Source organism: Scylla paramamosain, chromosome 12, assembly GCF_035594125.1.
Source record: "Scylla paramamosain isolate STU-SP2022 chromosome 12, ASM3559412v1, whole genome shotgun sequence".
Lineage (NCBI taxonomy): Eukaryota > Metazoa > Arthropoda > Malacostraca > Decapoda > Portunidae > Scylla > Scylla paramamosain.
In genome coordinates, this window is record NC_087162.1 from 12755259 (window position 1) to 12899437 (window position 144179).

Here is a 144179-nt window from a genome sequence, read left to right on the forward strand (position 1 = left end):
GCGTTTTTATGCATAAAGAATGCCAGAATGCCTCCATGCCAGACACTATCATCTCTGTTATGCGCTCAGCATATAGAGACGGCTCTGTGTCACGGAAGCAGTAGTCATTCCAAGGAAAATCATCAAAATATCTCTTCAGGTCCTCCCAACTAGCAGAGGCAAATCGCCAGAGGCACCTCCGCTTAGGAGGGATTCTGAGAAGAAATTTGAGCGATAGGACAAGATATAGATATGAGATAGTGATCGGAGGAGCCCAACAGAGAAGAGAGGGTAACATCATAAGCAGAAGGACTAGAGTTTGTGAAAAGATCAAGAACGTTGGACGTATCTCCAAGACGGTCAAGAATACAAGTAGGGTGTTGCACCACTCGCTGTAGGTCGTGGAAGATAGCAAATTTGAAGGCTAGTTCACCTGGATGGTCAGTGAAGGGAGAAAAAAGCCAAAGCTGGTGGTGAACATTGAAGTTTCCAGGAATGGAGATCTTCACAAAAGGAAAGAGAGTCAGAATGTGCTCCACTTTAGAAGTTAAGTAAGTAGTCAAAGAATTTCTTATAGTCAGAGGAGTTAGGTGAGAGGTATACAGCACAGATGAATTTAGTTTGAGAGTGACTTTGTAGTCGTAGCTAGATGGTGGAAAACTCAGAAGCTTCAAGAGCGTGAACATGAGAGCAGGTTAAGTTAATGCGCACATAAACGCAACATCCAGCTTTGAATCGAAAATGAGGATAAAGTAGAAGGGAACAGAAAAGTGGCTACTGTCAGTTGCCTCAGGCATCTGTGTTTTAGTGAGGAAAAGAAGATTATGTTTAGAAGAGGATAGGCGGTGTTCTATAGATTGAAAATTAGGTCTAAAACCGCGAATGTTGCTTAAGTTAATGAAGAAAAAGTTGAGGTGGGTGTCAAGACACCTAGGATCGATACCAGATGAACAGTCCGACCTGGAAACATTTGTGGTCCTCTCCCCAGTTGGGGACTCCTAGGCTCGCATAGGAGTCGCCATGATAATTTTGAATTTTGAGTGAAGCGTGTGTGTAATTTGGTGCTTGTAGTTTTGTATGAAAGGAAGAGAGTTGTCTTTAGAGGGCTGGCTATGACTGCCCCCCTGCATTGTGAGACACAATAAGAAACGTTCAGTGAGGTCACAGCTGGGTTTAATGATTAGTTCACAACATCACCTGATCCAGTGCTTTAGACCTCACTGACAGTAGTTATCGTTCCGGCAGGTGACTACCGCCTCCTTACCAGAAAAAGGGATGAATGACTGAGAATGGTAATTTTGTTTTGCATTCCCTTATAGGGTTCATTCCATTCTTTAAGCGTTTTTGTGTCTAACACACTCATAAACACTCAAAAGACACGTCTCTGTAAATGTCGTTTTGTATCTCCATAGAGGGTGCTTTTCATGGCTTTTGACGTCTTAGTACATAACATTGTGAAAAACACTCAGAATACACGTTTTTAGCAATGTTGTTCTGTTACTCCATATAGGGTGCTATTCATACGTTTTTTCCATTTTGCAACCTAAGAAGCTCTAAAATATTTATAATGCACGTTTCTTGTAATGTCTTTTCGTTTCCTCATATAGAGTACTTTACATGAATTTTGGCGATTTCTACATAACAAGCTTAAAAAAAAACACTCAAAATACACGTTTTTGGTAAAGTTGCGCTGTTTCTCCATAAAGGGTGTTTTACATGATGTAATTTACAGAGAGATAAAGCAACATAAAAAGAAAAATGTAGTAAAAATAATGAAAGAGAGCTAGAGTACGAACGCCAGATGTACGATTAAGAGTGGTCGTTCGCTGCCAGAGTTGCCCTTGACAATGAAGTAATCATAATTCATCTAGTTTCCCTTTGTTTGATTGGTAGAGTTTTTAAAAGTAACGTGTTTTATTCATGTCAAGACCGTCCACGGTGTGCGGTGGGCGAGCATCTGTATGTGTGTGTGTGTGTGTGTGTGTGTCACACCCCACCCACCCCTTTCCTTGTGCCCCTCCCCCTTAGCAGTAGAGCGGGCGAGTGCTTGGCGCGCTTTCTCGCAGTCACTTGCCAGCAGTTGGAAGAAGTAGACGTACTGAGACGTGCTCTAATATTTGAAGGAGACTAGGGCAGGATAATAGTTAGCCAGGTCAGTTGTCTTAAGGGAATAAGTAAGTCAATATCGGCTGTACGCCCCGGCCTATTTATACAGAGTAGGAGTAAGGGTAGTTGGGTATTACACACACTATATTCAGGGAGGTGACTCCTAGACTGTGCCAGTGTACAGACTGAGCTTGCGCAGTGAGTGGCGACTGTAGGATGACCAATGATAAACCAGGTAGGGCGTCAGAACTTTAATTCCCAAAGCGTTTCAACCTGCAAGTGCCAGTTGGAATAATTTCCACAGCAAACCACCTGGTGCTTACATGTACCTCATATCATGAACAGCTGACAACGAAACACAACACAAAATATTTCAAGGAACATACTATAAGTCACAGATAGCTATCATGAATCACACAAAATGAAAACAATTGGCCCTGAACTTCATCAAAGACATTCATTAAACGAAGTAACTTACGTGGTACCTCCCGTCACTGGACACCCACTATGCATCCTAAACCTTCCCAGCTTGGAAGGACACCACAGGAACCTGGTGCACCCCGCACAACCCCTGGTAATTCACAATGTGTCAGGTCACCGGCATTCCACCACCTACTCTCTGTACCGTAGCCACATCACCACATAAATCCTGCACAGATACGCACTATATAGAGGCAATCCACACATTTTCCCAGAACTATACCCACATCTAACAACACACATAATAATCACAGTCAAATAGAGAAACTTATAGTGCTCAACATACCTCCAAAAGCCAACACAGGACCCAGGTGCACCCCATACAACCAACACCACCCTTGTGTCAACACAACCCTGGCCACGTCACCACTGGCCACCCAGAACGCACTTGATAAAACCTCACTTCCCTATATGTGAGGAGTTAGGCGGAGCTAAACGCATCGTGATGTTCAGCTGCTTAGCGTGGGGTTTGATGAGTAAGTGTTTGTTTTGGAATGAGAGGGATTTTGGCGCGGAACCCAGACACTTGAGGCGTTGTTTTAGAGGTCTAGATTGTGTGGCTTTGTCAGCATAGCAGGTATGTGATAGTGTATTTCAGTGTAAAGATATTGTTGGGCAAAGCGTTCGATGTTAATGAAATGTAGGGAGCGGGAGAGAGGATGATTAGAGTGCACTAAGGGTGTGTTGCAGGAGTTTCACGATGATGCTTAAGGACGGTAGCCGCAGCCATCTTCACCAGTGTGTGCCTGTCTACTGGAAGAGTGGTGTAGCGTGTGGCCATCCTGAGCCCTATCAATTTGTGGTGACAAGAGGGAGACGCCTGTCATCACTCAGCAGGGGACCAGAAGCGTTCGTGTGAACGAGGGTTACCGGTCGTGTCCCGCAACTGGAGATTTCGAGGTGTATAAGTTTCATTTAGTTATTTCTTTTTTTCTTTTTCTTGTGAGTTTACACGAGTTGTGTATTGCTTTATGTTTTGTTTACCCTGGCAGGAGATTTTTTTAGTTTTTCACTCCAGTGATGAAGTTAAGGTGAGCCCAGGCTGGATGGTGGGCAGCTGGTACTTCATTACATATATATTAAATATCACCCAAGTAAAATACAAAAGGCACATAAAAAATAAATATTCATAATATGATCTACAAATATACATACAAAAATGCATAAAACAAGAAAAACATGGCAATACACAGGACCGTCCCAAGACCTGGGCGAATACGAACAACCACAATTCCTGTCAGGTACTCAAGACATCGTGATTCATGATACAGCGACTGACCCTTCTGGGTGTTCATGAGCACTCTTTTGTGTTAGTTTCTTGTGTCTTTTATTAGTGATCCTGTTTTGTCTTAAATGCTACTGCGGGCTGATGCATTTCAGCAGCAGAGGACTTCAGTAATTAGCTGTGTAGTGAACTTTAATCCCTCCTCAGGTCCTGACAAGGACTGCCATCCAAGGAGCAGTAAACGACATTACTCATTAGGCTATAACACTCCGTTGGGCAGTGGGAGGACTGTTACAGAGGGCGAAAGTCCAATGAGGTATTAAACCTCGACCCTATACATGCTACTGTATGTTAACTGTTTTTCCTAGATGTGGTTGTCGATTCTTCCGCAGATGTAGGTGTTAAGTATTGTTTGAGAGTTTACCTTGTCTGTAGGAAAGTAAAAAAGACTGGCGGCCTCAACTTTTAGTGTGACCTGGAGTTACGACTGTGGTGAATAGAGTGCAAGAGTTACAAGGGACCCTGTACACCCGTCTTTGAGCCCCCCACTGAGTCCACGCAGGATGTGGCTCAGTGTCCAGGTACGACAACTTTGTGAAGGGGCAAGGATTTGTGGTCGTAACAATGCGTTATAGCGTTTTGGTATGTAAGAAACTCAAAAACAATGAAAATACGTTTTTGGTAATGTTTTATTTTGCCACATGTGGTTCTTTCCCTGTTTTTTTAGTGTTTACGTGCATAACACGTTCATAAACACTAAAAAGGCGCGTTTCTAGAAATGTCGTTTATTTTCCTCATATAGGGTGCTTTGCATGCATTTTAGCGATTTGGTACATAACAATGTGAAATACACTCAAAATAGACGTTTTTGGTGATTTTGTTCTGTTTCTCCATAAAGACTGCTATTCATGGGTTTTACAGTTTTGGTACCTTAGAAGCTGAAATCCATTCATAATACACGTTTCTCGTAATATCCTTTTTTATCACATATAGGGTACTTTGCATGGATTTTGGCGTTTTGTATGTGACAAGCTTAAAAAAAAATTCAGAGTACACGTTTCTGGTATTGTTATTTGGTTTCTTCATGATGGAAGTTTTGCGTGCATTTTAGCTCTTTTGGTACGTAAGTAGCTCAAAAACACAGAAGTGACACTTTTTTTTTTGTTGTTATTTTATTCTCACATAGGGGGCTTTCTATGCTTTTTGGCGTTTTGGTAGCTAACATGTTCATATACACTTAAAAGACATATTTCTGAATATGTCGTTTTGCTTCTCCATAGAGGGTGCTTTGCATGTATTTTAAGCGCTTTGGTATCTAACAATATGAAAATCACTCAAAAGACAATTTTTGTAATCTTGTTCTGTTTCTTCTTATAGAGTGTTATTCATGCATTTAAGCATTTTGGTACTTAAAAAGCTAAAAAAAAAAAAATCATAAAACGTTTCTTGTAATGTCTTTTTGTTTCCCCATATATGGTACTTTCAATGCATTTTAGCATTTTTTTCTACATAATAATCTAAAAAAGACAACATACACGTTTTTCGTAAAGTTACAGGGATTCTCCATAAACGAGTTTTTGCACGCCTCAAAAACACTCGAAAGACACCTTTTTGGTAATGTTGTTTTTCTTTTCAAATGTAAGGTTATTTCCTTGCTTTTTAGCTTTTTGGTAACTAACGAGCCCATAAACACGCAAAAAAAATCCTGATTTTTTTTTTTTTTTTTTTTTTTGCCAAACAGGGTGCTTTCCATTCATTTTGGTGTTTTGGTAACCTAACAATATGAAATACACTCTAAATACACGTTTTTTGGTTATGTTGTTATGTTTCTTCATACAGTGTTGTTCTGTTTCTCCATATATTCTTGCCTTAAGCGTTTTGGAACCTAAGAAGCTCAAAAAGACTCATAATACACATCTCTTGTAATGTTTACCCATATAGACGTTATTGTACGTAACAAGCTCAAAAACACTCAAAATACAAGTTTTTGGTAATGTTTTTTTCTTTTTCTTTTTTCAATGAAGGGTGTTTTGCATGCGTTTTGCTTTTGGCACGTAAGAAACTGAAAATACTCAAAATGTCACGTTTTTAGTTATGTTTTATATTTTCATATAGCGTGGTTTCCATGTTTCTTAGTGTTTTGGTTCCTAATATGCACAAAAAAATTAAATAAATAAAAAGGTATGTTTCCTTTAATGTGGTTTCGTTTCCCCATATAGAGGGTTTTACGTGCATTTTTTTTGTTTTTGTTTTTTGTTTTAGTGTATAACAATGTGAAAAACACTCAAAATAGATGTTTTTGGTAATGTTGTTCTGCTTCTCCATATAGTCTGCTATTAACGCGATTTCGAGTTTTGGTACCTAAGAAGCTCTAAAGCACTCATAATACACGTTTCTCGTAATGTCTTTTCATTTCCCAATATAGGGTACTTTGCATGCATTTTCGCGTTTTTGTACGTAACAAGCTCAAAAAACCGCACAATACAAGTTTTTGGTAAAATTGTTCTGTTTCTCCACGAAGGGTGTTTTTGCATGAGATTTAGCGTTTTGGTACTTAAGTAGCTCAAAAACACTCAAAAGACACATTTTTTGGTAATGTTGTTTTGTTTTCTCACACAGAGTTCTTTCCATGCATTTTACTGTTTTGATGCCTACACGCTCATAAACATCCAAAAGAAACGTTTCTGGAATTTTTTTTTTTTTTCTCTCTCTCGTATAGGGTGCTTTGCAGGCATTTTGACGTTTTGCTAAGTAGCATTGTGAAATTTCAAAACAATAAAAAAAATTATTGTTTGGTAATTTCTCTCTCTCTCTCTCTCTCTCTCTCTCTCTCTCTCTCTCTCTCTCTCTCTCTCTCTCTCTCTCTCTCTCTCTCTCTCTCTCTCTCTCTCTCTTTCCACAAGGGGTGTTTTGCATGCTTTTTAGCATTTTGGTACGTAGAAAACTGAAAAACACTCAAAAGACATATTTCTGATAATGTTCTTTTGTTTTTCCTTATAATATAGGTACTTTCCATGCATTTTAGCGTTTTGGTGCATAATACTTTAATAAACACACAAAAGACTCATTTCTTTTCCCTCATATGCTTTGCATGCATTTTGTCGTTTTGGTTTCTCCATATGGAGAAACAGAACAACACAAATGGAAAGACGTATATACGTTTTTTTTTTTCATTTTGGTACCTAACAAGCTCAAAAACACTCATAATACACGTTTCTCGTAATGTTTTTTCGTTTCCCCATATAGAATAATTTGAATGCATCGTTTTTGTACGTAACAAGCTCAATAACAGTGAAAATGCACGTTTTTTGGTAATATTATTGTTTCTCCATGTGTTTTAGCGTTTTGGTACGTAACTAGCTCAAAAACACTCAAAAGACACGTTTTCGTTAATATTTCTCTCTCTCTCTCTCTCTCTCTCTCTCTCTCTCTCTCTCTCTCTCTCTCTCTCTCTCTCTCTCTCTCTCTCTCTCTCTCTCTCTCTCTCTCTCTCTCTCTCTCTCGAGTGTTTTTGTGCCTAGCACGATGATGAACACTCAAAAGACACGTTTCTGGAAATGTCGTTTCTTCTCCCTTTAAAGCGTGCTTTACTTGCATTTTGGCGTTTTGGTACCTAACAATATGAAATACACTCAAAATATTCATTTTTGGTAATGTTTTCTTTCTCCATATAGAATACTACTCATGTGTTTTAGGGTTTTACTACCTGAAAAGCTCATAAACACTCATAATACAAGTTTCAAAATAATATACGTTTCAAAATACACGTTTTTTTTTTTTATAATATTATTCTTTTTTCTCTCTCTCTCTCTCTCTCTCTCTCTCTCTCTCTCTCTCTCTCTCTCTCTCTCTCTCTCTCTCTCTCTCTCTCTCTCTCTCTCTCTCTCTCTATAAAGGGTGTTTCACATACGTTTTAAAATTTTGGTGCTCGTACGTAAGAAGCTTGAAAACATTCAAAAGACACGTTTTTGGTAATGGTGTTTTTTTGCATCCCCATATAGGGTGCTTTCCATGCTATTTAGCGTTTGCCAAGATCACTGAAAATCACATAAAAGACACGTTTCTAGAAATGTCGTTTCATTTTCTCATACAGGTTTTAGATGCATTTTGGCGTTTTGGTACTTAATAATATAAACACTTTAATTACAGATTTTTTTGTTAATGTTTTTTTCTTTTTCTCCATATAGTGTTATTCATACGTTTTAACGTTTTGGTACCTAAGAACTTCAAAAACGCTTATAATACACATTTCTCCTAATGCCATTTCCTTTCCCCACATAGGATGTTTTCCATTTATTTTGGCGTTTCGGTATCTAACTAGGTTAAAAACACTCAAAAAACACGTTATGATAATGTTTTTATTTTCTTTTCTTAACAAAAAATGCTACTCAAGCGTTTTAGCGTTTTAGTAATCAAGAAACTCAAAACACTCATCATACACGTTCCTCGTAATGACCTTTCATTTTTCCCTATACGGTGCTTTGCATACATTTTGTTGTTTTTTGTACATAAGGTCAAAAACTCTCAAAACAAATGTTTTTGGTAATGTTATACTTTTTCTCATTAAGGGTGTTTTGCATGCGTTTCAGTGTTTTAGGACGTAAAAAGATCAAAAACATTCTTAAGATATGTTTTGGTAATGATATTTTGTATTTCCAATTACGTTGCTTTCTATGCTTTTTGGTGCCTAACACCCTCAAAAAAAACACTCAAAATACACGTTTCTGGTAATGTCATTTCGTTTCTTTATATATGGGCCTTTGAATGCATTTTGGTGTTTTGCTACCTATCAATGTGAAAAACACTCAAAATACACGTTTTAGCTAGTGTTGTTCTGTTTTTCCATATAAAGAGCTATTCATGCGTTTTATCGTTTTCGTACCTGAGAAGCTCTAAAACACTTATAAAACACGTTTCTCGTAATGTACTTTCGTGTCCCCATATAGAATAATTTGTATGCATTTTGGTATTTCGTTACATAATATCGTGAAAAACACTCAAAAAACACGTTTTGGGTAATGTTCTGTTTCTCCATTAAGAGTGCTATTCACGCGGTTCAGTGTTTTGATACCTAAGAAACTCAAAAACATTCAGAATTCACATTTCTCGTAATATTCTTTCGTTTCCCCATACAGGGTCCTTCACATGCGTTTTGGCATTTCTGTACGTAACGAGCTCAAAAACACTCAGAATACACATTTTTGATAATGTCATTCTGTTTCTCAATAAAAGGGTGTTTTACATGCGTTTAAGCGTTTTGGAATGTAAGAAGTTTAAAAACACTTAAAAGACACGTTTTTGATAATGTTTTTCTTTTTCTTCTTTTTTTTTTATTCCTATATATGGTGCTTTCCATGCTATTTAACGTTTTGGTGCCTAACACGCTGAAAAACACACATAAGACACGTTTCTTGTAATGTCTTCTCGTTCCCCCGTATGGGATGCTTTGCATGTATTTTGGCATTTCGGTACCTGACTATGTTAAAAATACTCAAAAAAAAAAAAAGTTTTTGGTAATGTCGTTCTTTTTCTCTACTGAAAGTGCTATTCACGCGTTAAAGAGTTTTGGTAAAAAAAGAAACTCAAAAACACTGATAATGCACGTTTCTCTTAATGTCTTTTCTGTTCTTAATGTTTCTCGTAATGCATTTTGGCGTTTTTGGAGGTAACAAGCTCACAAACACTCAAAGTACACGTCTTTTATAATGTTATTCTGTTTCTTCATAAAACGTGTTTTGCATGCATTTTAGTGTCTTGGTACGTAAGAAGCTCAAAAACACTATAAAAAAAAAATTTTGGGTAATGTCCTTTTTATTCCCATAAATTTATTTTCCTGCTTTTTAGCGCTTTGATGCCCAACACTATCAAAAACACTCAAAAGACACGTTTCTGATAATGTCGTTTCCTCATATTGGGGGCTTTGCATGCATTTTGACTTTTTAGTACCCAAAAATGTGAAAAAAAAAAAAACACTCATAATTCACGTTTTCATAATGTTGTTATTTTCTCCATATAGAAAGCTGTTATGAGTTTTGATGTTTTTATAACTAAGAAGTTCAAAAACATTCATAACACACGTTTCCAGTAATGTCCTTTCGTTTCACCATACAAGATGTTTTGTATGCATTTTAACGTTTCGGTATCTAACAAGGCGAAAAAAAAAATTGTAATATTGTTCTGTTTCTCCATAAAGAGAAGAACCTCAAAAACACTCCTAATACACGTTTCCTTTCGTTTTCCTTTCGTTTTCACATATAGAGTGGTTTCCATGCATTTTTCCCATTTTTATAGGTAACAACCTCCAAAGCTCTCAAATTACACGTTTTTGGTAATGTTATTCTGTTTCTCCAGAGAGAGTATTTTGCATGGGTTTTAGCCTTTTGATACGTAAGAAGCTGTAAACGCTCAAAATACACGTGTCTGGTAATGTGCTTTTCTTTTCCCATATAGGGTGCTTTCCATGCTTTTTTTAGCGTTGTGTTGCCTTATATGCACAAAAAAAGAAACATTCATATATAGTGCTATTCAAGCATTTTAGAATTTTGATACCTAAGAAGCTCAAAAACTCTTTTAATACACGTTTCTTGTAATGTCTTTTCGTTTCCTCATATAGAGTACTTTGCATGTATTTTGGCATTTTTCTACGTAAAAAAGCTCAAAAACACTCAAAATACACGTTTGCGGTAAAGTTATACTATTTTTCCATGAAGGGTTTTTTGCATTAAATTTTCTTTTCTTCATATAGGGCACTTTGTATGAATTTTGGAGTTTTCTACGTAACAAACTCAAAACCCTTAAAATACTTGTTTTTTTTTTGGGGGGGGGGTAATAATATTCTGTTTCTCTATAAAGTGTGTTTTGCGTGTGTTTTTGCGTTTTAATGCGTAAGAATTTAAAAAACACTCAAAAGATATGTTTTTTCGTAATGTTTCGTATTCCGTGCTTTTTATCACATTAGTGCCTAACACGCTCAAAACACTTAAAACGCAAGTTTCTGGTAATGTCGTTTCGTTTCCCCATATAGAAGGCTTTACATGTAAATGATCTTTTTGGTACCTAATAATGTGATAATGTGAAAAAAAAAAAAAAAAAAACTCAGAATACGAGGTTTTGGTAATGTTCTGTTTCTCGATAAAGAATACTATTCATGCGTTTTAGCATTTTGGCACCTAAGAAGCTCAAAAACTCATAATACACGTTTCTCATAATGTCTTTCGTTTTCCCCATATAGAAGACTCAGCATGCAATTTGGGATTTTTCTACGTTACAGCCTCAAAAATACTCAAAATGCACGTGTTTTAGTAAAGTTATACTGTTTCTCCATAAAGTTTTTTTTGTATATGTTTCAACGCTTTCATACGCATGTTCCCTAAAAACATTTTTTTTTTTTTTTTTTTTGTATTTCAGAAGCTGAAAACACTTAAAAGACACGTTTTTTATGATATTGTTTTGTTTTCCCGTATAGGGTATTTTCCATGCTTTGATTATTTTGGTACCTAGCACGCTCATAAATACTCAAAAGACACTTTTCTGGAAATCACGTTTCTTTTCCCAATATAGGGTGCTTTACATAGATTTTGGCGTTTTTTTTTTGGGGGGGTTACCTAACAATGTGAAATACACTCAAAATACACGTTTTTAGTAATGTTGTTCTACTTTTCCATATAGAGTGCTATTCATGATTTTTCAGCGTTTTGCTACCTAAAGAGCTCTAAAACACTTATATTGCACGTTCTTCGTAATGTCGTTTCGTTTCCCCATATTAGTGTAATATATTTTGTCGTTTTAGTATGTAACAAGCTCAAAAACACTCAAAATAGTTATTTTTGTAATATTCTTTACTTCATAAAGTGTGCTTTGCATGCTTTTTAGCGTTTTGGTATGTAAGCAACTCAAAAACACTCAAAAGACACGCTTTTCGTAATGCTGTTTTGCATTCGCATATCGGGTGATTTCCATGCTTTATAGCGTTTTGGTGCCTAACAAGCTAAGAAAAAATAATCAAAAGACACGTTTCTGGAAATCTCGTCTCGTTTCCCCATGTAAAGGGCTCTGCATGCGTTTTGGCATTTCGGTACACAACTATGTGAAAAAACACTGAAAACTGTGTTTGGTAATGTTGTTCTGTTTCTCCATATTGATGCGTTTTCGCGTTTTATTACGTAAGAAGGTGAAAACACTAAAAAGACACGTTTTTGGTAATGTTTTTTATTCCCTTATAATGTGCTTTCCATGCTTTTTAGTGTTTTGGTGCTTAGCACGCTCATAAACACTCAAAAGACACCTTTCTGGAAATCTCGTTTCCTTTCCCCATATAGGGTACTTTTCATGCATTTTGGCATTTTGGTATGTAACAATGTGAAATACACTCAAAATACACGTTTTTGATAATGTTCTTCTATTTTCCTATGTAGAGTGCGCTTTACCATTTTGGTACATAAGAACCTCAAAAGCACTCAAAATACACGTTTCTCGTGAAGTCTTTTCCTTTCCCCTAACAAGCTCAAAACACTCAAAATACTTGTTTTTGGTAATATCATTTTGTTTCTACATAAAGAGTGTTTTGCGAGCGTTTTAGCATTTTGGTTTTTAAGTACCTCAAAAACACTTAAAAGGCGCGATTTTGGTAATGTTTTGTTTTCCCATATAGGGTGCTTTCCATGCTTTTTAGCGATTTGGTGCTTAACACGCTCAAAAGACTCAAAAGACATCCTTCTGGAAACGTTTCTTTTCCCCATATAGGGTGCTTTACATGCATTTTGGCATTTTAGTACCTAACAATGTGAAAAACACCCAAAATATACGTTTATGGTAATGTTGTTGTGTTTCTCCATATAAAGTATTTTCTTAAAGCGTTTTTGTGTCCTTGTACCTAAGAAGCTTGAAAACGCTTATATTACACGTTATTCGTAATGTCTTTTTGTTTCCCCGTATAGAACACTTTGCATGCATTTTGGCGTTTTCCTATGTAACGAGCTCAAAAACACTCAAAATACTTGTTTTGGGTAATATTATTCTGTTACTCCATAAAAGGTGTTTTGCATGCGTTTTAGCGTTGTAATACGTAAGAAGTTGAAAAGAAAACACTCAAAAGACACGTTTTTGATAATGTTGTTTTCTATTACTATATAGGGTGCTTTCCATGCTTTTTAGCGTTTTCGTGCCTAACATGCACAAAAACACTCAAAAGATACGTTTCTCGTAATGTTGTTTCGTTTTCCAATATAGCGGGTTTTGCTTAAATTTTCTCGTTTTGGTACCTAACAATGTGAAAACACTCGAAATGCACGTTTTTAGTAATGTTATTTTGTTACTCCAAATAAAGTGCTTTTAACCCGTTTTTTTTTTTTTTTTTTTTGCGTTTTGGTACCTAAGAAACTAAAAAATACTCATAATGCACGTTTCTCATAATGTCTTTTCGTTTTACCATATATTGTACTTTCCATACATTTTGGCGTTTTTCTACCTAACAAGCTCAAAACATTTAAAATATTTGCTTCTCGTAATATTGTGTTTCTCCATAAAGGATGTTCTGCATGCGTTTTAGCGTTTTGGTATGCAAGTAGCTCAAAAACACTCAAAAGATAAGTTTTTGGAATGTTGTTTTGTTTTCCCACAAATGGAGCTTTCTATGCTTTTATGCGTTTTGGTGTCTAACACGCTCACAAACACTCAGAAGACGTTTCTGTAAATGTCGTTCCCTTTCCCGAAAGAGGATGCTTTGCATGCATTTCGGCGTTTTGGTACCTAACAATGTGAAAGAGACTCAAAATACACTTTTTTAGTAATAATACTTTCTTCATATAGAGATTCATGCGTTTTCGCGTTTTGGTACCTAAGCTCAAAAACACTTATAAAAAAACACTTTTCTCGTAATACTTTTTTAACTCATATAGAGTACTTTCCATGCATTTTGAAGTTTTTGTATGTAAAAAGGTCAGAAACACTCAAAATGCAAGTTTTTAGTAGTTATTGTGTTTCTCAATAAAGAGTGTTTTGCATGCGTAGCGTTTTGGTACGATGGTAAAAACGTTCAAAAGACACATATATACATATACATATATACTCGTATATATATATATATATATATATATATATATATATATATATATATATATATATATATATATATATATATATATATATATATATATATATATATATATATATATATATATATATATATATATATATATATATATATATATATATATATATGTGTGTGTGTGTGTGTGTGTGTGTGTGTGTGTGTGTGTGTGTGGTTTTTTATCGTTTTGGTTTGTAACACGCTCATAAACATTCAATTCACACGTTTCTGGAAATGTTGTTTCTTTTCTCCATGTAAGTTGCTTTGTATGCAGTTTGGTGTTTTGATACATAACAATGTGAAATACACTCAAAATACACGTTTTGGGTAATGCTGTTTTGTTCCTCCATATACAATGCTATTCATGCGTTTTCGCGCTTTAGTACTTAGGAAGTTCAAAAATACTCAAAATACACGATTCTCGTAATGTCCTTTCGTTTCCACATATACGGTGCAATGCATGCATTTTGGCGTTTTTTGTACGTAACAAGCTTGTTTTTAGTAATAAATTATTCTGTTTCAACATAAAGCGTGCTTTACATACGTTATACGTGTTTGTTACGTAACAAACGTATTGTTATTTTGTTTTCCAGTAAAGGTAACTTTCCATGCTTTTTTTAGAGTTTCGGTACCTAACACACTCATAAACCCTCAAAACACATGTTTCAGGAAATGTTTCGTTTCCCCATGCAATTGCATGCAATTTGGTGCTTTGGCTCCTAACAATGTGAAAAATACTCAAAATGCACGTTTTTGGTAATGCTGTCCTGTTTCTCCATATAAAGGGCTATTCATGCGTTTTAGTTTTTTTTTTTTTTTACCGAAAAAGCTCAGAAACATTCCTAATACATGTTTCTCGTAATGTCCGATCGTTTAGCACTATAGGGTATTTCAATGCATTTTGGTGTTTTTGTACGAAACAAGCTCAAATACACGCAAAATACTTGTTTTTGCTAATGTTATTGAGTTTCTCAATAGATGGTGTTTTGCATTTATTTAGGGTTTGGTACAGAACCAGCTGAAAACACTCAAAACACATGTTTTTTTTTTTTTTTTTTTTTTGTGTGTTTTTTTTTTTCCATGTAGTTTACCTTTTAAGCGTTTTGGCGCCATAAACAATGAGGAAACACGTTTTTGCAAATGTTTAATTTCACCATATAGGGTGCTTTGCATGCATTGTGGCATTTTGACACCTAACAATGTAAAATACACTCAAAACATTCGTTTTTGGTAATGTTGTTATCTTCCTCCTTATAGAGTCCTATTTGGTACCTATGAAGATCAAAAACACTCGTAATATACGTTTCCCCTAGTGTCTTTTCGTTTCTCCATATTAGGTTTGCCTGCATTTTGGCGTTTTTCTACGTAACAAGCTTAAAAACAATTAAAATACTTATTTTTGGTATTGTTATTCTGTTTCTCAATAAAGTTTTTTTTTTACATAGTTTTAGCGTTTTGGTACGTAAGAAGCTTAAAAACACTCAAAAAAAAAACGTTTTTGGTAGTCTTCTTTTCCCACATAGGCTTGTTTCCGTGTTTTTTTTTTTCTTTTTTTTTAGCGTTTTGGTGTCTAACACGCTCAAAACACTCAAAAGACACGTTTCTGGTAATGCCTTTTCAATTCCCCATATAGGGTGCCTTGCGTGCATTTTGGTGATTTGGTACCTAACAATGTGAAATACATTCAAAATACAGATTTTTGGTAATTTTTTTTCTTTTTTTTTTTTTACATATAGGGTGCTATTCATGCCTTTTCGAGTTTTGGTAATTAAGAAGCTCAAAAACACTCATAATACACGTTTCTCGTAATGTTTTTTTCGTTTCCCTGTATAGGTTACTTCGCATGAATTTTGGCGTTTTTGTACGTAACGAGCTCAAAAACACTGAAAATGCTTGTTTTTCTTAATGTTATTCTGTTTCTCCATGAAGGGTGTATTAACATGCGTTTTAGCGTTTTGGTATGTAAATAGCTCAAAAATACTTAAGACACGTCTTTGGAAATATAATTTTGTTTTCCCATATAGCGAGTTTTCCATGCTTTTTAGCGTTTTAGTGCATAACTTGCTAATAAACACTCAAAAAGACATGTTTCTAGAAATGTCGTTTCAGTTCACCAAAGAAAGTGCTTTGCATGCATCTTGGCGTTTTGGTACCTAACATTATTAAAAACACTCAAAATACATATTTTTGGTAATTTTGGTTGTTCTTATACCCCATATAGAGTGCTATCCATGCATTTTCCACCTAAAAAGCTCAAAAACTCTCATAATACACATATCTCTTAATGTCTTTTGGTTTCCCCATATAGACTACTTTGCATGGATTTTGGTATTTTCTATGTATCGAGCTCAAAAACACTCAAAATAAACGTTTTTCGTAAAGTTATACTGTTTCTCCATTAAGTATTTTTTTTTATCTACGTTTTAGCGTTTTGGTAAGGAAATAGCTCAAAACACTGAAAAGAGACGTTTTTTGGAATTGTTGTTTTGTTTTTCCATAGTTTTTTTTTTTTTTCGTTTTGTTGTCTAGCACTCTCATAAACACTCAAAGTCAAATTTCTGGAAATTTCGTTACCTTTCCCCAGATAGCGTGCTTTGCATGCATTTTTGCGTTTTAGTACGTAACAATGTAAAATACACTCAAAATACACGTTTTTGATAATGTTCTGTTTCTCCATATATAGTACTATTAATACGTTTTAGCGTTTTGGTGCCTAAGAAGCTCAAAACCACTAATGGTTAATTCTTGTAACCTCATTTCGTTTAGCAATATAAGGTACTTTCCATGCATTTTTGGCGTTTTTTTTACGTAACAAGATCAAAACAATCGAAATCTTTTTTTTTTTTTTTTGGTGTTTTGCATGCGCTTTACTGTTTTGATACCTAAAAGGCTGAAAACACTCAAAATACACGTTTTTAATGATGTTTTTTTTCATTTCCATATAGGATGATATCAGTGGTTATTAGCGTTTTGGTGCCTAACACGTTCAAAAACATTTAAAAGACACTTTTCTTGTAATGTCTTTTCTTTTCTCCATATGAATGGATTTGCTGGCATTTTGGCGTTTTCGTACCTAACAAGGTGAAAAATATTAAAAATACACGTTTTTAGTAATGTACTTTTATCCATATAGAGTGTTATTAACGCGTTTTCGCGTTTTGGCACCTAAGAAATTCAAAAACACTCATAATGCACGTTTCTCGTAATGACTTTTCGTTTCCCCATGTAGAATACTTTGCATGCATTTTTTATTTTATTTTTTTTTTTTTACGTAAAAGGTCAAAATACTTGTTTTTAGTAATGTTATCCTGTTTCCCCATGAAGGGTGTTTTCCAGGCGTTTTAGCGTTTTGGCAAGTGGCACAAAAGCCGTAAAAAAGACTTTTTTTCTAATGTTGTTTAGTTTTCACTAATAGGATGCTTTCCTTTTTTTTTTTTTTTTTGCACCTCAAAAGACACGTCTCTGGAAATGTCGTTTTTTTTTCCCTATATAGCGAGCGTGCTTTGCATGCATTTCTGCGTTTTGGTAACTGATTTTCTGAAATACACTGGTAATGTTATTTTCTTTCTCCAAATAGTGCTGTTCATGTGTTTTAGCGTTTTGGCACCTAAATAAGCCAAAAACACTCATAATGTACGTGTCTCGTAATATCCTTTCTTTTCCCCATATATGGTACGTACCATGTAATTTGGCGTTTTTGTACGTAACAAACTCAAAAAACACTAAATACTTGTTTTTGGTAATATTATTCAATTTCTCCATGAAGGGTTTTTTGCATGCGTTTTAGCGCTTTGGTAAGAAGTAAAAAAAAAAATCAAAAGACACGTTTTTCGTAATGTTGTTTTGTATTCCCATATGGGGTACTTTCAACTCTTTTTAACGTTTTGGTGCTTGATAAGCTCAAAAACACCCAAAGGACACGTTTATGGAAATCTCGTTTCCTTTACCTATATACATATAAGGTGCTTTGTACGCATTTTAGCGTTTTGGTGCTTAACAATGTGAAATACACTCAGAATACACGTTTTTTGGTAATTTTGTTCTGTTTCTCCATATAGAGTGCCATACATGCGTTTTCGCGTTTTGGTACCTAAGAAGTTCACAAAAACACATAATACACGTTCCTCGTAATGTCTTTTCGTTTCCCCATACAGGGTACATTGCATACATTTTGTCATTTTTCTACGTAACAACCTCAAAACACTCAAAATACATGTTTTTTGTAAAGTTATACATCTTTTCCATAAAGGGTTTTTTTTGTTTTTGCATGCGCTTCAGCGTTTTGGTACGTAGGTAGTTCAAAACACTCATGATAAACGTTTTTTTTTTCACAATTTCTTTTCGTTTCCCCATAGTGAGTACTTTCCATGCACTTTTGCGTTTTTCTACGTAACAAGAAAAAAAACACTCTTAATACTTGTTTTTTTTTGTAAATGTTATTTTATTTTTCGATAAGTGTGTTTTGCATGCGTTATAGGCTTTTGGTTCGTAAGCAGCTTAAAAACACTGAAAAGAGACGTTTTTGATAATCTTTTTTTTTTTGTTTTCCCATATAGGGTGCTTTCCAAGTTTTTTTTTTTTTTGTGTGTGTGTGTGTTTTGGTGCATAGTATGCCCATAAGCAGTGAAAAGAAACGTTTCTGAAAATTTTGCTTTCTTTCGCCATACTGGGTACTTCGAACAAAAACGCCAAAATGCATGGAAATTAATCCATATAGGGAAACGAAAGAACATTATGAGAAAGGTGTGTTATGAGTGTATTTGAGCTTTTTAGGTGCCAAAACACTAAAACGCATAAATAGCATTCTATACCAATACGCTTAAAGCATGCAAAACATAGTATAACTTTACCAAAAACGTGTATTTTCAGTGTTTCTGAGCTTGTTACTTAGAAAAATGCCAAAATATATTAAAGTACCCCATATGGGGAAAAGAAAAGACATTACTAGAAACGTTTATTACGAGTGTTTTCTAGTTTCTTAGCTACCAAACGTGAAAACGCATGAATAGCACTCTGTATGAAGAAACAGAACAACATAACCAATAACTTGTATTTTTATTGTATTTCACATTGTTAGGTATCAAAACGCCAAAAAAATATGCAAAGCACCTCATTTGGGGAAAGGAAACGAGATTTCCAGAAACGAGTTTTTCCTGTGTTTTTTGAGCGTGTTAGGCAGCAAAATGCTAAAAAGCATGGAAATCGCCGTTTGAATAGAAAAAAGAAAAAAAGACATTACGAAAAACGTGTCTTTTGAGTGTTTTTGTGCTTCTTATGTAACAAAAATCTAAACCGCATGCAAAAAACTCTTCATGGAGAAACAGAATAATATTATGAAAATTAATTATTTTGAGTGTTTTTGAGCATGCTATGTACAAATTCGCCAAAATGCATGAAAATTACCCTATTTAGGGCAAAAGAAAGGACATTAGGAGGAAAGTGTATTATGAATGTTTTTGAGCTTCTTAGGTACCAAAACGCGAAAAGGCACGAATATCACTCTGTATGGTGAAACAGAACATCATTATCAAAAACGTGTCTTTGGAGTGTATTTCACATATTTACGTACTAAAACGCCAAAATGCACGAAAAATACCCTATACAACGAAAAAAAAAAAAAAAAAAAAAAAAAAAAGATTTCCAGAAACGTGTTTTTAGTGTTTATGAGCGTGCTAGGCACAAAAACGATAAAAAAAATAATGGAAAGCACCCTATATGGAAAAACAAAACATTATCAAAACCCCCCCAAAAAATATATTACCAAAACGCTGAAATACATGCAACAAAAACCCTTATTTTGAGTGTTTTTGAACTTGTTACGTAGAAAAATGCCAAAATGTATTGAAAGTACTCTATATTGGGAAAAGAAAAGACTTTACGAGAAACGTGTATTATGAGTGATTTTGAGCTTCTTAGGTACCAAAACGCGAAAATGCATGAATAGCACTCTGAATGGAGAAATAGAACATTACCAAAAACGTGTATTTTAATGTTAGATACCATAACTCCAAAATGCATGCAACCTATTTCTGAAAAAGGAAACGAGATTTCTAGTATCGTGTCTTTAGTGTTTTTGAGAGTGTTATGCACCAAAAAACTATAAAGCATGGAAATCACCTTATGTGTAAAATATAAAACAACATTACGAAAAACGTGTCTTTTCTGTGTTTTCGATCTTCCTACGTACCAAAACAATAAGACGTTTGCAAAACAACATTTATGGAGAAACAGAATAACTTTACCAAAAGCATGCTTCTTAGGTACTAAAACGCTAAAACTCATGAATAGCACTCTACGTGAAGAAAAAAAACAACATTAACAAAAAACGTGTATTTTAAATGTGTTTCACATTGTTAGGTAACAAAACGCCAAAATTCATGCAATGCTCATTAACTGAGGAAATGAAATGACATTGAAAATGTCATTTGTGTTTTTCAGCGTGTTAGGCACAAAAACACTCAATAACAAAAAGCACCCTATATGGGAATACAAAACAATATTACCAAAAACGTGACTTTTAAGTGTTTTTTAAGCTTCTAAAGTACCAAAACGCTAAAACGCATGGAAAACACCCTATATAGATGAAACACATTAACATTACCAAAAAGTGTATTTTAAGTGTTTCTGAGCTTATTAATTACAAAAACGACAAACATCATACAAAGCACCCTCTGTAAGGAAATGAAAGGATATTACAAGAAATGTGTATTATGAGGTTTTTTTTTTTTTTTCTAAGGTACCAAAACGCTAAAACACTTCAAAACGCACTCTGGAGAAAGAGAACAACCTCACTAAAAACGTAAACTTTGAGTCTTTTTTTACTTTGTTAGTTACCAAAACGCCAAAATGCATGTAGAGCCACCCATATGGGGAAACGAAACATTACTAGAAACGTGTCTTTTGATTGTTTTTGAGCGTGTTTGGCACCAAATCTGTTAAAAAAAAAAAAGACGGTAAAATCATCCTATAAGGGAATATAAAACAACTTTACTAAGAACGCGTCTCTAGAGTGTTTTTTTAGCTTCTTACGTACTAAAATGTCAAAATTCATGTTCATGCAAAGTACTCTATATAAGGAAAGGAAAGAACATTACGAGAATCGTGTATTATGAGTGTTTTTTAACTTCTTAGTTAACAAAATGCTAAAATACATTAATAGAACTTTATATGGAGAAAAAGGACTTCCTTACCAAAAAACAGTATTTTGAGTGTTTTCACCTCCTTATGTACCGAAACGCCAAAAATGCATGCCAAGAATCCTATATGGGGAAACGAAAGGACATTCCGAGAAAGATGTGCTGTAAGTGGTTTTGACCTTGCAAGTGTTTTCAAAATTCTAAAACGAATGAATACCAATCTATTTGGAGAAACAGAACGTGTTTTTTTTTAATGGTTTTTCACATTGTTAGTTACCAAAACGCCTAAATGCATTGAAAGCCCCCTATATGGGGAAATTAACAATATTACCAGAAACGTGTCTTTTCATTGTTTTTTAAGCGTATTAGACACAAAAACGCTAAACAGAATGGAAAGCACTATATATGGGAATACAAAACAACATTACCAAAAATGTGTCTTTTAAGTCTTTTCAAGCGCCTTACGTACCAAAACGCTAAAACGCATTCAAAACTCTTTATACGGAGAAACAGAATAACATTACAAATAACGTGTACTTTGAGTGTTTTTTTAGGTTGTTACATACAAAAACGAGAAAGTCTTGAAACCATCCTACATGTGAAAACGAAAGGACATTACGATAAACGTGTATTAGGATTGTTTTTGATGTTCTGAAGTACCGAAACACTAAAGCGCGTGAATAGCTCTCTTTATGGAGAAAGAGAACAACATTACCGTGTTTTTCAGTGTTTTTCACCTTGTAAGATACTAAATCGCCAAAATGCACACAAAACATCCTATATGAGGAAACGAATAGACATTACGAGAAACCTGTATTATGAGGTTGTTTTTTTTTATCTTCTTATTTACCAAAACTCTAAAACACAGCAAAAGCTCTCTATAAGGAGGAAAAGACAAACCTTACCAAAAACGTGCATTTTGAGTGCTTTTTATATTGTTAGGTACTAAAAGCCAAAAAGCATGAACGCCCCCATATGAGGAAACGAAGCGACATTATTAGAAACGTGTCTTTTTGAGTGTTTTTTTTGAGAGAATTAGGCACGAAAACGCTAAAAGACATGGAAAGCACAATATAAGGGTATATAAAACAACACTACTCTAAACTTGTCTTTAGAGTGTTTTATAGCTTCTTAAATACCAAAATGCTGAAAAGCATACAAAACACCCTTTATGGAAAAACAAAATAACACTACCAAAAACGTAATTTTAATGTTTTGAGCGTATTCCGTACAAAACCGGCAAAATGCATGCAAAGCACAATATATGACGAAACGAACGACATTACGAGAAACGTGTAATATCAGTGTTTTTTTGAGCTTCTTAGGTACCAAAACCCTAAAACGAATGAATAGCAGTCTATATGGAGAAACAAAACAACACTACCTAAAACGCGTATTTTAAGCATTTTTCACATTGTTAGGCAACAAAACACCAAAATGCATGCAAAAACCACTGCACGGTGAAATAAAACCATTACCAGAAACTTTTTTTTTTGTTTTTTGTTTTTTTTTTTTTTTTTTTTTGTTTTTTGTTTTTCAGCATGTAAGGCACCAAAACGCTAAATAAAATGGAAAGCACCTTATACATGTGAATATAAAGCAACATTACCAAAAAAGCGTCTTTTAAGTATTTTCAAGCTTCTTACGTACTATAAAACTAAAACGTACCCAAAACATCGTTTATGGAGAAAATGAATAATATTACCGAAAACGTGTATTTTGAGTGTTTTTGACCTTGTGTAAAAAAACGACAAAATACATGCCATGCACCTAAAACGGGAAACGAAAGGACATTACAAGAAACGTGTATTATGAGTGGATTTGAGTTTCTTAGGTACCAAAACACGAAAACGCTTGAATAGCACTCTTTATGAAGAAACAGAACATTACGAAAAAAAAGTGTTCTTGAGTGCTTTTTACCTTGTTAGGAACCGAAATGCCTACATGCGTACAAAACACCCTATATGGGGAAACGAAATGACATTACGAGAAATGTTTTTTTATGAGTGTTTTTTTGAGCATCATAGGTATTAAAACGCTAAAACTCATGAATAGCACTCTATATGGAGAAACAGAACAACGTTACCTAAAACGTGTTTTTTTCCAGTGTTTTCACATAGTTAGCAAAATACCATAATGCATGAAAAGCCCCCTATATAGGGAAATGAAAAGACATTTCCAGAAACGTATCTTTTGAGTGGTTTGAGCTCCTTAACTACCAAAACGCTAAAACCGATGCAAAAACACCCTTTACAGAGAAACACAATAACATTATCAAAATCTTGTATTTTGAGTGTTTTTCACATTGTTATGCACCAAAACGACAAAATGCATGGAAAAGCCCAATATATGGGGAAATGAAATGGCATTACCAGAAAGTTGTCTTTTTTTGTGTCTTTGAGCGTGTCAGTCACCAAAACGTTAAATACCATATAGAATGCACCCTATATGGAAGTAAAAAAGAACGTCGCCAAAGACGTGTATTTTGAGTGTTTTCAAGCTTCTTATGTACCAAAACGCTAAAATGCATGCAAAACATTTGTTTATGGAGAAAAAGAATAACATTACCAAAAACGTGTATTTTGAGTGTTTTTGAGCATGTTACATACAAAAACGTCAAAAAGCGTGCAAGGCACCCTATACGAGTATGTAGAAACGAAAGGACATAACGAGAAACGTGTATGATGAGCGTTATTGAGCTTTTTTTAGTTATCAAAAGGCATGAATAGCACTCGTTATGAAGAATAAGAACAACATTACCAAAAACGTGTATTTTAATTTTTCACACTGTTAGGTACCAAAAAAGCAAAAATGCATGCAAAGCTTTTTATATGTTCAAACGAAACAACTTAATCAGAAATGTGTCTTTTGAGTATTTTTGAGCATGTTAGGTACCAAAGAGCTAAAAACCAAGGAAATCACCCTATATGGGAATAAAAACAACATTACCAAAAATTTATCTTTTGAGTTTTTCAGTTTCTTGCGTACCAAAACAAAATCGCAAGCAAAACAGCCTTTATTAGAGAAACAGAATAACAATACCAAAAACGTGCATTTTGAGTGTTTTTGAGCTTATTTCCTCCTAAATGCATGCAAAGCACCTTTATGGGGAGAGGAAAGGATATTAAGAGGAACGTGTATTGTGTGTCTTTTTTTTTATTATTATTTCTGAAGTACCAAAACGCTAAAACTTGTGAATAGAACTCTTTATAAAGAAACCGAACAACATTACCGAAAACAGAGGGGTTTTTTTCACCTTGTAAAGTACCAAAACGCCAAAACGTATGCTAAAACCCTCTATATTGGGAAATGAAATGACATTACCAGAAAGGTGTCTTTTGTGTTTTTCTGCGTGTTGAGCACCAAAACGCTAAATAGCATGGAAAGCACATTACAAGGGAATACAAAAACATCATTACTAAAAACATGTCTGTTGAGTGTTTTTAAGCTTCTTCTTACGAAAACGCTGAAGCGCATGTAAAACACCCGTTATGGAGAAACAGAATAAGATTACCAAAAAGGTATGTTTTAAGTGTTTTTGATCTTCACAACGTGGAAAACGCCAAAGTTCCAGCAAAGAACCCTACATGGGGAATCGAAAGAGCATTACAAGAAACGTGTATTATAAGTGTTCAGCTTCCAAGGTACCAAAACGCTAAGACGCGTGAATAGAAATCTACTTGAAGAAAATTAACAAACTTTACCAAAATCGTGTACTTTCAGTGTTTTTCACATTGTTAGGAACCAAAATGCTAAACTGCATGCAAAGTATCCTATATTTCGAAAGGAAAGAACATAACTATAAACGTGTATTGTGAGTGTTTATCAGCTTCTTATATACCAAAACAATAAAACGCATATATATAACAAGAAAAGAACGATATTAGAAAGAACTTGTATTTTGAGTATTTTCACACTGTTAGGCACCTAAAATCCAAAAAGCATGCAAAGCCCACTATATGGGGAAACGAAATGTCATCCTCAAAATGCTAAAAAAGTACTCTACATGTGGATAAAAAGAATTTTACTAAAAACACGTCTTTAGAGTGTTTTTAGCTTCTTACGTACCAAAACGCTCAAACGCTTGGAAAACACCCTTTATGAAGAAAAACAATAATATTACCAAAAACGTGTATTTTGAGTGTTTTTGAGTTTATTACCTACGAAAACGCGAAAATGCATGCAAAGCATCCTACATACAAAAACGAAAGGACATTCCGAAAAACGTGTAATATGAGTGTTTTCAGTTATGTATAAAAACGCTAAAACGCTTGAGTAGCACTCTTTATGGAGAAATAGTATTCGTTCTCGATAAAAACGGTTTTTTAAGTGTTTTCACCAACCTAGGTACCAAAAAGCGAAAATTAATGCAAAGGATCATATATGGTTAAGCGAAATGACATTATGAGAAATGTGTTTAATGAGTATTTATGAGCTTTTTACATAAAAAAAAAAAAACGGTAAAACACATACGAGTAAATAACACTTATATGGAGAAACAAAACAATCTAACAAAAAAATGTGTAGTTTCAGTATTTTCACAGTGTTATTAAAACGCCAAAATATATGCAGAGCCATACATACATATGGGGAAACGAAACGAAATTACTAGGAACGTGACTTTTGAGTGTTTTGAGCATGTTAGGCACCAAAACGCTAAAAAGCATGGAAAGCACCTTATAGGAGAATACAAAAGAACATCACCAAAAACAGGAATTGAGAGTTGAGAGTGTTTTTGACCTTCTTAAGTACAAAAACGCTACAACGCATGCAAAACATTCTTTAAGGAGAAAGAGAATAACATTAACAAAAAGTTGTATTTTGAGTTTTTTTTTTAGTTTGTTACCTACATAAACGCCAAAATGCACTGAAAGGAAACGAAAGAACATTACGAGTAACGTGTATCATGAGTGCTTTTGAATTTCTTAGGTACCAAAAGGCTAAAACGCATGAATAGCACTATGTATAGAGAAATAGAAAAACATTACCAAAAACGTGTTTTTGGGTGTTTTCATCTTGTTAGGCAACGAAATGCCAAAATGCATGCAAATGATCCTATATGATCAAACGAAAAGATATCACTAAAAACGTGTATTATGAGTATTTTTGAGATTCTTAGGTACCAAAACGCTAAAACGCCTGAATAGCATGTATTTTGAGTGTTTTTTTTTCACATTGTAAGTTTTTAAACGTCAAAATGCATACAAAGACCCCTTAATGAAGAAACGAAACGACGATACGGGAAACGCGTCTTTCAAGTGTTTTTGAGCGTATTAAGCACCAAAACGCTAAAAGACATAAGTATCACATTGTATGGAGAGACAGAAGAACATTACCAAAAACGTGTAACGGGTGTTTTTTTCACATTGTTAGGCACTAAAACGCCAAAATGCTTGCAAATCCCCCTATACAGGTAAATGAAATTATATGACAAGAAACGTGTCTTGTTTGTTTTCAGCACCAAAACGTTAAATAGTATGGAAAGCAGCCTATATAGGAATACAAAATAATATTACCAAAATCGTGTCTTTTAAGCGTTTTTTTTTTTTTTTAAGCTTCCTGCATTCCAAAACGCTAAAACGCATGCAAAATACCCTTTATGGAGAAAAAGAAACGTGTATTTTGAGCGTTTTGAGCTTTTTACGTATAAAAATGCCAAAATGCATGCAAAGGACCCTGTATGGGGAAACGAAAGAGCATTACAAGAAACGTGTATTATGAGTGTTTCTGAGTTTTTTATGTACCAAAGCACTGAACAGTCTAAATAGCACTCTTAATGGAGAAACAGAACAACATTATCAAAAACGTGTTTTTTTGGGGGTGTTTTCACCATATTATGTACTGAAACGCCAAAATGCATACTAAGCATCCTATATGGGGAAAATGAAAGGACATTACGAGAAACGTGTTTTATGAGTGTTTTTTTTTCTGGCTTTTTAGATGCCAAAACGATAAAACCATGAATAGCACTCTATATGGATAAACAGAACAACATTAGCTAAAACGTGTATTTTGAATGTTTTGACATTGTTAGGTGGCAAATCACCGAAATGCTTTCAAATATCTCTATATAAAGAAACGAAATGACATTACCAGAAACATGTTTTTTTTTTTTTTTTTTTGAGCGTGCTAGGCACCAAGATGCTAAAAAGCATGGAAAGTACCCTATATGTGAATAAAAAAATATTTTACCAAAAACATGTTTTTAGAGTGTCTTTTTTAGCTTCTTACATACCAAAACGCTCAAACGCTTGGAAAACATCCTTTATAGAGAATAATAATAATATTACCAAAAACTTGTATTTTGAATGTTTTTTTGGGCTTTTTACCTACAAAAACACCAAAATTCATCCAAAGCTCCCTATATGAGAAAACGAAAGAACATTCCGAAAAACGTGTAATATGAGTGTTTTTGAGTTTTTAGGTACCAAAACGCTAAAATGCTTGAATAACACTCTTTTTTGGAGAAACAGAATTCCATTACGAAAAAACAGTTTTTAAGTGTTTTTCACCTAGTTAGGTACCGAAAAGCGAAAATTAATTCAAAGGATCCAGTATGGTTAAACGAAAGTACATAATATGAAACGTGTATTATCAGTGTTTTTGAGCTTCTTAGATACCAAAACGCTAAAACACATGAACAACCTTACGAAATATGTGTATTTTCAGTGTTTTTCACATTGTTTGTTATAATTCATGGGAAATAGCTTTTTAAGTGAAACAAATATCAATAATATTTTTTTTTTTTATGTAGGAAGGACACCGGCCAAGGGCAACAAAAATCTAATAAAAAAAATGCCCACTGAAATGCCAGTCCCATAAAAGGGTCAAAGCAGTGGTCAAAAATTGGTGGATAAGTGTCTTGAAACCTCCCTCTTGAAGGAATTCAAGTCATAGGAAGGTGGAAATACAGAAGCAGGCAGGGAGTTCCAGAGTTTACCAGAGAAAGAGATGAATGACTGAGAATACTGGTTAACTCTTGCGTTAGAGAGGTGGACAGAATAGGGGTGAGAGAAAGAAGAAAGTCTTGTGCAGCGAGGCCGCGGAAGGAGGGGAGGCATGCAGTTAGCAAGATCACAAGAGCAGTTGGCATGAAAATAGCGGTAGAAGACAGCTAGATATGCAACATTGCGGCGGAGAGAGAGAGGCTGAAGACAGTCAGTTAGAGGAGAGGAGTTGATGAGACGAAAAGCTTTTGATTCCACCCTGTCTAGAAGAGCAGTATGAGTGGAACCCCCCCAGACATGTGAAGCATACTCCATACATGGACGGATAAGGCCCTTGTACAGAGTTAGCAGCTGGGGGGTTGAGAAAAACTGCCGGACATGTCTCAGAACACCTAACTTCATAGAAGCTGTTTTAGCTAGAGATGAGATGTGAAGTTTCCAGTTCAGATTATAAGTAAAGGACAGACCGAGGATGTTCAGTGTACAAGAGGGGGACAGTTGAGTGTCATTGAAGAAGAGGGGATAGTTGTCTGGAAGGTTGTGTCGAGTTGATAGATGGAGGAATTGAGTTTTTGAGGCATTGAACAATACCAAGTTTGCTCTGCCCCAATCAGAAATTTTAGAAAGATCAGAAGTCAGGCGTTCTGTGGCTTCCCTGCGTGATATGTTTACCTCTTGAAGGGTTGGACGTCTATGAAAAGACGTGGAAAAGGGCAGGGTGGTATCATCAGCATAGGAGTGGATAGGACAAGAAGTTTGATTTAGAAGATCATTAATGAATAATAAGAAGAGAGTGGGTGACAGGACAGAACCCTGAGGAACACCACTGTTAATAGATTTAGGAGAAGAACAGTGACCGTCTACCACAGCAGCAATAGAACGGTCAGAAAGGAAACTTGAGATGAAGTTACAGAGAGAAGGATAGAAACCGTAGGAGGGTAGTTTGGAAATCAAAGCTTTGTGCCAGACTCTATCAAAGGCTTTTGATATGTCCAAGGCAACAGCAAAAGTTTCACCAAAGTCTCTAAAAAAAGGATGACCAAGACTCAGTAAGGAAAGCCAGAAGATCACCAGTAGAGCGGCCTTGACGGAACCCATATTGGCGATCAGATAGAAGGTTGTGAAGTGATAGATGTTTAAGAATCTTCCTGTTGAGGATAGATTCAAAAACTTTAGATAAGCAGGAAATTAAAGCAATAGGACGGTAGTTTGAGGGATTAGAGCGGTCACCCTTTTTAGGAACTGGTTGAATGTAGGCAAACTTCCAGCAAGAAGGAAAGGTAGATGTTGACAGACAGAGCTGAAAGAGTTTGACTAAGTAAGGTGCAAGCACGGAGGCACAGTTTCGGAGAACAATAGGAGGGACCCTATCAGGTCCATAAGCCTTCCGAGGGTTTAGGCCAGCGAGGGCATGGAAAACATCATTACGAAGAATTTTAATACGTGGCAAGAAGTAGTCAGAGGGTGGAGGAGAGGGAGGAACAAGCCCAGAATCGTTCAAGGTAGAGTTTTTTTTAGCAAAGGTTTGAGCAAAGAGTTCAGCTTTAGAAATAGATGTGATAGCAGTGGTGCCATCTGGTTGAAATAGAGGAGGGAAAGAAGAAGAAGCAAAGTTATTGGAGATATTTTTGGCTAGATGCCAGAAATCACGAGGGGAGTTAGATCTTGAAAGGTTTTGACATTTTCTGTTAATGAAGGAGTTTTTGGCTAGTTGGAGAACAGACTTGGCATGGTTCCGGGCAGAAATATAAAGTGCATGAGGTTCTGGTGATGGAATGCTTAAGTACCTTTTGTGGGCCACCTCTCTATCATGTATAGCACGAGAACAAGCTGTGTTAAACAAAGGCTTAGAAGGTTTAGGATGAGAAAAAGAGTGAGGAATGTATGCCTCCATGCCAGACACTATCACCTCTGTTATGCGCTCAGCACACAAAGACGGGTCTCTGACACGGAAGCAGTAGTCATTCCAAGGAAAATCAGCAAAATACCTCCTCAGGTCCCCCCAACTAGCAGAGGCAAAACGCCAGAGGCACCTTCGCTTAAGGGGATCCTGAGGAGGGATTGGAGTGATAGGACAAGATAAAGATATGAGATTGTGATCGGAGGAGCCCAACGGAGAAGAAAGGGTGACAGCATAAACAGAAGGATTAGAGGTCAGGAAAAGGTCAAGAATGTTGGGCGTATCTCCAAGACGGTCAGGAATACGAGTAGGGTGTTACACCAGTTGCTCTAGGTCATGGAGGATAGCAAAGTTGTAGGCTAGTTCACCAGGATGGTTAGTGAAGGGAGAGGAAAGCCAAAGCTGGTGGTGAACATTGAAGTCTCCAAGAATGGAGATCTCTGCGAAAGAGAAGAGGGTCAGAATGTGCTCCACTTTGGAAGTTAAGTAGTCAAAGAATTTCTTATAGTCAGAGGAGTTAGGAGAGAGGTATACAGCACAGATAAATTTAGTATGAGAATGACTCTGTAGACGTAGCCAGATGGTGGAAAACTCGAAAGATTCAAGGGCGTGGGCACGAGAGTATGTTAAGTCATTGCGTACATAAACGCAGCATCCAGCTTTGGATCGAAAATGAGGATAGAGAAAGTAGGAGGGAACAGAAAAGGGTCTACTGTCAGTTGCCTCAGACACCTGAGTTTCAGTGAGGAAAAGAAGATGAGGTTTAGAAGAGGAGAGGTGGTGTTCTACAGATTGAAAATTAGATCTTAGACCGCGAATGTTGCAGAAGTTAATGAAGAAAAAGTTGAGGGGGGTGTCAAGACACTTAGGGTCGTCGACGGAAAGGCAGTCCAACCTGGGGACATTTATGGTCCCCTCCCCAGATGGGGACTCCGAGGCTGGTGTAGGAGTCGCCATGATTTTTAAATTTTTGAGTGAATGGTGTGTGTTATTAGGTGCTTGTAGTTTTGTGTGGAGGAAGAGAGTTGTCTTTAGAGGGCAGGCTGTGACTGCCCCCTTGTGTTGTGAGACACAAAGGGAAACGTTCAGTGAGGTCACAGCTGGGTTTAATGATAAGTTCACAGCACCCCCTGAACAGTGCTTTAGACCTCACTGGGAGTAATTATCGTTTCGGCAGGTGTCTACTGCCTCCTCCTGGCAATTATTGCATGAACTTGTTATACAGAGCCTTAGGAACAACATATCTTAAATGAGATAAATTCAGCCCTTTTGAACTTGAGAAATTCACAATTTTAACCCTTCCAGTAGGTATATTTTCCCATATCTTTACATTTTTTCTCCAAAACGGTGCATCGCACGACTAAGAGGTATAGGTAACGAAAAGATAGGCCATTTACGTCTGATGAAGTCTGTCTCACAAGTTTTTACTTTAAAAACTTAAAGTTTTTTTGCGTAAATAAGCCCTAAAGTTTTTTTTTTTTTTTTATGTAGGAGGAGGAGGAAGCAGTAGACACCTGCTGAAACGATAATTACTCCCAGTGAGGTCTAAAGCACTGTTCAAGGGGTGCTGTGAACTTATCATTAAACCCAGCTGTGACCTCACTGAACGTTTCCCTTTGTGTCTCACAACACAAGGAGGCAGTCACAGCCTGCCCTCTAAAGACAACTCTCGTCCTCCACACAAAACCACAAGCACCTAATAGCACACACACCCTTCACTCAAAAATTTTAAAAACATCATGGCGACTCCTACACCAGCCTTGGAGTCCCCATCTGGGGAGGGGACCATAAATGTCCCCACGTCGGACTGCCTTTCTGTCGACGACCCCAAGTGTCTTGACACCCCCCCTCAACTTTTTCTTCATTAACTTCTGCAACATTCGCGGTCTAAGATCTAATTTTCAATCTGTAGAACATCACCTCTCCTCTTCTGAACCTCATCTTCTTTTCCTCACTGAAACTCAGGTGTCTGAGGCAACTGACAGTAGCCCCTTTTCTGTTCCCTCCTACTTTCTCTATCCTCATTTTCGATCCAAAGCTGCATGCTACGTTTATGTGCGCAATGACTTAACCTGCTCTCGTGCCCACGCTCTTGAATCTTTCGAGTTTTCCACCATCTGGCTACAACTACAGAGTCACTATAATACTAAATTTATCTGTGCTGCATACCTCTCACCTAACTCCTCTGACGATAAGAAATTCTTTGACTACTTAACTTCCAAAGTGGAGCACATTCTGACCCTCTTCCCTTTTGCAGAGATCTCCATTCTTGGAGACTTCAATGTTCACCACCAGCTTTGGCTTTCCTCTCCCTTCACTGACCATCCTGCTGAACTTGCCTACAACTTTGCTATCCTCCACGGCCTAGAGCAATTGGTGCAACACCCTACTCATATTCCTGACCGTCTTAGAGATACGCCCAACATTCTTGACCTTTTCCTGACTTATAATCCTTCTGCTTATGCTGTCACCCTTTCTTCTCCGTTGGGCTCCTCCGATCAGTCTCATATCTTTATCTTGTTCTATCACTCCAATCCCTCCTCAGGATCACCCTAAGCGAAGGTGCCTCTGGCGTTTTGCCTCTGCTAGTTGGGGGGACTTGAGGAGGTATTTTGCTGATTTTCCTTGGAATGACTACTGCTTCCGTGTTCGAGACCCGTCTTTGTGTGTTGAGCGCATAACAGAGGTGATAGTGTCTGGCATGGAGGCATACATTCCTCACTCTTTTTCTCATCCTAAACCTTCTAAGCCTTTGTTTAACACAGCTTGTTCTCGTGCTATACATGATAGAGAGGTGACCCACAAAAGGTACTTAAGCCTTCCATCACCAGAATCTCATGCACTTTATATTTCTGCCCGGAACCATGCCAAGTCTGTTCTCCAACTAGCCAAAAACTCCTTCATTAACAGAAAATGTCAAAACCTTTCAAAATCTAACTCCCCTCGTGATTTCTGGCATCTAGCCAAAAATATCTCCAATATCTTTGCTTCTTCTTCTTTCCCTCCTCTATTTCAACAAGATGGCACCACTGCTATCACATCTATTTCTAAAGCTGAACTCTTTGCTCAAACCTTTGCTAAAAAAAACTCTACCTTGGACGATTCTGGTCTTGTTCCTCCCTCTCCTCCATCCTCTGACTACTTCATGCCACGTATTAAAATTCTTCGCAATGATGTTTTCCATGCCCTCGCTGGCCTAAACCCTCAGAAGGCTTATGGTCCTGATGGGGTCCCTCCTATTGTTCTCCGAAACTGTGCCTCCGTGCTTGCACTTTACCTAGTCAAACTCTTTCAGCTCTGTCTGTCAACATCTACCTTTCCTTCTTGCTGGAAGTTTGCCTACATTCAACCAGTTCCTAAAAAGGGTGACTGTTCTATTCCCTCAAATTACCGTCCTATTGCTTTAATTTCCTGCCTATCTAAAGTTTTTGAATCTATCCTCAACAGGAAGATTCTTAAACATCTATCACTTCACAACCTTCTATCTGATCGTCAGTATGGGTTCCGTCAAGGCCGCTCTACTGGTGATCTCCTGGCTTTCCTTACTGAGTCTTGGTCATCCTTTTTTTAGAGATTTTGGTGAAACTTTTGCTGTTGCCTTGGACATATCAAAAGCTTTTGATAGAGTCTGGCACAAAGCTTTGATTTCCAGACTATCCTCCTACGGTTTCTATCCTTCTCTCTGTAACTTCATCTCAAGTTTCCTTTCTGACCGTTCTATTGCTGCTGTGGTAGACGGTAACTGCTCTTCTACTAAATCTATTAACAGTGGTGTTCCTCAGGGTTCTGTCCTGTCACCCACTCTCTTCTTATTATTCATTAATGATCTTCTAAACCAAAATTCTTGTCCTATCTACTCCTACGCTAATGATACCACCCTGCACTTTTCCACGTCTTTTCATAGATGTCCAACCCTTCAGGAGGTAAACATATCACGCAGGGAAGCCACAGAACGCCTGACTTCTGATCTTTCTAAAATTTCTGATTGGGGCAGAGCAAACTTGGTATTGTTCAATGCCTCAAAAACTCAATTCCTCCATCTATCAACTCGACACAACCTTCCAGACAACTATCCCCTCTTCTTCAATGACACTCAACTGTCCCCCTCTTCTACACTGAACATCCTCGGTCTGTCCTTTACTTATAATCTGAACTGGAAACTTCACATCTCATCTCTAGCTAAAACAGCTTCTATGAAGTTAGGTGTTCTTAGACGTGTCCGGCAGTTTTTCTCACCCCCCCAGCTGCTAACTCTGTACAAGGGCCTTATCCGTCCATGTATGGAGTATGCTTCACATGTCTGGGGGGTTCCACTCATACTGCTCGTCTGGACAGGGTGGAATCAAAAGCTTTTCGTCTCATCAACTCCTCTCCTCTAACTGACTGTCTTCAGCCTCTCTCTCACCGCCGCAATGTTGCATATCTAGCCGTCTTCTACCGCTATTTTCATGCTAACTGCTCTTCTGATCTTGCTAACTGCATGCCTCCCCTCTTTCCGTGGCCTCGCTGCACAAGACTTTCTTCTTTCTCTCACCCCTATTCTGTCCACCTCTCTAACGCAAGAGTTAACCAGTATTCTCAATCATTCATCCCTTTCTCTGGTAAACTCTGGAACTCCCTGCCTGCTTCTGTATTTCCACCTTCCTATGACTTGAATTCCTTCAAGAGGGAGGTTTCAAGACACTTATCCATCAATTTTTGACCACTGCTTTGACCCTTTTATGGGACTGGCATTTCAGTGGACATTCTTTTATTAAATTTTTGTTGCCCTTGGCCAGTGTTCTTCCTACATAAAAAAAGGAGGGACACTGGCCAGGGGCAACAAAAATCCAATAAACAAAAAAGCCCACTGAGATGCCAGTCCCAAAAAAGGGTCCAAAGCGGTAGTCAAAACTTGAAGGATAAGTGTCTTGAAACCTCCCTCTTGAAGGAATTCAAGTCATAGGAAGGTGGAAATGCAGAAGCAGGCAGGGACTTCGAGAGTTTACCAGAGAAAGGAATGAATGATTGAAAATACTGGTTAACTCTTGCATTAGAGAGATGGACAGAACAGGGTTGAAGAAAGTCTTGTGCAGCGAGGCCGTGGGAGGAGGGGAGGCATGCAGTTAGCAAGATCAGAAGAGCAGTTAGCATGAAAATAGCAGTAGAAGACAGCTAGAGATGCAACATTGCGGTGATGAGAGAGAGGCTGAAGACAGTCAGTTAGAGGAAGAGAGTTGATGAGACGAAAAGCTTTTGATTCCACCCTGTGGTAAGAGTGGAAACCCCCCAGACATGTGAAGCATACTCCATACATGGACGGATAAGGCCTTTGTACAGAGTTAGCAGCTGTGGAGTGAGAAAAAAAGGCGGAGACATCTCAGAACACCTAACTTCACAAAAGCTGTTTTAGCTAGAGATGAGATGTGAAGTTTCCAGTTCAGATTATAAGCAAAGAACAGACCGAGGATGTTCAGTGTAGAAGAGGGGGACAGTTGAGTGTCATTGAAGAAGAGGGGATAGTTGTCTGGAAGGTTGTGTCGAACTGACACTGAATTGAGTTTTTGAGGCATTGAACAATACCAAGTTTGATCTGCCCCAGTCAGAAATCTTAGAAAGATCAGAAGTCAGGCGTTCTGTGGCTTCCCTGCTTGAAATGTTTACTTCCTGAAGGGTTGGACGTCTATGAAAAGACGTGGAAAAGTGTAGGGTGGTATCATCAGCGTAGCAGTGGATAGGACAAGAAGTCTGGTTTAGAAGGTCATTTATGAATAATAAGAAGAGAGTTGGGTGACAGGAGAGAACCCTGGAAAACACCACTGTTAATATATTTAGGGGAAGAACAGTGACCGTCTACCACAGCAGCAATAGAACGGTCAGAAAGGAAACTTGAGATGAAGTTACAGAGAGAAGGATAGAAGCCGTAGGAGGGTAGTTTGGAAATCAAAGCTTTATGCCAGATTCTATCAAAAGTTTTTGATATGCCCAAGGCAACAGCAAAAGTTTCACCAAAATCTTTAAAAGAGGATGACCAAGACTCAGTAAGGAAAGCCAGAAGATCACCAGTAGAGCGGCCTTGATGGAACCCATACTGGCGATCATATAGAAGGTTGTGAAGTGATAGATGTTTAAGAATCTTCCTGTTGACGATAGATTCAAAAACTTCAGATAGGCAGTAAATTAAAGCAATAGGATGGTAGTTTGAGGGATTAGAACGGTCACCCTTTTTAGGAACAGACTGAATGTAGGCAAACTTCCAGCAAGAAGGAAAGGTAGATGTTGACAGACAGAGCTGAAAGAGTTTTGACTAGGCAAGGTAGATGCAATCACGGAGGCACAGTTTCAGAGAACAACAGGAGGGACCCCATCAGGTCCATAAGCCTTCCGAGGGTTTAGGCCAGCGAGGGCATGGAATACATCATTACGAAGAATTTTAATAGGTAGCATGAAGTAGTCAGAGGGTGGAGGAGAGGGAGGAACAAGACCAGAATCGTCCAAGGTAAAATTTTTAGCAAAGGTTTGAGCAAAGAGTTCAGCTTTAGAAATAGATATGATAGCAGTGCCATCCGGTTGAAATAAAGGAGGGAAAGAAGAAGCAAAGTTATTGAAAATATTTTTGGCTAGATGCCAGAAGTCACGAGGGGAATTAGATCTTGAAAGATTTTGACACTTTCTGTTAATGAAGGAGTTTTTGGCTAGTTGGAGAACAGACTTGGCATGGTTCCGGGAAGAAGTATAAAATGCATGAGATTCTGGTGATGGAAGGCTTAAGTACCTCTTGTGGGCCACCTCTCTATCATGTATAGCACGAGAACAATCTGTATTAAACCAAGGTTTGGAAGGTTTAGTTCGAGAAAAAGAATAAGGAATGTACGCCTCCATGCCAGACACTATCACCTTTGTTATGCGCTCAGCACACAAAGACGGGTCTCGAACACGGAAGCAGTAGTCATTCCAAGGAAAATCAGCAAAATACCTCCTCAGGTCCCCCAAACTAGCAGAGGCAAAACGCCAGAGGCACCTTCGCTTAGGGGGATCCTGAGAAGGGATTGGAGCGATAGGACAAGATAAAGATATGAGATTGTGATCAGAGGAGCCCAATGGAGAAGAGAGGACAACAGCATAAGCAGAAGGATTATAAGTCAGGAAAAGGTCAAGAATGTTGGGCGTATCTCCAAGACGGTCAGGAATACGAGTAGGGTGTTGCACCAATTGCTCTAGGCCGTGGAGGATAGCAAAGTTGAAGGCTAGTTCATCAGGATGGTCAGTGAAGGGAGAGGAAAGCGAAAGCTGATAGTGAACATTGAAGTCTCCAAGAATGGAGATCTCTGCAAAAAAGGAAGAGAGTCAGAATGTGCTCCATTTTGGAAGTTAAGCAGTCAAAGAATTTCTTATAGTCAGAGGAGTTAGGTGAGAGGTATACAGCACAGATAAATTTAGTGTGAGAGTGACTCTGTAGTCGTAGCCAGATGGTGGAAAACTCGGAAGATTCAAGAGCGTGGGCACGAGAGCAGGTTAAGTCATTGCGCACATAAACGTAGCATGCAGCTTTGGATCGAAAATGAGGATAGAGAAAGTAGGAGGGAACAGAAAAGGGGCTACTGTCAGTTGCCTCAGACACCTGAGTTTCAGTGAGGAAAAGAAGATGAGGTTTAGAAGAGGAGAGGTGGTTTTCTACAGATTGAAAATTAGATCTTAGACCGCGAATGTTGCAGAAGTTAATGAAGAAAAAGTTGAGGGAGGTGTTAAGACACTTTGGGTCGTCGTCAGAAGGGCAGTCCGACGTGGGGACATTCATGGTCCCCTTCCCAGATGGGGACTCCGAGGCTGGTGTAGGAGTCCCCATGAATTTTGAAATTTTGAGTGAAGGGTGTGTGTGTTATTAGGTGCTTATAGTTTTGTGTGGAGGAAAAGAATTGTCTTTTGAGGGCAGGTTGTGACTGCCCCCTTGTGTTGTGAGACACAAAGGGAAACGTTCAGTGAGGTCACAGCTTGGTTTAATGATAAGTTCACAACACCCCCTGAACAGTGCTTAAGACCTCACTGGGAGTAATTATTGTTTTGGCATGTGCCTACTGTCTTCTTCTGTTGAGTACACACTGAGTACAAAATTTCCTTCAATATTTCTCAAACTGCTAATTTCACGATAAAATATTATATAAATGATCTTTTATAGTAAAGATTTTTCTTTATTCTAGTATAACTGGTTTCCTCTTAATGCTAATATTTTGTACACAAAATAAAAACAAGTAGATAGGCCCAATTTTATATCCATGGGAAATAGCTGAAAACAGCTTGTTTTATTGCAGCTTGTTTTATTGTATGAACGTGCTATTTGGATACTTTGGAATACCATATCAAACATTGTGACAATTTCGGCTATGTTAAATTTGCGAAATTAAATACTCAAAATGGCGGCTGTTCTCAATTAACATTGTGACAATTTCGGCCATGTTAAATTTGCAAAATTAAATATTCAAAATGGTGGCTGTTCTCAATGATTTAGCTGAAATATCTTCTCAAATATACAATGTTTAATATTTGAATATATTAATTACTAATAGGATCATGACTTCAAGGAATTTATATCAGGCATCAAATTTGATCCTTGACTTCATTCAGCACCTGGGTCAAAGGTCAAGCCTTATATTTCCAAAGTCCGCGCTCAAAACTTTGATTTTCGTTGTCAAGAAAGCATCAGAGCATGAAGGCACCAAGAATGCAATAGATGGAGCATTACAGAAGTTTGACAAAGTTCTTCAATCAAAAAAAACGGAAATGGAGGCTCAAGATGAGGACATTGTGACGACTGAAGAAAGACTCAGAGACATCAAAGATCAGCTACAGCAAAGCCCAAATGGCAAATTATGGGTCCAGTACATGGAGATGATGGATATCCTGCGGCCTGCACTCAGAGGACAAAGAACCAGCCAGCCAACATTGTACTTCAGGGCACTACAAAGAATGCTGCCATTTTTTTTTTTTTCTTTTTTTCTTTTTTTTTTTTTTTTTGCTGCTTCTGGACACAATAACAACACAAAATCAGCAGATCTATTCCTCCAAGACATGGTGGATCTGAAGAAGACGAATGAGAAACTCTATGACCAACTTATCGAATCTGATTTGTTATTCATTAGGAGATCGGACAGATACTGGGCTGGGTTAACACCAGATCCCGTTATTGAGCAATTGCTTATGAAGTCCATAAAGTCATCAAGAGGCTTAACACATGGGCGGGATATGGATGAGACTCAACGAACAAGATGGTTAAAAGCCATACCTATCTTTGCTCAGATAAGTGATGAGATAAAGAGTGTTCAGGAGAAGTCTGGCAATGTAAGAAGTAAAGACTTGACTGAATCCAGAAGGAGAAACTAGTAAGATACAACAAAAATTTCCCAATACCTAGAGCAACATAGTCCTTTCACAGAAGATAAGTATTTTGCACAACATCATTTCAGCATTATCTGCACTACAGTCAAATGTTCACCTTGCCAACGATATTGAAACTATATAATCAAGATGATGGAAGGCCGAAGTGCAGCAAACTCCACCTTCAGAAAGAAACACCAGATCAAGACAATGGGTCATAAGATAGTAACAGACGAAGTTGAAATGCAAGTGGATCCTCAAGGACTGTTTCAGCGACTACTTGTGATAGCCAGTAATGCTGAAATCAGCTTAAGTGAAGCAATGAGATACGAGGTATCTGTATACCCACCATCACTATTCACAAACAACGAACTTTCTCGATGTGCCAACAAGCCTCAGCTTGCAGATGCCATGGAAAAATGCACTTTAAGTCAAACTGAGCCAATCCCTGATTCTGAATGATCTGTGTTTGACGGTGGATCCTTCTTGCTCCAACTCATCAAGTGGATCACAGGAGAAACTTACGAAGAGATTGCATCCAAGAATGTTGCTCTTGTCAAGAGAAACAGCTATCCTATTGTTGTATTTGATGGGTATAGGTATAGTGCATTGACAAAATATGTGACTCATCGAAAACGTCCTAGGGGCTTAGTTGATACCCCAGATGTTCACGTGGCACCAACTCAAGTCTTTACCTTTGGAAATAAGAAGTAATTTTTAGCAAACCAGAAAAAAACAAACAGATTTATCGATTTTCTATCTGAAACTCTGAAGGAGCATGGGGTATCTACAAAGCATGCAGAGGGAAATGCAGATCATCTAATAGTACAAGAGGCAGCTAACATGGCAGTTAGCAAGGTAACACATGTCATAGCAGAGGATATTGACAGTCTGCCCTTGTTCATGGTATCACAGAAACTCAATATGAAGCATCGCATTTGAAATATTGGAGAAATGAGTTCACAAGTCGGTGAAGAATGCTGCAGATGTTTGCCGTTCATGCATGCTCTGTGTGGGTGTGATACCAAGTCAAGATTAAGTATTGAAAAAACGAAGCGTCCTCTTTGAGTATGCAGTGCTGTTCCTGTCTGAAAACTCCACTCGTGAGAAAATGAAACATGCAGGAGAATGGGCACTTATTCAGGTCTACAGCTCTAGCAATGATTGCGCATCTCTTGATGAACTAAGAAAGAAAAAGTTTCAGGGCAAAGTCATCAAGAATTTGAGAAGTGTTGATGTAAAAGACCTGCCACCTACTAGTGACGCCGTCAGTCTCTAAACAACGAGAAACACGCACGACGCTGCTAGCTAGCTCACTCACACATGTATTCATATACGAGTATACTCACATGTGTACTCATATCAGGCTATGACACACACATACACACACACACACACACACACACACACACCATGTTCTTGTGCTCACTTATATGGCTGCTACATATGCGAGTTCGTAACAATTATATATATATATATATATATATATATATATATATATATATATATATATATATATATATATATATATATATATATATATATATATATATATATATATATATATATATATATATATATATATATATACTTCTTTAATTCTTCACAAGCGCCTCAGAATATGGAACGTTGAGTAGAAAAGACATGACTTTTGCAGCTGCTTATTTTGTTATTTTATTTGATCTATTAAGGATGCCTAACTATAAATAAATAATTTATTTAGTCTTTGTTTAGCTGTAAATATTTTATAGAAGTCCTAATATTAATGTTGTCCAGTTAAGTTACACAAATATGATTGTATTTAAGCTCGTAATGGTGGTATAAACAAACCCAGGTACCATAAGCCGGCGTGCTGTTAAAATGGTGTTAGTGGTTAATTGAACGCATGTAACTAAATATTAGCAACACCCTGAACAATATAGAAATCATGAACCCTAGCACAGAGCAACCAGGAGAGGAGAAGAGTGAAGAAAAGTAAGTGTTTTGTGCATTCAGTAGCTTTCCTTTACTCATAACTTTCCTCCCTGTCTTCTGGAGGAGCGTTCTTGGATCTTCCTCCAGAAGACAGAACAACCCCTTCCCCCAAATCGGTATTTTTTTTTTTACTCTTTCAACAGTCTTATTCCGGACGAAACTTTTTTGGATAATATGGAGATAACCTCAGCCTCTTCTCCCGAGGTTAATACTATCTAATAATATTAGATAGAATTAAGGTTGTAAAATATAATGCAATATATATATATATCAACTTAGGTATTTCTTGATAAAAAGTCAACCTACTCCATTCCCCCAACCTCCCATAACGCCTCTAACAAGCTTGGGGACCTGTGGGGAATTGGGGGTTTTGGGGGTGAAATAAGGAAATAAGTGAAATAAGGGTGTTACAAAATCTAAGGAAATTTAAATTTCTATTTGGAATTTCCCTAACCTAACCTAGCCCCTAGACACTCACCCCCGCCTGGATGTTAACCTAACCTAGCCAGTGGGGCTGCACCCCCTGGACCCCTCCCCGCTAGGATGTTAACCTAACCAAGCATAACCTAACCTAACGAGGGACCTCAAAAATTTTACCGTTGTGACTTACCGCTGTGGTGTGGAGATTCTCAGGGCAATGGAGGTGGGTACAGTTTGGCAGTTTCCTTAATAAACACATGAAACCTCTTCCTTACATCTGTATGTCGCATCTTAACCATTGTTGTTGCTAAATATCTCACATAGACTTTTTTTTCTGCAGAACAAACAGCAGGAAGCAAACAGTGCTGAAGCACTGTTTGCTTCACCTCTCTCTGCTGGGTAGTCATATTAACAAATGACAGTAAGCCTCTATCAGAATGCCTGACATGTCTCTAAAACAAATGAAAAATATAACTGAACCTACCATGCAAAGTCATAATTGACGGCCTCAGGAATGGCCTCTTAAGTGGCAGCGCATGATTGGAGGGATCAACTGTAAAGATACCATGAAATCCTGATGTGCCGCTACCCACAAATCCGAGTTATAAACAAAAGAAAATAATTTTTATGTTTACTCTTGACTGGTACAGACCTCACTGGACTTAGAAAATATCAAACTTCTCCACTTTCAAGTGCTATTACACCCATACTAGACACATGCTCCTTAATTCTTTTATGTTTATTGCAAGGTCACCAAACCCTTCTCCGTGACATGTGAGTTTCGTGCTTGTATGTAACACAGGATATCCAGATTAGCATCAAACTTCCAGAAACTCGTTAAATCAAAAAACATACATGGCAAAAGGTTAATACACCTTTTGAGTGCTTGAGAATCATTGGTTAGGTTAGGTTGATGTTAGGTAAGGTTAGCAGGAACTTCATATAATAAAATATTCTGATTCCTGTAACGGCTAACTCCACCCTGCCCCACACAGCTCTGGCAGCCAGCCAGGCAGCAAGCAGTGACTCTCAAGCACTCAGAATGGGAGGGTGTTGTGTGGGATGCATCAGTTCATTAACCTTTTACTCTTTCTTTTTACAAGTTTCCAGATGATATATATTGCATGATATTCTACAACCTTAATTCTATCTGATATGTAAGTATTAACTTCAGAAGAAGAGGCTAAGGTTATCTCCATATTCCCAACTTTTTTTTTTTTTTTTTTTTGTGGTAGTTTTTGGCCTGTTTTGAATCTGCCCGCAAATTGTGAGTTTTTTTTATTCTTTACCACCCCCAGCCCCCATCAGAAATTAGTGTTTTGCAATGAAAACAAAAAGCTGATTAAAATAGAACAGACGGAAATCTACCTAGAAAAAACAGTTTCATCCTCACAAATAAGTAACACAGCAATAACACTCACCCACAATTTTGTCCCAAGAGCACTGGCTGGCACTTGCCCATTACCAGCAACTAGCTGTCACGCAGCACCACCTAACCAGCCTGACAGAACTAGCCTTATCTAATCCAACTAAATTTAGCTATCAAAACAAACCTAACCTAAAAAAAAAGGAAGGGAAACAATTGTGGAAAGAGGGTACATGGGGAAAAGAAGTGGAGGAAGGGTGAAGAAGTAGGATGGGGAGAAAGTAGAAAGAATGAATATATGCAGCAAGAGTGAAGAGTGAGTGAAGGATTAGAGGGAGAGGAAGTATTGAAAAATAAGTATTCTCATTTCTTGTGTCTCAGGCTAAAAAACAAAAAAACAAGTTTTTTTTTTAATCAACCCACTGGATTTTATTTTGAGGTTTTATTGTCTTTTTAGAGGTTTTGTGTATTTTTTGTTTATTCCTCATATTTATTATGTAAATTAGTTTAAATAAACAATTAAAAGTAATCTAGAGTGAAACAAAAGGTTTGAAGTTTTTTTTATTTTATGGAGGAGGGACACTGGCCAAGAGCAACAAAATTATAATAAAAAAAAAAAGGCCCACTGGGGTGCTGATCCCAAAACAGAGTCAAAAGCAGTCACCAAAAATTAAAGGATAAGTGTCTTGAAACCTTCCTCTTGAAAGAGTTTGAATCATAGGAAAGTGGAAATACTAAAGCAGGGAGTTCCAGAGTTTACCAGAGAAAGGGATGAATAATTGAGAATATTGGTTAACTTTTGCATTAGAGAAGTGGACAGAATAGAGGTGAGAGAAAGAATAAAGTCTTGTGTAGCAAGGCTACAGGAGGAGGGGAAATATGCAGTTAGCAAGATCAGAAGAGCAGTTTGCATGAAAATAACATTAGAAGATAGCAAGAGATGCAACATTGCAGCGATGAGAGAGAGGCTGAAGACAGTCTGTCAGATGAGAGGAGTTGATAAGATGAAAAGGTTTTGATTCCACCCTGTTTAAAAGAGTGGTATGAGTGGAATCCCCCATACATGTGAAGCATATTCCATATATGGGCAGATAAGGCCCTTGTACAGAGTTAGCAGTTGAGGGGGTGAGAAAAACTGGCAGAGATGACTCAGAATACATAACTTCATAGAAGCTGTTTTAGCTAGAGATTAGATCTGAACTTTTCAGTTTAGACTATAAGTAAAGGACAGACTGAGGATTTTTAGTGTAGAAGAGGGGAACAATTGAGTGTCATTGAAGAAGAGAGGATAGTTATCTGGAAGGTTGTGTCAAGTTGATAGATGGAGGAATTGGGTTTTTGAGGTATTGAACAATTCTAAATGTGTTCTATCCCAATCAGAAATTTTAGAGAGATCAGAAGTCAAGAATTCTGTGGCTTCCCTGCATGAATTGTTTACTTCCTAAAAGGTTGGACGTCTACAAAAAAGATGTGGAAAAGTGCAGCGTGATATCATCATCGTAGGAGTGGATAGGACAAGAAGTTTGGTTTAGAAGATCATCAATAAATAATAGGAAGAGAGTGGGTGACAGGACAGAACCCTGAGGAGGAGAAGAACAATGACCATCTACCACAGCAGCAATAGAATGGTCAGAAAGGAAATTTGAGAAGAAGTTACAGAGAGAAAGATGGAAGCTGTAAGGAGTGTCGTAATCCTCCTCCTTACCTTTAAGGGAAGGCAGAGGTTACGCAGGAACTGCACTAATTCTTTATATAACAAACACCACAAGGTTTAAATCCAGGTAACTGAGAGTTAAGGCCGGGGTTCTCACAGTGGGGTAAGCCACAAACGCAGTTCAGAAACGTTAACACTATTTATTAACCAGTAGTTAACACATTTCACGATACTCGCAAGCAACGAAAGACCAGAATTCCAACACATATTAAAACATATAATGACCTTTCAATAAATCTTGACGTCACTTTTCACTTTACGTTATCAAGATTTTATCGACCAACTCAGGTCATTCAGTAACTTATAACACATTAACAAGTAAGGACACACATAACATAATCACATAAAAGAATAATCAAATGTAACATTAAAATATTAGCACTACATGCGAAGTGCCACAAAAGATATTAAAATCACTCTTCAAGATTCAGCATTATATCAACACATGGAAAGTGACATAAAATATGTGGGGACCACAGTATACTGAAACAACATTTTAAATTGAGACACACAAGGCACTTAGGAAAAATCTTCTAAGTATTACTTACGACCAAGACGAGGCAGAGAACAACTAGGAGCTTCATGGTGCTGTCGAGTGGGAGCACCTTCCAGGAACTTGTAACACTCCACTCTTGGAGTCTAGTTAGGTCTGAGAGAATCGTTTGCTATTTCGCCTTATATTCCATTTTGACGACGGCAACGTCGGCCTACATACATTGCTATCTACTACTACATAAGGAGTTGTCCTTAAGGTTCAAAATCTAACTAGTTAGTACACTCATCTCTTCCTTCACTCCACACGATCACCAGGATACTTATACTTCACTGTAGGTGTGTAAGAAACATGTCTCATAGGGAGTCTATGGTTAACCACCTTTACACGCGAACATATATGGTTTTTCTATGTCCTTCTAGTTCGTGCATTACTGAAGTGTTTTGTGAAGTCAGCGACTGTAAGGTAACTTGATCACCAAGATTGATTACGAATAGGCTATGTCCATTAACTACACGGCCTTAGTCACCTTTACTCGGCGCTCGGGTGCCTCGTCATCAGGGCAGGCACTGTCCTGTTTGTGTGACCAGGGATGCCGTAAGCCTCACAAGGGGTCACGGCGATAACCAGTGACCTCTGGGGCAAATGGGTGGCCAAGGCCTGGGTGCTTTGGCGACAACACACCCTCGGCTTGGCTACGACAGGAGGGTGGTTTGGAAATCAAAGCTTTCTGCCAGATTCTGTCAAAAGCTTTTGATATTCCTAAGTCAACAGGAAAAGTTTCACCAAAATCCCTAAAAGAGTAAGGAAAGCCAGATCATCATCAATAGAGCAGCCTCAACAGAACCCATACTGGCGATTAGATAGAAGGTTGTGAAGTGATAGATGTTTAAGAATCTTCTTGTTGAGGATAGATTCAAAAACTTTAGAGAGGCAGGAAATTAAAGCAATAAGATGGTAGTTTGAGAGATTAGAATGGTTAGGAACAGGTTGAATGTAGGCACGCTTCCAGCAAGAAGAAAAGATAGATGTTGATAGACAGAGTTGGAAAAGTTTGACAAGGCAAGATGCATGCACAGAGGCACAATTTTTAGGAACAACAAGGGGGACCCCATCAGGTCCATAAACCTTCTGAAGGTTTAGACCAGTGAGGGCACAGAAAACATCACTGTGAAGGATCTTAATGGGTACCATGGTGTTGTCAGAGGATGAAGTGGGGAGCAAACCCTGAATCATCCAAGGTAGAGTTTTCAGCAAAGATTTGAGTTCAGCTTTTGAAATAGATGAGAAAGATGAAGAAACAAAGTTATTGGAGATGTTTTTGGCTAGGTGCCAGAAGTCACAAAGGAAGTTAGATCTTGAAAGATTTTGACACTTTATATCTGAAGGACAGACACTTGTTTAGGTCATGTTGATACAGGTTGGTCTGGTGGGACAAAGCCTGTGTTAACTTGTACTGTACAGGAAATTAATGGATCATGTTTGACTACTTTTATATTTTTTATAAGAGTGATAGATGTGGTGCAAGAAAGAAATGGATTGGTGGATGCTGTATATCTTGATATGAAAAAAGGATTTGACAGTTCTACACATGAGCCTACTGTGAAAACTGAAAAATACAGGAGGTTGGTTTAGAAGGCAAAATATTAAGTTGGATGCAAGACTATTTGAAGGACAAGCAAATGAGGACAATAATCATAGATAATGCTTCAAGCTGGAGCGAGGTAACAGATCTGTATTGGCACTGATTATGTTTCAGATTTATATAAATGATTTACAGAAAGGATTAAATAGCTACATTATTTTATTTGCTGATGATGCAAAGTTGTTAAAAGCTACAGAGACCAAGGAGGATTATAAGGAGCTACAAAGAGATTTAGATAAGATTTATGCTTAGAGTCTAAAGTGAAAACTTTAATTTAATCCTAAGAAATGTCATGTGTTGGAAATAGGAAAAAGTATAAGAAGACCTCCATGGAACTATAAAATGGGTGAAGATACAATAATGAAAAGTAATAAAGAAAAGGATTTGGAGGTGATTATTCTGGACACATAAGAGTAATATAAGTGGGATATTTTGTTCCACATATAGGATGTTAAGTAACATTAGAGTGGCTTTTACCTACATGGATATGGATATGATAAAAAAAAATAATAATAATGATTACAACCATGATACATCTCAAGTTGGAATATGCTGCAGTCATATGATATCCAGATAGGAAGAAGAATATAAGGAAACTGGAAAGAATACAGAGGACAGCAATGAAGATGGTGCCAGAATTGAAGGAAAATACTTGCAAAGTGTGACTGGAAGAAATGAGATCAACAACATTGGAAGAGAGAAGAAAAGGGGGAGACGATAACAATGTACAAATTAATAAACCATATGGAAAAAGTAGACAGACAAGTTTTGGAGATGCATATGGATGAGGGGACAAGATGTACAAGAGGACATGCAAAAATATTAAGAAGAGTAAACGTCTCAGTGTATCGAAGCATTGATCTCTGGGATAGTTTAAATGAGGAGGTGGTTACAGCTGTTAGTGTGAGTAAATTTAAAGAGATATTGGATAACTGTATATGTGGAGACAGGACAACTAGGTAAATACACACACACACACACACACACACACACACACACACACACACACACACACACACACACACACACACACACACACACACACATACACACACACGCATTATGAATTTATTTGCAGATGATGCTAAGCTGATGAAAAGGGTAGGAAATGTAAATGACTGTATGGTATTGTAAGATGATTTAAATAAGATAAATAGATGGAGTAAATCTTGGCAAATGGAATTCAATTTAAGTAAATGTAAAGTAATGGAATTTGGTAAGAGTAAGAAAAGAATACAGTATTATTATGAGATGGATGGTGTGAAGTTACAGAAATCAAAAGAGGAAGTGGATTTGGGAGTAACAGTTACTGAAAATTTGACTCCGGACAGACACATTGATAAAATTACTGGAGAGACGATGAATTTGTTAAAAAGAATAAGAATGGCATTCTCATATTTAGATGAAGGAATGATAAAAATGTTGTTGATTTCCATGGTAAGACCAAGATTGGAATATGTGGCAGTGTGTGGTCTCATATAAAGAGGAATATTATAAAATTAGAAAGAGTACAAAGAGCAGTCACAAAGATGGTTCCGGAGTTGAGTAAGTCAACCTATGAAGAGAGAGATTAAGAATGTTGGAAATTCCTACTCTTGAAAATAGGAGAGAGAGAGAGAGAGAGAGAGAGAGAGAGAGAGAGAGAGAGAGAGAGAGAGAGAGAGAGAGAGAGAGAGAGAGAGAGAGAGAGAGAGAGAGAGAGAGACAAAATGTGGACAAAGAATGTTTTATAACTTTAGATACACAGAGTACAAGGAGACACAGTAAGAAGCTGAAGAAAGTTAACTGTAGAAGAGACATCAAGAAGTATAGTTTTCCTCATAGAAGTGTGAACAAATGGAATTAACTCAATGAAGACGTTGCCAATGTCGTAACTGTCCTTGCTTTTAAGACCAAACTGGATAGATATAGAGACGGGATACTATGAGATCACTCCCCTCCCATAAACCACAATTAGGTAAGTACACACACAGACCTGCTGGTCTTTACGAGGCTGCTTGTGACAAGCTACATTATGTAATCTAAAGTAAGAAACAAAGATAGTGAAGGTGTGTATGTGCATGCAAATGTCTCTACCTAGGTATGTAAAATCAAATATGTAAGTAGGTTCAACATAATCTCTTCTGATATAGATATGATTAATCTTATAATAAATTATCGCAATTCATATTTATTTGTTAAGAGAGAGAGAGTTATGACATGTCCCACTACCTCACCTGCCATTTACAGAAAGGTATGGATGGGGTCTGTTTTGGGGTTATCACCACCTAAGGGGAAAATGACCATAGCAGGTAGAGAGTTGAGTGTAAATAACATGGTGCTTCTCTCCTTTGCTATGCTGCTGCCTGGTGTGGGTAGTAGCCAAAAGTGGTACTAAGCAGGAGGCATGCAGTGACTTTGAACTTGCAGTGGAGTGACAAGCAGAGTTTGGACTTAAAGGGATTCTTGTTTATATCTCTGGATAATCGTAACTTGGATGCTCCCAAGTTGCAGATCGTCTGTATATATATATATATATATATATATATATATATATATATATATATATATATATATATATATATATATATATATATATATATATATATATATATATATATATATATATATATATATATATATATATTTTTTTTTTTTTTTTTTTTTTTTTTTTTTTTTTTTTTTTTTTTTCCTGACATACACAACCTTTCGTACAAAAAAAAAAAAATATCCTGATTGGTTGGGCTGGTGGGCTAACACAAATCTAGGATAAAGCATTTCACCACTAGTGAGCTTGCAAGGAAGATATTAACAGAACCAACAGTTTAATTCAGGGCATGTATGCCCAGACAATTACCTTATCAGCACTGACCTAAGTGATACCCATGACATTTAAGTGCTTATTGCTACAGCCACTGAAATAATAGTCATACATTTAGTATTAATTATTGCTCCTGTTGTTACATTTATTTATTTGAATGCATAAGTGTTCTGCACTTAATACCTAATTTGTGAATGGTTTTTTACCACAATACAATATTGAGTCAATGTGAGGGTCTGTCATGCTAAGGATGTGGCAAAACATTTTGGCTATGAAATATTTTTGTGTGCAATTTAAGATTTCAGCCATGAGATGTTTCGATTACAAGATATTTTGGCTGTAAGATGTTTCAGCCATTAGACATTTAGAGTGGAAGGTTTTGAGGCTGTAAGACATTTTATTCATAAGATGTTTCATCTTTAAGATGTTTTGTCATTTCAGTCCTGTATGGACTAACCTTGTTATATGCATAGATTTTGATGAACTGGCATACTGGAAATAAACCTAACCTTTTTCTTCAACCTTCCTTTCACATCCTGCTAGTTAAACAGGATGAATGAAGTAGGCAGTCATATTCATTAGCTGTGTAACATACAATGCCAATAATTTCCTCTGTGTTAAGTGTTTTCTCACAGTATCAAGTCCTGTGATCAGCTTAGACTCTACTAGTTATTGGGCTTTGTAGGAAGACTGTCAGCAGACTGGAGGACTTAAGATCAAGGAAAAAACACAAAACACAATAGAAAGTAGTTCACAATGTTACTTGACTTCTGATCACCACTGTATCTACCAACGTATTAGGTTGTCATTTTGATCTTTTCAGGTGGGGCTTTGATTTGTATCCTGAGAGACGAGGGGAAAAATATAAACCATCATTGACAAAAATAGCTCTTCTAGGGGAGGGGCGAGAGCAATCTCAAAAGATCAAGTGTGAGAAGAATGTGTGGTATTGTGCCAAGAGCAGTAAGTATTGATTCAGGATGGTACATGTTACCTTGTAAATGAACAGTTATGTAAAAGTATTATTATTGTTGTCACATTGTCTGCCTTGTTCAGTAATATAAAGCATAATTTTAACAATGCTAATCTCTATCTTACCATCTGTAGGTCCTCTTGTAAAGCTGATGCTGGCAGCCCTTAAATCATCTGGCTGGTTAGTAATGGTAGTTAGTAAGGAACAGAAACAGTTTTGACAGGGATAAGGGAATTTCCAGGTCAATAATGGTCTTGGGATATGCCATTCTGTTCCCACTCATTGTTATTCCTAGTTGTCTTTTTGTTTATTGTTGAGTAAATTCTGTATTAATTTACTTTTCTCTGTTATAGAAAGAAAATGTCAATTTTACTTTGTAAATACTGAAAGAATGGCCTTTTTACAAACTATACATCTGAAGTATAGATTTTATTAATCTCTTACCACTGAATAGTTTACCTTTTAAACTGAACTCATTCAATTGAGAGTTGTTTAGATATTGTAAGAGAGCTTGCTTTTTTCTAAATTCAGTATATCAAGGTTCAGTTTATCAAAAGATTACTGTAACAATTACCTCTGAGTTTGTAAATAAATCTTACACATTTAAGCTTTACAAGGTTCTTCAGAAAATTATTATTGAAATATGAAGCAGTCTTCATGTAACCTGCTTTTCCACCTTTCATTCCTCAGTGAAGTGGATCTGACGAGACATGTGTCCTGTGAGGTGTGCGATGTATCTGTCAGTGGAGGATATGACTCAGAGTTAAACCAGGTAAAAGATATAGGAGATCAGTCCCTAATGGTAGCATCTGATATAAGATGAGTGGTGAACTAGTATCCATTTGCCCTTGACTACTTTTTATTCTTGTACATAGTATCAAGTTGGTCTTAATTGTACTTGCCTTGAAAAGAAATACCCCTTAATATAATTCTATAAAGTTTTAGTTTTATCTGAAGTATTATGAATAAAAGAAAATATATATTTTAATAGGATGAGCAAGTAATATACATCACTAAAAGGAAAGACTGTTAATTAGAAGTATATGAACTTAAGGTGAATCACATTAATATGATGTTATGGCAGTGCCTTCTCAGAACTTCTCGTCTACACATTTTTATTATGAGTGCATGTAAATTTTTCTTTTGTTGCACTTCATCAAGGCAAAAGCAGTTCTACTATTTGTTATCTATTAGCTTTTAATTATATTTCTAATACAGAGTAGGATATGATGTTCTTCATATTAGTAGATAGAGAAAACTTGTAGAATGTGACACAAGTAAAACAAGTGCTGTAATTTAATGACTATATTTGGCAATTTAGTATCTAGAGATAATTTCTTGAAAAATAACATCATTTGAATACTCGTAGTTTGCATGATACTGAATGCCTTCAGTTACTCTTGTCACAAAATTGTTCATAACCTACTTCAATAAATTGATACTCATTTCTTTGACCTCAGTAATGATGTATTCCTTAAGTTCCTGGATATTCCTAGTTTTTTAGAGTATATTTCATCCTTTAAGTATCCCCAAAGGAAAAGTCTGGAATTGATAGGTCTGGGGATGTTAGTGACTGTGCAATGGCTCCAAATTTTGAGATGAGATGCCATGGAAACAATTGTTTGAAAATTTACATAAAAACTCATGATCTGTGGCTGTAGCTCCATCTTGTCGAAACAAAAAGTCTTTGTTGAGGCTCAATGCAGACTCGAGGGCATTTCATCTCAAGTTTTAGAGACTTTATATGGCCAACAAGATTCCAAGATCTATCAGTTTCTGACTTTTCTGTTACAGATATTTAAAGGGCAAAGCATACTCGTACTTTACAAAATCAAGGAATATTCAGCAGCATAATGAGTACATCATTGAGAAGCATACTAATGTATTGAAGCAAGTTATGGATGATTCTATGGCAAGATTAAATGAAGATGTTCACTGCAATGATGACTACTTCAGAGATATTTTAAGAAATGAACTCTGGGTAATAAATCACCAAATGTGGACTTTATAGTATTGCATCTGTTCTATTTATGGCAAATCCAGCAGCATCCTACTGCTCCACCATGTATATTTTATGTTATGCTAAGATGTGTGTTCATTTAGGTGAAAATGAAATTATTATTATTTTTATTATTATTATTACTATTATTATTATTATTATTATTATTATTATTATTATTATTATTGTTATTATTATTATTATTATTATTATTATTATTATTATTATTATTATTATTATTATTATTATTATTATTAAGGGAGATATCTGATTGGGAAACAGAAAAATATGAAAAATATGATCTATTGTGGAAAAAATATGTGGTAAGCATACACATTCTCTGTTATTTCACAAAGATTTAAGGCTCCATACTCAACCACAGACTTTTATTTACATCAATGGTATTTGTGTGATGCTCTTAGCTCACTTCCTGACTTTCAGTCTCGGTGGCTTGCCAACCTTAGTTGAGAGAAGACATGCATCACTTCCTTAGAGGCACCAAGTCACTATCTTGTCCTACTTTTTGCATTTCTGAGGATGCCCAGGCATGCAAAGCTGAATATGAGTGGTGTCTTTTGAGAGAAACCTGGCAATGATAATTGTGGCTGCTCTGAATCCCTTCAGTTATGATGAGGTAATACCCTACCACAGAAAGGCAGGGCAGGGCAAATCAGGAGCCAGTTAAGCAAAAAATATCACTTTTCTAAGTATTTTTCTGATATAAAAATATGAAGAAATTATGTAGCAGTACAGACAGTGTAATAAAAAGTGCGATGACAACTAATAACAGAATGATGAGTAACTCAAATGTTCAGGAGCCTGTATCTCAGAGCAATATTTTTGCTGATATAAATGCCTAAAACTCACCCTATTTCTTCATAGATTTTCATCAAACTTTCAGAACTGAAATCTACAAACCTATACATTTATTATTTTTAATAAACTGATATATATATATATATATATATATATATATATATATATATATATATATATATATATATATATATATATATATATATATATATATATATATATATATGAAACAAAAATTCATGGAGAGTCAAAATTTGTCAAAAGTTGAAAGTTGACAAATTTTTTTTTTTTTTTTTTTCTCAAGTTCAATGATACAGTCAAAATTTTAAATGCACTTAGTTAAAGATTAATAGTGTACCTACACATGTGGCACAATATCATGAAAATACAAATTTATTTAAGTTTTGGAATTTTGAAAAGGGGTCTTCATTTTTTAAAATTTTGGAAAATTAAAAAATAAAGGTATAATAGGAGTGTTGTAAATGTTATGTCCTACCACAGTGCAAAATTTTGTGTAAAACAGATAGAATTGCAAAAAACCCTTCTTACCTGATGTCCTCTTTAATATAACTTTTTTTTTTTTTTTTTTTTATGTAGGAAGGACACTGGCCAAGGGCAACAAAAATCTAATAAAAAAAATGCCCACATAAATGCCAGTTCCATAAAAGGGTCAAAGCAGTGGTCAAAAATTGATGAATAAGTGTCTTGAAACCTCCCTCTTGAAGGAATTCAAGTCATAGGAAGGTGGAAATACAGAAGCAGGCAGGGAGTTCCAGAGTTTACCAGAGAAAGGGATGAATGATTGAGAATACTGGTTAACTCTTGCATTAGAGAACTGGACTGAATAGGGGTGAGAGAAAGAAGAAAGTCTTGTCCAGCGAGGCTGCGGAAGGAGGGGAGGCATGCAGTTAGCAAGATCAGAAGAGCAGTTAGCATGAAAATAGCGGTAGAAGACAGCTAGATATGCAACATTGCGGCGGTGAGAGAGAGGCTGAAGACAGTCAGTTAGAGGAGAGGAGTTGATGAGATGAAAAGCTTTTGATTCCACCCTGTCTAGAAGAGCAGTATGAGTGGAACCTCCCCAGACATGTGAAGCATACTCCATACATGGGCAGATAAGGCCCTTGTACTGAGTTAGCAGCTGGGGAGTGAGAAAAACTGGCAGAAACATCTCAGAACACCTAACTTCATAAAAGCTGTTTTAGCTAGAGATGAGATGTGAAGTTTCCAGTTTAGATTATAAGTAAAGAACAGACCGAGGATATTCAGTGTAGAAGAGGGGGACAGTTGAGTGTCATTGAAGAAGAGGGGATATTTGTCTGGAAGGTTGTGTCGAGTTGATAGATGGAGGAATTGAGTTTTTGAGGCATTGAACAATACCAAATTTGTTCTGCTCCAATCAGAAATTTTAGAAAGATCAGAAGTCAAGCGTTCTGTGGCTTCCCTGCGTGATATGTTTACCTCCTGAAGGATTGGACATCTATGAAAAGACGTGGAAAAGTGCAGGGTGGTATCATCAGCGTAGGAGTGGATAGGACAAGAAGTTTGGTTAAGAAGATCATTTATGAATAATAAGAAGAGAGTGGGTGACAGGACAGAACCCTGAGGAACATCACTGTTAATAGATTTAGGAGAAGAACAGTGACCGTCTACCACAGCAGCAATAGAACGGTCAGAAAGGAAACTTGAGATGAAGTTACAGAGAGAAGGATAGAAACCGTAGGAGGGTAGTTTGGAAATCAAAGCTTTGTGCCAGACTCTATCAAAAGCTTTTGATATGTCCAAGGCAACAGCAAAAGTTTCACCAAAATCTCTAAAAGAGGATGACCAAGACTCAGTAAGGAAAGCCAGAAGATCACCAGTAGAGCGGCCTTGACGGAACCCATACTGGCGATCAGATAGAAGGTTGTGAAGTGATAGATGTTTAAGAATCTTCCTGTTGAGGATAGATTCAAAAACTTTAGATAGGCAGGAAATTAAAGCAATAGGACGGTAGTTTGAGGGATTAGAACAGTCACCCTTTTTAGGAACAGGTTGAATGTAGGCAAACTTCCAGCAAGAAGGAAAGGTAGATGTTGACAGACAGAGCTGAAAGAGTTTGACTAGGCAAGGTGCAAGCACGGAGGCACAGTTTCAGAGAACAATAGGAGGGACCCCATCAGGACCATAAGCCTTCCGAGGGTTTAGGCTAGCGAGGGCATGGAAATCATCATTGCGAAGAATTTTAATAGGTGGCATGAAGTAGTCAGAGGGTGGAGGAGAGGGAGGAACAAGCCCAGAATCATCCAAGGTAGAGTTTTTAGCAAAGGTTTGAGCGAAGAGTTCAGCTTTAGAAATAGATGTGATAGCAGTGGTGCCATCTTGTTGAAATAGAGGAGGGAAAGAAGAAGAAGCAAAGTTATTGGAGATATTTTTGGCTAGATGCCAGAAATCACGAGGGGAGTTAGATCTTGAAAGGTTTTGACATTTTCTGTTAATGAAGGAGTTTTTGGTTAGTTGGAGAACAGACTTGGCATGGTTCCGGGCAGAAATATAAATTGCATGAGATTCTGGTGACGGAAGGCTTAAGTACCTTTTGTGGGCCACCTCTCTATCATGTATAGCACGAGAACAAGCTGTGTTAAACCAAGGTTTAGAAGGTTTTGGACGAGAAAAAGAGTGAGGAATGTACACCTCCATGCCAGACACTATCACCTCTGTTATGCGCTCAACACACAAAGACGGGTCTCTGACACGGAAGCAGTAGTCATTCCAAGGAAAATCAGCAAGATACCTCCTCAGGTCCCCCCAACTAGCAGAGGCAAAATGCCAGAGGCACCTTCGCTTAAGGGGATCCTGAGGAGGGATTGGAGCGATAGGACAAGATAAAGATATGAGATTGTGATCAGAGGAGGCCAACGGAGAAGAAAGGGTGACAGCATAAGCAGAAGGACTAGAGGTCAGGAAAAGGTCAAGAATGTTGGGCGTATCTCCAAGACAGTCAGGAATACGAGTAGGGTGTTGTATATATATATATACATGTGTATATATATATATATATATATATATTATATATATATATATATATATATATATATATATATATATATATATATATATATATATATATATATATATATATATATATATATATATATATATTACACTGTCAAATTTTCACACCTGGAGTGGATGAACTTTTTGAAGAAAGCACTGAATAGGAGAGCATTTGTGCATGATAGAGGTGAATAAAGAGTGACAGTGTTGAGTGCATGAAAATTATGCAGTCTCAATGATCCCAGGGAGGGGGTTTAGGTACATCTGGTAGGGGCCATTGGCACATGGACCCAGTTAGAGTATGGAGCACTCCATAGGAAGTACCCTGCATCTGCTATGGTCTCATTGGAGTAGGTGCAGGATAGAGAAAAGTTTCATTATGAAAGGGCAGGGTAAACCTGTATATGCTGTCTGGCCTTACTGTAAATCTGTGTCCAGCTGTGATGTGCCTGGACTGCTGTGGTGTAGTAGGGTTGTCCATGAGATTGCCCCTTTCTACCAGGGGCCAACAGAGCTAAGAATGTGAATGATGTGTGTGTGAGAGTGTGGTACTTTGTGTGAACCATCATGTGTGGGATTTTTGGCCTCCTATATAGATAGATCATTATTATTATTATTATTATTATTATTATTATTATTATTATTATTATTATTATTATTATTATTATTATTATTATGAGAAAAGATGAGAGGTGGAGTAGCAAGTTGACAGTAAACTTAAGATGAACAAAAAAATTTCTAGAAAGAAGCATAGAGAACAAGGAAAGAAACATCTAGGAATGAAGAGACTGTGCAAGCAGGTGATGGGACAGTGCTGAGTGAGAAAAATGCACTCTGCAAAAGATAGGAGGAATATTTTGAAGAATTGTCTAATGTAAAAGAGGAAGGTGGAGCAGTGATTGATGGAGGAAATAGAGTCAATGTATTAGGAGAGTTAAACAGTGTACTAATTATGGGAAAGGAAGTATGAGAGACTGAGAGAAATAAGGAAGGGAAAAGCTGCAGGTTTGGATAGATGTGCTTTAGAGTGCTTGAAGAGTATTGGATAGAGCATTATATTGTAGTTGGTAAGATTATTACAGTCAGCAGCAAAAAAGATGACAAAATTCTGAGTTGGTGTCATCGTCCACATACTGTTCAACTGGTTTCATCTGCTTGGATTGGAGATCAGAACACTGACATTATCTGATCTGGCAACTCAAGACAGATGGTGCCCTTGGGTACACTCACACATTAATGGCTTTAGTATAGATTTGAGAGTTGAGTAGCAAGAGTATGTTTTACATGCATAATGCAGAAAAGGGTAACACTAATGTCAGGCAAGCAAGCATGACAGTTCAGCCATTGCCACCAGCCTTGCCACTCAGTGATGTTAGTTTAGTGATGAGAAGGGCAGGGTGTAGCCACAGCTGCTGCTACCCACAATGATGCTAGGCTTATGAGAAAGACAGGCTGCAGCTGCTACTGCCACCACCACAGTGATGCTAGTTTAAAAAGGAGACAGGTGGGCTACAGTCACCACCACCATCATACAGAGTAGTGCTAGTATAGTGAGGAGGACAAGTTGCAGCCCCCAGTGCCCTCATCCCTGTGATATACAGTGATGCTAGTTTAATGAGAATGGCAGGCTGGAGCCAATGCTGCCACCACCATCATCATACACAGTGATGTGAGTTAGTGAGAATGGCAGTGGCCTGTCGCCACTGCTGCTGCCACCATTCATAGTGATGCAAGTTTAGTGGACTTCTGTGTATTGATTACCTTCAGTTTTATGCACAAGAAATTTTAATGTTATAGGTAGTCTGGAAGTATTTTATTTTAATTTTTGAGAGGCCCATCTAATCCAGGTTGGAAACATTATTATTTTCTGCCTTTGATTCCATTAAAACTTGCATGAGTCATATCTGACAAGATTGACTGGAGAACAGCCGAAAGAGGTGGACTGTTTCAAGCATGTAGGATCAACAGTTACAGTGGATGGAAGAGTTGAGACAGGTGAAGTGCAGGGTGAAAAAAAATATGTACTTGATGGATTGGGAAAAATCTTTAAACATAGGACACTTGGTAAGGAGACAGTTATATGAAGAAATGGTGGTGCTCACTGTGTTGTATGGTGCTGAAACATGAACATGGGAGTAACAGAGAAAGAATAATTAAATGTAATCAAAATTAAGTGCTTGAAGAGTGTGTGTGGAATAAGATGGAGGGAGAAAATAAGAGATGAGGGGATAAGAAAAACTGGTGTTTTGAGAGAGTTGGCTGGAAGGTTCAATCTGTGTGTGTAGAGAATGAAGGATAGAAAACTTGTGAAGAGAATAATGAGGTCAGATATGTCGGTAGAAGGGTAAGAGGAAGACCTCATCTACAGTGGATGAACTATATGAAGAGAGCACTGAATGAAAGAGGAATGACTGTGCAGCAACCAAGACCAATTGTGCCTAAGAGGTGAATGGAGATTGACAGTGGTGAGTGTATGGAAATGATAGCACCCATATCCCTGGAAAGGGATATGGGTGCTCTTGGCAGGGCCCATTGGCATAATAGACCCAGTTAGGGTGTGGGGCATTTTGTATGAAGGATTGGAGTAGGTGTAGATTAGGGAATAGTCTCATTATAAACTCTTATTATTATTACTACTATTATTATTATTATTATTATTATAATTATCATTATTATTATTATTATTATTATTATTATTATTATTATTATTATTATTATTATTATTATTATTATTATTGTTATGATCATTATCATCATTATTTAGTTGTAAGAGTTTTCAGAGTATTATGAATAATGCTGCTCATTAAATTTTACTTTATTTTCTCAGGTAGTAGTTTGCCAGAATGTAGCACGCACAGAAGGTCTGACTCAGGGGGTGCTCACACATGAGTTAATTCACATGTTTGACTACTGCCGCAACAAACTTGATTTCAAGAACATTGACCACTTGGCCTGCACAGAAGTTAGAGCTGCCAATTTGGCTCATTGTTCCTTCCTGTCAGCTGTCGCACAGGGTGATGCCTCTCCATTCCATATTGCCAAGGCCCATCAGGTGTGTGGTGTTGCATGCTCTCATCTCCTGCCCAAGTTTCCAAAACATATCTATCTGTTTATCTCACATTCTCTCTCTCTCTCTCTCTCTCTCTCTCTCTCTCTCTCTCTCTCTCTCTCTCTCTCTCTCTCTCTCTCTCTCTCTCTCTCTCTCTCTCTCTCTCTCTCTCTCTCTCTCTCTCTCTCTCTCTCTCTCTCTCTCTCTCTCTCTCTCTCCATTGGACAGAAGAGTTTCCACCTATTTCATTTCAAATATTCTTTTCCTGGCTTTATTAGCATGTCTTACATACCTTATCCTTCCATCTTCCAAATAGTCCTTCCCTCCAATTAAGTTTTTTTTCAATTACATGCACACTTTCTTAACAAACCTATTGCACTTCAACCTCTTCAGTGTGACCATATCATTTCATTATGTTTCTTTTCACCCATTGCACCATTCTACAGTTCACTCCACTGGTGCTCATACTGCATCACTGTCAGACATTTTTATTGCTCTCATCATCCATAATTGTCACCTCCAACATACCTCTTTCAAATAACTAATTTCATAGCTTACACTCGTGACTGCTGCTACTATTCCACATCAAAGTCTCTAACCTACATGCAGTGCCAGCAGAAGAATACTATTCCATAAACATTATTTTACTCCTATAGACACATTACTTTCTTTTATCATCCTTTCAAATGATCTTACAACATACTTATTACTTACATTCCCCTCGCTTATTTCCCCATCCATCTGAATATGTTTAAGTAACACTGTTCCCATATACATATGCAAACTCTTTCATTTTCTTTATTCTCTTTCCTTCTCCTTAACTATCTCACATTTTCCTGTTGCTGCCAAACTCACCTGATGTTGGAATTTTACATATAGTCCAACAAAATAATGGTAAAATGGTGATTGGGTGTTTACTATTAACATGGGTGGGTGTAATTGCAATAATTTATTGCAATAACAATATCAGGTTATCAGTTATCCAATGATTATTTTCCTGCATTATTGATTCATCAGTATCACTGCAACTTTTGATTCCAAATTAGCAGTAATCTGTAATTTTAGTTTAATTTTTCAGCATTCACTTTCAGTTTCTGTCACTAATGAATTGACTCACCATACAGTTTCCATTGACTAATATTGTTATTATGAAAAGAACAAAGTTATGTTCAGGTGGGTGGAGCAACCCTGCCTGGCTTGTTCCAACCATTATGCTATCCATAAGATTAAATATCTGGAACTACATATATAGCTGATCACAGTGAAACTCACTCCACATAAAAGTGCAAGTTTGCTTTTATGTGGTATAGATTTCATCACTTCTGCTAAGTGGAATTGATGGGTAACTTGTAATGAATGGAAGAGTGACTTGCATATGGTTTCTCAGTAACTTCTCTTCTGTTTTTGTTGAAACTTGGTATGTGTTATGTACCTTTCATATATACATAACAGAGCATGGTAAATTTTTATTTGCGCTGCACATGCCCAAATACCTCATAGTAAATCATGAGCTAAGAAACTGATATGGCTAAAAATATTCCAAGTAATATGGGCCAAGAATATTCACATAGATGAGAATAATAAATTCAGATTCACTCAGCACATGTGCAAATCATGAGATAAAAATTTTTAAAGTGTGTATTCAGTCTTCAGTAGTTTTAACACACTAAATTTTGTCTCAACAAAAGCAGAGATTGTGTCATTAGACATGAAACTTATTTTTTTATGAAATCCTGTATAGAAGAGAGCTTTGTCTCTCACAGAATTTTTTACTTCTACTGAGTTGAAGTTGAGTGTTATCTTGGGTGTCTCCAAGCATCACATTTTTTAAGTCTCATCTTTTTTGTCATATCTTTTTGTGTTTATTGTTTTTAAGGATATTATCACATAATACAACTCTCAAGTTTCAAGACAAATCTACAATTAGTTCCCTATGATCAGTCATAAGTTTGCTACGAGTGATGCAGTAAATAGAGATACAGTTAGTATTAAGGAATTTGCATGCATTGAATGTTATCTCAGTGAGACTGGATACATAACATTAGATATGGAATTAAATATACTGTTGATTGGTATGTGTAATAGACTGTCAACTCGAGGAATATTTTAAGTTATAGCAAGTGGAATGTGTTAGTTGTCTGGCAAGGAACTGCTAGATGTTTTTAGTAGGTATTCTACACTGCAGTACAGTAACACTTATTCATTGCTTATCAAGGTGTTTTGCTGGTTGTTGTTACTATTATTATTATTATTATTATTATTATTATTATTATTATTATTATTATTACTGTTATTACATATTATTATTATTATTATTATTATTATTATTATTATTATTATTATTATTATTATTATTATTATTATTATATTATTATTATTATTATTACTGTTATTGCATATTATTATTATTATTATTATTATTATTATTATTATTATTATTATTATTATTATTATTATTATTATTGAAAGAGGGGAAGTAAAGAGAAACACAAAAGTCGTGAGGTGAATTTATTCCTAACTAGTTTTGCTAATCACTTCTTGGGGGGAACTGAAGAAGTGATAGGCAAAACTAGTCAGGAATAAACTTGGCTCATAATCCTTGTATTTTTCTTCACCTCCCTTATCTCAATCTGTTGCAGTGTCTCAACATTATTATTATTATTATTATTATTATTATTATTATTATTATTATTATTATTATTATTATTATTATTGTTATTATTATTATAATATTATTATTATTATTATTATTATTATTATTATTATTATTATTATTATTATTATCATTATTATTACAATATCCTCCAAAGTTTCATAGTATTCAAGTTTTGCAATCCTCAAATTTCATGCTAAGTTCCAAATTCTTAACATCTAGACTTTCATGCATTATCTCCTCAAGTTTCATATTTTCATTGCATGTGAGTCATGTCATTCTACCATTGGGATCACAGATGTATAAGTATGTACATGCTGTGTATTATATACCTCTATTTCTGTGTACATCTCACATATCAGAACATACAGATTATTTATATGGATAAACAACTTGTTTTGTCACAATTCTAGTCATGCCCGTGAGAGATGGGAAGAGAAAGGCTGGTGTTACACTATATGGCAACAGCATTTCTACATTGCAAAAATACCCACAAACAAATGAGAGATGTCTCACTACTGCAGCGCCATATCACACCACTGTACCACATTATGGTGTGGCAGTGCCATTCCTCCATACCACTGCATCATGCCAGTTGTGAGGACAAAACACACACTCACACAGTTCTAGAAATGTCTCTGGAATAAATAAACACTTTCATTGTTTTCAATATCCCAATTTCACAATCTTTGCCTTTGGGGGAAAGCAAACACAAAACTCAGAAAGTTACTATATATGTACAGATGTTTCCTGATTTGCGAACATTCAAGTTTTGAACTTACTCAGATATGAACATATTGTCAGGCTCAGGAGCAATCCTGAGCCAGCTGTAATATAAAGATCAAGATCATTCTGCCACATCAGTGCACTACTATGTTATGCTGAAAGTGAGGACAAAACACACACTCAAACAGTGTTAGTGTATGTGGTATGACTGTGTGATGTGTGTTGCTGTGTGGCTCTTGAGATGTAAGTGATATGTGGTGTGTCTGTGAGTGATATGGATTGTTGAGTGATTAAATGTAGTATAGGTTCTTGTGTGGCTGGTATGATGAATGGCATGATGTAGCTTTGTGTCCATGGTGTATATGGGTGCTTTGTGTGGTGTGGTATGGTTGAGTGTTATGTGTGGTGTGCTGTGGAGGGTGAGATGTGGCTTGTGATGTGGTTAGATATTATAGGCATCTCAAATATAAGCTCCTCGGAGCACCTCAAATCTAAGCTCCTCAGAGCTCCACCCACTTGACCACTGAAGAACAGACTAGCAGTGTTTCCAGGCATGCTGCCCAGGGAAAAAGTGTCGCAAAGTTCATTAGCAAGACATCCTCCACAAAAACTGCAGCAGCCTTCACCACTCACTGCTTGAAGTTTATGCCATTTAGAAGTGGTGTTACAAGCCATTTGATATTGTCAGTTAAATAAAAGTAATCATATAGGACTGATTCTCTGCTTTTTGAGATCAAGGCAGAAAGACCGGCAGACACATCAATTATTCTTGTTTAATGGTTGCTATATCTAATGAAGAGGCATATAGTAATAAGCCATAGCCTGTTTAAGACATACTAGTTCAAAATGATGCCTGATGTTGGCCAAAGGTGATTGATTAGTAAAACTTGCAAGATGGTACAGCAGTTATGAAGCATCTCCTTGCTGGTATCTTCACACTATTTGTGCATTTTGGGTGCATTCCATCACTTGGGTATCCCTGTTTATTATCCTAGTCTATCCAGTCAGACTGGAAATATTATAATATAGCAGAATATTTTCCATTATTAGCAATTATGGAGTAAGGAGAAACTATTATAGTTGTAAGGAATACGTCTAGCAGCTGTCCAGGTAACAGGTCATTCACACAAGTGAGAGTGAGGTCTTTTTGTTCTGCTGCTCAGAATCCACCATGTTAAGGCCACGTTCTGTCCCATGTATCACTCTATCAGACCTTTCCTACTTTATCACCAATGCAAATACAAGACACTCTGCAGGGTATTTTAGCATGAATTGACTGTATCAGTCATGACCTCACACTGCATAATGGCATTGTACTAAAACACAATGATGTGTTGGAAGTCGTGGCCCAAGACAGGAAGGCCATTCAGACACCTTTACCTGCCCTGCCAGAATACCACATGCTGACTGACATACCGTGCTTGACTGTTCTTACACTCACTGTATGCAAATGTTATTGGTCATTTCATCAGAAACAATTTTCACTACATGGTTTTAATAATGGTTTTCACCTGTGAGTGACTTGTAAGCAGATAATTATGTATGCTAGAGATTTATTTATTTATTTTTTTTTTTTTTTATTTATTTATTTTTTTTAATGTAGGAAGGACACTGGCCAAGGGCAACAAAAATCTAATAAAAAAATATGCCCACTGAAATGCCAGTCCCATAAAAGGGTCAAAGCAGTGGTCAAAAATTGATGAATAAGTGTCTTGAAACTTCCCTCTTGAAGGAATTCAAGTCATGGGAAGGTGGAAATACAGAAGCAGGCAGGGAGTTCCAGAGTTTACCAGAGAAAGGGATGAATGATTGAGAATACTGGTTAACTCTTGCATTAGAGAGGTGGACAGAATAGGGGTGAGAGAAAGAAGAATTGAAAACAATACCCCCACATCGGGTTGTTTTCATCTACCATACTTGCACCACTGCCTGCGAGTGGCTGTGTCTTTCACTCCAACCCACTGCCCACACATTTCTGCCATGAAATCCCTAGAGAGCTTTAGAACCTTACTGCAAGCTTCCAAGGCTCCCAGGAGATCTGCACAAAAAGAAAATGGAAAATTGGAAAATGTCTGTTTCTGAGGTGCTTGTGAGGAACTGAAGATGATGCTTTATGTTAGTTGTGTTGTGGCTGGGTGTGGTGTGACTGAATGTAATATGGTTTGTTGTGTGGCTAGCTGTGATGTGTGGTATGATGTAACTGTGGCTGAAACTGGCTCAGGAGAAATCCCAAGTCATCTGTAGCAGCAAGATCAATGTTATGCTATTTGGTTAGCATAAGTAACCATTTTTCAGTGTTTTCAATACCCCAAGTTTTAGTTTAGTGTTATAGCTTTGGAAGAAGCAAGTGCAGAAGTTGAAAGGGTATTGTACATTGAAAAATAGTTTACAGATTAATGACTTATGAACACAATGACCTTTGAATGGCCATCTGGAACCTAAATTGTTTGTAACTTAAGAGAGACACACACACACACACACACACACACACACACACACACACACACACACACACACACACACACACACACACACACACACACACACACAGGGAGACTGCCAGAAATTAGTTGGAGAGATGCAAAAAAAGGAAAATAAATGGGATGAAGAAATTAAGGAAGTGCATAGAATTGGTAAATACTCGTATGTGGGAGTACACTGCCCATTAAAGTAAGATTCAGATTACAAACTGTGGTAGAAGTGTTGGCCAGGACATGGAAACTGGCAAGAAAGGGTCAATACAAGGATGTCTGGGTGAAAAGTGACCTGAATGAACAAGACAGAGCTAAGGTAAATGAACTGCTGAATGAAGTTAAAGAAGAAATGCAGCCAGAACAGAGACAGAAAAGGAGTTTTACTGGAGGGTCATAGACATGAAGATAAGGAAATGGTATGTGAGGGTGGCAGAGAGGGGAAATAAGAACTAAAATTATCATATACAAATGTGAATAGGGTGACATCTGCATTGCTAGAATTAGATAATTATTTGAAGGAACACAAACCAGATGTTGTAGGGATCACAGAGACCAAATTAATTGATACATTCAGAAATTTCAACATAGGTGGTGGAAGATACAATATATGGAAGAGAAATAGAAAATGTAAACAAGGTGGTGGAGTGATGTTGTTAGTGAAGGAAGACTTAGTGGCTGATGAGGTGACATACAGTGAAGGCAGCACAGAGGTGTTGAGGGTGGGAATAAAGAGAAGAGGAGGGAGGAGAAACTATGCAGTGGCATATGTTCCACCAAAAATGAAACTATGAAGTACTGGGGATTATGAAAAAATGTTAACAGATACAAGTGAATATGTGAAAAGTTTGTTTGTAAAGAGTGACAATACATATAGTCTTGAGGGGAGATTTCAACTGTAAAGAGGTGTGTTGGGAGGACTGGTCAACAGAAGGAAATTAATTGTCGTAGGGAAACAGATTGCTGAAATCAGTAATGGACAATCATCCAACACAGTAGGTGGAGGAAAATACAAGATTCAGAACATATGAGGAATCCTCAAGATTAGATTTATTGTTCACAAAAGAGCCCAAAATTATTGAATACCTCAACTACAGGACCCCCAGTAGGGAAGAGCAACCACATTTTACTTTAGTTTGGAATGAAAGAGGAAATGGAAGAAGGAAGGAAAGAGGACTGTAGAAAAGGCAAATGGAATTATAGTAAAAAGAATTTCACTGAATTAAGGAAATACTTTGAGGACATTGACTGGGGTAAATTTGATAAAGCAAAGGTAGTGGAAGAAAGGTGGGATAGTTTGCTTGAGATATACAGGATGTCCTGTGAGTTAAATTACATGCTTCAGGATTTGATAGTTCAAGTAATTCCAAGCCAAAAATACTCTATGCACATATGCTATGTTTCACTTTATTTTGTGAGAAACTAATTTGTAAGTTGTGTGTCGTGGGAGCCACTCGCCTGAGTGGGCCTCCACCTCCTTCCTTCCCACCTTGTCTCACTACATACTCAAGTGGTGCCGCACAGCATTTTTTGTATACAGTCTTCACAGTCAAAGCCTTACAGGAAACAATAAATGACAGATTAAATTTTTGTATGTGTCAGTGAAGAAAATGTACAGGTAACACTACAATACAGTGGTTGTTAAGTGCTTCTTTTTAAAACATACATGGCAACTCATCAGCTTCTTGACAACTGCCCAGTGTCCCTTCAGGTTTAGATTATTTGATATTCTTTCAAAGTGATGTCAAAAATTTCTGTTCCATGAATTCTGCCCCTTTGTGTACTTGTATATTTGTGTTTGCATGTCTGTACTGATGGTGGGGCTTCGTATTGTCATCTGGACAATACCGTCTTGAGCTGCTCCAATATGTTCAGCTGCTGCAAAATTATGGTGAAACCATCTTGAGCTGCTCCAATACATTCAGCTTCTGCAGAAGTGCTGGGAAACATCCTTTCTCTTGGAGATGCTGACACTGTAGAACACTCTGCTATCAGGGTGTCTTCTATCTGGGTACCTGTGTCTGTATTCTGCTGCTGCAGCCCAGGCATTTCTATCACAGAATGAATATCATGTCTTGAATATCATCACATGAATATCATGTCTGAATACTCAGTGTTACTGATTGTGAAAGGCATCTTCACCATAACAAAAAGATTCACTTTGGCAGTCAGCTGATTGGCGAGACCTGTCATTTTGGTGTCAAAAGACATCAACTGTTGAGTGTTGAGGGGGTGACAGTTGCAGTGAGTTGTCATGTATGTTAAAAAAGTAGCACTTAACAACCACTGTATTGCTGCATTACATGTACATTTTCTTCATTGACACATACTCATACAAAAATTTAATCTGTCATTTGCTAACTGTTTCCTGTAAGGCTTTGACTGTGTAGATTGTACACAAAAAAATTATCACTTAATGCCATGTGGCATCACTTGAGTATGTAGCAAGCTGAGGAGGGAAGGAAGGAGGCAGAGGCCCACCCAGGTGAGTGACTCCCATAACACACAACTTACACGTTAATTTCTTGCAAAATAAAGCAAAACACTGCATATGCGTGTAGAGTATTTTCAACTTAGAATTACTTGAACTATCAAAACCCAAAGTATGTACCTAAACTTGCAGGACTGTATAATTAAGGAACAGAGAGGTACATGCCAAAGACATCTACAAAAAAATTTAGAGTTAAAATGACTGGTTTAATAGATGTGAGGAAGCAAGAATGAAAAGAGAAAGGGCATAGAATAGATGGAGGAGAAATAAAAGAAGTGACCAGTGGAAGAAATATGTGGAAGAGAGGAATAAATATGTACAAATATGCAGGGAGGAGAGAAGAAATTATGAAAAGAACATTGTAGACAAATGTAAAGACCAACCAAAATTATTTTACCAATATGTGAATGGGAAGTTAAAGAACAAAGTTGGAATAAATAAACTACAAGTTGATGGAGTGTTATATGAAGAGGCAGGGAGCATGGCTGAAGTGATGAATAACTGTTTCCAGAAGGTTTTCTACAAGAGAGAGTGGTCTTCAGGAGCAGGAGGATGTGATGATGGTTGAAGTAGGGTTGAGTGAAATAAATGTTGCAGTGCTGTCACTAAAGAAACACAAACAAGATTACAGGCAAAACATATTACCTAATGAAAAACATAAGGAAAGCATTTGCATATTTGGATGAAGAAATTATTAAAAAAAATTGTTGTAGCAATGATATGCCCAAGATGCATATGTGGTATAATCACCTAGTGCCAAGAAATCTTTAAGAAAATTGGAAGGGATACAAAAAGCAGAAATAAAGTTACCTCCAAGTTAGAGGGAACTACTGTATGAAGAAAGATTATGAAATCTGGGTCTTATAACATTAGAGCAGAGAAGAGAGAGGGGTGATTTGATCACATTGTACAGAGTGATGACTGGAATGAAAAAGTTGGATAGGGAGGACTTGGTGACATGGGATACAAGAATCTTGAGACAAACATGGCAGAAAACTGAACAAGGATGCTTACAGAAGAGAAGTTAAAGAAAAATAGCTTCACACATAGAACCATAGAGGTCTGGAATGATTTGGACAGGGAAGTCAATGATGCAAATACGATAAATTAATTTAAGACAAAGTTAGATAAAAATAGATATGAAGACAGGACAGCACGAGCATTCCTCTTTTCCTGCATGTCACAACCAGGTAAATACATATAGTAGACTGGGCAGAGAGTAGATGTGTTTCTTTGTCTCTCCAGACAGACAGCCCCTAAAAAAGACAGCTAAGTATACATGGAAAAAATGGACTCCCATCAAAAAATGCTGTAGGAAAAATCAATGATGAAATAATACAAAAAGCAAATAACATTTTAGAAAAAAATTAGGTACTTAAGAACACTGTAATGGAAGTAAATACAGTAAAAGAAGAAATCAATCTTATGTTGATATGCTTAAAGAAATGAAAGACAATAAAAAATGTGCAACAAATATCAAATGGGATGTAAAGGAAATCATCTGAAAGAGACTAGGCATGAATAAACCCATTATTATACATGGCAAGAAGGAAGAAAATATTTCCAATAGAATTACACGAGACAGAGCAGAGATAAAAACAATCACAGAAATAATAACATAACATCAAATATGAGAGAAAGATAATGAAGAAAAAAAAAAAAAAAAATATATATATATATATATATATATATATATATATATATATATATATATATATATATATATATATATATATATATATATATATATATATATATATATATATATATATATAAAATGAAAAAGGGCAAGAATAGACCACTTAAAATAAGTTTACAAACATCAGCAGTGATGAAGGAAGCATTCAGAAATCTTGGCAAACTTAAGGGAGATGAGTATGAAAAGAACACAAGAAGAAGGTGTCTGTCTAAGGAAGATAGGAAAAAAACAAGGAAAAATATAAAGAAACTAGGAAAAAGAATTGTGAAGGACAGAAGACTTTTTTCTACAAAGTTGTGGAAGTACAGGTTAAAAAATAGTGCATAAAGAAATTGGAAAACTTAATAAAGAAAAATATGATGAGACAGAATGCAGGAACAGCAAAATGAAAATATATAGTAATGTGGATGAGCTTCTCTCTAAATTACTGGAGATCAAAGAAACGGCAAAGGAAAAAAAAGCCACAGATAGTCTACCTCACTGAGACAAAACTCAACAAAAATATTAAAGGTGAGACCTTTGGGATACAAGATTAATGTATACATATGGAAGAAAGCAGGAGGGAAACAAGTAAGGAGGCAGAGTCATGATAATCAAATGTAAAGAACTTACAGTGCAGAATATAGAAATAGAAATATCTGATGAAATTGAAAATTAAAATCATGTAAGGTAATATAATGGTAGCAACCTTATATATAAATCCTCATACAAGAACATGGAATTCAGGTAAATACAAAAGCTTAACAGGAAACAATACAAGGTATGAAGTCAGTACTGCAAAGTGTGGAAGAGATATTCAGAAAGATAACAGTAAATGGCAACTTTAATAGCAGTATAAACTGGCAGGACATGGAAGTCAAGAGTACTGGGAACTAACGATAATATGCTATTAGACTTAACTCAAGAATTTTCAACTCAAGAATTTTCTTTTGACAATATTTTACATCCAGTACACAAAAGAGAGGCTTAGATGAGCCCTCCATATTAGACCTACTGTTCACAAAGCAAAAAGACATTGATAACATGATTTATTATCCCCCACAGGCTTATGAAAGATACAAACAGGCAAGGAATGAATATTCTAGAATCACAAAAGCTCAAAAGTTATGAAAAAACATTAATGAAAAGAAAAACCAACTAAAGCTTTTCTGCTGCTACATAAAAAAGTAAAAGCAAAGTCAAGGATAAAATACAAAGTACAGTATAGCTGATAAAGGCATGAGCTATTCAAAAGAAGAAATATGTGAAGTTTTAAACAAGTTTCAATCTGTATTTATGAGGCTATTGCCATTTCAAATATATGACAGGACACAAACTGTACCATACAAACTAGAAAACACCTACCTAGATAAAAGAGAAGTAGTAAAGGAATTGGAAAACCTAGATAAAAGGAAGGCTGATAGACAAGCTGGTTGTTAAAAGAATGCACAAAGGAATTAAGCAAGCCTCTATATAGAATACTCAAAGAGAGTGCAAAAGAATTAAGAGTCTCCATATAGAATACACTAAGAGATCCTAAATCACAGCAAAGCACCAACTGTGTGGAAAAAGGCAAATATAGACCCTTTGTATTAGAAGGGGAATAAGCAGTACCCATTGAATTACAAACCTGTCTCACTCACCAGCATTGTAACCAAAATAATAGAAAAACTGATCAAAACCTGAAATGGAGAGAGAGAAAATTTGGATGTAGAAAAGGAAAATCATGTGTAACAAATTTCAGCTGTTACAATAGAGTAGCAGAAACTACATATACAAGAGAGACAGATGGGTAGACAGTTCTTATTTGGATTTCAAGAAAGCCTTCAACAAAGTACCTCACAATACACTAATATGAAAATTAGTGAAATTCACTGAAAATTACTAGGATCGATGAAAAATTTTCTGGACAGGAGAGAAATGAGGACAGTACTAAGAAGAAAATACTCCAACCTGGAGAAAAGCAATAACCAGAGTCCCTCAAGAATCAGTATTAGCCCAAATCATGTTCTTGATATATGTCAATGATACAGATGCCAGTTTAGGAACAAAGACTTACATAAACATGTTTGCAAGGGCTTACAGGAAGACCTCATAGAACTCTATGAATGGAGTGAGAAATGGGAAATGGATTTTAATATTGATAAATGTCATGTGATAAAATTTGGTAAAAAGTTTAAAGATTTAATTAGAATTATAAATTATATAGATAACACAATTCAAACATCTGAAAAGGAAACAGACCTAGGTGTGATAATAAACAACAGACTATCACCAGAAGACCATACAAATGATAAAATAAGGAACATGCATCACTTCTTAGAAAATATGAGGATAGCATTTAGATGAGGAAATTATAAAGAAAATAATCACTATATTTTTAAGACCAACTGCAGTAGTTGTAGTAGCAGCTGTAGTAGCAGTATGGAAACCACATCTGAAAAAAAAACATTTTGAAAAGATAAAGTGGAAAGAGCAGCTACAGAATGGGTACCAGACTTGAAAGATCTTAGCTTTGAATAAAATGAAAGCTTCCCAACTTTAGAGGAGAGGTAAAAACAAGGTGGCATATCATGATGTACAGATGTGTAGAAGGAAAAGAAAAGATTGATGTCACAGATTTTGTGGTAACAACAATCAACACCAAGAGGACACAGTAAGAAATTGTACAAAATAGAGCAAAGAAAGATGTGAGGAAATTTCTATTAAGCAGTTTTCATCTTTCATCAATTTTCATCAAGACTACTAATGATGTGCTCAGAAAGGGGATCCTGTTCCAGTTCACACAGCTCCCAGCTGTGTCCACCTCCCCACAAGGCATCTTTTCTATGCTACCGTCTCCTGCCTCCCAGGCACCCACCTTGCCTTGTGCATCAGTGTGAGGGAGTCAGAATGACAGTCTGGTCTTGGCCTCAGAAGCCTTTAGACATGGGATGCTTACTCTCTGTACCACCACAGTTTTATTGTTAATATACACCAGCCGTTCTACAATTGTGTTTCCTTCACCGCCTGGGAGCACCGGGGCACCCTGCACACAACTACAAACAACTTAAACTCAACTAGAACAACTTTGGATTGGGGAACAGCTTTGGGTGGGGGTGCTAAGGAAATAAGAGGTTTCAAGAGCACTAGCACAATATTTCTCTAACATAACAGTCTCACAGAATAAAATTACAGTAAAATCCCTCTCATCCAGCATTCGAGTATCCGGCAGCTTCAAGTATTTGGCACATTTTTCCCCGAGCCTTAAAATCAATAAGAAAATTAATGTGTACTCATAAAATCGATTAAAATTCCCGCGCGAGGCATACTTTGTCCCCTCGCCACCAGAGCGCACTGCTTTGCGCCACCCGCGGCCCACTGCACTGTGTTTACTCAGTGACTCAGTCCCACGTGTGCACTGTTTATCGCCTGACATCTTCATCATGCCTAAAGTTGTAGAAAAGAGGAAGCGTGTTGTGCTTACACTTGAGCAGCTGATCAGATCAGCTGCTGATTAAGATCAGCTGATCTTTGTTATGGTAAGATGCGTGAGTGTAGGGAGGTGATTGTGGACATAATTTCACTTCTATTCAAGTATCCGGCAACTTCTGGTATCCGGCATGTCGGCGGTCCCGTTGATGCCGGATAAGAGGGATTTTACTGTATTGCATTTGGGGAGGTCCAGCTGTGTTGTTATTGTTGTTATTCGTTATCAGTCATTATTTACTTTAATTTATTACTACATTGCACTTGTTCCTTATACACTTTTCTGATTTTTGGTTATTTTGGTCTCTTAATAAGATGAAACCTGTTGCAAAATTATCTTTTTACATTTTTAGTCATTATCAAACAATGTAAATAAAAATGCAGGACTGGGCATGGCTATAAAGAGGGAAATGTTTGGTAAAATGCAATGCATAAAAAAAGAAAAATTGCCTCAGATTTCATCATATAAATGACCAAAACAACAAAAAAATTGAAAAAAAAAGGAGCAAATAAAGAAAATGTAAGTACAAAACTGGCCATTTTGGCTAGTTTTGTACTTATTAATTATTTTGTACTCCTAATGAACAATTATTACCTTATCCTAATGGACAGTAACCTAACCAAAGATAACATAACCTAACCTAACTAGGTGTGGTTTTTACCCTTCTGGACACCCTCAAGGGCACTAACCTAACCTTCTCATTATCATATTAATTTTACTTTTCTTTTCTTAATGTGATTGAGTTATAAAGATTAAAAATAAAAATGCTTCATTCCTCATCCACAAAAAGACCTGAAATGTTTTGTGCCCCTTTGATTTTTTTAAATTTATTTCTTCAGAATCCTTGTATTTTCTTATTGCTGTAACAAATTAAACAACTAATGTTACATAAAACAGCACAGGCTGCATTTGATATCTCTGGCTGTAATCCCTCATTCATGATTCATCATTCCATCTCAGGACTGTGTGAAGACCAAGGCCATGTACTCAGTGAAATGTACCCGTAATGTGACCCTGACGGAAGCAAAGGCGGCAGTGGATCGAGTGTTTGACCGCTGCTACAATGATTTGGAACCCATTGGCCGCCGCCTGCGCAGAAATTCCCCAGACATGCACAAGGCCTACAAGGAGCGCTTCATCTACGGCTATGACTAATGACTCTATGAGCTAGTTCAGATATTTGAGAATTACCATATTTTCCAGCATGTAAAGTAAATAAAAGTAAAGTGAAAGTAAAATTTGAATTTTGGCAGGTCTAATCTGGAATTTTTTTTTTCTTTTTTTTAATGCTGCTAACCTGAAATACTCCAGCAAGTATCTCAAGCTTTTGCCACTCAGCCCATTTACCAATACATAACACTACATAACCATTCATATGCTGGTTATAACATTTTCGTGCACAGAAATCATAAATAGCACGCTTTCATACATCCAAAAAATACAATATGTACTGTATTTTTGGTCATATAAGGCATGCTTTTTCTTTAAAAAAGCATTTCTAGATTACCCTGTGCTATACATGCTGAAGGTCAAGCTTTGAGTAGGGTTGAGCTACTGACAACTATCAGTACTGTAAATGAACTCCAAATGCCTAACACATTCCTATGAATACAGTTTTTTTTCCAAAAATTCTTTAGATTGGTTGGCAATTGAGTATTATGATGTATTGTAAATTTAGGTATATAGGGGTACCTTGACTTATGAGTTTAATTAGTTCTGGGACAGAGCTTCACAACTCAATTTGCTTGTGTCAAATAAATTTTCCCCACTGAAATTAATTGAAATGCCATTGATTTGTTCAAGCCCACAAAAACACCAATTTTTTGTTACATGTTTTTGAATACAGAAAACTTTTGATATAACAAACCTCTGTTTACCGAATTTTGGCCATAGCAACCCCTTTAAGGCTATCATACTCTCATTTTATTATTATTATTATGAATTAGGGTTGTGGGACAGTCATTGAGCAATCCTGACCCTGATGCAATGTGCTCTCTCTCTCTCTCTCTCTCTCTCTCTCTCTCTCTCTCTCTCTCTCTCTCTCTCTCTCTCTCTCTCTCTCTCTCTCTCTCTCTCTCTCTCTCTCTCTCTCTCTCTCTCTCTCTCTCTCTCTGAGAACAATCTTGAGGATTATTAGAGTGAGACTGATTCAGAATAAAAAATTTACGTATATGAGTGTGAAGGAAGGAGAAAAGATGAAGCAAAAATTACATAAAATGAATGAAGGGGAAAAAGAGCAAGGTATCACTCCCTTGTCCATTATCTCTGACAGATAAGGGGAAGAAAGGTTTGAAGAGAGAGGAAAGAAAAAAAATGGAGGAAAGGATAGGTGGTGGATAGGTGAGCAGTGGCTCACATAGAAGTTGGTGAATTAGTCTTGCAAGTTTTAGTTTGTTATTCCGAATTAATTTTTATACTAAAACTTTAATGCTCACACGAATGGCGAATTCATCTTGCCAGGTGTGGTTCATTATTCCAATTAAATTTTCATTAAAATTCCAGTGCATTATTGCAGTTGTATGTTATAATGACTGTGTGTTGTTACATACCCTACTGTATGTTTGTTATTTTGAGTGTTTATTTTTAGAAAAATTTATTTATAAATAACAATATAAAAACATATGAAGTGAACAAGTAAGATGAAGAATGCTGGGCAATTGTTGTAGAGCTCGCTGTGCCCAGTGCCAACTAGCGGCTGAGTATCTAAAGCTCATTCGTATCTTGGATTTTGGCTCACAACTCAAAGCAAAAAATCATCCAAGTGACAGCCCATATTTAAAAAAAAATCATAAATTGGGGCACTCATAAATCAGTGTACCACAGTAAATGTCTAATTATAGTAATAAATTACAAATATACTTATTCATTACATAATAAGTAAGTCTTTGTCCTCAGTAGCTGTTCAATAAGGCCACAACTTGCACCATCATCTTTGTTTATGGTGATGGCACATACTACTTAAGCAGTGTTGTTAGCAATGTGTTAGGGATGGTAGTTAGTAATGTCAGCAGTGGAGATTGATAATATTAATTGTGATGCTTGGTAATTACCTACCATGATACCCTACTAAAAGGGTTAGTTAAAATTTTCTTGATTCTTGTACATGAAAAACTTTATAACTAACATATGAATGGTTATGAATTGTTATTTAGTTTTATGTACCGGTAAATGGGCTCAACAGCAAAAGTATGAGATTCTGCTATGGGCTGTTGGGTCAGATGCAGTTATTTATTTATTTATTATTTATTTTTATTTTTTTTTTCTCAGATTATGGCTGCCAAAATTTTTTGGGGGGTGCATCTTATATGCTTCTGTACCTTACATGCCTGAAAATATGATAATACAAAAAGATAAGAATTTGTTTTCTTTGTGTAATTTTCATAAGATTAGTAGATACATCACACTATTTATATGCACAGAGCATATAAATTTGGTTTTTGCAGTCTTTTGCAATTTTGCAGTCTTTTTATAAATTTTCAATTTAGCCAGGTATATAGCTGGTATTTTGTTCCCCCTTTTTTTTCTTTTCTCTCTCCTTCTTGGATCTTCTTGGATAGTTTTCCATACTTTTATGAAAAGTCAAGTTTGAATAAAATAAAATTTTTATATGAAAAGAATGTTATCTGAAAAGGTTTTCTGAATGTATGTTTTAGATGAGGTCTTTTTTTTATGATGTCCAGATTTCAAGTCAATGAGGTAATGACATCTTACATGAGATAAATGGCAACTTTCTTAGACATTTGTAAATATGTATATATTTAGTCAAAAATTATACTAGGTATATTTTAAGATTCATGATTTATCATAGATAAGAACATTTGTTACATTTGTTTGATGTATTTTTAAATAAATATTTTCATCATACAGTGGTGACTTGATGGGTAAAAAGAAACAGCAATTATCATTGTTTAAAAAGTATATGATGAAATTTCTCCAGAAATCAGTGGATGGATATTAGTAGGCAAGTTTAATAATGCAAGTACTACCACATTTAAACCTGATGACTTACTGCAGCTTCCCTTATTTTCTTATGATTTTATGTAGGTATCTGTCTTAACACCCATACAAACTATATTTCTATCAGTCATCTCAATCTGTTTTCTGTGTTTTGTGCACATCATGATGCTGCTAGGTGACTTGCCACAGCACTGACCTGCCAGCACAATAAAGTTTTGGGGCAGGGAGGGAGCATGCAGATCTGTTAAAAGGCATCAAGTAAGATAGTTCAGGAAACCACTGCTCTACACAGTTAAGGATTATGGGTGAAATATGGCTACTGGCTAAATCAGTTTCTCATTGCCACCACTGCATCATATAATCTTGCAGTATTTTATTTATTTATTTATTTTTTTTTTTTTTTTATGTAGGAGAGGCACTGGCCAAGGGCAACAAAAATCCAATTAAAAAAAAAAAAGCCCATTGAGATGCCAGTCCCAGAAAAGGGTCCAAAGCAGTAGTCAAAAATTGAAGTCTTGAAACCTCCCTTTTGAAGGAATTCAAGTCATAGGAAGGCAGAAATAAAGAAGCAGGCAGGGAGTTCCAGAGTTTACCAGAGAAAGGGATGAATGATTGAGAATACTGGTTAACTCTTGCATTAGAGAGGTGGACAGAATAGAGGTGAGAGAAAGAAAGTCTTGTGCAGCGAGGCCACGGGAGAAGGGGAGGCATGCAGTTAGCAAGATCAGAAGGGCAGTTAGCATGAAAATAGCAGTAGAAGATAGATAGAGATGCAACACTGCAGTGATGAGAGAGAGGCTGAAGATAGTCAGAGGAGAGGAGTTGATGAGACGAAAAGCCTTTGATTCCACCATGTCTAGAAGAGCGGTATGAGTGGAACCCCCCCAGACATGTGAAGCATACTCCATACATGGATGGATAAGGTCCTTGTACAGAGTTAGCAGCGGGGGGTTGAGAAAAACTGGCAGCAGAATGCCACCAGTTAGGGAGAATGCCTAACTTCATAGAAGGTGTTTTAGCTAAAGATGAGATGTGAAGTTTCCAGTTCAGATTATAAGTAAAGGACAGACTGAGGATGTTCAGTGTAGAAGAGGGAGACAGTTGAGTGTCACTGAAGAAGAGGGGATAGTTGTCTGGAAGGTTGTGTCAAGATGATAGATGGGGGAATTGAGTTTTTGAGGCATTGAACAATACCAAGTTTGCTTTGCCCTAATCATAAATTTTAGAAAGATCGTAAGTCAGGAGTTCTGTGGCTTCCCTGCGTGAAAGAAGAAATATGAAAATAATTAATTAGTCACCATACAGCATTTGATCACCATTCTTCCGATGAGTATGAGGGATATGACCAAGTACCTTGTGAAATGTAGAAACAAGGAGCTGTGTGGGCAACTGATTCCCAACACTGGTCAAACTCAAGAGGATACACTAAAGGATTTGGGACAAACTGATTTATTTATAGCCAGATTAAAACTTTGTTTCCTATGTCACTGATATTGCAACTTTCATGTTCTATATTATGGCTGTAAGCTTTGTTGTCTTTCATGGTGAAGATAAGTTATTTGTGGACTTTTGTGAGCATCACTATACCAAGAAGAGTCATATTCTAATTTCCTGGGTGATTATTATGGTCATTTATTAATTATATCTTCACTAGCTTAATAATTATTCCCAGTCAGGTCTCAACCACTGAATTGGTTTCATTCTGGATCCGGGGGAGCTGTCAACTTATTTTGATCTCCCAGAACATTTCCCTTCATGTCTCACAACACAAAGGGGCAATCACAGCCTGCCCTCTCAAAGCAATTCTCTTCCTTCACACAGCTCTACATGCATCTAATTACACACACACTCTTCACTTAAAATAAAAAATTCAACATGGCAACTCCTACACCACCCTTGGAGTCCCTGTCTAGGGAGGGAACCACAAACATCCCCATGTTGGACTGCTCTGGGACCATATTAATGATTCTCATCCTTCTGCTTAACCTTGTGCTTATATCCTAATTATGCAGGTTGGGCTGAACATAAAACTTGAGCCCCAGTTTGAAATGGTGAGAGAGCAAAACAGTAAAATCTTATATTGCTTAATTTTGCATCAACAGTGTAATCTTTTTATTTTTGGGGGATTAAATAACAAAAAATAATAACAACATCTTCGATTTTGTAAAGATATGAGTGCATGATTTCATGTTTTTGTATTAGCAAATTAGATTCAAGCATTTTGTCTCAGGACTAGGATCAATCATGACTCTGAAGTACCTGGATGCCTGAAACGACTCTCACTGTTTTAGGGGTATCTTTTTAAGTAAATGTGCCAAAGATGTATGTATCACTGTGATAAGAGCTAATGGGATATATGAGAACAAGGAGTATCCATGTACTCGTAGAGCAAGCAGTAAAGAGGTGAGAGATGACCAACATGGACTTCAGTGTGCCCTGTGTGATCTATAGTACAACACAGAATACCAGCAGGTGAACATAAAGGAATATGAAGTGCTTAATCAAGCAAAGAATAAAGCTGGCAGCTGGTTCTGCAAGGAATGCAAACAAAACCTCAAATTAATGAAGAACACAAATAGGCAACTCAGAGAAGAAAATACCACACTGAAGGATGAAAACAGCAAAGGCAAAGGGTGGAGGAGCTAGACAAAGTTGGAAGAAGTGAAAACAAATATTCAGGAGGGCAGAGCTTCACAGAAAATTGGAAAACATGAAAAAGCAGATGGTCAAAGAGGTTAAGCTGTAAGTGCTGGAAGAAATACAGAAACAGAGGGAGAAGGAAAGGAGAAAGTGTAATATTGGTCACTTATAATCTGAAGGAGCTTATCCAAAGAAGTCTCAGTGAAAGAATAGAAGTAGATAAAGCAATATGAGCAATTTTCCAAGACAAGGTGGGGTACAAGATATGGAAATAGATGTTTTCAGGCTAAGTAGTGCAAAAATTGAAACACAAAGACAATAGGAAACAGGATCTGGCTTGAAAACTCATAAAATACAAATGAAAAATTTCACAAAGCAAGACATTTGTTAGTAAAGCTTTAAAGTGCTAAATTGGAATGAGACATCCTGAAGAATGCCAAAAACCTAAAACACAGAAATCCAGTGCTACAGAAAGCTAGCACTAATACCAGACCTAACCAAGAAGAAAAGAGAGAAGGATGAAATATTAGTTCAACCCAATTATTCTAAATGTAGATGACAGATGCGAAAAAGAAAAAACTTGGAGCAGGGGTGATCAGAAAAGTGCAATCAATTCTTTGCTAGTCAATCAGATATTTTATGAAAGATTTATAAGCATGTCAATAGAAAAAGACAAGACAAATTTTCACCTATCTGATCACAACCAGATTTCTGCAGAGCTCAACATCAGCCTACACAAGAAAGAACACATAAAAATGGAGAGAATCAAAGAAATAACCTACCTGAAAAATGACAACACAAAAAAATGTTTAAATTAGGAGCAGAGGAAAGGCTAAGAAGAAAAATAGTTTCCAAAAGAGGAAAGCTAAATAACTTAGAAGAAATACTCAAAGAAGAAGCAGACACACATGGAAAAGAAATTCTGGAAGATGACAGAAAACAAATCTAAAAACATTGAGCCAGTGTGGTTCACAAATAAAATAAAGAAGGAAATGAGTAAACATCAGGCCTATAATAAAGGAGGAAAGAAAAAAAAAAGAAAGTGAATATCAACCAATGCATGAGAAAATGTTTCAAGACCAGAAGTGCAAGGTACAAAGAATGACTGCAGAGGCAATGGAGATTCATAAAAAAAATAATAAATAAATAAATAAAAAATCACACAGGAAATACTCAACAATAGAAACAGGGGCAAGAGGATCTGGGAGCATGTCAGAAGGCTAAATCAAAAGGTGAATCTACCAATAACAGTAGTAATGTAAAATTGTACGATGAAGAAGGTAACCTATTAAATCAAGACAGTATCTCACCAAAATTGGAAGAATTCTGGAATACAGTCTACAAGTGCCAGGACAACAAAAAATACAAGGAAGAATTAGTAAGAGAGCAACAAAGGAGGTTGTTATGATGAGAACAACATGCCAGCAAGATAAGGAAACAAGAGTAGAAGCGCACCCCTAGCAACTCGGAGAGTTGGTATTTAATAATACCAATGTAGCCTTTTAAAATTTTTTAAAACACTTTTCCAGCCCCACGCTTTGGGTTAGGTCAACCAACCCATATTATCATATTGCAAATGCTGGGGAGAACTACCCCTCCCCAACAGCAAATCACAATGATATGCAATGAAAAGTTATGTTAGAAATATGAAAATGTACCAAAGTGTTCCTATGCAAAAGAAAAATTATATATAAATAAATAAATTTTGACATTTGAAATGTTGCGTTCGGGTGCATTTGGAAGACTGCATTTTACAGCCCAAAAGTTATTGTTTGTTTAAGGCCAGCATCCACTGTCACCTGACAAGTCCCAGTATTATTTTACTCTTTCAAGAGTCTCAACATGGCTTTTCTTACCCTTATCAGACAGAGCTTCTCATTCTGAATAATTTGAACACCTTATTATGCAAATTATTTATAATGCTTATTATAATTATTTATAATTTATAATGCTGATAGCAATTCTAAAAGTTTAGTTAGTTTAAGTTAGGTTTAATTTGGTTATGGGGGTTATTTTTGACTGATTTGTTTCTAGAGCAAGCATGATCATCATTCATTAGTATGAGGGTAAAGAAAGTATCAGCAATTCTATTATAATTCCCATTTATGAAGTATTATAAAACCTCCCACTCATCTGCTAGCCTCGACATAGGTGCATGCACTTTCAATGCTTAAAGTAACTAGATGGATTTACATGTTTCTTTTAATACAACACACAAAGGAATAACTCACATGTCTCTACATATGCATTCAGTAAGAAACGCTCTCTGTTAACTATGTTACAAGCCAAAATAGGTCCACCCTTCACCTCCAATCTAGCCACTCTCATGATTGCTCCGAACATCAGCATACAATCACAGATTTCTTCACTATTATATGTTGTATGATGATTCTCAAGGCATATATGAATAGATTACTTCTTTAGCTATGGCTGGAAGGAAAATGCAAAAGTCAGTCTATTGAATGAGAAATAATAAAATTCAACAACTTTTTCTTGTTGCTGAGGGAACCAGAACTGCCAACCTATGTGGAAAGCTTAGTATTTACTAACCCAACATTGGGGCTTGCATCTAGTGTTTAACGAACACGACTGTGGAGCTAGGAAAACCAAATACGACATGGGCTTGCTGCTTTGTAACTACTAATGCAACGTTTAAAAAGCAGGCTATGGTATATAAATGTGAAGAGAAATATCCAGCACCAATGAGTAACAAAGCAGCAGAATTAACAACAAAAGACATAAAGGAGCAACTCCAGAAAATGAAAAAAACAAGAAAGCACCAGGTCCGGATGGAATGAGAATAGAAATATATAAAGCTCTCAATGAGAGTGAAACATGTGTACAGGAGCTAACCAATTGTTTAAACAACATATTAAAAAATGGGAAAACAGTGGAACTAAATGGAACAGGTGAACTAAGTGGCATGTCTCATCGACACCCCAATTCTCCTTCTTTTTCCGGGACAGTGTTTGAAGATGTTGATCTGCTGTTATATTGACCATTGTGTTTAATTTTGAACAGGGCATTTCATCAACAATAAACTAAACAGGTATTCATAAGTTATTTTATTCATTAAAGCTTAATATCTTCATAGAGAAATATAAATTTTATTTTCCATCAAAAATTTTACACTTCTTGGATGATTAATGGAGTAAAATTTATGTTTTACCTAACCAAACAACTACTATGTTCAGTGCTATCTTGACATGTTTCTGGCAATGGTGAGACACTGTCTGAGACAACATTCTAATTTTGCATCTTTACTGAGATGCAGTTTAAGACCTTCCTAGTCTTAGATGCAATCTTAAGATCAAATCTTTATTAGTATGGCCCCTGGAAAATAACAAACACAATAGTACTATCAAAGAAAGGCAAATCCTGCACCAAAAATCTGTGGTGTATGGCCCTAACAAACACCTCCTATATTTATATATAAGATCTGATCCTGATCCTATAAGATCTGAACTTAGGCTTCAAGGGAAATTTTAACATACCAGCCCTTTTCTACACTGATGATGACCTTATTCTAAGCTCATCCATAGAGAATGCAAAAGCAGCAATCAAAGGAACTACAGAAATAGCCAAGGAATGTGGATTGTAAATTAACAAGGAGAAAAGTCAAATACTAATGTACAACACCCAATACACACCTAATCAGATAGAAGACATCAAGACCTGTGACACCATACAATACTTAAAAGTAAGAATAACTAACAAAAGGCAATGCTTCAAGAAACACAAAGCTTACTGTTTAACCAAGGCCAACAAGCTAGCCAACACATCATATTCAATACTAGATGCTACAACAGGCTACAAATTGGAAAAAACTTTCTGGAAGTGACTCACAATAACAAGTTTTTTGCACGCATTAGAAGTACTAGACTTTACAGAAGAAGAACTCAACAAGCTACAGAGAATAGAAAATAAAGTCTGCAGGAGAATTCTACAGCTACCAAAAGGTGTGGTGAAGGAAGCTTTGAGAGCAGAAAAAGGGGTTTCAGTGACAAAAACAAGAGATATAAAATCAAAATTACTAGGTTTGCTGCAAAATTACTAGTTTTGTACACCATTTCCTACAAGAAAACAAACAAACTCATGAGAGAAATCTTTCTTCACGAATATCAAGAGACTAAAAACAATTGGATAAAGAAAATCAAGACATAGTAGAAACCAGTCTTAAGCAAACAGAAATGATGAAGCCAGATGAAATCAATAAGAAAGTCATAGATTGGGATTCTAAGGAATACAAAGAAAAATCAATACTGAAGACCTACAGACAATTCAAATTGGAAATAAAGAAAGAGACCTGAACAGACAATAGCCTGGAGAGCAAATTAATGATGAAGGCTAAGACAAACACTGAACCTCAACTGGAAAAAAAATCATAGGCAAAGAGGAAAGTTGTCCATGCTGTAGCTATGAACAGGAAACTCTTGAACATTTTTTACTGCATTACATTAAATATAGTGACATAAGAGGGATTTTGAACCCTTAGTCACCCATATCAGGAAGACATAGAACCCATCCAGACAATTTTTTTTTCTTCTGACCAACACCAAGGAAAGTCACAAAAATTTTAAGAATTATTTAAAAAGGCTTTGGTTTAGAAGAGGTGAAATAATAACACCCACTAAAATAAATAAATAAATAATTAAACTTGGTACATCTTTTTTTTTTTTTTTATGTAGGAAGGACACTGGCCAAGGACAACAAAAATTTAATAAAAAAAAATGCCCACTGAAATGCCAGTCCCATAAAAGGATCAAAGCAGTGGTCAAAAATTGGTGGATAAGTGTCTTGAAACCTCCCTCTTGAAGGAATTCAAGTCGTAGAAAGGTGGAAATACAGAAGCAGGCAGGGAGTTCCAGAGTTTACCAGAGAAAGGGATGAATGATTGAGAATACTGGTTAACTCTTGCGTTAGAGAGATGGACAGAATAGGGGTGAGAGAAAGAAGAAAGTCTTGTGCAGTGAGGCCGCGGAAGGAGGGGAGGCATGCAGTTAGCAAGATCAGAAGAGCAGTTAGCATGAAAATAGCGGTAGAAGACAGCTAGATATGCAACATTGCGGCGGTGAGAGAGAGGCTGAAGACAGTCAGTTAGAGGAGAGGAGTTGATGAGACGAAAAGTTTTTGATTCCACCCTGTCTAGAAGAGCAGTATGAGTGGAACCCCCCCAGACATGTGAAGCATACTCCATACATGGACGGATAAGGCCCTTGTACAGAGTTAGCAGCTGGGGGGGTGAGAAAAACTGGCGGAGATGTCTCAGAACACCTAACTTCATAGAAGCTATTTTAGCTAGAGCTGAGATGTGAAGTTTTCAGTTCAGATTATAAGTAAAGGACAGACCGAGGATGTTCAGTGCAGAAGAGGGGGACAGTTAAGTGTCATTGAAGAAGAGGGGATAGTTGTCTGGAAGGTTGTGTCGAGTTGATAGATGGAGGAATTGAGTTTTTGAGGCATTGAACAATACCAAGTTTGCTCTGCCCCAATCAGAAATTTTAGAAAGATCAGAAGTCAGGCATTCTGTGGCTTCCCTGCGTGATATGTTTTTCCTCCTGAAGAGTTGGACGTCTATGAAAAGATGTGGAAAAGTGCAGGGTGGTATCATCAGCGTAGGAGTGGATAGGACAAGAAGTTTGGTTTAGAAGATCATTAATGAATAATAAGAAGAGAGTGGGTGACAGGACAGAACCCTGAGGAACACCACTGTTAATAGATTTAGGAGAAGAACAGTGACCGTCTACCACAGCAGCAATAGAACGGTCAGAAAGGAAACTTGAGATGAAGTTACAGAGAGAAGGATAGAAACCGTAGGAGGGTAGTTTGGAAATCAAAGCTTTGTGCCAGACTCTATCAAAGGCTTTTGATATGTCCAAGGCAACAGCAAAAGTTTCACCAAAATCTCTAAAAGAGGATGACCAAGACTCAGTAAGGAAAGCCAGAAGATCACCAGTAGAGTGGCCTTGACGGAACCCATACTGGTGATCAGATAGAAGGTTGTGAAGTGATAGATGTTTAACAATCTTCCTGTTGAGGATAGATTCAAAACTTTAGATAAGCAGGAAATTAAAGCAATAGGACGGTAGTTTGAGGGATTAGAGCGGTCACCCTTTTTAGGAACAGGTTGAATGTAGGCAAACTTCCAGCAAGAAGGAAAGGTAGATGTTGACAGACAGAGCTGAAAGAGTTTGACTAGGCAAGGTGCAAGCACGGAGGCACAGTTTCGGAGAACAATAGGAGGGACCCCATCAGGTCCATAAGCCTTCCGAGGGTTTAGGCCAGCGAGGGCATGGAAAACAACATTGCGAAGAATTTTAATAGGTGGCATGAAGTAGTCAGAGGGTGGAGGAGAGAGAGGAACAAGCCCAGAATCGTCCAAGGTAGAGTTTTTAGCAAAGGTTTGAGCAAAGAGTTCAGCTTTAGAAATAGATGTGATAGCAGTGGTGCCATCTCGTTGAAGTAGAGGAGGGAAAGAAGAAGAAGCAAAGTTATTGGAGATATTTTTGGCTAGATGCCAGAAATCACGAGGGGAGTTAGATCTTGAAAGGTTTTGACATTTTCTGTTAATGAAGGAGTTTTTGGCTAGTTGGAGAACAGACTTGGCATGGTTCCGGGCAGAAATATAAAGTGCATGAGATTCTGGTGATGGAAGGCTTAAGTACCTTTTGTGGGCCACCTCTCTATCATGTATAGCACAAGAACAAGCTGTGTTAAACCAAGGTTTAGATTAGAAGGTTTAGGACGAGAAAAAGAGTGAGGAATGTACGCCTCCATGCCAGACACTATCACCTCTGTTATGCGCTCAGCACACAAAGACGGGTCTCTGACACGGAAGCAGTAGTCATTCCAAGGAAAATCAGCAAAATACCTCCTCAGGTCCCCCCAACTAGCAGAGGCAAAACACCAGAGGCACCTTCGCTTAGGGGGATCCTGAGGAGGGATTGGAGTGATAGGACAAGATAAAGATATGAGATTGTGATCGGAGGAGCCCAACAGAGAAGAAAGGGTGACAGCATAAGCAGAAGGATTAGAGGTCAGGAAAAGGTCAAGAATGTTGGGCGTATCTCCAAGACGGTCAGGAATACGAGTAGGGTGTTGCACCAATTGCTCTAGATCATGGAGGATAGCAAAGTTGTAGGCTAGTTCACCAGGATGGTCAGTGAAGGGAGAGGAAAGCCAAAGCTGGTGGTGAACATTGAAGTCTCCAAGAATGGAGATCTCTGTAAAAGGGAAGAGGGTCAGAATGTGCTCCACTTTGGAAGTTAAGTAGTCAAAGAATTTCTTATAGTCAGAGGAGTTAGGAGAGAGGTATACAGCACAGATAAATTTAGTATGAGAGTGACTCTGTAGTCGTAGCCAGATGGTGGAAAACTCAGAAGATTCAAGAGCGTGGGCACGAGAGCAGGTTAAGTCATTGCGCACATAAACGCAGCATCCAGCTTTGGATCGAAAATGAGGATAGAGAAAGTAGGAGGGAACAGAAAAGGGGCTACTGTCAGTTGCCTCAGACACCTGAGTTTCAGTGAGGAAAAGAAGATGAGGTTTAGGTAGGAACTCAGCAGTAGTCGTTACAAAGACACATACCAAAACACCTACTGCTCACTACTACTATGACCTTGAGCCAGTGGGGCTATGCTGTCCCCATTCAGCACCCCCTTTCCTATCCTTTTTCCTGTAGTATGGAGGAGATGATGACCTCTAAGGCCAAAAAGGTCAACAGAGGATACCCAACTGGACTGATGACAAGACCTTCTTTCTTTGTCCAGTCAATATATGAGGAAAGATACAGCCTGAAGGGTTTCACTCACTCAGTGGCAAAAAAAGGCTGCGTGGACCTTTACTACTAAGAAGATAAATGAGACATGGTAACAGCAGGACACAGGGAAAGCCAAGGTCATCATTGTGGAAGAGCTGCATTACCCACTGGCTATATAACATTGTAATTATTACTTTAATTACTAACATCAGTGAATCACACCTTTCTGTGTGGCTCTCCAATGCATCTCCCACCAAATCTTCCACAAGTAACACTCCTACAGGTCTACCTTATATATTTACATCAGTTCACAGTTCCTCATGTCAATGAGAATGTCCTTACAGGACTGATAATTCATGAGGTGGTGGGCTTGTTGTGACAGTCAACCATCTTTGCTTGCTTAGTCTAAAGCAGAAAGTTAAGCATGCTCCAGACCAGCCCTAACTTTCCAGCACAGTAAACAGAAGGCTCAGCAGAAGTTGGCACTAAGCATAATGTTTGTACCGACCCCTATCTCTACTGAAGAATCTTTGTAAATATGGCTCCTGGTATTGATTCTTAGTCTTAACACCTCCCTCAATTTTTTCTTCATTAACTTCTGCAACATTCACAGCTTTAGATCCAATTTTGAATCTGTAGAACACCACCTCTCATTCACTGAAATGCCGGTGTCTGAGGCAACTGACAGTAACCCCTTCTCTATTTCCTCATAATTTTTCTATACTCATTTTCAACCCAAAGCTGGATGTTGCATCTATATGCACAACAACTTAAATTGCTCTCATGCCCATGCTCATAAATATTCCAATTTTTTTACCATCTGGCTACAACTGCAGAGCCACTCTAAAACTAAATAAATTTATCTGTGCTGTATACCTCTCACCTAACTCCTCTAACTATAAAAAAAAATTCTTTAACTATTTAACTTCCAGAATGATGTACATTCTGATTCTTTTCTGTTCTTCTTGTCCTTGTCTTCTTCTGTTCTTGTCTGTTTTCCATTCTGGAGACATCAATGTTCACCATCAGCTTTGGCTTTTCCTCTCCCTTCACTGACCAACTTGGTGATAAGCTTTTATTTTTGCTATCCTCCTTGATCTAGAGCAATTGGTGCAACACCCTACTCATACTTCTGACCATCTTGGAGATATGCCCAACATTTTTTACCTTTTTCCTAACCTTTAATCATTCTGCTTATACTGTCACCCTATCTTGTCTGTTAGGCTACTCCGATTACAACCTCATATATGTGTCTTGTCCTACTGCTCCAACCCCTCCTCAGGAATCCACCAAAGCAGAAGTGTCTCTGGCATTTTGCCTCTGCTAACTGGGGGAGCCTGAGGAGGTATTATTCTGATTTTCCTTGGAATGATTACTGCTTCTGTGTCAGAGATTTGTCTTTGTGCTTAGGGCATAAAACAAGTGATAGTGCCTGGTATGGAGGCATACATTTCTCACTCTTTCACTCAATCTAAACCTTCCAAACCTTGGCTTAATACAGCCTGTTCTTGTGCTATACATGATAGATAGGTGGCCCACAAATGGTACTTGAGCCTTCCATCACTTGAATCTTATGCACTTTATATTTCTGCCCTGAATCATTCCAAGTCTGTTATTCAGCTAGCCAAAAACTCCATTAATATTGTAGAAAAATTCAAAATCTTCCTAATCTAAGACCTCTCGTGAGTTCTGGCACCTAGTCAAAAGCATCTCCAAAAACTTTACGTATTCATCTTTAAACACTTTAAACACTTTATTTATTATGTTTCTCTTTAGTACTTAGATATACTTGTAATATATTTTAGAAGGACAAGCAGCCCATTTTTAAACTTAGGCTTTTTGGGCACACACACGCACACGCACACACACACACACACACACACACACACACACACACACACACATACACACACACACACACACACACACACACACACACACACACACACACACATATAAAGCAACTAAAAAAAAAAAATAAGGCTTGGAGGTAACTAGAGAGGCAGGAAAGAAAAGAAAAGGAAACTACTAATTTTAACTCAAGAGTAGGAAACTGGATACAGATACATGGTTGAAGCAGAATGACATTGTAATATAATATATAAACAGCTGGCAAGACATATATGTGCCTGAGTAATTTAGCAAAAAACAGTAAGGGTACATAGACAGCTGCGACTAAAAACACCTATATAAGAGAAAAATACATATACATACACATACACATATACATAAACTAGAAAAAATGTCAGTAAAGCGATAACAAATGTTCTTTTAATTTTCTCTTAAAACTATTGAAGTTTATTGATTCTTTGACATATGTTGGAATGCTGTTCCATATTTTGGGACCTTTGAACATGAGAGAATGTTGGTAAAGAGTTAAACTGTGGTGAGGAACCTGTAGGGCATATTTGTTATATGTGGCGTGGTGGTGGGTTTGCGTCAGAATACTGGTACCGTTGGAAGCTATATGTGAGGCAATGGAGAAGTTAGATAAGTCAGAGAGTTGAAGAATATTCATAGATTTAAAGAGTGGAGGTGTGTGTTGGAGGAAGTCGCTATTTGTCATGATTCTAATAATTTTTTTTTGTGGAGAGTGTTTAGGGTATGTAGATGGATTGGGTAAGTAGTGGACCAGATAGGATTACAGTAAGTTAAATGTGGGAATATGAGAGCATAATACATAATTTTCATAATTTCTACTGTTACAAGGTTTTTAATTTTCAGTAATAGAGCAATTGACCAAGATAATTTAAGGCAAAGGTTTGATATGTGGTATTTAAAGGTAAGATTATCATCAATAATGATTCCAAGAAATTTTGTTTTAGAAGCTTGCATGATATCTTTATCTAGAATGGCAAGTCTGGATAAGGGTTGGTATTTGGTAGTGGTGTTTATAAACATCATATAAAAAGTTTTAGAGGTGTTAATTGTTAGGCGATTTGCAAGACACCATTCAGCGAAAGCAGATAATTCATGGTTGGCTCTATAGATGAGGTCAGCAGGATTATCACCAATCATGTATAAGGTGGAGTCATCAGCAAACTGTATTGTGTTTAGAGTAGTAGAGGCATTGCAGATATCATTAATGTATATTAGAAGAACAGATCCTAAAATGCTACCTTGTGGCACACCAAGATGTATGGGTTTGACAGTAGATTTGGAGTTATTGTATGAGGTAAATTGAGTTCTGCCAGTTAAGTAAGATTTGAACCATTGTTGAACACAGGTGCAAATACCATAGTGGTGTAATTTGTCCATGAGAATGTTCGGGTCAACTGTGTCAAAGGCTTTGCTAAAATTGATGAAAATGGAGATAATAGATTTATGGGTATTTAGAGCATTATATAGGGCTGATGTAAATAAATTTATGGCATCAAAAGTATTCAGTCCTCAACAAAAACCAAACTGCCTATTTTTTTAAGATTTTATGTTTACTAAGGTAGTTCATGAGAAAGTTTTTCATTATAATTTCAAATATTTTGGAGAAAACTGATAAAACAGAAATAGGTCAGTAATTTGAAATGTTTGTTATGCTTCCAGACTTATGAATAGGGATGATTTTTGCTAGCTTGAATCTAGAGGGGAACACTCCATCTTTGATTGAATTATTGAACAATATTGAGAGTGGTTCTGCTAAAAGATTTGTGTTTTCTTTAATTATTTTCACAGATACTTCATCAACATGGCATTTTTTATTTTTTTAGGGTAGAGATGGCTTTTACTGTGTCATTTATTGTCACGAAAGGGATATTCATAGAATTGAGAAAATTTCCTTGGAGATAAGACGAGTGTGTGTTTTGAGCTCTCGGAAGTTGGGAGTTAAGTTCAGGTGCAATTTGGGAAAAATATGTTTTGAAGGCATTTGAAATTTCATCAGGAGTGTTTAAGACAGTGTTATTGTAATTTAGGGTGTGGGAAACTATATTTTGATTATTTTTAGAGTTTTCTATTTCTTTAATTAGTTCCCAAACTTTTTAGTGTTGAGTCTAACCCTCCTTTATATCAACTGAAGGCACCACTGCCATCTCACCTATCTTTAAAGCTGAATTCTTTGCTCAAACCTTTGCTAAAAACTCTACCTTGGATGATTCAGGGCTTGTTCCTCCCTCTCCTCTAGCCTCTGACTACTTTACACTATCCATTAAGATCCTTTGCAGTGATGTTGTGGTGCACCACCTTCGCAGCCATGTTGACCAAAAGCTAGGTGATGAGGCAGGACCAGGACAGAGACAGACATCAGCTGCTACATGCACAGCAATGACCTCACTTCATCCTGCTCCGGCTTGCTACTTCGCCACCCCATTCCTGCACCTCGCCTCACCTGCACTACCTTGCTCTGGTGTGCCACCTCAGTAGCTGCTCGGGAATCACCCTAAGACTTCTGTTGCTGCACAACTATGCATGTTAAGCCACCTGCACCACCAACGATGACTTCGTGTTCACGTCATCCTGTGATTGACTTAATTTGTATTTTGGTGAAGGTTAATGCATCAGTAAAGGATTTACACCAGGTCCATGTTTCTTGACCAGTGCTTGTGGCAAGATACCACAACTGGTGAACCAGGAGTGACCCTTATCCCCTGTGTGCAGACAGCCAAGTGAGTGTCACCATGACAGCTGAGTGCTTGCAACTGCCATCTTTCCACCACACGGTACAGGACTGGCTGTTACATATTAAAGGGTACCTTGCTAACACCTCAGCCACCAACCAACAAAAATTCAATGCAGTGGTTGGTGTTCTGCCTATTGAGGTAGCCACTCTAGCACAGAACACAAACTCTTCTCCCCCAGATTCACAGCTTTGAAGAGTGCCTTGTTAGATGTATACCGGCAACCCAACCAACACTATCTCCAGGAGCTGCAAACCATCACGTTGGGGGACTTAAGGCCATTTATGTCCATCAATGCTGTGGCACCAGATGCAGCTAATCAACCTATGGTGCAACACTGCATTGCCAAATGCAGTTCTTTGATCCATGTTTTTGCAGAAGCTGCCATGGGAGGTGAGAATGACTTATCATCATTAGAGAATAGTACACCTGATCATATATTTATCTCTGTCGTGGATCATGTGGCATCGCAGCTATCTTCTCATGCTCAGTCTTCCACACTTCCCCTTTCTCCACGGGCAGCCAGTGTTACTCATGCTTTACACGCCACTTACTGTGAACCCCAGCAAATGTGGGAACACTTGAGTGCATACCCAGCAGGGGCTCTACCAGTGCATGGCCTGAGTCCTGGGGCAGCATTGAAGCCTGAGAACATTACAGAGGATTGCCATTGCTGTGTTATAGGACCACAAGAAGATGCAGCTTCAAGTTCAGACACTACTTTTCATCAAATTTTGCAACACCTGAGGGCTACAGAGGAATGCATGCTCATACAGGTTCTGCATCTTGGTGTTCTTCATCAAGAGCACAGCAGTTACAGCAGGCAATGTGTCATTATGCTGGTACCATGCCACTTTCAGTGCTCATGCTACTCACCCTGTCAATGGTCAGGAAACGAGTACAGCAGAGGCAGGTGAATGTGAACTTCTGCATCCCTACCAATCCCCTAGTGCCTTTGCTATGTGTAAGGGATCAATGGACTGGCAAGAATTTCTTTGTCAACACAGGGGCATCATTCAGCATTCTCTCACCATCACAGGACAATTGCTTGATCAAACTACCAGCATTTGACCTCCTATCTGCCAACAGAACACCAATAGTCACGTATGGTACCAAGAGGATTGTGCTTAACTTCAGCTCACATCACAAGTTTCCTTGGATTTTTTGTAATTGCAGAAGTTACTCAGCCCATCTAGGTTATGACTTTCTTACATATTACAAGTTAGTTGTTGACCCTGGAAATCACTGTTTACATTAATAGTCAGCTTACACTATCATTACAGGTTTGGTTGCCAAATGTGACAGTCCTCATATCACTCATTCACAGTAATCATGAGTACGCAACTCTTCTGCAAGAATTTCCAAACCTAACAGATCCTCTCCAACAGCGGCTGGTATCTGCCAATGATATCCCATCATATAGAGACGACAGGTCCACCAGTCTACAGTCGACCATGATGTTTGCCTCCCAACAAACTCTGTCCAGCAAGGGCAGAATTCAACTCCTTACTGAATGACAGCATTGTACAACCGTCGAAGAGCTGTTGGGCGTCTCCTCTTCACATGGTTCCAAAGCCCTCGGGTAAGGAGTGGCGTGCATGTGGTGGCTAAAGGGCATTAAACAAGGTTACTGTGCCAGATAGATATCCAATCCCACACGTAAAAAATTTCCATCTAAAGTTGCATGGACAAGCTATATTTTCTAAGATAGATTTGATGAAAGCTTTCCATCAAATACCAGTTCACCCAACAGACATACCGAGACTGCTATCACCACACCATTTAGATTATATGAATTCAAGTACATGAACTCTGGACTATATAATGCAGCACAGACCTTTCAATGTTACATGGATCATATTTTGTACGACTTGGATTTTGCTACAGCTTACAGTGATGATATTCTCATGGCATCAAGCACTAGGGAGGAACATCACACTCACCTTCAGCAGCTTTTGACACGGCTTCATGACAATGACATTAAGATTCATCCATCTAAGTGCCTCTTTGGGATAGAGACCATGGATTTTCTGAGACATAAAGTCAGTAAAGAAGGTAGTACTACCTTGCCACAGTAAGTAGAGGCTATTTGCCAGTTCCCACAGCCATTGATGACAAGAAAGTTCAGGGAGTTCTTGGGGATTGTTAATTACTATCACCCTTTCTTCCCCAAGGCTGTGAATATTCTATACTCATTACATGAACTTTTAAAAGGCCTTCCCGACAGATCCACAGCCCTGTTGCAATGGATGTGAGAGGCTACATCTGCTTTCTCTACCATAAAAAAGAGATAGCCTGGCTTACTCATTTGGCTTATCCTGACCCCACAGCACAACTTTTCCTCACCACTGACATCTCTTCTACTATAGTTGGCACAGTGCTGCAGCAGATCACCAAAGGTGAAGCATCACCCATCAGTTTCCCCTCTTGCTGCCTTAAAAACACCCAGTTTAAATACAGGACATCTAACAGAGCTACTGGTAATACACATGGCTGTGCAACATTTCAAACACCTGTTGGAAGGAAGGCAGCTTTACATCCTTATGTGATCATAAGCCTTTAACTTTTGCTATGTCATACCCTGCAGGCACTTACACTCCATGAGTGCAGCAGCAGCTCTCCTACATATCAGAATTCATGACAGACATTCATCATGTTAATGGAGTTAATAATCCTGCGGCTGATGCTCTCTCAGGCTCCATCTTGACGATTTCTCCACATCCACTGCCACTGGATTATTAACAAATTGCCAAGTTTCAGATAAATCCTTCTTCTCTTCAGTTGTGTCCCTTTCAGATTTCTGGCACCTCCCTTCAGCTGTGGTGCAACATCTTGTGCGGAGAGGCCAGACCTTTCATTCCAAGATCCCAATGACAATTAGTTTTTAATCACTTTCATCCTGGTGTCAAGGCTATGCAACAACTCCTAACTCATACTGTGTTGTGGCCATGGATTCAAGCAGATGTTTGTACCTGGATCCAGCAGTGTCTCTCATGTCAGGCATCGAAGGTTCATTGTCACATGAATGCTCCTTTACAGTATTTTCCCCTACCAACATGCAGATTCCAGACCGTATATGTTGATGTTTTAGGCCCTTGGTCTCCGTCCAGAGGACACCAATATTTACTTACATGTATTAATCGTTTTGCCAAATGGGCTACAGCTTCTCCAATGCCAGATATCTCTGCAGAATCAACAGCATCAGCTTTTCTCTCAGGATGGGTCTCTCATTTTGGCAATCCCAAGACAGTCATTACAGACCTCAAGGCCCAGTTCAAATCTCACCTATGGCATGAGTTGGTGGCATTCTTAGGTATGTCTCATAGTCATGCTACTGCTTATAATCTGCAGGCTAATGGTATGGTGGAACATTTCCATTGCCACCTCAAGGAAGCCCTAAAGGCTGAACCTCACCCGTACCACTGGGTGGACTCTTTACTGCTGGTGATGCTCACCCTTCACACCACACCCAAGAAAGATATGCTAGTCCAGTAGAGCTTACTTTTGGCCAGATCCTGTGTCTGCCATGGGAGTTCTCTGCAATGGCTGACAACAAGGATGATATGAACAGGCATGCATTTTTAGACTCTCTCCATCATATCACTTCTAAGTTGTTCCCTGTTGTGCCTCACCAGCCTAAAAATCAGAGCTCTTACATTATGCGGGATCTGCAGGAAGCAGAATACATGTGGGTATGCCATGAAGCCAGATGCCAGCCCCTTCAAAGTTACAGCTAGGCATGATAAATATTTTACTGCGAGTTGGGGAACCAGTCACAAAAACATATCTGTGGATTGCCTAAAACCTGCTAAGATACCACATACCTCACCTCACACTGTTGTAACACAACATAAGACACCACAACAGTTTCCTTTCCCATGCACTCCATCTGTCATTCCAGTTAAAGAAATTCTGGGGTAAATTTATGTCCCTGTGATTCCTAATAATGAAAATGACCCACAGGCAATGGATGCTGAACTGCTGTCTGCAGAAGTTCTGCAACGATGGACCATAGCCAGAAGTGGGAGAATATCTCAACCACCAGAGAGGTATGCATCATTTATCACTATGCCTTCTCATGATCACATTGTTCCCAGGTCAGCAGGACAACGAGCATATTCGTCAAAGAAGGGAAGTACTGTGGTGCCCCGAACCCTCAACACAGGCTGGTTTCAAGAAGTTTCTCCTTGGCTTCATATAACACCACTGCAGGATTCTGAAGCATCTCCATTACAGCCACATCGACTGAAGGCTAGATGATGAGGCAGGACCAGGACAGAGACATATATCACCTGCTACACACACAGCAGTGAGTTCACCTCACCCCACTCTAGCTTGCTACTTTGCCACCCTGTTCTCACTGCACTTCGCCTCACCTGTGTTACCCTGCCCTGGCATGCCACCTCAGTAGCTACTTGGGAATTACCCTCTGACTTCTGCTGCTATGCACCTGTGCCTGTTCAGCTTCCTGCACTGCCAAGGGCAACCTTGCATTCACATTTTCCTGTGATTGACTTCATTTGTGTTTTGGTGAAGGTTAATGCATTAGTAAAGGGTTTACACCAGCTCCGTGTTTCTTGACCACCACTTGTGGCAAAACACCATAACATTTTCCATGCCCTGTCTGCCCTTAACCCTTAGAAGGCTTATGGATGAAATTGTGCCTCCTTGCTTGCACCTTGCCTCCTCAAACTTTTCCAATTTTGTCTATCAACATCTACCTTTCCTTCTTGTTGGTACTTTGCCTACCTTCATCCTATTCCTAAAAGGGTGACTGCTCTAATCCCTCAAACTACCATTCTATTGTTTTAATTTCCTGCCTCTCTCAGGTTTTAAATCTATCCTAACAAAGATTTCTTAAACATCTATCACTTCACAACCTTATATTTGATTGCCAAAATGGGTTTCATTGTGGCCACTCTATTAGTGATCTGGCTTTCTTTACTGAGTCTTGGTCATCCTCTTTTAGGGATTTTAGTGAAACATTCCCTGTTGCCTCAGACATATCAAAAGCCTTTGATAGATTCTGGCACAAAGCTTTGATTTCTAAACTACCCTCCTACAGTTTCTATCATTCCCTCTGTAATTTCATCTGAAGTTTCCTTTCTGACCATTCTATTGCTGCTGTGATTGACATTAATTTTTCTTTCACCTAAGTCTATTAACAGTGGTGTTTCTCAGGCTTCTGTCCTGTCATCCACTCTCCTACTATTATTCATCAATCACCTTCTTAGCCAAATTTATTGTCCTATCCACTCCTACACTGATAATACCACCATGCTTTTTATACATTTTTTCATAGATCTCCATTTCTTCAGGAATGAAACAGCTTATGCAGAGAAGCCACAGAACATCTGACTTCTGATCCCTCTAAAATTTCTGATTTGGGCAGAGCAAACTTAGTATTGTTCAGTGTCTCAAAAACTTAATTTCTTCATCTATCAGCTCAATAAAACATTCCTGATAACTATTCCCTCTTCTTCAGTGAGATTCATTTGTCACCCTCTTCTGCACTTAACATTGTCAGTGTGTCTAATCTAATAATCTAAACTGGAATTTTCACATCTCATCTCTAGCTAAAACAGCTTCTATAAAGTTAGGTTTTCATAGTAATCTCTGCCAATTTTTCTCATCCACACAGCTACTCCATACATCCATATATGGAGTAGGTTTCATATGTATGGGGTGTTTCACTTATTTCCTTATTCCACTCCTTTAGACAGGATGAAATAAACACCATTTAAGGGAACCATCATGTTTTGGAAAACAATTGAAAAAAAGTGTAGGGTATTTTCAAAAGCCCAGTACACATTATGACAAAGTATAGAGACAATTCACAAATATAAAGAAACTGTTGCTGCTTTTTGACACCAATTCGAGTTTGCATTACCCAGTCACATCCAGTTTCATGTACAGATGTAACAATGTTTTTCTCAGAAATGTATTGTTTTCTTTGAGTGCTTTTGTAGCATCTACTAGGCTTTTAAATGATATATGGCAACTCTGAAATATAGTGAGCCTGGTATTCTACGATCCACTTTGAGGTCTCTCACAGCCATGGCACAGGCTACTAGTATCTGCAGGAGACGTATCAGAATGAGGGTAACCTTATGCAACACTGCATCCTTGGAACCTTCAGCCCTGGAACACTGCAGGTACGTATTTGCAACACATTGGGAGGACACAGCACATGAAGCCATTCAATGCCTCCAGGAGGCTCAGCCAGACCTTTGGAAGGTTAGGTTCACAGTGGAGAGGGATAAGATGTTTCTCACCATCAAGGATGAGGCTATCACATTCTGTTTGTCCCAGGAGGGCTGACCATTTGGGCTTGCTCTCAAGAAGGTTGATCAGATGACTCACAGTGTCTTTATACAATACCCCTTGAGTTACTCCCTGCTCCCTCTTCAGGAGTACCCATGCATCACCTTTGCAAAAAAGGTGTGTAAGGGGCATGGGACATGGCCACATTGACCATACCCATCAGGTTAAGGTGACATTCAGATGTGCTGGCCCAGGCTCCCTCGACCTAGGCTAATCGGGAGTTATGTCCCTGAGCCCCTCCAGTGCTTCAAGTGCCAGGCGTTCAGGCATGTGCAGAAGTACTGTTAGAGGGAATGAGTTCTGCTGTGTGTGCAGCCAGTGGCACCGCACCTTGTAGTGTCTCAGTGCTCTGAGGGCTGGCAAGAGCTGCAAGGCTTGCTGCCCAAACTGCAGCCCAGCATTGCCCCAAGTGTGTGAAGAAGCTTTCTCCCACCACTTGTGTGAGCTCTAGCTGCCTACACAGACTCACAACCTGCCTACCAAGCCTTTGACACTGCCACAAATCCTCATGTCAACAGGTCCGGGGAAGAAGAGGAAGAGGAGGTGCAGAAGGTGACCCAACCTGCCCCTCTGATTCTGCAGACAGCAGAAGCAGGAACACAAACCTACAAAACTAGTGCCCTTGCTATGTAAAAAAAAAAAAGAGCACCTGGACCCCAAAGGAAGAAGCTGTCATCCAGATGGGAACCATAGAAATTGAAGAGGAAACAATAACAGTGGACATCACTGAGCCCCATCTTGATGGTCACATGGTCATCTTCCCATTCAGTGAAGTAGTGGGCATCCTACTAAGTCTGAGTGAGCTCACATGGAAACCTCTCAAAGTTGAGAGGATATTCTGCTGGCCAGACATTGTGTACCTGGACAAGCTTCTCAGAAGTGGGACCTTCAAGACCCCCACACCCAAGGAGCTGCACACCCACATCCTCAAGAATAAAAAAGAACTGAAGATTTATGACTGTGACAGCAACTGCAACTGCATGTCCCAGGGCTAGTTTTAAGCCTATTCAACCAATTTTATCAAATTGGATCCAACACCTTAAGGGGCCCCCCACCAGCAGCAGCAGAGTTACCACTTGAAACCTTTTCTGTATTCTATGAGGAATAAACCACTACTGAAAATGTGAAATAAAGAATGAAAAATTATTATTCTCACGAAATAGAAACATACATAAATTTTTACTTTTGTAGAGTAGGGGGCCCCGCCATAACAGTTTTCTAATTGGGCCCGCAGCTCCTAGCACCAGCCCTGCATATGCCAAGAATGAAGCCAAGACAAGTAGCCTAACCTTATCATCAAAACGTCAATCTGCACCTAGGTCAAGCCCCAGTGATTTTTCTCCCACTAAAACTCCCTTTCTCACCTACCTATTCTCCCTATAATCTCCACTTCCACACTCCCTCTCTTTCCTTGTACAGAGGGTGTCCGAGTTATGAGGTGACAAGTTACAAATGTTCAGAGATACAAGCAGTCTACTTGCAAAATGAAATTTACCTCTCAATGTTGCTCCCTTTACTAACCAAAAGTTCAGATTTGGCGCTATACACCATATTTACCTAGTACATCGCTTCACCACTACCCACACATCACAGCAACATACCAAAAGACCACCCACTGCCCCAGAACACTGGCCTTGTAGCAGTTTATTTTGAGACACTAATTTAAAATATAAATTTAATAAAAAAAAATTATCATACTGCACCACAGTGAGTCTGGCTTGAGATTCCATGGCATACAGACCTCCACCAGTCGGCCTTTGAGAGACATAGAGATGTAGGGTTGTGCTGCATGTCATAGAAAGTCTGCTCCTTACCTTAAGTCCACAATTAAGCAAACATACCTGTCTTATGCTTTCAGCCAGCCATCTTAATGAATTATATGAATGAAGGTGTGTATAGCCCAAGGAGAAGGAGAAAGGAAAAAATATGCATGAGAGAGAGAGAGAGAGAGAGAGAGAGAGAGAGAGAGAGAGAGAGAGAGAGAGAGAGAGAGAGAGAGAGAGGAGAGAGAGGAGAGAGAGAGAGAGAGAGAGAGAGAGAGAGAGAGAAGAGAGAGAGAGAGAGAGAGAGAGAGAGAGAGAGAGAGAGAGAGAGAGAGAGAGAGAGAGAGAGAGAGAGGAGAGAGAGAGGAGAGAGAGGAGAGAGAGAGAGAGAGAGAGAGAGAGAGAGAGAGAGAGAGAGAGAGAGAGAGAGAGAGAGAGAGAGAGAGAGAGAGAGAGAGAGAGAGAGAGAGAGAGAGAGGAGAGAGAGAGAGAGAGAGAGAGAGAGAGAGAGAGAGAGAGAGGAGAGAGAGAGGAGAGAGAGGAGAGAGAGAGAGAGAGAGAGAGAGAGAGAGAGAGAGAGAGAGAGAGAGAGAGAGAGAGAGAGAGAGAGAGAGAGAGAGAGAGACGAGAGAGAGAGAGAGAGAGAGAGAGAGTCTCATAACTTCCTCAGTCCAAGAATAAGCAAATGAAACCTGTCATGTTTTCCAACAGCCACCTTAATTAATTATATGAATAAATGCATGTATAACCCAAAAAGGAAAGAGAGAGAGAGAGAGAGAGAGAGAGAGAGAGAGAGATGAGAGAGAGAGAGAGAGAGAGAGAGAGAGAGAGAGAGAGAGAGAGAGAGAGGTGAGGGGGGGCATCTCATTTTAACCTGAGTCATACATCTGGCATATTTGTGTGGGGTGCCTGAAGTTGCCTCTCTCTCTCTCTCTCTCTCTCTCTCTCTCTCTCTCTCTCTCTCTCTCTCTCTCTCTCTCTCTCTCTCTCTCTCTCTCTCTCTCTCTCTCTCTCTCTCTCTCTCTCTCTCTCTCTCTCTCTCTCTCTCTCTCTCTCTCTCTCATGGTATCAAGTATCAAGTAAATAAACATTACATTGCAAAATGTATGATACTTTTTTTTTTGTACCAAAAAATAACAATGATGAGCTATGAGCAAAACAACTTATGAGCAGCCTTCTGGAACATACCACACTCATAACTTAAACACCCTCTATATTATATTTCAACTTCAACAGCAGTAGACAAGAGAGAACCTCCATGTCACTCCTTTCTCATCTCACACATCTCTGCTGCTGACAACCACAACAACATTTCTAACATTCTTCTTTCACTTTCATCATGGGCATATACAGCAGAGACAAGACTAGCAGGAGGAAAATTTACTGAATGCAAAAGAAAGAACAGAATTAAAAGAAATGGAGACAGCAGTACACACTAGCCATGACTCATCACTCCTGCCACCTCACTCACTATGCATCAGTTGGCCCAGTACCACTGTTGCCTTACCACAATCATTATCTTCACCACAACCATCAAGATCACAAGCAGGACCAGCCACACCTACTTCACAGGTCCCATCTCCAATTTCCATTCATAAGCAGATGGATATCATGGAAAAAAATTGTCAGAGTGATGATAAGTACAAGAAATACAGTCCACCACTTAGCTTCAGGCCATTGTATCCATTTCTCACGGTCCAAAATCTTGCAATGACAAACACACTTACATCATACTTTTGGGACAAGCATTAAAATGTACTGCAATAAATTAATGTTTCTATAGGAAAAAGGGAGGGGCAGTTCTAGAAGCCACAGGAATGCCACTTGAGAGCATGGTAAGAAAATAACTATATATAATAGTCTGGGGTTGAGAATATTTGAGACATCAGGGCAAGTCACGTGTCACACTTTATGTGCCAATATCTGAAAACTTGTTTTTTTTTCACATGTTTTGGCCTATTTTTCTGTTATTATTGGAGCGATTTCTATAGGGTTTTCACCATTTTAAAGAATAAATGCAGAATTTTTCTCATTCACTACTTTTTTCAGTTATGGTGTTGTGCTTGCATAAATTGTGCATATGCTTTAATCATACCAAAAATTATGAAAAAAAATTACTAAAACTAAAACAAAATCAAATTGAAAAGCCTATTCAATAAGAATTGTTGGTTCTGTGAATTTTTTCAGCAATTTAGTTATTACAAAATAGAAAATTTTGTTTTTTTACTACTATTTATTGCATAATTCCTTGAGACATGGCATAGAACAGCTCTTTAAAAACATACACTAGAAAAAATTACAAAAATATCTGATCAATTGGGAAAAAAAAAGATGACAGTCCCCTAAATCATATCAACTCTCCTCTAAATGACTGTCTTCAGCCTCTCTTTACTGCATTGTTGCACATCTCCCTATCTTTTATCAGTATTTTCACACCCACTGCTCTTTTCATCTTACTAACTGCATGCCTCCTCTTGTCATACAACCTACTTCCATATTTCCTCCTACCTATGACGAACACTTTCAAGACAGAGGTTTCAAGATCTTCCAATCCTTCTTGGAGAACACACACACCCTGGGCCTCCCTTGGTCCCCCTGCCTTCTTTTTTTTTTTCTGTAGGAGGGGCACAGGCCAAGGGCAACAATATGTATGTAAAAAATAACCTAGTGTGGTGCCAGTCCCCAAAGATTAAGAGTCATAAGGATTAACCAAAACTATTAATATTCTGAGTGAAGGTTGTGTGTGTGTGTGTGTGTGTGTGTGTGTGTGTGTGTGTGTGTGTGTGTGTGTGTGTGTGTGTGTGTGTGTGTGTGTGTGTGTGTGTGTGTGTGTGTGTGTGTGTGTGTGTGTGTGTGTATTGCATGAGAGTTGTGTGAAAGAAGAGAGTTGTCCTTGGAGGGAAGGCTATGACAGCTCCCTCGAGTCATAAGATACAAACAGGAAATGTTCAGGGAGGTCACAGCATCCCATGGTTCAGTGTTTGTGAAACCTCCCTGAGATTAAGCCTCTTTCCTTCCTTGATATCCCCTTCCACCACCCTTTCTTCCCATCAGAAATTTTCCTCCTGATGATCAGAACATCCCATATGAAGAATAAGTGAGTATTTTAAGGCATTTGGCTGCCAAGAGACAGTCACCATTTCTTTTGGATGGCAGTATCATCATCCGATCTAATCTCTCTGCATGCCCATTTCGAATTAATCAATTCCACAGCACCAACTCTAGATTGTTGTGCCACATTCTATAGCAAAGCCACTGATATTAATTTTAGCAAACCAGTACAATTCTTTACTCCTCCGTCAACATTAATTATTTTCTTTTTATCCCAATGTAAGCTAGTTTTAAGACACACCTACCTCACATCTCTCATCTTTCTAATGCACACTTCCCTATTTTCATAATAGTATAACAAATCATTTATTCTTTGTACCATAGTGGGATTTAATGAATGTGCAGCTCACCAAGCATTATGTTAAGGACTGGTAAAATGCATTGGTTATTTTCATACTTTTTTTTTTTATATAGGAGGGGCATTGGCCAAGGGCAACAAAACTATAATAAAAAAAAAGGTCCACTGAGGTGCCAGTCCCTAAACAGAATCAAAAGCAGTCATCAAAAATAAGAGGATAAGTGTCTTGACACCTCTCTCTTGATAGAGTTCAAGTTATAAGAAGGAGGAAATACAGAAGAAGGCAGGGAGTTCCAGAGTTTACCAGAGAAAGGAATGAATGACTGAGAATACTGGACAAAATAGGGACAAGAGAAAGAAGGAAGTCTTGTGCAGCAAGGCCGCAGAAGGAGGGGAGGCATGCATTTAGTAAGATCAGAGAGCAGTTGGTATAAAAATAGCAGTAGAAGATATCAAGAGATGCAACATTGCAGTGATGAGAGAGGCTGAAGACAGTCAATTAGGAGAAAGGAATTGGTAAGACGAGAAGCTTTTGATTCCACCCTGTCTAAAAGAGCAGTATAAATGGAACCACCCCCCCTCCCAATACATAAGAAGCATACTCCATACATGGGCAGATAAGGCCCCTGTACAGAGTTAGCAGTCTGGGAGGGTTAGAAAAACTAGCACAGATGATTCAAAACACCCAACTTCATGGAAGCTGTTTTAGCTAGAGATGAGATGTGAAGTTTCCAGTTTAGATTATATGTAAAGGACAGACCAAGGATGTTCAGTGTAGAAGAGGACAGCTGAGTGTAACCGAAGAGAAGGGGATAGTTATCTGGAAGGTTGTGTCAAGTTGATGGATTGAGGAATCGAGTTTTTGAGGCACTGAACAATACTAAGTTTGCTCTACCCAAATCAAGAAATTTTAGAGAGATCAGAAATCAGGTATTCTGTGGCTTCCCTGCATGAACTGTTTACTTCCTGAAGGGTTGGAAGTCTATGAAAAGACCTGGAAAAGTGCAAGGTGGTATCATCAGCGTAGGAGTGGATAGGACAAGAAGTTTGGTTTAGAAGGTCATTGATGAATAACAGGAAGAGAGTGGGTAACAGGACAGAACCCTAAGGAATACAACTATTGGTAGATTTAGGAGAAGAACAGTGACCCTCTACCACAGCAGAAATAGAACGGTCAGAAAGGAAACTTGAATGAAGTTACAGAGAGATCGATAGAAACCATAGGAAGGTAGTTTGGAAATCCAAACTTTGTGCCAGACTCTATCAAAAGCTTTTGATATGTCTGAGACAACAGCAAAAGTTTCACCAAAATCTCCAAAAGAGGATGACCAAGACTCAATAAGGAAAACCAGAAGATCACCAGTAAAGCAGCCTTGATGGAACCCATACTGGTGATCAGATAGAAGGCTGTGAAGTGATAGATGTTTAAGAATCTTCCTGTTAAAGATAGATTAAAAAACTTTAGATAGGCAGAAAATTAAAGCAATAGGACAATAGTTTGTAGAATTAGAACAGTCACCCTTTTTAAGAATAGGCTGAATGTAGGTAAACTTCCAGCAAGAAGGAAAGCTAGATGCTGATAGACTGAGTTGGAAGAGTTTGATTAGGCAAGGTGCCAGCACAGAGGCACAGTTTTGGAGAATAATAGGAGGGACCCTATGAAGTTCATAAGCCTTCCAAGGATTAAGGCTAGCAAAGGCATGGAAAACATCACTGGGAAGGATATTTATGGGTAGCACAAAGTAGTCAGAGGGTGGAGGAGAGGGAGGAACAGGCCTAGAATCATCAAAGGTAGAGGTTTTAGCAAAGGTCTGAGCGAAGAGTTCAGCTTTGAAAATTGATAAGATGGCAGTGGTGCCATAAGATGGCAGGGTGCCAGAAATCATGAGGTGAGTTAGATCATGAAAGATTTTGACACTTTCTATTAATGAAGAAGTTTTTGGCTAGTTGGAGAACAGACTTAGCGTGATTCTAGGCAGAAATATAAAGTGCATGAGATTCTGGTGATGGAAGGTTCAAGTATCTTTTGTGGTCCACCTCTCTATCATGTATAGCACGAGGACAGGTTGTGTTAAACCAAGGTTTGGAAGGTTTAGATCAAGAGAAAGAATGAGGAATTTATGCCTCCATCCCAGATGCTATCACCTCTATTATGTGCTCAGCACACAGAGACAGGTCTCTGATACAGAAGCAGTAGTCATTCCAAGGAAAATCAGAATACCTCCTCAGGTCTCCCCAATTAACAGAGATAAAATGCCAGATGCACCTCTACCTTGAGGGATTCTGAGAAGGGGTTGGAGCAATAGGACAAGATATAGGTATGAGGTTGTGATCAGAGGAGCCCAACAGAGAAGATAGGGTGACAGCATAAGTAGAAGGATTAGAGGTTAGGAAACATTCAAGAATGTTAGGCATATCTCTAAGACAGTTAGGAATACAAATAGGGTGTTGCACTTTTTGCTCTAGGTCATAGAGGATAGTAAAGTTAAAGGCTAGTTCACCATGATGGTCAGCAAAGGGAGAGGAAAGCCAAAGATGGTGGTGAATATTAAAGTCTCCAAGAGAGGAGATCTCTGCAAAAGGGAAGAATGTGCTTTATTTTGGAATTTAAGTAGTCAAATGATTTTTCATAGTCAGAGGAGTTGAGAGGTATACAGCTCAGATAAATTTAGTTTGAGAGTGAATAAGTAGTCATAGCCAAATGGTGGAAAATTCATAAGATTCAAGAGTGTGGGCATTGAGCACATATATTCATTTGGATTGAAAATGAGGATAAAGTAGGAGGGAGTGGCAGATTACTCTTGGTTTCCCTAAGACACTCCATCCTATTCCTATCCTTCTGTTGATTCCTTTTCATAGTCTTGCTCCATTTATTTTTTTTTCCTAAGTAAATACTGTATATTCCTGAATATATTCTGTAACTTAATTTTACGTCAGCAAATCACACCTCTGCTAGAGGTCACTTCCCCATGAGATATGCTTTGCTGCTTCACACCACCAGTTGCTGTGCTTCCTTCGCACCGTCCAGACAGTTTTCAGCAGCTGCGAGTTTGGCAGCCTTCTTCCCATGATCCTTCTGGAGCGGAAAGGCTTTGCTACAGCCTGTGACCCAGTTTGGGGCTGGCTGCAACACCACCCGTGATCCGTTTAGGAGCGGGGAGGGAAGTGCTTTGCTGATGCACTTGTGGAGCTGACGACTCTCACACTGAGCTGCCCCGCCGCCTTGCTGTCGCCGCCGCCATGTCGGATGTCCCAGGCAGTTCCGTCAGCAAACGGAGGTCGAGTAAGGAGGGCGATTCTGAACATGCCAGGCATGTGAGGAAAGGATCCTCGCATAGGACTAGCTCCAGGAGCAGCCCTTCTCAGCGGGAGGCTCTTCAGGGCGAAAACAAAAGGCCCCAAGGTCACGTCTCTGGTGATGGCGGTGACTCTGCTTCCCAGCACACACGTTCCTTGCCTTCTACCTCACGGGATGAGGCATCTGCGCCGCCCAGGCACATGGTGATGGATGCTTTGGCTGCTTTACGTAGCAATATGGAGAAATTGAAGGAGGAAAGAAACTTAGGCCCCAGTCAGGGGGCTGATGACGCCGTGGCAGCCGCCGACGTAAACATTGGCCCTGCTGGCCGTGTGGTGCCTCCCTCGGGCGCATCCACGGGATTTTCTGGCTTTACTCCAGCTGAGCATTACCTTTCCAGTGATGATTGTGTCTCGCAGGATGACAGGCAGCCTGACAGTGTTCTCCTGCAGTGTGCCAGGGCTTACGGTCCTGTGGATGAGGTGTCTGATGGTAATGACCAGCATGTTGCTGATATAGTTAACCATGTATTTGCTCACGGCTTGCAAGAGGAGGAGTATAAGGAGATTTTGGAGGATGCTGCAGCCAAGAGGCCAGACAACTGTCATGCCTTAGCACCCGTGGATTGCAACTCGCAAGTTTTAGATGCACTGAAGACAGATGCCAAGAAGGCAGACTTCCATTTGAAGGATGTTGGAAAAGACATTATTAAGGCTGCCACAATTTTGACTAAGTCACTCACAGTGCTTGACAAGATAATGGTGCCCTGGCACTCCTGGGTCATGCTAATCACAAGAACAACCTGGCTTGCCAGTTCATCCTCAAGCACGAAATTAACCAGAAGTATGCTCACCTCTGTTCAGACAAGGTGCCCATGACTTGTCTTCTGTTTGGGGATGATGTCTCACTCTCAGCCAAGCACATTAAGGAGTCTGAGAAGTTAAGGAGTAAGATTGCTCCAAGGAAACAGCTCTCTACCTCGAAGTTTGGTCCTGGCAAGTTTAGGGGCTCTTCTGGGAAACTGCCATACAGGGGTTTTATGTCCAAGTTTCATCCATATGGCCAACGCAAGCATGGTCCCCAGAGTGAGCACCGGCAATCCTTCTCACGGCAGGGTCCTGAGACAAAAAACTCCCAAGGCCAGGGTCACAATCCCCGGTAGTAACTGAGGTGAGTCATCCTTTTCAAGCTGGCAGACTTCACAATTTTGTACATGAGTGGCATGCCATTGCCAGTGATCCAAATATTTTAGATATTGTTCAGCATTGCCATTTAGATATTGATGTTGCTAACATTGGTCCCTTATTTGCTGAAGAAGTTGAGTATGTGTTTAATGTCGAGGAAAAAGAAATTGTTTGCCAGGAAATTGTACAGCTTTTGGGTCTGGGGCTTATCAGGGAGACCCAGAGACAGGAGGGGCAAATTCTTTCCCCTATTTTCTTAAGATGGAAGAAGGATGGTGGGTTTAGGATAATCCTTAACCTGGCAAAATTTAATAAATTTTTAGATTACAAACACTTCAAGATGGAAAATTTTGAGCAGGCGATTCGACTTGTTAACAGCGGTGTCTTCATGACCTCTGTCGATTTGCAGCACGCCTATTATTCTGTTAAGATAGCTGAGGAGCAACAACGTTTTCTGTGTTTCAAGTGGCAAGGAAAAATTTATCAATTCACGTGTCTCCCTAATGGGGTTGCGGATGGTCCCCGTCTGTTCACTAAATTAATGAAACCTGTTCTTGCTGTACTTAGAGAGAAGGGACATATCATCACGAGTTTCATTGATAATACATTGTCACAGCACTTTTGATGGATGTTGTGAGAGTGTGCGTGCCACTGTTGACTTGCTCAAGAAGTTAGGTTTCTGTATTAACGAAGGCAAATCTGTCTTGGTCCCCACTAAGCACTTGGAGTATTTGGGGAACATTATAGATTCTGAGACTATGACAGCAACATTACCTGATCGTAGGATACACAAGGTACCACAATGCTGTGAGGAATTGTTACATAGTGACAGAGCCAAAATTCAGAATATGGCCAGAGTTGTTGGGCTATTAGTTGCAGCCATTCCAGCAGCAGAGATGGGAAAACTGCATTACAGGCGGTTAGAATGTGCTAAGATTGCTGCGTTAAAAGACACAAAAGGTAACTTTGACAAATGGATGGTGGTCACTCATGAGATGAGATTGGACTTGCTTTGGTGGGTATCTCACATTGCATTGCAAAACAGACAGATTTTTCGGAAGGGTACAGAATTGGAACTGTATACTGATGCATCGAATTTAGGTTGGGGTGGCCACCTCAATCAACAAAAAATTAATGGGAGATGGCCATTATCAGAATCTGCCTTGCACATCAACGCAAAGGAACTCAAAGCCATCTTCCTGGTAGTGCGCTCACTTGCATCTCTTCTCAAAGGACAACATATTCGGGTGTTTTGTGATAACACAACGGTGGTGAACTATGTCAATGAAATGGGCGGCACACGGTCCTCACTGTGTAATGACATTTGCAGTGACCTTTGGGAGTGGTGTGCGGTGAATGATACCTGGCTTACCTGCTCTCATGTACCGGGTAAAGTCAATCTCATGGCAGACGCTGCATCTCGGACATTCAATGACAGGCATGAGTGGAAATTGAATTAAAAACTCTTTAGGGCCCTTTCTGAAGTATTTGGGGTTCCGAGCATTGATCTCTTTGCTTCTAGACTGAATGCTCAAGTGACTCGTTTCTGCTCCTGGAAACCTGATCCAGGTGCAGAACATTTTGATGCCTTTTCCATCTGCTGGTCGCAGTTTGAACTAATCTACCTTTTCCCACCCTTTGCTCTGATTGCCAGGTGCCTACAGAAAATTCGAGCTGAGTCAGCGAAAGGGTGGATGGTGTTGCCTCTCTGGCCGTCCCAGCCCTAGATGGTGACTCTACTCACTTTGCTGGTCAAGGAACCACGGCTGATTCCGAGGGGGGCACACGTCTTGCGTCATCCATCGACGGAGGAGGAACACCCCATTCTCCGACACACCTGACTGATGGCTTGCCTCTTATCCAGCAACGTCTGCGAGACAGGGGCATTTCTCAGGCAGGTACGGACATCATCCTTGCCTCCTGGAGACCTACGACTGCGAGGCAGTACCAGCCACATGTCAACAAGATCGATCCCTTTGCTCCCACTGTAACTGATGTTGTGAATTTTCTGTCTGTCACTTTCCACAGAGGTGTTGGTTATACTTCAATCAACACTGCCAGGGGTGTACTTTCCTCCCTGGGGATTACTGTGGATGGTTGCAGTGCAGGAAGCCATCCTCTTGTCACCAAGTTCTTAAGGGGAGTTTTTAACTTGCGGCCGTCTGTCCCTAGGTATACAAGAACTTGGGATGTTCAGCAGGTGCTACAGCATCTGCATGCCATGGATCCTTTGTCCTCCCTCTCTTTAAAGGACTTAACACTGAAGTTTGTGATGTTGATGGCACTTACACAGGCTGCCAGAATACAAACTTTGCACTGTTTGTTGCTGAGGAATATTAGTTTTGGGCAGGATTCTGTTTGTGTTTGGTTAGGGGAAACTATTAAACAGTGCAGGCCAAAGTTCAATGTGCGGTTTGTGACCTTTAAAGCATATTCTACAGACATTAGATTGTGTGTGTGTGAAACTCTGAAAATGTATATTGCTAAGGCAGAGGAGTTCAGATATTCTGCAAATCAGGAGAATGGGAAGTTACTCCTAAGTTTTATCAAGCCCCACAGGCATGTAACGAGGGACACTGTTGCAAGATGGATTCGAACAGTGCTCTCTCTGTCGGGCATAGACTCCAGCCAGTATTCAGCGGGCAGTGTTCGGCCTGCAGCTGCATCAAAAGCCAAAGACATGGCTCTACCGATTGGACACATCATGGCAAGGGATGGGTGGTCCAGGGCTGCCACTTTTGCCAAATTCTATGACAAGGAGATTGTCCCGAGTCACGATCCTTTCCAAGATGCTGTCCTTCAATAGTCTGTTCATTTTGTTTGCATAGGAGATGTCGTCTCTTGGCACCTGGTCCATGGCTATGTAAATTTCTTATTATATTGAAGTTTGGTTACTGCTTGTATCATTTATCCTCTCTGCATGTCTACAGCACGACACCCACATGGCTTCAAAACCTCATGGGGAAGCGACTGCTAGCAGAGGTGTGATTTTCTGACGTAAAATTAATGAAGTACATGAGACTTACCGTAGGTCAGTTGAAATGTGCTTCGAATTTTATGAAGCAAATCACCTCTGCTAGAAGGGAGTTTTCACATGCCCGTCTCTCCCACCCTATGCTCTGTAGCATCTTATGGCTTACATATTTCTAGCAGTGCAAAATGTTCAGTTACTTTCATGTGGTTGGTCATACTCTTTAAAGTCTGGTGGCGTGAAGCGGCAAAGCATATCTCATGTGAAAGCTCCCTTCTAGCAGAGGTGATTTGCTTCATAAAATTTGAAGCACATTTCAACTGACCTACGGTAAGTCTCATGTACTTCATTAATTTTCAATTATAATTTCTTTGTCTGGTATATAGTTAATTGTTGAACACTTCTCTTGTCTTTATATTCATTCTCACCCCAATCTTTTTTTTTTTTCTCTGTAGAACTGTAAAAATCATCTGAAGTTCATCTGTGGATTAACAACAGAACTCATGATGTCATCCCTAAATTAAAGGTAGCACTGTAAATCTTGTATGTATTTGCTATGTGAAATAGGCCAATATCAGTCACTTCCTTTTTGTTGTGATCATTACCAATGTGTGGTGATCTCCACCACCACCAACAACAAATCCAATCTAAGTCACTTTTCATGGCATCATTTGGTTTGATCCTTACCAGAAATAGGAATCTTTGGTAATGCAGGCTTGGAAGCTGCTGGACTTCCCCATTGGAGCTTACTAATGCACTTATTTTTTGCACATAGCACAAGTACTTATTCTCCTGTAGTTGTATTATTTCCTAAATTATATATTAAAATTATTTAGCTGCACAGCAACATTTTGAAGGCTATAATAGTAATATGATAGAATTTAAGAATATGGATGGCAGTGTGAACTCACTTCACCAGCTAATGAAAACTTCACTGCCTGTCAACCATATTTCATTTGCTATCCGTCCTTGGTCAAAGTCCTGTAATAATCTTAACACATGTATAGGGTATATGGAATTTGTCACCCAAGACAAATATTGGATAATATTGAAAAAACATTACCATTTCCATCAGTGGGCTATATTTTGTTAAGCTAGGTTTAAATTAATTCAGTTTATTAATTTCACTGCTAATCCTTTCTTTGTGTATATTGTGATTAAAAAATCATAATTTTGCCCAAAAATAAATATATATAATCATTATCTCAAAATTAATAGGCTACGATTATTTCCACAAAACCTGAAATATTTCAATCTAACAATGTATGTGTACAGTGATGAGGGTGAGAGAAATAGATGATTTGTTATGTGCCTGATTGGCAGAAGCAGTTTGGTGAATGTCAGAGAGATATTCAAAGGGAAGAAATTAAATCACAAAATGTAGCCATAATAGTGGATACGATGTGTTGAAGACACACATTTCTCTGTTTTTTTAGTGCTGACATGGTTAGTTCTTTTGTCCAGAATTGACTTGTTTTGTCTAATGATACCAACATTGCCAAATTACCAATGCTGGAAGTATGGCTGCATTCAGTCTGTTCCTAAAAAGAGTGACCGTTCTAATCCCTTAAACTACCGTCCTATTGCTTTAATTTCCTACCTATCTAAAGTTTTTGAATCTGTCTTCAACAGGAAGATTCTTAAACATCTATCACTTCACAGCCTTCTATCTGATCGCCAGTATGGGGTCTGTCAAGGCTGCTCTAATGGTGATATTCTGGCTTTCCTTACTGAGCCTTGGTCATCATCTTTTAGAGATTTTGGTGAAACTTTTTCTGTTACCTTGGACATATTAAAAGCTTTTGATAGAGTCTGGCACAAAGCTTTGATTTCCAAACTACTCTCCTATGGCTTCTATCCTTCTCTCTGTAACTTCATCTCAAGTTTCCTTTCTGACCACTCTATTGCTGCTGTGATAGACGGTTACTGTTCTTCTCCTAAATCTATTAACAGTGGTGTTCCTCAGGGTTCTGGCCTGTCACCCACTCTCTTCTTATTATTCATCAATGACTTTCTAAACCAGTGGTTCCCAAACTGGGGGTCATGGCCCACTAGGGAGCCATACATTAAATTTCTGGGGGCCACAAGTTGAGGCTACATACACATAAAAATCTTAAGGCCCACCACACTAGAACAGCCTGTCAGAAAAATATGAAGTGGAATGAATAAAATTACAGGCATTGCCAGAGTTTTTTTTTTTTAAATGGACCTAAATAAATGTAAGACTACAGACAGTGACTGTAGTCACAAGATGTGGATTGGGGAGAAGAGGGCGGCCATGGATGAGGATCACGTGAAAAGTGGGTAAAGATCAGAAAAAGTTTGGGAACCACTGTTCTAAACCAAACTTCTTGTCCTATCCACTCCTATGCTAATGATACCACCCTGCACTTTTCCATGTCTTTTCATAGATGTCCAACCCTTCAGTAAGTAAACATTTCATGCAGGGAAATCAAAGAACACCTGACTTTTGATCTCTCTAAAATTTCTGATTGGGGCAGAGCAAACTTGTTATTGTTCAGTATCTCAAAAACTCCATTCCTCCATCTATCAACTCAACACAACCTTCCAGACAACTATCCCCTCTTCTTCAATGACACTCAACTGTCCCTCTCTTTTATACTGAACATCCTTAGTCTGTCCTTTACTTATAATCTTAACTGGAAACTTCACATCTTATCTCTAGCTAAAACAGCTTCTATGAAGTTAGGCATTCTGAGACATCTCCACCAGTTTTTCTCACTCTCCCAGCTGCTAACTCTGTACATGTATGGAGTATGCTTCACATGTCTGGGGGGGGGGGGTTCCACTCATACTGTTTTTCTAGACAGGGTGGAATCAAAAGCTTTTCATCTCATCAGCTCCTCTCCTCTAACTGACTGTCTTCAGCCTCTCTCTCATCTCTGCAGTGTTGCATCTCTAGCTATCTCCTACCACTATTTTCATACTAACTGGTCTACTGATCTTGCTAACTGCATGCCTTCTCTCCTCCCACGGCCTTGCTGCACAAGACTTTCTTCTTTTTCTCACCCCTATTCTGTCCATCTCTCTAATGCAAGAGTTAGTTAATATTCTCAATCATTCATCCCTTTCTCTGGTAAACTCTGGAACTCCCTACCTGCTTCTGTATTTCCACCTTCCTATGACTTAAATTCCTTCAACAGGGAGGTTTCAAGACACTTATCCTTCAATTTTTGACTACCACTTTGGACCCTTTTCTGGGACTGGCATCTCAGTGGGCTTTTTTTTTTTTTTATATTGGATTTTTGTTGCCATTGGCCAGTGTCCCTACTACATAAAAAAAAAATACATACATACATACATACATACAGCTTCCTCCTGACAGCTAGAACAGTGAAAATATGGGTACCATGCTCATTGCTAAGGAATTGATGAAGAGTTCACTGGTGTCTACAAAGACTCATCCTTTATCCATTCAATATTATTATCACTACTACTACTACTATTACTACTACTACTACTACTACTACCACTACTATCATATCACCAATACTAAGCAATTCATCCTTTACCCATTTCATTGCTGCTCTTCCTTCTCCTCCTCCTCCTCATGCTGCTACTACTACTACTACTAATACTAATACTACTACTACTACTACAACTACTACTACTACTACAACTACTACTACTACTACTACTACTACTACTACTACTGCTACATAGTAAGAATAACTAATTACACTGCACATGGAGGCAAGAGAGAGAGAGAGAGAGAGAGAGAGAGAGAGAGAGAGAGAGAGAGAGAGAGAGAGAGAGAGAGAGAGAGAGAGAGAGAGAGAGAGAGAGAGAAATGGAAGTATGTGGTGTAGCATATTATATGGATGCAGTGAAAAGTGTGGTATAGATAACTGGAATTTGAAAGTTCACTGATTAAAGCAGGATATTGTTTGGACGTGGAGATTATTACAAGAAAAGAACAATAGGTGAAGGTACTCAATCTGACCCGAGTGATGAAAGGCTAGGGGAGGGCAAGGAATAGGTGGAGGGAAAGTAGGAAGAGAGCCTTAGATGTAAAAGAAATATTTTGGAGACCAAGGGACATGACAGGGCTGAATGGAGAGCAGTTATGAAAGTAAGAGAGCCTTAGATGTAAGGCAGTTAAAAAGGCATATTTTGTGGGACAATGAACACAACAGGACTGAAGGGAGAGCAGCTATGAATGTAAGAATAGCCTTTGGTATAAAAGACACAACTGGGAAACAAGGAACATGATAGGGCTGAAGAGGGAGCAATTATGAGTGTGGGAAGTCTTTGATGTAAGACATATCTGGGGACCAAGGAACAGACAACTGAACAGATAGCAGTTATGAATGGAGGATGAGACACGACCTATGGAAAGATCTCTTATATATCTGGGTCAATCTGCCAGTCAAGTTGGAAATATGGAAAGGAAAGGGTATGTTATAGTCCAGCAGGGATAAACAAGTTCTGTTGTAGGATTGCATATGATGAGCACCTGCCCTCTCTTCCCTATAAGCCTACAGACAGAAACAGGGAAGGGAATGGGTCTGTTATGGAGCAGTAGAGATAAACCAGCTCTGTTGTAGGGTTACATATGCTGAGCACTTCCTCACTCCTCCCTTAAAGCCTACAGGCAGAGATGTAAGGAAATGCTATAATGGTGATAGTGAATGTATGCTTATAGACACCTAGTCTTGGTTGCTCTCCTGTGTGTCCATCTGAAATCTCTCACTTTATTTCTTTGTAAGAGTAAAATACAAATTCATCTCACATCTGCACATGAACCTATAGTAGATGGGTTCCTGACAGAAATAAGTAATTGTAAACAGAACCAGAAGTGTAAAATCCTCCTAATCAGCAAGGCCATAATACTACTGTAAAGGCTTAGGTTTATAATTTTTTTTGAGTTGTTAGTTCACATTTTGAGCATTGTTAAGTAACATGATGTAACTTGTTTGGGACACCAATAGTACAAAAAATAAATAAATAAAAAGATAAAAAAAAATCAATAGATAAATAACAATCAGAAGCTATTTACACATATACTATTACTGGCCAAATACATTTTTTCATATAGTACTTATAGTCATTTTCTCCACCAAACAGCAAGAGATGCAAAGATGAATCCCACTCAATCTACCTCATAACTTAAATGAACAATGGCTTGTCCATGAGATGATCCCTTTCCACCAGGGGTTGACAGGGCTATGAGTGTGAATGTGTGTGATAATTTGTCAAGGACACCCTATTGGGAATGCTGGCCTAGCATGTAGACAGATAGAAGATAATATGGACAACTTTATCCCTTACTCATTTGGCCTTTCACCTGACTCAGCAACAGGTTCATAAATCCAGAGGAGAGATGAGAAAACATTAGATAAAAAAATAAAACCTGAGTTAAGGAAGACCATACCAGAGACCCACCACTGTGTCCCAGGTTAATCTACTTACTACTGTTCAAACATAAATCATTTATTGTTAATTAGACAAAACAAATACTGTACATAACTAAACATGTACAATTTATTTACAGGATCAGGGCTGCCTTTGCACTACTACTGTTATTTACAATCAATTCACATTCTATTCAACAGTAATGTGAATGCCAGTGACATACCCTGGTGCACATAATTATAAACAACTAGATGTTCTCTTCATCTTGAGGCAAAAACTGTTTATAAGTACAGCAAAGTCCTTCAAATAAACTGCCTCCTACAAATTTAACATGAAAAAATTTTCATTACTATTTTCACTATTTTCTGTGAATTTTGATTTGTCTACTATTAATTTTCTTTCAGTAACCTTACACCAGTAAGTTCTTGGATCACAGTAGTCTTCCTTTAGTTACTCTTGTGACAGTCAGTCATTTTTATGACCTACATGTGGCTATCTTTAACCCTCAATGGGAAGGTGGCAACATTTCCACTTCATAATCTAGATAATCTGCAAATGATGCTTAGTTACACATTTCTGTTGAAACAGTGCAATTATATGAAGATTATATATTTGTTCTTATCTTGTATATTTAGTTAACAATAAAACTGAAAAGACAATTCCAAAATATTACTTGAATGTTTCTTAAAATGTTCAAGTACTCTGCAATAAGGCATCTCACCTTAAAAAAAAACAATAATAATATGGAGAGACTAGGAAATTCTTAGTTCTCACTCTCACAATTCTAAAAGTTTCCTGTTTTTTGTTACTAGGATATACCATCTGATAGTCTCTCCATGGATGCACAACACTAGATGATTAACACAATGGAAATGTTCACAAATCCTATCCTTTAACTTTGAGTCCAAACAGTTTTGCCTAACACTTTAGTGTGACGTTCAGACAATAAACACAATTAGTTTAGTAAAGAAAAATACCAATGTGTGTTCAAAGAGCTAAAACTATAATATTAACCAATACCATTGTGCTTAATTCATATCCTGAAATTTGAGAAAAAAAAAAAATGTTTAGCATTCCTACTTTCAAATATATTCATAAAAAATAACAATCCCACAAATTCTAGGCACATCTATAAAACAATTATAAAAAGACTACAATTACATGTAAACACAAATAACTTACTGATCCTTTCTTACTCTTGAAATCCTGAGGATGGAAGAGCTGTCTAAAACACTAATTCTAGTTCAGGTGGTCTGCTGACTAATGCCACACAGGACATGAAGTGCATCCGGGGATGGGTCACGACCTCTGAATCTGCGGAACACCTCGCTGGGATGGCATCCTCCTCCCAGGGACAGGAATGTGGAGCGAAATCTGTAACACAATGAGACAAACACATCATTAGTTAGATTTCTTCATGGCTGGAAGACAGAAAAAAAAAAAAAACACAAAGAAAGCCTTTTGGTTGTCTTGTGTAATAATTTTAACTCAAAGTTTTACATGAAATATCATCCCTACATCTATTGGTCTCCCAACTATCATTAATCACATGAACCATCATCCCATATTGTAGGATGGTGCCTTCAACAAACCTGTGATTGCATGCCTTGGTTTAATCATAAACCACTCAAGATGTTTCTTTTCTTTTCCATTATAATTATATGCTAGATACTGGAAAGCTCTTTCATTCCTTTTTTTTCTTTCCTGTATGTGCTTATAAAGATCAGTAGTTCTGAATGGATGCATCACTTAACAAGGGCATCATGGACCTTTCACTTAGCTCATGCAGGGACCAACATTTACCTTCCACTTAGTTAAGCACAGGGACCAATATTTACCTTCCACCTAGATTATGCAGGGACCAACATTTACCTTCCACTTAGTTCAGCACAGGGACCAATATTTACCTTCCATCTAGATTATGTAGGGACCAACATTTACCTTCCACTTAGTTCAACTCAGGGACTAACATTTACCTTTCACCAAGTTCAGAATCTGCCTCATGTGGCTCCCTGAAGGCCTGGAACACATCAGCAGCCACCATGCGGGACCACAGGTGAGAGTAGTATGCAGCAGCCCACACGTCTGCCATGATGGCCGTGTTGGAGCAGAGATGTGCATCATATTTGTCAAGTGTGAATGGCCGGTATGATGGCCACAACTCTCGTGCAATGTCTAGCCAGTAGTTCTTCCTGAAATTATGGAAAAATGCTTTGGAAGGTTAAAAAAATAAGATTGAAGTGATATGTCTACATGGCAAATATAGGAGAACAACAGTCAATGATGACAAGTTAACATGGATGACAACCATTCACATCATCTAATGCCTTTACAGATTAATCCATCTCAGTTCTTTATCATCTCTTAAGGATATGCACTTTAATATCTTTTTTTTGCATATTCATTACACTAACAGAATTGTGCAGTCCCATATAATTTGAGAGGAAAGCTTGGAATGGAGACTTTTATCTGAAATCTTCAAAGTAATACCTTGTGTGAAGTTCCATATCCAGATGAGCCAGATAAAGTTCAGAGCAGAGGTCATAGCCAGCCATGTGGTTCTGGCTAGCCAACAGTTCCTTGATGCTGGAGCCACTCAAAGGCAGGCCAGATTCATAATGTTGGCTGATGCGCTGCAGGACAGCCGGCTCATGTAACCTGCAATAGAGCAAATCCAAAGTGCACATTTCAATATTTTAAAAAAACTGATGTGAACTGATATACTCAGAATATATCAGCTTGGAATAAAAAGAAATCCTAGACGAACATAATACCAGTTTTTTGAGATGTTACAGAAATACAAGAAGCAAATATTCTTCCTAATGAATAAATTTTAATCCTAAAATACTCCAATGAAGACAAAAAAAAAGAACACCTTTGTGGTCATCTTGGTGGCCATGATTCTCTTCCAGTGAATTCTTTATGGCAGAGATGACAACGTACCAGTTCTGCATGAAGTTGGAGCACACTTCTACAGCGTCCCACTCTATGTTAGTCATCCCAGAGCACTCTGTGTATGGCACTGTGGTGAGGAGATGCTGCAGGGCACTACCAAACTGAAAAAGGATTAAAAAAAATTCACAAACTTAGCTCAGATTCACAGGTACACTTCTTTGCCAATAACCTGTATCAGTAATTTGTGATTTTTGGGTAAAATCTGAACAAATACTATTATTTCCTTACTTTCTGGAAGAGAAGGGTCACTTCTGAGAAAGTAAGTAATGCTGGCTGGTCCTCTGAGGCAGGTGGAGCGAAATTAAACACTAGGTTGGTAATGGGAAGCATGTTGGCAATGTCTGACCGGCTACGGATCACAAGGCTCCACGCTGCATCCACCCTCGTTTGTAACTTTTCACCTGGCCTGTCAAAATTTTCAAGACTATAGATGCAGCCCAGAGGCAAACCTCATACAAAGTTGCCTGGCCCATTCTCACATATCTCAATAAAAACTACCTGTCTTCTTTTCTTCAACCTGTTCCTTGTATTTTCTAGAAAAGTGACTTTGGCAGAAATTTCTACTTGCTACTGACTCATTAGATTGTACATGGTTATTAATAACTTGTTGTGTCTTGACAACAAAGGATCTCTTAATAAAATTTTTGCTTCACTCTATTCATATTTATCTCCTTTTAGTCTACACCATTTAATTTTGGCAAATATTTTTAGTTTTTCATCTTATTTTCTACTTTGACATTTTATTACATTTTACTTTATTCACTATCATTAATTCCAATAATAACATGCCTTTCTCTAACCCAATTCTTATCTTCTAATAATGAAGCAATTGGTCAACTTGCCTCTGGAAAGGGTCCAGATAGAATGAGGCAAGGTAATCCCCTGATGCATCCAAGATATTGAAGAAGCGTACATCAGGGTGCCATGTGGGGACCTTTTCAGGGACCTCCTCAAAGGAGATGCCAAAGAGCTCTGAGCACAGCTCTAGGAGACTGACAAAGACATGCTCAAATGGAAAGTAGTCTTGGAGTTGAGTTTCATCAAAGCTGTAAACAATCCATATTATTAATCCTCAAACAGCAACAATGTTGTAAGCAGTACAACAACAAATGTCAGCTGAAATAACACAAAATAGCAAAGCATGGCACATATGTACAGAATGGTATAATGAACTTAATATATACTAAGTAATAAATTAATTAATTTCAAAAAATATATATAAGAGAATCCTTCCTCACTGACTTGAAGAGGTGGCGCTTCTGTTTCCTCCTCCAGTAGGGCACATCCCAGGCCTCCAGCTGAAGCTCAAAACCTCTGCTCTCAGCAAACTCTTGCAGTGAGGCTATTTCTTTGTCTTGTGCAGTTTTTGCTATATTGGGCAAATACAGCAATGTTCCAAATTAATAAATCACCAAATTTTTGTCGAACTAAAGGTTTACTCTTAAGAACTACTCTGGCTTTTCTTTAAAAGTTATCTCTCAGACTTCTTGTGTATTCAACACAATACATCAATGCAGTTTTGGCAATTATTGTGGAACCTCAGTTACCAAAGGTCTCCTTTTTCGAACAAATCATTTTTTTTTTAATTATGAATTCATTATTGCTTCAGTTGCAGTACCACAATTCGGTTTTAGAACAAAATTACTTGATTTTGAATATTAGAAGACATAGTAAAAGATCCCATTTATTACTGATTTATAGTTTCTATAAACATTTATTTCGTCTTTATATATTTTTGAGGAGAGATACAGACAATAAGACAGTAATTCAATCTTTGAAATAAGGTAAATGTGATCCCGTTAAAAAGCTTCAATGTAAACAAACAGTATTGACACTCAGGAGTCCACCTGTCGCTCTCTTGATGATCCTCAACACTATCACTATGGCACAACTGCATTTTTCCAGTAGCTTTTCCCAGCAGCAGTGTTATGATCACCTTCATTTTGGCAGTATGTGGGCTGCTCCTTTCTGTGTCCTTCTGTAAGGCTTACCTTACTAGATCAGTGACAAACAGAATACCTGCATGGTCTAAACATTATCTTCTGATGAGCTCTGTGTCACTAAGTTCATTCAATACATCCTTTCTGAATAAACAATTTGTGAGCTAGAGATAAGAACATAAGAAATAAGGGAAGCTGCAAGAAGTGACCAAGCTTATACACATGGCAGTCCTTGTATGAAATATACCTACCTATTTCCATCTATTATCCCCATCCATAAACCCATCTAATCTTCTCTTAAAGCTCCCTATTTCCATCTATTATCCCCATCCATAAACCCGTCTAATCTTCTCTTAAAGCTCCCTAATGTCCTAGCACTAACAACATGATTACTGAGTCTGTTCCACTCATCTACCACACTATTTGAGAACCAATTTCTTCCTACCTCCTTCCTAGACCTAAATTTTTTAAGCCTGAACCCATTATTTCTTGTTCTATCCTGGTTGCTGATCCTAAGAATTTTGCTTACATCCCCCTTGTTATAACCCTTATACCACTTAAAGACTTCTATCAGGTCCCCTCTTAACCTACTTCTCTCTAAAGAATGTAGATTTAACAGCTTCAATCTCATCTTGTAAGGAATACTCCTCATCCTCTGTATCCTTTTAGTCATTCTTCTCTGTACTGATTCTAATAAACCTGTATCTTTCCTGTAATGTGGGGACCAGAACTGCACAGTGTAGTCTAGATGAGACCATAGTCTAGTGAAGCAGCCACATTGGCTGTGGAAGTGTCTGTCATAAGCCACTAAGACAGGGTAGACTGGTGTCCGGGAACAGATTAATCCATTTTATAATGATTCCTATGGGAAAAATAATTTTGGTCTTCAAACATTTCAGATTTCGAACAGCATTCAGGAACAAATTAAGCTCTAGAACTGAGATTCAACTGTATATGTATTCTAATATCCATCAGAAAATTGTTCTACACTCAGTTCATGCCACTATTTACAACTTTTACTACATTTTGTACCAGCACCAAATGCTACGTAGCAGACAAGACATAAATTAAAGAAAATGAGAAAACTGGATCAAAGGTAAACTTAACTATGCACAATATATGAGGTATTTAGAGTCAGAAGGGAAAAGCTGCCAAATTATAGTTTTGAAGTAATTGCTCTTAAAGTTGATATATGAATTACTTTCATAAAATGTGATTAAAGGCCAATGTATTATATACCAATATAATTGTACAACCTAATGTACACCAATAAAAAATAATAATAATAATCTTTACATAGTATATAAATATATGTAAATCTACAACATAAGTTAAGTTGTACATGTACATAATGTACAGTATTTGCCTGCACATCAGATGCACTTTTTTCTTGAGAAAAGTATCTAATAATTACCGTGCATCTAATACAGCCATAATACAGATGCCCAGGGCTGTAAGCCTAGGCCTATAGATGTAGAGTTGAAGCAATAGTATACTATGCACAAATATTGTTATTAAAAATAACACTTTTTCTCTCTCTCTCTCTCTCTCTCTCTCTCTCTCTCTCTCTCTCTCATTGTCCTCCTTTCCCTTCCTCTCCTTGGTCCCTAATCTCTGACAGATAAGGGGGAAGGGAGGTGACAAGGAGGGAGGTTTGAGACAAGAGGAAGGGAGAGGAAACAAAAAAGAGGAGAAAGGGAAATAACCAAGGAAGGGGAGTACATAGGGCAAGGAAGTGGTGGAAGGGCGAAGGAAGAGGATTGGAGGATGAAGAGAAAGTAAAAAGAATAAATATAAGCAGCAAAGGTGAGGAATGAGTGAAGAATTAGAGGGGGAGAGGAAGTATTGAGAAGTAAGTATTCTCTCTTTCTGTCCCCTACTCCTTTTCACTTTTCCTCCATCCATTTCCTTCACATTTATGCTCCTTCCATCAATTTTTGTTCTCAGTCAATAATTCTATTAAGCAATCCTCAGGTTTCTCTCTCTCTCTCTCTCTCTCTCTCTCTCTCTCTCTCTCTCTCTCTCTCTCTCTCTCTCTCTCTCTCTCTCTCTCTCTCATGTGCATGCAGGCAGGCGCACGCACACACACACACACACACACACACACACACACACACACACACACACACACACACACACACACACACACACACACACACACACAGACAGACAGACAGACAGACAGACAGACAGACAGACAGACAGACAGACAGACAGACAGACAGACAGACAGACACACACACACACACACACACACACACACACACACACACACACACACACACACACACACACACACACATTTTTTTGACTGGGCATCTTCTCTCATTTCTTTCGATTTACTTCTCTCTTCTTCATTCATGTCTCTTTTTATCCACATTTCCTTCATTCCTTCTATTTTTGCAAGGAAAATTGGCAAAAAATAAAAAGGATGAAGGAAATGTGTGAAAGATTGGTGAAGGATAAATGGATGCAGTACCTAGAAGGAAATTAAGTGATAATAAAGCAACAATTTGGATTTAGGAGAGGGAGATCATGTGTTGCAAACTTACTGAGTTTTTATTCTAGAGTGGTAGATGTAATGCAAGAAAGAGATGGATGGGCTGATTGTGTTTATTTAGACCTGAATAAGGCCTTTGATAAAGTGCCACACAGGAAATTGTTGTGGAAGTTGAAGCATAATGGTGGGCTAAGGGGGAGCCTGCTGAGATGGATGGAAAATTTCTTGACAGAGAAATGAGAATGGTGGTAAAAGATCAAAAATCATCAAGGAGGGAAGTCATAAGTGGAGTACCCCAAGGCTCAGTACTTGCACCAATCATGTTTGCAGTCTATATAAATGATATGACAGAGAGTGTGAACAGCTACATGAGCCTTTTTGCAGATGATGCAAAGTTGCTGAAGAAAGTTGAGAGTGCAGAGGACGATGTAACATTACAAGAAGACCTGAACAAGATATCAGAGTGGAATTATAGATGGGAAATGGAATTTAATTTAAAGAAGTGTAAGATAATAGAATTTGGAAAAAGTACAAAAAGAGTAAAAGGAAATTATGTGTTGAATGATGTAAGGTTGAGTGGAGCAGAAGACAAAAAGGATCTCAGTGTTACAGTGACCGGAAACCTGACCCTGGAGAGACACATTAGCAAAATTGCAGGAGGCAGTAGACACCTGCTGAAACAATAATTACTCCCAGTGAGGTCTAAAGCACTGTTCAGGGGGTGCTGTGAACTTATCATTAAACCCAGATGTGACCTCACTGAACGTATCTCTTTGTGTCTCACAACACAAGGGGGCAATCACAGCCTGCCCTCTAAAGACAACTCTCTTCCTCCACACAAAACTACAAGCACCTAATAACACACACACCCTTTACTCAAAAATTTCAAAATCATCATGGCAACTCCTACACCTGCATCGGAGTTCCCATCTGGGGAGGGGACCATAAATGTCCCCAGGTCTGACTGCCTTTCTGTCGACGACCATAAGTGTCTTCACACCCCCCCTCAATTTTTTCTTCATTAACTTCTGCAACATTCGCGATCTAAGATCTAATTTTCAATATGTAGAACACCACCTCTCCTCTTCTAAACCTCATCTTCTTTTCCTCACTGAAACTCATGTGTCTGAGGCAACTGACAGTAGCCACATTTCTGTTCCCTCCTACTTTCTCTATCCTCATTTTTTATCCAAAGCTGGATGTTGTGTTTACGTGCGCAATGACTTAGCCTGCTCTCGTGTCCACACTCTTGAATCTTCAGAGTTTTCCACCATCTGGCTACGACTATAGAGTCACTCTCACACTAAATTTATCTGTACTGTATACCTTTCACCTAACTCCTCTGACTATAAGAAATTCTTTGACTACTTAACTTCCAAAGTGGAACACATTCTGACCCTCTTCCCTTTTGCAGAGATCTCCATTCTTGGAGACTTCAATGTTCACCACCATCTTTGGCTTTCCTCTCCCTTCACTGACCATCCTGGTGAACTAGCCTTCAACTTTGCTATCCTCCATGACCTAGAGCAATTGGTGCAACACCCTACTCATATTCCTGACTGTCTTTGAGATACCCCCAACATTCTTGACCTTTTCCTGACCTCTAATCCTTCTGCTTATGCTATCACCCTTTCTTCTCCGTTGGGCTCCTCCGATCACAATCTCATATCTGTATCTTGTCCTATCACTCCAACCCCTCCTCAGGATCACCCTAAGTGAAGATGCCTCTGGGGTTTTGCCTCTGCTAGTTGGGGGGGGACCTGAGGAGGTATTTTGCTGATTTTCCTACTGCTTCCGTGTCAGAGACCCATCTTTGTGTGCCGAGCACATAACAGAGATGATAGTGTCTGGCATGGAGGCGTACATTCCTCACTCTTTTTCTCGTCCTAAACCTTCCAAACCTTGGTTTAACACAGCTTGTTCTCGTGCTATACATGATAGAGAGGTGGCCCACAAAAGGTACTTAAGCCTTCCATCACCAGAATCTCATGCACTTTATATTTCTGCCCAGAACCATGCCAAGTCTGTTCTCCAACTAGCCAAAACCTCCTTCATTAACAGAAAGTGTCAAAATCTTTTAAGATCTAACTCCTCTCGTGACTTCTGGCATCTAGCCAAAAATATCTCCAATAACTTTGCTTCTTCTTTCCCTCCTTTATTTCAACCAGATGGCACCACTGCTATCACATCTATTTCTAAAGCTGAACTCTTCGCTCAAACCTTTGCTAAAAACTCTACCTTGGACGATTCTGGGCTTGTTCCTCCCTCTCCTCCACCCTCTGACTATTTCATGCCACCTATTAAAATTCTTCGTAATGATGTTTTCCATGCCCTTGCTGGCCTAAACCCTCGGAAGGCTTATGGACCTGATGGGGTCCCTCCTATTGTTCTATGAAACTGTCTCCATGCTTGCACCTTGCCTAGTCAAACTCTTTCAGTTCTGTCTGTCAACTTCTACCTTTCCTTCTTGCTGGAAGTTTGCCTACATTCAGCCTGTTCCTAAAAAGGGTGACCGTTCTAATTCCACAAACTACCGTCCTATTGCTTTAATTTCATGCCTATCTAAAGTTTTTGAATCTATCCTCAACAGGAAGATTGTTAAACATCTATCACTTCACAACCTTCTATCTGATCGCCAGTATAGGTTCTGTCAAGGCCGCTCTACTGGTGATCTTCTGGCTTTCCTTACTGAGTCTTGTTCATCCTCTTTTAGAGATTTTGGTGAAACTTTTGCTGTTGCCTTGGACATATCAAAAGCTTTTGATAGAGTCTGGCACAAAGCTTTGATTTCCAAACTACCCTCCTACAGCTTCTATCCTTCTCTCTGTAACTTCATCTCAAGTTTCCTTTCTGACCATTCTATTGCTGCTGTGGTAGGTGGTCACTGTTCTTCTAAATCTATTAACAGTGGTGTTCCTCAGGGTTCTGTCCTGTCAACCACTCTCTTCTTATTATTCTTCTTGTCCTATTCACTCCTATGTAGATGATATCATCCTAAACTTTTCCACGTCTTTTCATAGATGTCCAACCCTTAAGGAAGTAAACATTTCACGCAGAGAAGCCACAGAACGCTTGACTTCTGTGACTTTCTAAAATTTCTGACTGGGGCAGAGCAAACTTACTATTGTTCAATGCCTCAAAAACTCAATTCCTCCATCTATCAACTTGACACAACCTTCCAGACAACTATCCCCTCTTCTTCAATGGCACTCAACTGTCCCCCTCTTCTACATTGAACATCCTTAGTCTGTCCTTTACTTATAATCTGAACTGGAAATGTCACATCTCATCTCTAGCTAAAACAGCTTCTATGAAGTTAGGCATTCTGAGACATCTCCACCAGTTTTTCTCACCCCCCCAGCTGCTAACTCTATACAAGGGCCTTATCCGTCCATGTATGGAGTATGCTTCTAGACAGAGTGGAATCAAAAGCTTTTCGTCTCATCAACTCCTCTCCTCTAACTGACTGTCTTCAGCCTCTCTCTTACCACCGCAATGTTGCATCTCTAGCTGTCTTCTACTGCTATTTTCATGCTAACTGCTCTTCTGGTCTTGCTAACTGCATGCCTCCCCTCCTCCTGTGGCTTCGCTACACAAGACTTTCTTCCTTCTCTCACCCCTATTCTGTCCACCTCTCTAACGCAAGAGTTAACCAGTATTCTCAATCTTTCATCCCTTTCTCTGGTAAACTATGGAACTCCCTGCCTGCTTCTGTATTTCCACCTTCCTATGACTTGAATTCCTTCAAGAGGGAGATTTCAAGATACTTATTCATCAATTTTTGACTACTGCTTTGACCCTTTTATGGGACTGGCATTCCAGTGGGCATTTTTTTTTATTGGATTTTTGTTGCCCTCGTCCAGTGTCCCTCCTACATAATAATAATAAAAAAATAGGAAAAAAAAAATTGTTGAGAAGAATAAGGCAGGCCTTTGCATATATGGATGAAGAGATGGTCAGGAAGATGATCGTGTCACTGATAAGACCTAGACTAGAATATGCAGCAGTAGTGTGGTCGCCATACAAGAAAAAGCATATAAGGAAGTTGGAGAGAGTTCAGAGAGCAGCTACGAAGATGGTACCAAGTATCAGGGACTTGTCATATGAAGAGAGACTGGAAAGGATACATCTACCAATGCTGGAAAAGAGGAGAAAGGGGAGACTTGATTGCGATATATAAATCATATGAGGGAGTAGAGGAGGTGGACCGGAGCGCCTTAATGGTGTGGGATACACAAGACACTAGAGGACATGGAAAGAGGCTGAAGAGGAGTGCTTGTAGAAGAGACGTCAAAAAGTATAGTTTCCCATATAGAAGTATTGATGTATGGAACAGTCTGGATGAGGAGATAGTAAATGCAGAAAGTATACATGGATTCAAGGCTAAGCTGGATATTAAAAGATATGGAGATGGGACAGCACGAGCATAGCTCTTTTCCCATAAAGCATAACAACTAGGTAGGTAAACACACACACACACACACACACACACACACACACACACACACACACACACACACACACACACACACACACACACACACACACACACATTGCACACACACACACACACACACACACACACACACACACACACACACACACACACACACACACACACACACACACACACACACACACACACACACACACACACACACACACATACACAGTTTTAGAAGTGATGGTACTGCACAGCCACAGTGCTGCATCCTTGGTCTGTCCTTCACTTACAACAGACTGGAAACTTCACATCTCATCTCTAGTTAACACGGCTTCTATGAAGTTAGGCATTCTGAATCATCTCTACCAGTTTTTCTAACCCATCACCAGCTACCAACTCTGTACAGGGGCCTTATCTGTCCATATATAGAGTTTGCTTCACAAGTATGGGCAGAGGGTGTGGGGGGCAGTTCCACTCATACCACTCTTTTAGACAGGGTGGAATCGAAAGCTTTTTGTTTTATCAACTGTTCTCCTTTAACTGACTGTCTTCAGCCTCTTTTTCATTGCCACAATATTGCATCTCTTGCTATCTTCCACCAGTATTTTTGTGCTAACTACTCTTCTTATCTTGTTAACAGCATGCTTCCCCTCCTCCTGTGGCCTCACTACACAAGATTTTCTTCATTTTCTCACTCCTATTCTATTCACTTCTCTAATGCAAGAGTTACCAGTATTCTCAATCATTCATCCCTTTCTCTGGTAAACTCTAAAACCCCCTACCTGCTTCTGTATTTCCTCTTTCCTATGACTTGAACTCTTCCACAAGGGAGGTTTCAAGACACTTATCCTGTTCTTTAATTATTCTATCTGACATCTCTATGGGAACTGGCCTTTTTTTTTATTTTTTTTGTTGCCCTTGGCCACTGGACCTCATAAACACACACACACACACACACACACACACACACACACACACACACACACACACACACATTACAATTTTTTTCAATAAATTTATGATGAAACATCATAACATTTTTTTCCACAAAACATTCTTGTAAAATAGGGTTGCATCTTATGCAGACATGCATCTAATATGCTGGCAAATACACTAATTACTTTTCAGAAAGAACAACAAAATCACAAAATAGGTAAAATAACAGAAAATGTACCTTGTTCATATTTTCCAGTTTTATAACTACTATATTTCTGATTTCTCTTTAAATACTGAACAGGTGCAATAAAGCTATGCAACCCGTAGGAAGGTGTAAATATGACTTAAGACATGTGGGTGCTGTGTGGCCTTGAGTGCAGTGCAGTGATTTGGTGGGTGGAAGGCATGTATCTTTACCACACTCTTACTCATTGATGGCATCATAGTTTTGTCTCTGAGAGCCATGAGTACATATTCCACATTTTCTGAGCCATAAAAGAAATGCAACTAAGCATTTTAGAGGGATAAGGAAGTCACCAGAACACACAGGAGGGATTCACATTTACCATCCCCTTGAAGCCTGAAAATGGCCAAATTGGTGGCTTCACCCTTCTGACTCTAGACACCTTATATCTATGAAGATTCTCTTCCTTTCTCTTCTAATATTCAAACAAAACAATATCCTGAGAAGCAGCTCCTACCCCTTACTTTTTACACTTTACATACTACACCACACAAACCTGTGTATTCTGAACTGCTAGATCATAATAAAATTCAATGCTAAAACTGAATTGGCCAAGATGGTAACATAAAGCCATATACCTTTTGCTAGTAGACTAGTGATCATTGACAGCACATTCTCCACACTCCCAGCCATCTTCGTCTCCATGGACATGTGGGCAAAATCCTTGTAGCCAAGCAGAGTAGCCTGTTCTCCCCTGGAGGATGGATATAAATACATTTCATGCATAGGAAAATACAGTTTAAGTTGAGAATATGTATCTTTCATTGTAATCCATTGAGTTTGTAACCATAACAATACATATTACAAAACTCAAATAATGGCCTTTGCTTACTTAACATTCTGTCTACATATCTGAATGTCTCTGTCTCTCACACAGTACCTCAAAGGCCATATCTTCTCCATGTGTGTGCAGCCATGTCATAAAACTAAAATTATGGCTTTCACTTACTTATCATTCTGTCAACCCCCCCCCCCTCTCTCTCTCTCTCTCTCTCTCTCTCTCTCTCTCTCTCTCTCTCTAACACACACTCATAAAGCATATACCTCAAAGACCATATCTCCTTCATGTCTATGCAGCCATAATGTCACAAAACTCATTCTGTCTGTATGTCTCCCTCTCTCACACTCACATAGTACCTCAAAGACCGAATATCTTCCATGTGTATGCTGTTGCTCAGTTCTTGATCAATGTGGTTGGAGGCTCTCATGTTATAAGCCCGGTAAGTGTTGCGGCGCAGATCAGATGAGGGGCAGTGCTCCAGGAAGCTGTGGTACACATGGGGCTGTAATGTGATCACCCACGGCCCCTGCTGATACCGAGATCTGAAGGGATGAGAGAAGATGCTATAGTTCATTTGAGTTACTTACTTTCCCCTACCAATCTGACAGCACTATAACATTTTGTGGATTACAAAACCATATATTAAAAAGCTGAAGATTAGATTTTCATGCTGTTTCTGGAAAAATTTCACTGGAGCAAGACATCAGAAATACTGAACACTAAAGAGAAACTAGAATTTCATTAAAAATAAATAAATAAATAAAAATGAATCAATTAATTAATATACAGGATACACTAAAGAACTGAATTAGTCTTTTCTTGAGTGTAATATTTTGATATTTAAAAAAAAACTTGCACTACTGTAATGCCTGTGATATCAGAATTTGCATTCCCATAGCAGTGTGAGTAAGATAAGCAAAATACACATGCAATGTCAAACAGTAAAAAGTAAAGATTTTCATTAGCAAACATAAAAACTAGTATAAAACTCACTCTTCAACAGCCATGTACTTCAACAAAGTTTCTGGGAAGTCTCTCACTAAATTGTGATCACTGATATGATAAGAAAATCTACTCCCTGATTCCTGGAAAGTGATAAAATATTCATGTGAAATATTATCAATACCACAGCAAGTAGTAACACAAACATAGATAATTGTTTCACCCACAATATTGCAAAGTAATGTTATTAACACCCTTACTTGTGGGGAAAAAAGTTAATTAATCAAAGAATATTATCTAAAAATGCCTAACTACTCTTCATCTTAAACACACATTACATACAGAAACTTTTCGTCGGAATATGTCCTTTTGTTTTTCAAGTTTTACGAGCTTAGAAGTAAAATTAGTGGCTTTCTCAGCAGGAAGCTCAATCCCATTTAGTCTTGCTTCCAGAAGATATTTCTGCACAACCCTCTTCTGAGCTTCAGTCAAGCTGGTGTCTGAGACAAGTATTTGCTGGAATCACAAACAAGGCATCATTAGTATGTGGTGATAAAAGAAACATACAGTGGTGAAAAGTGCTTCATTCTCAAAATGTAATGTTATACTCTATGTCTACTTTTGAAGACCTTAGTAACTGATATATATATCCTATAGTTTAATTATGCTTTTATCAAAATTAATAACTATATCACAAGTTACTTAATTCCTTAAAGTTTATCATACTAGATTGTACTCTAGTGTGCTTTCTTTAAATGCACACAACTTATACCAGAAATATTTTGTTGTGCATATAACTTGTTCTTAAAATTTGTTGAATTTTTCAAAACAAGCATCTAATTCATTTTATACTATACTTGATTTCTGTATTGTCTTTACATGGATGCAAACCCATGTCTGACTGATTGCCACTTGCCTAAAAAAGGTAATTAATTCATACATAAAAGTTAAAATAAAAAAGCACAATAAAGAGGACAGTGAAGGATGTATATGCTTTAACTATAGCAAAACACAAAACACATTAGTCCATTTATGAGCTATCTTACCTTGCAGGCTTCATAGATAGGCTGGCTCTGAAACTTGTGAACCCGGGCCTTTCTTGCTCGTTCATGGATTTTAAGATAGGTGTTTGTGTTCATCTCGCTGTTCTTGACAGTGTAGAGGGTTTTCACAGTGCTCCAGGCAGCATTGAAAGGAGATTCAAGTTTGTCTAGTTCTCCAATAATGTTATCAAATGTTTTTGGTTCTTTGAGATCTGTAAGTACAATGGTGAGATGGTCAGTTTCTATTCAGAGGCTAAATCTACTGCAATTATAACTGATGACAACTATTTATCAAGCTTTAGACTTAGTAATATATATGTTAGGCAATCATGATTCTTTTATAACATACTAACTTATCTGACACAGACTGACATTTCCAGAAACAAGAAATGATGAATGAAGGAATTGCCTTTCACATACCTTAAAACCTCTTACAGTGTTCTGACTATTGGGTCCACCTAGAGTATTCTCAATCCCTTGCTAACTTAACAAATAGCAAAAATTTTACACCACAAAATATGAGTATCAAGAATGTAGTGTGAAAGACAGACATTATGAACCTGCTGCAAATAATCACTCACAGAGCTTTTTTGTGAACAATTAAACTTATCTAAAAATACAAATGTAAAGTGAGACTCCACCTCTGGCTCTCTCCTCCACTGCCCACACGCCAGACTCATACTCCAGTGCCAGCTTGCCCATACCAGTCCAGCATTTCTCAGGCGTGAGCTGGTCAAACTCTGGGAGGGCATTTGTTCGCAGCAATGGATTGTCATCCTCAGTATCTACTGGATTCTCTGGAAGCCTGTAAAGTGATGGTTAAAAGTTGGAGGAACATACGTATTAAAAGAAAAGGATATGACTGATTACTGATACAACATTGACCTTCTAGGAGTACTTTACATAAAAAAAGTAAAAAAAGGTAAACAGGCTATCATTACAATGGGATCCCTAAATCTGTCACATATTCAAATCATGTTGCTACTCTTGTGAGGTTGTATCTCAAATAAGTTTATCAGACTTGAAGCCTCTGTTTATATAAGCTGTGGGAAGGATTTGAAACAGGCCATCAAGATGTCACCTGCGATAAAAGATCTGTCCTATGGGAAGAGAATTAATCTAGCATTAAGAAAACAACTCCCTGAAACATTCAAAACACTGGAAGGTATGAATGTTAAACAGAAATGTTCCAAACAAAGGATAAAATTCACAAAACAGGAAACTTTTAGGAAGTTTCTTTCAGAATAGATTAAGTTTAATATCAGCACACACTTCTTTCCTTACGGAGAAGACAAGTGGAGTGATAATCCTGAAAATGTAATCTCATTAAAATCAATTTGGCAAAGTTCGGGAAATTTCTCCAAAACAAGATAAAACATTGGGTAAATTTATAGTTTAAGCCAATGTCCCCAATCTCTACCCACGGCCCACGGCGTTATTATAAATTTCTGACAAGTAGTGTAATCATTAGAAATGATGTGAATAGTGAGAAGAACAAAATGAGGTAGGTTATTACCATGTAGTGTGTGATGGCTTAAACTATAATAAAACCCTAACCTAACCTAACCTAACCTAACAACTGAAGTTCAGGCAACAATACACCATTTATGTTTACCTGTGGACTTAGAAAAAGTTGAGAGCGCTGTGCATTCCCAGGCCTATTGTGGCGTTATTATTAATTTCCGACAAGTAGTGTAATCATTAGAAATGATGTGAATAGTGAGAACAAAATGAGGTAGGTTATTACCACGTAGTGTGTAATGGCTTAAACTATAATAAAACCAAACATTGAGACACAACACAATAACACCATCTATTCCACTCATCAAACATCAAGCAATGAGCCACAACTATAAAACACGTGTAATTTGGCGAACCTCTTCTGGAAATGCCGCTGTAAAAAAAAACCCGTCGACACGAATACGTTTCCCTCGCCCGGCCTGAAGTACTGCCCCACTGACATTACTCACCACCCCGCCCTTGACAAATGAATGCATGCCAGATACTTACAACACAACATAGGTGGTCTTAGGTCTAAACCTGAGCAGGGAGGAAGATAACTTGAGTAACCTAGACCTTCCAAGCATCCCGGTGACCATGGTAAACACAGCGGGAATACGTAACACTGACAGGGAGGGTTGGACTGTGGGGCAATTTTCATCTCATCTCACTCACTCCAGTACTAACTAACCCAATATGACATACTTTTAACTAATATAACTCGATATTAAATTTTCTAGCGATGAGGCGTTTGATGATATTTCACCAAAAGAGTGAAAAAAGTGCTGGATTCGTTTCCACTTTTGTCACATGTGATCAGCAGAAAGACAAGGCTGGCAGGCACACAAACAGACAAACAGCAGTATTCATAAGACAGCACAGATAGCCACCATGGGGAAGTTAAAAGTAGGCATTCTACGTTATCTCTCCAGGGAAGACTTCAGAGTGTTGACAGCTGTGAGTATGTGTACTGGTTAATTAGCGTGTTACAGATGTTCCGTAGTGCAGCAGTGTGATGTCAGTGGCAGAACATGTGGGTGGGCGGCCCATCCATGCCTGCCGTGCTGTACGTGCCTGGGATTCCTGGGCACCTCTCATGCTGTATCTGTAGTTTATTATGTAGCTCTGTTTAAGAATGTTGCATCTGGTGGAAATTGATTTTGTGGTTAAAGATGTCAATCGGATTACAGGATCTATCTGTATTCTTGATCAACCCTCAGTTGGTATTTCTTTGTTTTAAGGAGTAAGGAAAATTTTCAGGAACACCATTTTGATGTTTAAGATTCAAATGATTGCCTTTTCTTATATATATATATATATATATATATATATATATATATATATATATATATATATATATATATATATATATATATATATATATATATATATATATATATATATATATATATATATATATATATATATATTTGGGATTCCTTACATGATAAACATAAGTGTCATTTATGCCATTGCAGTAGCAATCACTTAATGCACTCTCCAAACTAGTACTACATACGCTCCAAAGTGTCCAGTCCACTTTCCTGACTACCATGTACAACCTCAACTCCATTTTTTTCTCTCTCTCTCTCTCTTTTTGATTCATTTTAAATCATATTAAAACCCAAAAGCACTCAAAGGAATCTATGTATCAAGGAGCAACAGTAAATTTGACCTAACTTTTATCTGTGATATTTCAATTCCTGTAACTCTATTTGAAATTCTCATAGTTTGGGTTTCATATTTGTTTATGTATATAACAGACTTAGATCCTCCTTTAAGTAATGTTACTGAGACAAGACATCATTTTAATTTAATTATAGGAAAAAAATGTACAGGAGAAAGTTGTCAATCCCTTCACTCCATTCCTTTTTGTCACCTTTTCAGATACTTAAGATATTGGTCTTTGAGTGTGAGCAAGGTGTTCCTCCTTAAAACTTATGTTCCATATACATACTAATATATGTATATATATTTTTTTTTTATACAAGATAATGGAATTAATATTTTCAGTGTTGTTTAAAGCTAGAAAGTATTACTAGCCAAATTAAACCATTCAACAAACAATTACTCGTATTGTCAATGACAAAATTTTTCATATAGATTTCTGGCGTAAAACAAAACTTATAATACATTTTTTAGAAAATAAGGGAAGTAAACATCAAAATTTACTCATTACCTGATCTGACCCCACAATACTTCCAGGTGGAGATGGGAATGAAGAACCATGAGCTGGTGCCAGGACCACTTGTGGCACAGATTGCCAATGTGCGTTCTGGTGGTGTCCACAAGATGCTGCAGGAGCTGAGCAAGCACAAGCTCTGCTCCTATGAACGTGGCAAACATTGTGAGTCTCTCTCTCTCTCTCTCTCTCTCTCTCTCTCTCTCTCTCTCTCTCTCTCTCTCTCTCTCTCTCTCTCTCTCTCTCTCTCTCTCTCTCTCTCTCTCTCTCTCTCCAAAGCAAAAAGAACTACTTTATATGGAAGATTATGATATTATGAAAAGCTTGACAACAGATATTAAAATATGAGGTGCCCATACAATAATATTTTGCTGTTAAGACACCAGTATGTCATTCACAGTTCCAGCAAGCATATCAGTGCAATTCAATTAAGCTATCTATGTCTATATAACAGGCCAGCAGTCCTATTTAGAGTGGCCCAAAAACAGAGCACCACACATTCATACCACACTGTTATCATTCACACTCTTAGCTCTTGCTGTGCCTAAGCTCCAGTTAAGCATGCATATTAAATGGTGCAACTATTGATCTTTTTGCAGATGATGGCTACAGATTGACTAATATGGGCTATGACTATCTAGCTCTTAAGGTCTTGTCATCGCGGGAAGTAATTGGCTCTGTAGGGAGTCAGATTGGTGTAGGAAAAGAATCAGACATATATGTTGTGACTGACACTCTTGGGAACCCTCTCTGCATGAAACTTCACAGGTAAACTAAGCTTCTTTTATCTATTTATTTATTTATTTATTTATTTTATTTTATTTTTTATTTATCATTTATTTATTATTATTATTTTTTTTTTTTTTTTACTGTTATTATCTTTTGTTTTTTACTGTATCAGGCTTTTAGGTACTGAAGGATGAATGTAAGTGCTTGTTATGGCTCTTAAGTATGAGGCACTGTAGTAGATATTTAATGATATACCTGTAATTTCTATAAAACACTTTAACCTTTTGATGGGACCAAACTTTTGATAATGAGTTCCAGTTCATCTGAGTATTCATCCATATAAGTATTAGCTGTTTCTAATATAACCTTAGTATGAATAACAGAATTCTTTGATTATATCTGTCCTATAGTTGAGGGTTTGTTGTTACTTGCTGCAGTCAGGCTATTTTTCAGCCCACATGAGACATAAGCAATTATTTTATTACATTTTCCCAATTACCATACTTTAAATGAACATAAATAGATTCACTGCATGATTTCAGACTGGGACGGACCTCATTCCGTAAGCTGAGGGAGAAACGAGACTACCACAAAAACAGGCACAGGATGTCGTGGCTTTACCTTTCAAGACTGTCAGCCACCAAGGAATTTGCTTACATGAAGGCACTACATGAGAGAGGGTTCCCTGTGCCTCAGCCTGTGGATTGGTGCAGACACTGTGTCATTATGGAACTTGTTAATGGCTATCCCTTGTAAGTCTTTGTCAACAATTCTTCACAAATTAGGAATATGCTTTATTCATGTCATCCTCTCTCTCTCTCTCTCTCTCTCTCTCTCTCTCTCTCTCTCTCTCTCTCTCTCTCTCTCTCTCTCTCTCTCTCTCTCTCTGTGATGTAGAATCAGAAATTTTTTTTGTTATGATTATAGATTATCTTGAATGTGGTGAACAGAGAAGCATTTGGATGGACAGGACTAGGGAACAAGCTCATTATGAAGGGGCAGGGATAAACCAGTGTATACTGTTGGGCCTTACTGTGGAAGTACATGAGCCAACTGTATTATGCCTAAGTTTCTAGTGTATAGTAGGGTTGTCCATGAGATTATCCCTTTCCATCAAGAGTTGACAGGGCTTTGTCTGGGCCACCCTGTGTGGGATTGTGTCTGGTATATAGATAGATAGATCAAAGAATGAGTGGATTGTGATAATAATTGTTATTGTTGCTGTTGCAGTAATTCCTTTAAGTGGAGTATGTATAGGAATGAAACAAACAAAAATTAAATAAAATGCTTTTTCAGTTTCTGCACATTAACGATGCATAGAAGTTACCTATTTGATCTCTGTCTTTCATAACTCAGGTCCAACATTCGTGAAGTGAAGGATGTGCCTCAGCTATACAGTGACCTCATGGACCTGATTGTGAGGTTTGCAAATAATGGTGTCATTCACGGAGACTTTAATGAATTTAACCTGATGTTAGATGACCAAGATAAACCAATTGTCATAGATTTTCCTCAGATGGTATCAACATCTCATGAAAATGCAAAGATGTAAGTACTTTCCTATTTATATATATATATATATATATATATATATATATATATATATATATATATATATATATATATATATATATATATATATATATATATATATATATATATATATATTGTATTTATTTTTATGCAAAACTTTATGACAAAAGTGCACTTACAACTTAGGTGAATGTAAATTACAGATTCTTAACAACACCTCTTGTCCTTACAGATATTTTGACCGAGATGTGCGATGTGTACAGGACTTCTTTAGGAGGAGGTTCAGTTATGAGAGCGAGCTGTGTCCAGACTTTGAGTGTGATGTGAAGTAAGTTGTACTCCACTGTATTTGTATTTAATATTCTATGAATTTTTTTTTTTTTTCCCGTCATACACATGCACGCCAAATTATATAAACATTCTGTATTCACTTTTTTTTTTATGATACATAGGATGAAGAATCCAGAATCAACAAAAGAACAAAATATCTATTGAGTAAAAAATTTAGTATTGCACAAAACTAACTGGACACAACTGTATTTAGTAATGATTATCACTTGTTTTGACAGAAAGGAGTACAGCCTGGATAAAGAAATTGCTGCCAGTGGGTACCAGAGAGAGGTCCAGGAATTTAATGAAGAGTTTGAAGTTGGAAAAGCAATACATGAGACTGAAGACAGTGATGACCATGAGGAAGAAGATGAGAGTGACTTTTCTGGAGATGAACCAGAACACAATGATAAGGATGTCAGGGAAATGAAGGAGCAGACTGAAGAGTTGTGCAAAGATTTAAAAGATGAGACCACACTTGGAGAGCTGAAAGAAACAGCTGAAGGGCAATCTCTGGATTCTGTGCCAGAGAATCCACAAGGAGACAGCAGTGAAGAAGATTCTGAAAAAAAAGAGAAAGGGGTGGAGAAAAGCAATTTACATAAAAAGGGCAAACAACTGCAACAGGAGGCTCGAATGGCCCTTATCAAGCAGCTTGCCAAGGCCCGGGAGGCAAGGCAACAAGCAGAGGAGAAGGGGGAGAAGCCGCCATCCCTTGAGGACTTTATTGATGACTCTCTGAGTGATGTGTGCAGTGTTAGGAGTTTCTCCACCACAGCAAGCTCCATAGACCCTCGGGAGATCAAGCACCGCACCCACAGGGACTTGGACAGAAGGCAAAAGAAGCAGATACCAAAAAAGAATCTGAGGGTGAAGGGAGAAGCTAATGCATTCAGGCGGATGAAAAAACAGAATGAAAGTGTGGCACGTGAAACTGCAGGGTGGGACGAGTGGTAGGAGTCTTACTGGAGTAGAACTTCATCACATTATCTGACTGAAGTTTGAAAGATGAAGGACTCATTCTCATTATTTAATGAAATATTGCCTGTGTCCATTCAATTTAGTGACTCAAAGGAATCCAAATGTTTCAAGTGCCTGTATAATTTCACATGTAAATAACTTAATATAAATGCAGGTATGGTGGCAAGAGATTTTGTATTTTGTGAAAGTGAAGTGTTTTCAATTTTTTCAATTTTCTTATTAATAGCATTTGTTAAAGTCAAGGTGCTTCACTGTTCAGTGGCTAGTGAATAGTGGGGAGTGTTGAGTGTTTACAGAGTAAATATTGTTCTTTTTGTATTACATCAGTTTTAACTAAATTGAGTTTTCAATGTTATTCCTAGTTTCCTTTCTAGTAACTATATATACAGCAAGTAGTACATCATAATCATAATGGGTAGAGAGGGCAGGAGGTATTACAAGGTTAATATTAACTCAAGGTATCAGTGAGGTACAAATGTAGGAGAGATGTGAAGCATGGCTCTTTGTTATTATTATTTTTTTATTTATTTATTTATTTTATTTTATTTATTTTATTTATTTTTATGTGGAAAGTGGTGATGAGAAGGCAGTAGGCAGTAAGCAGTAGGCACCTGCCAAAACAATAATTACTCCCAGTGAGGTCTAAAAGATTGGATCAGGGGGTGCTGTGAACTTATCATTAAACCCAGCTGTGACCTCGCTGAATGTTTCCCTTTGTCTCACAACACAAGGGGGCAGTCACAGCCTACCCTCTAAAAGACAACTCTCTTCCTTCACACAAAAGTGCAAGCACTTAATTACACACACACCCTTCAGTCAAAATTCAAAATTATTATGGCAACTCCTAACCAGCCTCGGAGTACCCACAAATGGCCCCAGGTCAGACTGCTCTTCTGGTATTGACCCTAAGTGTCTTGACATCCCCCTCAACTTTTTCTTCACTAACTTCTGTAACATCTGTGGTCTTAGATCTAATTTTCAATCTGTAGAACACCACCTCTCCTCTACTAACCCTCATCTTCTTTTCCTCACTGAAACACAGGTGTCTGAGACAACTGACAGTAGTCCCTTTTCTGTTTCTTCCTACTTCCTCTATCCTCATTTTCAATCCAAAGCTGGATGTTGTGTTTATGTGTGCAATGACTTAACCTGCTCTCGTGCCCATGCTTGTGAATCTTCCAAGTTTTCCACCATCTGGCTATGACTACAGAGTCACTCTCAAACTAAATTTATCTGTGCTGTATACCTCTCATCTAACTCCTCTGACTATAAGAAATTTTTGGACAACTTAACTTCCAAAGTGGAGCACATTCTGACTCTCTTTCCTTATGCAGAGATCTCCATTCTTGGAGACTTCAATGTTCACCACCAGCTTTGGTTTTCCTCTTCCTTCACTGAGCATCCTGGTGAACTAGCCTTCAACTTTGCTATCCTCCACGACCTAGAGCAATTGGTGCAACACCCTACTCATATTCCTGACTGTCTTGGAGATATGCCCAACATTCTTGACTTTTTCCAAAGCTCTAGTCCTGCTTATGCTGTTACCCTCTCTTCTCCATTGGGCTCCTCCAATCACAAAATCATATCTGTATCTTGTCCTATAGCTCCAATCCCTCCTCAGGATTCCCCTAAGTGGAGGTGTGTTTGGTGTTTTGCCTCTGCTAGTTACCTGAGGAGGTATTTTGCTGATTTTCCTTGGAATGACTACTGCTTCTGTTTCTGAGACCCATCTCTGTTTGCTGAGCACATAACAGAGGTGATAGTGTCTGGCATGGAGACACACATTCTTCACTCTTTTTCTCAACATAAACCTTCTATACATAACAGAGAGGTGGTCCACAAAAGGTACTTGAGCCTTCCATCACCAGAATCTCATGCACTTTATATTTCTGCCTGGAACCATACCAAGTCTGTTTTCCAACTAACCAAAAACTGTCAAAATCTTTCCAGATCTAACTCCCCTTGTAACTTCTGGCACCTAGCCAAAAACATCTTTGATAACTTTGCTTCTTCTTTCACTCCTTTATTTCAACCAGATGGCACCATTATTATCACATCTATCTCTAAACCTGAACACTTCGCTCATACCTTTGCTAAAACTCTACTTTGAACAATTCAGGGCTTGTTCCTCCCTCTCCTCCACCCTCTGACTACTTCATGCTACTTATCAAAATTCTTCACAATGATGTTTTCCATGCCCTCACTGGCCTAAACCCCCAGAGGGCTTATGGACCTGATGGGGTCCCTCCTAATGTTCTCCGAATCTGCACCTCTGTGCTTGCACCTTGCCTAGTCAGACTCTTTCAACTCTGTCTGTCAATATCCACCTTTCCTTCTTGCTATAAGTTTGCCTACATTCAGCCTGTTCCTTAAAAAGGTGACCATTCTAATCCCTCAAACTACTGTCCTATAGCTTTAATTTCCTGCCTATCGAAAATTTTTTAATCCATCCTCAACAGGAAGGTTCTTAAACATCTATCACTTCACAACCTTCTATCTGATCACCAGTATGGGTTCTGTCAAAGCTGCTCTACTGGTGATCTGCTTTCCTTACTGAGTCTTGGTCATCCTCTTTTTGAGATTTTGGTAGAGCTTTTGCTGTTGCCTTAGACATATCAATAACTTTTGATTGAGTCTGGCACAAAGCTTTGATTTCCAAATTACCCTCCTATAGCTTCTATCCTTCTCTGCAACTTCATCTCAAGTTTCCTTTCTGACTGCTCTATTACTGCTGTGGTAGATGGTCATTTTTCTTCTAAATCTATTAACAGTGGTGTTCCTCAGGGTTCTGTCCTGTCACCTACTCTCTTCCTATTATTCATCAATGATCTTCTAAACCAAACTTCTTGTCCTATCCACTCCTATGCTGATGATACCACCCTGCATTTTTCCATGTCTTTTCACAGATGTCCAACCCTTCAGGAAATAAACAGGTCACACAGGGAAGCCACAGAATGCCTGACTTTTGATCTCTCTAAAATTTCTGACTGGGGTAGAGCAAACTTGTATCTATCAACTCAACACAGCCTTCCAGACAACTATCCTCTCTTCTTCAGTGACACTCAGCTGTCCCCCTCTTCTACACTGAACATCCTCAGTCTGTCCTTTTTTTATAATCTAAACTGGAAACTTCACATCTCATCTCTAGCTAAAACAGCTTCTATGAAGTTAGGCATTCTGAGACGTCTTTGCCAGTTTTTCTCACCCGAACAGCTGCAAACTCTGTACAGGGCCCTTATTCATCCATGTATGGAGTATGCCTCACATATCCACTCATATTGCTCTTCTAGACAGGGTGGAATCAAAAGCTTTTCATCTCATCAACTCCTCTCCTCTAACTGACTGTCTTCAGCCTCTTTCTCATTGCTGCAATGTTGCATCTCTAGCTATCTTCTACTGCTATTTTCATGCTAGCTGCTCTTCTGATCTTGGTAACTGCTTTCATCCCCTCCTTCCACAGCCTCAGTGCACAAGACTTTCTTCTTTCTCTCACACCTATTCTGTCCACCTCTCTAATGCAAGAGTATTCTCAATCATTCAACTCTTTCTCTGGTAAACTCTGGAACTCCCTGCCTGCTCTTGTATTTCCATCTTCCTATGACTTGAATTCCTTCAAGAGGGAGGTTTTAAGACATTTATCCTTCAATTTTGTCTATCATTTCGGACCCTGTTTGGGGACCATCATCTCAGTGGGCTTTTTTCTTATTGGATTTTTGTTGCCCTTGGCTGGCATCCCTTCTACATAAAAAAAAAAAGACAACAGCAGAATCTTTCCACTTGGCCTTTAGCTAGGATATTAAAATTTTATCCTGATAAAAAAAAAAAAAACAGCAGAATCATTCCACTTGGTCTTTAGCTACGATATTAAAATTGTATCCTAATGAGAATGGTATCATGGTAAAGGGAGAAAGGACTCTCAGAACTACAAATAAACTAATTCTGCTGGATTGCTTTCCCAAGCCCACTCCAGTCAACCCTGTTGAGGTCCGTATACCCAGAGGCTTGCCCCAGTTTCAGGAGAGGACAGATACTGAGGGGCAGGCCAGGCCAGCCTGAGTAGTATCTCAAAGGTCCCAGGAGAGGTGGAGGAATTTAATCTCAGGTGGTCATATTACCTGAATATAGATTCAGGTAATGCCAGGCCCCAAGGCATGGAAATTTCTACTTACATCACACACAATATCAATGTGTTATTGATTTGTCTTGTGATTTGTATATAAATTGTAAGGTCATATTAAGGAATAATTAAGATTAATCTAGTACAAACTAAGTATTAGTTATTAAAGTAAATAAAATAGGAAATAGAAGTGAGGAAAATGCCTTTTTTTTTTTTTTTATGTGAGGAGGAGGCAAGGAAGCAGCGAGTCCTGCTGGTTAGCTCAGCAGCCTGCCAGCTGCCATCACCAATATAACAGTCCTATTCAGACGTATTCTCACTACACTACTTTAGTTAAATCTACGAAGTTAACTAGAACTTAGAAGTTGGAACAATTGGATGTTGAATAAAGCCACTGAAAGAGGGATTAAAATCATTAATAAATTTGAGGAAAAATAGAGGATAAAGACAAACATTCAAAGACTTACACCAATACATCTAGGTACAAGAAAAACTATACCTATTAACATAGAAAATCAGATACCATTTCGAGCCAAAGGCAAAAAGCCTCAGCCTGATAATAAAGAAAAAACGGCTATCTACCAATCATAAAGAACATCAAAAACACGCTCATACTGTCTTGAGGAACTTATACAGACTCAGATTTCCCAGAGAAAATAAGTCCACCTAGTTATGGCACTTGGACTTCCTATATTGGCCTACGCTCCCATCCTCTTACATGCCATGAGCAAAGCCCAACTCGGTAAT

General features: G+C 38.1%; 3 protein-coding genes across 4 annotated transcripts; 2 read left to right on the forward strand and 1 right to left on the reverse strand.

Annotated features, from left to right (window-relative positions):
- Positions 1-41006: 41006 nt before the first annotated feature.
- LOC135105687 (mitochondrial inner membrane protease ATP23 homolog) lies at positions 41007-76848 on the forward strand. The gene is made up of 6 exons (XM_064014072.1): positions 41007-41185; positions 50447-50586; positions 50731-50776; positions 51287-51368; positions 59275-59499; positions 73945-76848. The coding sequence occupies exons 1-6, from the start codon at positions 41139-41141 to the stop codon at positions 74137-74139; spliced, it is 735 nt and encodes a 244-aa protein (XP_063870142.1). The 5' UTR covers positions 41007-41138; the 3' UTR covers positions 74140-76848.
- Positions 76849-116337: 39489 nt separating this feature from the next.
- Positions 116338-134223, reverse strand: LOC135105688 (uncharacterized). Of its 2 annotated transcripts, XR_010270971.1 has the most exons (15): positions 134071-134223; positions 132702-132865; positions 132064-132272; positions 131360-131533; positions 131069-131160; positions 130432-130617; positions 129873-129988; positions 120473-120599; positions 120073-120276; positions 119459-119636; positions 119219-119331; positions 118766-118933; positions 118252-118467; positions 117458-117649; positions 116338-117315 (listed from the first exon to the last, which is right to left on the reverse strand). XR_010270971.1 is itself a non-coding variant. In XM_064014073.1 (14 exons), exons 1-14 carry the CDS (start codon positions 134157-134159, stop codon positions 117520-117522), a joined length of 2166 nt encoding a protein of 721 aa, XP_063870143.1. In that variant the 5' UTR covers positions 134160-134223; the 3' UTR covers positions 116338-117519. The 2 variants fall into 2 exon arrangements, 1 of the variants encoding a protein (XP_063870143.1); XM_064014073.1 differs by having other exon boundaries at positions 116338-117649.
- A 141-nt stretch (positions 134224-134364) lies between these two features.
- LOC135105690 (uncharacterized) lies at positions 134365-139653 on the forward strand. Its single transcript, XM_064014076.1, has 7 exons — positions 134365-134517; positions 135766-135907; positions 136342-136510; positions 137014-137223; positions 137828-138019; positions 138237-138332; positions 138574-139653. The coding sequence occupies exons 1-7, from the start codon at positions 134452-134454 to the stop codon at positions 139289-139291; spliced, it is 1593 nt and encodes a 530-aa protein (XP_063870146.1). The 5' UTR covers positions 134365-134451; the 3' UTR covers positions 139292-139653.
- The last annotated feature ends 4526 nt before the right edge of the window (positions 139654-144179 follow it).

Bases quoted from the DNA above. Each gene is read 5' to 3' on its own strand.
- LOC135105687 (XM_064014072.1), top strand. From the start codon at position 41,139: ATGAACCCTAGCACAGAGCAACCAGGAGAGGAGAAGAGTGAAGAAAA. The intron at 51,369-59,274 runs GTAAAAGATATA...TTATTTTCTCAG, and splicing joins ATGACTCAGAGTTAAACCAG to GTAGTAGTTTGCCAGAATGT. The intron at 59,500-73,944 runs GTGTGTGGTGTT...ATTCCATCTCAG, and splicing joins ATATTGCCAAGGCCCATCAG to GACTGTGTGAAGACCAAGGC.
- LOC135105688 (XM_064014073.1), bottom strand. From the start codon at position 134,159: ATGGTCACCGGGATGCTTGGAAGGTCTAGGTTACTCAAGTTATCTTCC. The intron at 118,934-119,218 runs GTACGTTGTCAT...GCTCTATTGCAG, and splicing joins TCCAACTTCATGCAGAACTG to GTTACATGAGCCGGCTGTCC. The intron at 117,650-118,251 runs GTAAATGTTAGT...ATTGTGTTACAG, and splicing joins GATTCTGAACTTGGTGAAAG to ATTTCGCTCCACATTCCTGT.
- LOC135105690 (XM_064014076.1), top strand. From the start codon at position 134,452: ATGGGGAAGTTAAAAGTAGGCATTCTACGTTATCTCTCCAGGGAAGAC. The intron at 134,518-135,765 runs GTGAGTATGTGT...CAATACTTCCAG, and splicing joins ACTTCAGAGTGTTGACAGCT to GTGGAGATGGGAATGAAGAA. The intron at 137,224-137,827 runs GTAAGTCTTTGT...TTCATAACTCAG, and splicing joins CTTGTTAATGGCTATCCCTT to GTCCAACATTCGTGAAGTGA.